General features: G+C 30.1%; 12 protein-coding genes, 1 long non-coding RNA gene and 2 pseudogenes across 29 annotated transcripts; 4 read left to right on the top strand and 11 right to left on the bottom strand.

The window, feature by feature from the left end:
* Nucleotides 1-629: 629 nt before the first annotated feature.
* Nucleotides 630-2,548, bottom strand: LOC113863743 (annotated as a pseudogene).
* A 12,359-nt stretch (nucleotides 2,549-14,907) lies between these two features.
* Nucleotides 14,908-18,694, top strand: LOC113862663 (dual specificity protein phosphatase 12-like). The gene is made up of 6 exons (XM_027495770.1): nucleotides 14,908-15,423; nucleotides 15,514-15,566; nucleotides 16,022-16,086; nucleotides 16,198-16,276; nucleotides 17,374-17,679; nucleotides 17,978-18,694. The coding sequence occupies exons 1-6, from the start codon at nucleotides 15,014-15,016 to the stop codon at nucleotides 18,130-18,132; spliced, it is 1,068 nt and encodes a 355-aa protein (XP_027351571.1). The 5' UTR covers nucleotides 14,908-15,013; the 3' UTR covers nucleotides 18,133-18,694.
* LOC113862664 (rhomboid-like protein 20) lies at nucleotides 18,557-28,403 on the bottom strand. Of its 2 annotated transcripts, none has more exons than XM_027495771.1 (8): nucleotides 28,260-28,403; nucleotides 28,016-28,116; nucleotides 27,412-27,552; nucleotides 27,114-27,180; nucleotides 22,926-23,077; nucleotides 22,736-22,837; nucleotides 21,288-21,410; nucleotides 18,557-19,826 (listed from the first exon to the last, which is right to left on the bottom strand). In XM_027495771.1, exons 1-8 carry the CDS (start codon nucleotides 28,282-28,284, stop codon nucleotides 19,659-19,661), a joined length of 879 nt encoding a protein of 292 aa, XP_027351572.1. In that variant the 5' UTR covers nucleotides 28,285-28,403; the 3' UTR covers nucleotides 18,557-19,658. The 2 variants fall into 2 exon arrangements, with proteins under 2 accessions (XP_027351572.1, XP_027351573.1); XM_027495772.1 differs by having other exon boundaries at nucleotides 19,201-19,826; nucleotides 21,327-21,410; nucleotides 28,260-28,401.
* Nucleotides 28,404-32,873: 4,470 nt separating this feature from the next.
* LOC113862185 (uncharacterized mitochondrial protein AtMg00240-like) lies at nucleotides 32,874-33,275 on the bottom strand. Its single transcript, XM_027495303.1, has one exon. It carries the CDS (start codon nucleotides 33,273-33,275, stop codon nucleotides 32,874-32,876), a length of 402 nt encoding a protein of 133 aa, XP_027351104.1.
* Nucleotides 33,276-40,450: 7,175 nt separating this feature from the next.
* On the bottom strand, nucleotides 40,451-43,399 carry LOC113861836 (F-box protein At2g26850-like). Of its 2 annotated transcripts, XM_027494897.1 has the most exons (5): nucleotides 42,107-43,399; nucleotides 41,891-41,970; nucleotides 41,536-41,708; nucleotides 41,316-41,390; nucleotides 40,451-41,053 (listed from the first exon to the last, which is right to left on the bottom strand). In XM_027494897.1, exons 1-5 carry the CDS (start codon nucleotides 42,770-42,772, stop codon nucleotides 40,866-40,868), a joined length of 1,182 nt encoding a protein of 393 aa, XP_027350698.1. In that variant the 5' UTR covers nucleotides 42,773-43,399; the 3' UTR covers nucleotides 40,451-40,865. The 2 variants fall into 2 exon arrangements, with proteins under 2 accessions (XP_027350698.1, XP_027350699.1); XM_027494898.1 differs by lacking the exon at nucleotides 41,316-41,390 and having other exon boundaries at nucleotides 40,492-41,053.
* A 13,649-nt stretch (nucleotides 43,400-57,048) lies between these two features.
* Nucleotides 57,049-59,084, bottom strand: LOC113862184 (F-box protein At2g26850-like). The gene is made up of 5 exons (XM_027495302.1): nucleotides 58,620-59,084; nucleotides 58,441-58,511; nucleotides 58,115-58,287; nucleotides 57,858-57,932; nucleotides 57,049-57,221 (listed from the first exon to the last, which is right to left on the bottom strand). Exons 1-5 carry the CDS (start codon nucleotides 59,082-59,084, stop codon nucleotides 57,049-57,051), a joined length of 957 nt encoding a protein of 318 aa, XP_027351103.1.
* A 4,724-nt stretch (nucleotides 59,085-63,808) lies between these two features.
* Nucleotides 63,809-66,052, bottom strand: LOC113862183 (annotated as a pseudogene).
* A 3,380-nt stretch (nucleotides 66,053-69,432) lies between these two features.
* On the bottom strand, nucleotides 69,433-71,996 carry LOC113862182 (F-box protein At2g41170-like). Its single transcript, XM_027495301.1, has 5 exons — nucleotides 71,556-71,996; nucleotides 71,393-71,454; nucleotides 70,513-70,670; nucleotides 70,203-70,277; nucleotides 69,433-69,611 (listed from the first exon to the last, which is right to left on the bottom strand). The coding sequence occupies exons 1-5, from the start codon at nucleotides 71,994-71,996 to the stop codon at nucleotides 69,433-69,435; spliced, it is 915 nt and encodes a 304-aa protein (XP_027351102.1).
* A 2,722-nt stretch (nucleotides 71,997-74,718) lies between these two features.
* LOC113863616 (calmodulin-like protein 3) lies at nucleotides 74,719-75,177 on the top strand. Its single transcript, XM_027497260.1, has one exon. It carries the CDS (start codon nucleotides 74,719-74,721, stop codon nucleotides 75,175-75,177), a length of 459 nt encoding a protein of 152 aa, XP_027353061.1.
* A 2,751-nt stretch (nucleotides 75,178-77,928) lies between these two features.
* Nucleotides 77,929-83,843, top strand: LOC113860870 (pentatricopeptide repeat-containing protein At1g15480, mitochondrial-like). 4 transcript variants are annotated; one of them, XM_027493407.1, is made up of 3 exons: nucleotides 77,929-78,004; nucleotides 78,218-78,761; nucleotides 82,182-83,843. In XM_027493407.1, the coding sequence occupies exons 1-3, from the start codon at nucleotides 77,970-77,972 to the stop codon at nucleotides 83,424-83,426; spliced, it is 1,824 nt and encodes a 607-aa protein (XP_027349208.1). In that variant the 5' UTR covers nucleotides 77,929-77,969; the 3' UTR covers nucleotides 83,427-83,843. The 4 variants fall into 4 exon arrangements, with proteins under 4 accessions (XP_027349208.1, XP_027349209.1, XP_027349210.1 ...); XM_027493408.1 differs by having other exon boundaries at nucleotides 78,224-78,761; nucleotides 82,182-83,763; XM_027493409.1 differs by having other exon boundaries at nucleotides 77,935-78,004; nucleotides 78,175-78,761; nucleotides 82,182-83,714.
* A 4,453-nt stretch (nucleotides 83,844-88,296) lies between these two features.
* Nucleotides 88,297-93,161, top strand: LOC113860869 (sulfoquinovosidase-like). The gene is made up of 8 exons (XM_027493406.1): nucleotides 88,297-89,655; nucleotides 89,766-89,898; nucleotides 90,380-90,595; nucleotides 90,934-91,089; nucleotides 91,231-91,483; nucleotides 91,804-92,204; nucleotides 92,576-92,692; nucleotides 92,792-93,161. Exons 1-8 carry the CDS (start codon nucleotides 88,637-88,639, stop codon nucleotides 93,128-93,130), a joined length of 2,634 nt encoding a protein of 877 aa, XP_027349207.1. The 5' UTR covers nucleotides 88,297-88,636; the 3' UTR covers nucleotides 93,131-93,161.
* A 1,998-nt stretch (nucleotides 93,162-95,159) lies between these two features.
* On the bottom strand, nucleotides 95,160-109,638 carry LOC113863585 (DNA gyrase subunit B, chloroplastic/mitochondrial). Of its 7 annotated transcripts, none has more exons than XM_027497220.1 (21): nucleotides 109,331-109,638; nucleotides 108,965-109,109; nucleotides 108,661-108,741; nucleotides 108,450-108,563; nucleotides 108,001-108,057; nucleotides 107,561-107,662; nucleotides 107,149-107,299; nucleotides 106,968-107,044; nucleotides 106,207-106,317; nucleotides 104,976-105,046; nucleotides 104,563-104,704; nucleotides 104,088-104,186; nucleotides 103,809-103,937; nucleotides 103,595-103,709; nucleotides 102,420-102,487; nucleotides 101,293-101,406; nucleotides 100,543-100,659; nucleotides 100,364-100,417; nucleotides 100,177-100,282; nucleotides 96,911-97,041; nucleotides 95,160-95,701 (listed from the first exon to the last, which is right to left on the bottom strand). In XM_027497220.1, exons 1-21 carry the CDS (start codon nucleotides 109,447-109,449, stop codon nucleotides 95,633-95,635), a joined length of 2,172 nt encoding a protein of 723 aa, XP_027353021.1. In that variant the 5' UTR covers nucleotides 109,450-109,638; the 3' UTR covers nucleotides 95,160-95,632. The 7 variants fall into 7 exon arrangements, 3 of the variants coding, with proteins under 3 accessions (XP_027353021.1, XP_027353020.1, XP_027353019.1); XM_027497219.1 differs by having other exon boundaries at nucleotides 95,189-95,701; nucleotides 101,293-101,410; nucleotides 102,388-102,487; nucleotides 109,331-109,607; XM_027497218.1 differs by lacking the exon at nucleotides 95,160-95,701 and having other exon boundaries at nucleotides 96,067-97,041; nucleotides 109,331-109,607.
* A 5,708-nt stretch (nucleotides 109,639-115,346) lies between these two features.
* Nucleotides 115,347-120,692, bottom strand: LOC113860983 (microtubule-associated protein 70-2-like). Of its 2 annotated transcripts, none has more exons than XM_027493572.1 (11): nucleotides 120,310-120,692; nucleotides 119,961-120,046; nucleotides 119,254-119,319; nucleotides 118,982-119,152; nucleotides 118,664-118,834; nucleotides 118,395-118,550; nucleotides 118,139-118,285; nucleotides 117,323-117,394; nucleotides 116,705-117,241; nucleotides 116,434-116,618; nucleotides 115,347-115,745 (listed from the first exon to the last, which is right to left on the bottom strand). In XM_027493572.1, exons 1-11 carry the CDS (start codon nucleotides 120,458-120,460, stop codon nucleotides 115,727-115,729), a joined length of 1,761 nt encoding a protein of 586 aa, XP_027349373.1. In that variant the 5' UTR covers nucleotides 120,461-120,692; the 3' UTR covers nucleotides 115,347-115,726. The 2 variants fall into 2 exon arrangements, with proteins under 2 accessions (XP_027349373.1, XP_027349374.1); XM_027493573.1 differs by having other exon boundaries at nucleotides 115,656-115,852.
* Nucleotides 117,575-118,078, bottom strand: LOC113860984. Its single transcript, XR_003504091.1, has 2 exons — nucleotides 117,938-118,078; nucleotides 117,575-117,843 (listed from the first exon to the last, which is right to left on the bottom strand). It is a non-coding gene; the product is annotated as an uncharacterized LOC113860984 (long non-coding RNA).
* A 7,167-nt stretch (nucleotides 120,693-127,859) lies between the features above and the next one.
* LOC113860888 (transcription factor TGA2.3-like) lies at nucleotides 127,860-136,486 on the bottom strand. 5 transcript variants are annotated; one of them, XM_027493436.1, is made up of 12 exons: nucleotides 136,118-136,485; nucleotides 135,572-135,740; nucleotides 134,952-135,055; nucleotides 134,098-134,171; nucleotides 133,798-133,998; nucleotides 133,545-133,595; nucleotides 133,408-133,467; nucleotides 132,887-132,964; nucleotides 132,708-132,759; nucleotides 130,659-130,930; nucleotides 129,396-129,644; nucleotides 127,860-128,861 (listed from the first exon to the last, which is right to left on the bottom strand). In XM_027493436.1, the coding sequence occupies exons 2-12, from the start codon at nucleotides 135,676-135,678 to the stop codon at nucleotides 128,715-128,717; spliced, it is 1,395 nt and encodes a 464-aa protein (XP_027349237.1). In that variant the 5' UTR covers nucleotides 135,679-135,740; nucleotides 136,118-136,485; the 3' UTR covers nucleotides 127,860-128,714. The 5 variants fall into 5 exon arrangements, with proteins under 5 accessions (XP_027349237.1, XP_027349240.1, XP_027349239.1 ...); XM_027493439.1 differs by having other exon boundaries at nucleotides 133,798-133,941; nucleotides 136,269-136,484; XM_027493438.1 differs by having other exon boundaries at nucleotides 133,798-133,992; nucleotides 136,118-136,481.
* Between the last annotated feature and the right edge of the window lie 7,693 nt (nucleotides 136,487-144,179).

The raw sequence follows: 144,179 nt of genomic DNA, 5'->3' as shown, positions 1-144,179 counted from the left end.
TTCTCACACGCTCGATGGTTAACAATGAGAGATATTCATGGTAGAGACAGAACCCTTTTTTTTTTTTTTTTGTTCAACCTCTATCAAGTTGATAACCGTAAGTAACTTTCCATAATAACCAATAAGCCCTTTTATTTTATTAAATCACATTTAGGCCCATAATAATATTTCATATGAGTCACATTATTTAATTAATTAATTTATTTTCCCAACAGGACTGTCATTCAAAAAACATAAGCCAACACAGTCTGAACTCTACAGGTCATAATATGTTACAATTTACAATGCTCTAAAGATGGTTAACATGAATGTTTATTAGAGATAAGGTATTTTCTTTTTGTCTGCTTAAGTTGCGCAGTACAAGTAGTATTGAATTTTCAAGACTTCAATATATATTATTTATAGATTGAAAGTCAACCCTGTCTCTCAAGAAGATTATCACTAATATGTTTTACTAGGGTTAAATCCTTTTAATATCAAGTCTAATAAATAAAGAAACTAGGTTACACAGAAAGACACCTGAAACAACATTCATTACCAATTCATGAATTTTAATAAAAATTTGTAAGATAAAAATCTCAGTGGATAACTTATGAAAATACAAATCTATTAACTCTCTTCATCATTATTTCACCTTAAAAGAGCATAATGAGTTTATATTTGACATAACATGGTGAACATGATAAAATTATACAATGCCAAAATTGGAATTGTAGGAAGAAACTCAACCTTAACTACCTTTCTACAAAAACTTACCCTGACTAAGAAGACTTTGTTGACAACCAAAACAAGTATTGGAAAAAAATGTGGCCTAGATCATTTTGAGATGTTGGAGAGACCTCATCAAACATCACTTTAGGAAATAGATAATGATATGACTTTGCCAAATGGGGTAAAGAAATAAGAGTCAATCCATATATGCAACATTCAGTAGGAAGCTCACAGACACGAACTTTGCATCTAAGACACGTGTATCCCTCTCCTGTCTTAGCCTTTTAATCTCATATAGGGCAATAGAATAAGTTCCTCTAGTTTCTTGGCAGAGATGTTTGCATACAAATATTTCAGCAGGAAGACCAATGACTAAGCACCTTATTTTACTCTTTTTACATTTCTAGATAGTTTTAATGAGATCACTAGAATCACATATACTAAGAGTTAAATATAAGATCAGAACTTCTCGGTGACTATATGATGGGATATGATATAGATATCCAAGAACAAGTTCTAGCGCATTTTGTAGGGACACATCACCTGAGCATTCCAAATTACTTATCAAAGCTTTGATGTGAGACTCAGGGCTCTCACTAAGTTTCGTTAAGCAATGAGCAACCCATCTTTTATAATCACCATTCTAACATGGCTAAGTGGATTCTAATCAAAGAATTCCCTGATAAAAGCCTCAACCCATTTCTCGATCACAACCATCTTACTAGGTTGAAAGTTTGTCTCTGAAGCTGTCTCCACATGATGAAAGAAACTGAGTTATATCAAGAGAAGATATTAAAAGTACATATATGTAACTGTGACATTCTACCATTTATTTCATCTTTTTTTTAGATTTTATTACATATACTACCTATAGTTTTATATGTTTTCACTATCCAAATTACATGCTTAATAAGATACTCATGGCACTATAAGCAATTTCGTCATGTCTATTCAGCCATACGAACTGCTCAATATGGAAACATGAGTATGATTACGAACAATATAGTTAAATGTCATTCAACTATTGTTTATAATAATTCAAAACATAAAGATACCCTAAGCCTATGTCAAGGGCATTAAGATATCGAAAGAAAAGACATACAAGAAAACTATGAAAATTCAACTTGCACAACTTTATTGACAAATCTCTGTATCATGAGCACCACATCCTCCAAGTAAAATCTAATTTTCAAGTAATCAAAGAACTAGTCCAAACCAAATAGCTTAAAACACCAAAGTTGTAAGAAAATACCCTAGATAGGTTAACAACAATGTATAGATATTGTATAAGACTCTTCTGGATCCGTGCAGTAGCTACGGAAGAAGCGAGAGTTTGGAGACACCTACAATACTGAGCATGGTAAATAGAAGTGTTATCTATGGGGCGAAGAAGCTCAGATTCATCTTCTTGCAAAGCTTCCCACGATCTATCTTCTATATAAGTTCTCTCCCAGGCTTTAAGGTCTCCACCATTAGCATCATCTTCTTCATCATTATCTACTTCTCCATTAAGTGGTCTTTCAGCAACATTATTCATAATTTCTACACCAAAAGACGCAACAGTTAATTAACCAAGAGCAGCAATAGTAGCAATCAATAAAATTTTGTATCTTATTCCATTGAACACATTCACAGAGAATAAGTGAATCATTGTGAATAAGAGAATTGGTAGAATAGTTGAAAGATAAAAGAAGTGAATAACAGAGTAAAAAATGTAAAGTAGGAAAAAAGAAGAAAGCTAATACTTAGCACAAAAGGACGACCATACTTGACGATGAGCACAGGGTTGGGATAGAGAGGCCTTTGGTATTGGGAGAGGATCCGACTGCAGTCTTTGCCAAAGCCAGCAAGGTGACGACGAGCAACAATAGTTCTCCTTTCATAAATCAAACACACAATTTGCTTTGGCCCATTCTTTTGGGCCTCACTTTCTCTTGCTCAGATTACTTTTTACATTTAATCCTATGTCTGGACAAAAAAAAAATCTTTTGAGTTACATTTTTTAATGTTTAAAAATATATTTAATATAATTTAAAATTAATTTATAAATATTTGTATACATTTTAAAAATTAATAGTTTTTTCAATAATTTTTTAAATTTTAATTTGTGAAATATATTAAACATAATTTAAATTTAAATTATCAAAATGATAAAAATGGCATAAATAATTAAAAAATGAAACAAATAATAATTTCATATTTACGTCATCATCTTCATAAATGAAAAAAAGGTACAAGAGATTTGAATATCCAAAAAAAAAAAAAAAAGTATGTGTCCCCTTTTATCCAATTTAACTAAGTATATATATATTCCACACTTACATTAATTATTGAATTGTTAAACAATATTATATTTTTTTTATAATATTGTAGTTATTTTATTATTATTATATATAAAGTAAATCTCCATTCATATTTTGAGGATATTTTTATTAATAAGAGATAAGACATGTAAAAATATCACTAAAAAATTAATTTGATAACTCTTAATGTAACATAACTATTAGAAAATAAAAGAAAAGTTCAATAAAGTAAAATTAACTTTAAAGAATGAAATATAAAATAATTTTTTAAAGTGATAAGGGAATACTATCAATATTTTTAACATAAATTTTAATATAATTTGAAACCATAACAAAAGAATGAGTGACTAATATGTGATGTATTTTAGAATTAGTTAAGAAGAATTGGATATATGAAAGATTACCAGTAATCAAAATAATATCTTGGATAGATAAAAATTAAAAGAGAAAACCACATTAAGATTTTGATTATAGTTGGAAAAAAAATGAATGTAATTTGAAGTACTTATCAAAAGAATGTCTTATAACACTATAATAGGAGCAAGTTGACTTGTCTCTTCTTTGATTCTTTGCTCGAGGAACATCTTGTTTGAGTTTGTTAAACTATTAACAACCAATGCAAGCTAGGGCTTACTGAATGATATTGTTACACTAATCTCTTTCTGGTTTTCCTCTTGAATGACAAAAAAAAAAATCTTTATTATAAGAGAAATATATTCTAACTATAAAAAATTTTCCGTGTACTTGAGAAAATCAACCATTTAACCTCATTTAAAAAGTCATTAAATGTTTGGTCAAGGATAATTAAGAACTCAACACATTCCATTACAGTAACAAGTATATTGTAACCTAACTATAGAGCGTTCATCCTAAAAGATATTGAGCTTAGTAGAATATTGAGTAATAGAAATATTAGATCAAGTTAAATTCATTAATTATTTTCAAAGTTAAAACATTCTCATTTGATTATTCTTTTGGAATGCTCCTTTAGGTATTGTCAAAATTTTGAAGTCAAATTAGCATGACCATGTTGTTCCTACAAACCCAAGCACCAAATTTAAGAAATAATCTCCATTAGTTCAGCAATAGATTAATTAACAAAACCAACTTTATTCTTCATAGATAAGGCAACAAATACTCTACTCCATGTATAATAATTATAGTTTACGAGAGGATAGGAAATGAAAATCAATCCAAAGACTATTAGAGTAACAGAGAAACAAAGAATTCAAACAATTCTTTATGAATAAAAAATTAACAAAATTTATAAATAAAAAAAGATAAAATAGTACTAGAGATTGGCACAAAAGCAATGAATCATAACTTATAGAAATTGATAGAATTGAAAAAAATCATTGACGATTAAGAATGAATGAGTACAATATTTATAATATACAAATTGTCATAATTTAAACAAATAACTAAGTGCTGATTGTTAAGATAATTAAATATTTATGAAAGTTAAGATGAATTTCATATTTATCGATTACACAAAAAATAAAACATAAAATTTAAAGAAAATACATGTTTACAATGTAGATGAACCATGCATTAACTCTAGACCTAATATATACTACAATTTTTGTGTATTCCATGTTAAGCTATGTTAACTATTAAGTAACAAGTCTAATTTAAGTCCTACATGAAGAAAATGATAGATCATCTAGTTGATGAAATTAGACTTGAGGTTACAACTTTATTTAAAATGTTACAGACAAAAGAATTTGTATTATTTGAAGCTTATATTCCTTCTACTTCTCTTATTTTTATTTAACGTGAGACTTTATTTTCTAACACTCTCCCTTAAATCTAATTAGGCTAGTTGCCTAGTTTACTTCATTTGAAACTTGCCTTCAATCTTTAGCCTAAGCTTTTTTTTTTTTTTTTAGTTTAAGAACTTATAAGTTTGAGAACATTTTATATTTTAGACTTTCTTATTGAACTCTTCATTATTTTCCTCTCTATTTTTTATGCTCATTTTTCTTTTTTATTTCTCTTCAAAATTTTAATCAATTTTTTTTTTTATCTTTTCTTCCTTTTTTGTTTAGGCTTCAGGTCTTAGGCTAAAAATCCTTTTTTTTTTCTTGAATAGACAATGAGTTGTGGGCATTGTTAAAAAATTTGGTGTAAACCAACTATTTCAAACTCATTATTTCTAATTTATTTAAATCTTAATTATATTTAATTTTTTAAGTTAAGTCTAATGATGATTGTCTCAAAATAGTCAAGGTGACAAGGATGACACTCAAGACTGATGAAAATATCTAAGTACAAGAACTATGATTTAATAAGTAACTTGGTAGCTTTAGATGGAAAATGCTTTTAATAAGGAACAAATTACATGACAAAAGACACTTAGAACTAAATGTCACTCATATTGTACTGCACTTTGGGGAAAAGTCTCTTAGTTACAAGGCACCTGGGTAGAACAACAATGTATTAGTATGTTACCTTTCTTTACATTAACAAGAAAATTGCATTCTTTTTACTGATACACCCAATAATGTTATTTGTTTCACCTAATATAAAAATTGTCATCGTAATTCTAAAATATTAATTGCACAACTAGTCTTTTTACTATCATGTGAAAGCGATCACACATTTGCCTTTGACAACATCCAATGATGACTTTGATCCGATTTCTGACTCGTCTTTTATATAAACACAATACCAAAACCAAAATAAAGCACCTAACAATTATCATTCCTTCTACTTCTATTTTACTCTCTTTTACCTCCTTTTTTTTTTTGTATCTGTGGATAACCATAGTTTTGCCACCCATCAACATTCAATCTTTTTTTTTCTTTTTCTTTTTTTTACTTCCTTGTTCTTCTTGTCCTTTACACTTGTCTTGAACACATTCATATGAAAGTTGTGTCAGAAAACATACATTGAGAAATAGAGCATGAGCATAAGAAACAACAAAAATGGACTAATTCTTTCCTATTTCATCCTTTTATGGTAACTAAAGATGATCCATCTATTCATCATCAAGTTCAATAGATCATAACTTTTTCACTTTTCATTATTGTGAACCTTGTAACCATACAAACCTATCAAATTAAATTAAGGGCAAAAATGATTGGCGAATTCATTAAAAAAATGTGTGAGAACATCAGAGGTTCATGTTCATATCTTTTCAGTCACTAAATCAAATTGGTCTACACCAAACTTTTTAATATTTCTCACAAAAACAACCTTTACAACTGAAGAAAGAAGACGAAACAAATACAACAAAAATTTAGATATATTTTTTTATTATATTTAAAATCTTATGATATATTTGTTTTTATCATATTGCATTCTAATTTATTTGTTAAATTCTCAAAATTTTGAAAAAAAAAAGACACTTATGTTCATGCTTATCAAGTGTTTGTAAAATATTTTGTAGCAAAATTGACTACTATGACTTATAAGTACCATATTCCTATCATATATATTTTGTGAAAATGTTTATTTACAATTCATTGAAAATAATTCATGCACCTATGTATATGTAATTTGATGGTTATTATTAGTGATTATCAATCCCTTTATTTTGTTATATAATGGCTATATGACTCATTATAGTCATAAATGAATTATAAAATAATTTCTATTCATTCCTTACAATTGCATTACTTGAAAATTTTTTCGTTCTAAATTATAAACTTTGATGTATTTGATAAAATATTTATTAAAAATTCTTATTAATTTTATATATAAAAAAAAAGATATGTGAAATACTTGAAAAATACTAAAGACTCGTAATCACAAAGTAAATGAAAAAGAAATGAAAGATTTAAATAAGAAATACTTCCATTCCTAAAATATTATGAGATGTTTTTACTATTTTTTTCTATTTTTCATAAATTATTCTTTGAATTTGATTCATTATAGAATTAAATTTATTTAAAAAAGAAAAAGAGATATATCAATTGTGTGCCTTTAAATGTTTGTAAAAATAACTTAAACATTTGTTTCTAGCATTTATAAGTTAAATATTATCTTTACAAATATTTTTGTTTAGCCATGTCAAAAATTGACCATAGAAAAGGCTAAGTATTAGTTATTTGACATTTTAGTTAGGGATTAGTAATTCGACCATAATATTGATTAAGGTAATGGTTCAACAAAAAAATAGCTACGTGTTAGTTAAAATCTTAGATCATTGATTTGACTAGAATCTAAGTCCTATTAATTCTAGCCATAAAAGTAGTTAAGTATTGATTACTTAATGTCTTAGCCAAAGATTAGTGATTCACCTAAAATATTGGTCAAGGTAATGGTTTAACCACAAAAATGGTTAAATGTTTGTCATTTAGTGTCTCAATCTGAAATTAGTGATTTGACTATAATATTAGCCAAAGTAGTGATTCGACCTAAAAAATAAGTAAACACATGTGGTAGTAACACTTCTAACATATCCCAACTTCCAAGTATGTAAAAAGTATGATCACATAGCACTAAATTGCTATCATAAGTTTGATCCATGATATAAAGATGACAATTGAATCTATGATAATTTAATCGAAAAAGTAATTGTAGTGAAAGAACAATCAACTCTAAAAATCAATATATTTCTACCTTTATCGCAGTACACGAAGAAATGCCCTTGAACTCTTTATGGTATCTAGATTCAAGAGCAACCAATTATTTCACACTTGATTTTGCAAATTTGTTTAGTAAGATTGTGTATAATAGATATACTCATTTTAAGATGGCTAAAGGAGAAGTATTCAATATATAGCACTTTGATCATTCATTCTTTTTTTCCTCTAGTAGTCTAAAACCTTATTTCATAAATAATTTTTTGCATATTTCTAACATTTCACAAGAGCACTTAGTGTGTCTTAGTTTTTAGAGAAAATAAATTTTATTTTAAATTTCATGATGAACAATGTTATGATAAATCTCAAAGAATATATCAGATTGGTCTAGAAAGGGGTTATGAAATGTTTTTTTTATGATGCTTAGATACCTTTTTAAAAATGCTTAAACGATTAAATTTAAATTTGTCCTATTTCTTATTTTGTTAGCTAATACAAGAATTTATTTTCCAATAAATTAATATACTTGCATTTCCAAAATCTTTAGAAAATTCCAAGCAAGGAAAAGTTGACGGGTGTAAATTAGTGGTTTAAGTTAGAATTAAGATTACTTTTATTCATTATAATTAAAATCGCATCGCGCACTTAATCATTGATATTGACAACTGCATAAAATGGCATAATTTGATTTGTATAACACCTGATAATCAAAGTCCATTATTAGTACCCTCCACAAGACCATGAATGATATGTGATAAGTTAGAAGGTAGCATTTTGCTTTTGGCGAATCGGTAACAGTATAGTGCTGCCTACGTAACTTGTGTGTCTGTTATAACTGGCTTTCCAATCTTCTAAGAATTGATATCAATGCGGCGACACATGCTGGTTGCCACATACCCACACCGGATTTGAGATGCGACAGATGCTGGAAGAGGTTGACCCCACCAATTTTAAAGCTAATAAAATATAATCTTATCAATCAGTATTTTAAAAATCAATATGCAAAGTTTTTTAAAGCACTGTTATCTTTTAGTGCTAAATAAGATCTTAAAACCTAATGTAATAAGATAATAATGACCAAATACAAATATTAACAAATCTTAACTAATATTTTTATATACTTATTAAGGAATTAAAATAAAAAATTATTGTCGACAAATATAATTGATAATTTGTTTCTATAATTATAATGCAATTTGCCATATTTTTAATAAAAAAATAATTTTTAATTATTTAACTAATATTCTAAAGATAATGGTTAACAAGCGCTAATATTATTATTATATTTATTAATTATTAAAAAATATTTCTTACACTAAAAATTATAAAAATATGATAAATATTTTTTTAATAATAATTTACTTATTTTAAATATTTAAATTTAATTTTAAAAGTTAAAATTAATAAAACTGTAATATTGAATGGAGATTCGTTGCAGTTCATGCAAAAATATTTAAATAAAATTTTACATTTTTGTTTAAATAAAAATTTATTGACTTAAGTAAAAATACAAAATAACTTAACGGATGCAGTTATGGGACTGAATCCAAATTCTTACAATATACTACTTATATTTTTATTTATTTATTAATAAAAAAATTTATTTATATTTATTTATCTATATATAATTTAAAATATTATTAATTATTATATTTTATTGATATTTTTATTCATAGAAAATTTCTAAACATAATAAATAAAATTCTTACACTACTTGAGTAATTCAGAAGTCATAAGATATTTACTAATAAAAGATATATTAAGAAGTTCACCGCACATTTATAACAAAATGATTAGATATGCATTTGTCGATTTATATATCTTTTTTTTATAAAAAAAATAAGAAGTAATATTAGATAAAAAATAATTTATTTTAAATAACATTTACATGAAAATCATGAAAATTATATTTATGATTTTTTTATTAATTAATCAATGCTTGAAGTTGTTAATTTATATTGCCTCTAATTTTATTCATTAAAAAAATTTATTTTTAAATACATTAATTGCAAGATTCGTAAAATGATTAGATTGATTAGTGTATATAATTTTTTTTATAAATAAACAAAAATAATATTAATTCAAAAATTAATTTTTAAATATAATCTTTTATGTTTTATAACATTTTTTTATTAATTAATCAATACTTTAAAAAAAAATTTATATTACCTTCAATAGTATTTATAAAAAATAAAAATTTATTTTTAAATATATTAATTGAATTTTTTTTATATTTTTATTTAATTTATGTTAACAAAATATTTTTTTATTTATATAGGGGAATATATTTATATGTTTAACATATAAAATAATAATTAATATTATAAATATTTTTTGACTTAAATCCTAATTTATGATGTATAACTAATTTTATTTGATTTTAATTAATTAGATATTGATTTTTTAAAAATAATATGAAAGACAATATTTTTAAAAAAATTTATTTATTTTCAAGCATTTTACCATTGTTTGACACATGTCTAGAATCGAATTCTCGAGTGTTACTTTAATCAAAACCATGACTGGTTTGACTTGAAACTATTCTTATTCCCTTAAACCTTTTAACGATTGACATATCTAATCTTGCTTATAAAATAGATAAATTTTTTAAATCACAATTATTTCTCGGCATAGTCAATTCTATTTATGTAGGGTAGAATAAGTGAGATTAAGTTGTAATAACTCTTTACCGTTCATCTAAGTATTTGGTGATAAAAATAAAATAAAATTATATTTTAAATTATTTAACATGTTTTGAAATCTAAAGTTTCAAATACTTGTGTTTTAAATGATTTGTTGTTGTATTTGATAATTAAGGAGATTATTTTACCTTTGAGATTATCTCATGATTATGCTCCATGTTATGACTCCTTATATCTAAACACTGTAAATAAGACACTTCCTGCTCTATTGGGCATCTTATTTCACATTCTATTACTTAGCTATCGAAAATCAATTTAATGGAAAATAATACGAATATACACCGAGTCGTGGACACACTCACTCAGAACTCGACATATATACATAAGACTCAAAAGAGAAGGTGGCGTAGGAGGATTCCTAAGCCTCCTCCTGAGGGGCTGAAAGGTCATGTGAATAACAAAATTTGGATCCTTCTCCATGATGACTCTACTAATATGTAGTTTTGGGACCCAAGATTGTTACATCCTATGAGGTTTATCCCTTCGTCATCCTTTGCGGGAAAATGACGGGCACACATCACACATTATATTTTTATTAAAATTAGTTTTGCTTTTAAATATAAACTTCTTTTAGAGAGTTTATTCTAGTCATTCTTGTAAGATTTTTAAATTATGTTTATTAAAACAAGTTCAAACTTGCAAGTTTTTAGACGTGGAGTTAGATGAAAATTGTGAATTTGTGGCTGAAAATATTATATAAATATTTTATAAAATTATAAGTGTTTAATAAATTAGTTTCGCAATTAATTGATTTGTATTAAATAATTTAAAAGAATATATAGTATTATATCAATGTAATATTAAAAATAATTATCACTTATTTTTTATTTATAATCAGTCAATTAAATAATTATATAGAAAAATAAAATTTTTCTTTATATGTATTTGAATATAATATTCTAAATTATATATATATTAATATCAAATACATTTGAATAAAAAACTAAAAAAATAGGAAAAAAATAAAACTATTGTAAAGATAAATAGAACAAAAAATAATAAAATTAGCGTACGCAATGAAACTACTGTAAAAATAAAGAGAACAAGATACAATAAAATTAATGTATTTATATTAGATTTAATTATGTAATGAATAAATTTTTTTTTTCAAACACAATAAATGGTAAAAATGTAATAGAAATATGGGTAGTTAGTCTTTGAAAGTTAAAAATTACTTTTAGATAATTTTTTATAAGATAGTTTCTACAAGTTATGAATTTTTTTCATTTTGTATTTACTAAAAAATTCTATAAATTTATTGACTAAGTTACAAGTTCTTAAACAAGCTTGTTGACTAAACTACAAGCTTCTAAATAAACGATAAGTTACTTTTATCAAACATAGTCTTATTTTTTGTCAGTTATTTCTTACATTTTTTAAAAAAAAATCCCTTTTAGTGAAGATAAAAATAATTAATTAATTAAGTACGATATAATAAAAAAATGATTCTTAATAAATTTAAGGGTAGTTTTAGAAAAGTCATCCAATTGTTAATAACTTTTTATATTATTAATAACGTTAATTATATTTCTTAATTCATATTAAGTAATTAATACAGTCTTATATTTAAGATAAAGATAGTAAGTTAAAATATGACAAATATTTAATAATATTGTATTTTTAATATATATTCTTACTATTCCTCCTACTTATTTTAAATAAAAATATAAACACAAATATTTTTTATTTAACAATTACAGGACAGTATAAAAAAATAAAATAATTATTTTGTAAATATAAAAAATAAAAAATTTAGAATTATTTTTTAATATGTATTTAAAGACACGTAATATAAATATATATAATGTGATTTAATTTTTTTTAATTAAAAAAATGGCATAATTGAATACAGCGATATAATTTGGGGTGCACAGTATTCTGTCAATTAATTACCATTCGAAGCATGTAGACATTTTAACTGCATGGAACATGTATCCTATCATTATCGGGGGAGATAGGTATGCAATTTGGGTGGTTGAAATGGAGACCTGCGTGTGATGCGTGCAATGGGATATACGACAAAATATTTTTGTGTCTCTCCACATATATCATCTGTCATAGAAGCCCACTTGGGATGCTACCATCATCAACGACAACTTCCATTCTCTTCACATCATCTTTAAATTCCTTACATACTGCTACCCTAGTACTCATGTCGTATACCAACCAAAATTTACCATCTTCCATGGAAATTTCTCCACTTATATTGCAAGCATCTTCTCAATAGTTGCTTTAAATTATTTCTCAATACCTATATGACTTTATACAAGAAGAACAAACGATGTGGAATGTAGAATCATCCATCATATTTTTATATTAGTTAATTATTAGTGAATTATAATGTAATAAATTCAATTTTAGATTTTTTTTTTTCACTTTTAAATGTATGAAAACTGTTTCATCTCAAAATTTGTCTTCGAGTTTCAATTGATATGCTGAAGTATTTACATATATTTTTATTTTAAATACATTTGCTTGAAATTTGAAATATTATTTATTTATAAATTATATATTGACTTACATAAATGAAAACAGTTTATTTGTTTAGTTTATTTTAAAATAATTGATTTTTTTGTTAGAAATAATTCTTTTTGAATCAAGTAAAACTGTTATTAGTGACAAAATTATCTCTTTAAATATTTAATACAGTTCAATTAACTTGAACTCAGGTATGAAGTCACAGATTAAATTGAAACAATTTTTTTTTTATTGATTTGTATGTTTGATAATATTTGTTTAGTTTATAATAAAAAATAAATATATTATTTTTATATGTTTAAACAAAAATTAATGGTTAAAATCAATTTTAATATATATCTCTTCATATTTTAATAATTTATAGTAATTTTACTCAAAATTAAATCAAAGTGAACGTGTGTTATTTTCTCTAATATAATTTAGTGTGTGAAGACAGTATCAATTTTGATAACCCATTTATTTGATGGTCCCTGTAATAAATATAAAAACTAAATAAAAGCACTATAAAGCAAAATATAATAGACTTTTATGTCATTTTTTAATTGATGAATGTTAAAATAACTATATATATATATATATATTATTTATTAATTAATTTTTATATGATAAAATTTAAATTTAAAAATATAATAAATTTGTAAAATAAATCTATCACATTTTATTAAATTAAAAAATACATATTATTTATCTAATTTCCTTATGGTATGCGTCCAAATTGTCATAAACGATCAACGAAGCTGCACTTGCGAAGTTGTGTGGAGCTTTCAAGTTATTATTAGCATAGAACGGGGACGAAGGGTCCACACGCCTAGGCAAAAAGAAGATAGTTATTGACAAACTTACCTCCCTAGTCCCTCCTTCACTAAAATCAGATTTTCCATTTTGGTTAGATAGTTAAGGATGAATATAATGCAATAGAAAAAAAAAAGAAAAGAAATAATGTCATATGACAAAATAAAATTATTATTTTATTTTTATACTTTAAATTAAAATTATTTCTGCAAGTTGATTTATATATTTAATAATACAAAATTACATTTTAAGCTTAATTAATTTAAAATATACTATATTAGTAATAATATTTAACTATATTTTTAAAATTTTAATTTTTAATTAAGCTTAACTATGTTGTATGAACATGTAACCAATTTTACTCAATGAAGTAAGAATTAGTTATTATTGTTGTGTTAATAATATAAAAAATTTAGACTGTCGTTTAATTATAAATTATTATATTACAAAAAAATTTATTTTTTATTAGTTAATATAGAAATTATGTTTACAATATATCTTAACTAATCATCTGTATCAAAATTTTTATACTAACAATGCATTAATATGGAAGTGAATATGGATTCCTTTCTATTAAAATTTTATTGACTTTATTATGTAATTTTTTTAACCGATATTAAATAAATAAAATCATATCAAAATTTAAAAATATTTATAAGGATTGAGATATTAAGACAAACTTTTCATTACGAGTACACTGATAATACATATTGTTTTGGTCTCAAATCCCGTTCCGTGGAGATAAAATATCAATTTAAACATAATAGAATTGAATGAGTTTTCAGAAAATATAGGAAAAAGCTATAAATATTATTTCATTTTAATTTTACAGTAAAAAAAAAGAATTATATAAATTTTTTAAAAATTTAAAATAAATCAGTACATTTATTCTGTAAATATACTTTAATTATCAACAAATCCTTAAAAATTTATTTGTAAGATTTTTTAAATTAATTTTGTGTAGAAATGAAATTAATTGAGTAAGATTCATAAATTCTATCTTATTTACTCTCCAAAAACAATTCTTTTAAAAACAAACACACAAAATTAATTCTGCTCAATTCACTTTTAGAGTATCCGCTTAAAATATTATTATTTTTTAACTCAATACTACTAAATTAATTAATTCAAAACACATTTTACTAAATTTAAAATAAGTAGATATTCAAATGCCTATTTATTTTTAAAAATAATTTATTCTCAATTATTTGGTACTTTCAATTGCAAAATATTACGTTATTTTTACTATATTTTAAAAAATAGAAAATATTATAATTTTCAAAGTAAACATCTCCTAACTTGTTTAATCAGACGTGGGGCCCAGCATGCAGAGAGCAATCACTATTTATTTATTCCAAGTTAACCCTCTGGACTTAGTTGGATTCCCTAATTTCTCTTTGTTTTGTTTCTCAGTACCGCACGCAACGCGAACACTCACTGTCCATTAAAATTTCGAAACCGAATCAATCGAATTTGAATTTCAATTAACTTTCCTGTGATGCCTTACGTCGTGAGAGAGAATCTTCTGATCGGAAACATCGGCGACGCGGCGGAGATTCTCCAAAACGCCACCGTTCAGCACGTGACACACATCCTCTCCGTTCTCAGCTCCGCTTCCATATCCTTCTTCTCCGAATGGCGTCCCGGCCTCACCATCCCCGCCAAGGACATCGCCAAAGTTCACGTCGCCGACAACGCCGCCGCCAAGTCTGCCCTACCGCCGGAGAAGCTTCTTTACTCCGTCGAGTACGCCGGCCATGACTTGAAGCTAGTTCGCATGGCCGTACCTCTCAGGGACACCGAGAACGAGGACTTGTTGGATTACTTGGATGTTTGCATCGATTTCATCGATCGCAGTCGGAAGGAAGGTTCCGTTTTGGTCCACTGTTTCGCCGGAGTTTCCAGAAGGTTGTAACCGATTTTAATTTCAAGTGCTTTGTATCGGTGAGATTTTCGTGTGTGTCGTAGTGTTAAGGGTTTTGCGTGTGTTTGTTGCAGTGCGGCGGTTATTACGGCGTATTTGATGAGGACCGAACGTCTGTCTAGAGAAGGTTTGGAACTAATACTCTGTTTGGGTCGTGATTGGTTGAACAACTTAATTAATCACTTTTTGAATAAGATTTCACTGTGAAGCTGGTTGAAATAAGAAGAAAAAGAAGAAAAGCTTATTCTAATGATGAAATAAGAGGAAAAAACCGTAAGGATTAGATATGTTTTAAACTAATTTTTCTTTAGTTCAAATAAATTCTTCCAAATGCTTCCTTGGTACATGATAGTGGCTTTACTCAGCAAACTGAGATGCACTACCGGATAGTTTCATCGCTCTCTAGAATATTAACATCGATGTTAGTTCAGTATCGTTAAATGTTAATATGAGTATCTTTTCAAGTTGGCCTCCGTACCTTTGTCCTATTTTTAAAATTAAAGTAAATTGAAGGGTATCTGTGTCTCGAGCTTATATGGTGTTCTTTTCTTTTCTTTTTAAATGTGTTTTCCTGTACTGCAGATGCCCTTGAGTCGTTAAGGCAGAGTTGTGAATTTGTTTGTCCCAACGATGGTTTTTTAGAGCAGGTGTGTATACGAAAGGTCACTTTGTATGGTGGCTTGGATATCTTTTATAACTTATATTGAACTTACTAATCAGAATTATGACATTTTTAATTTTGGGTTTTACTATCTTAGTTGAAAATGTTCGAGGAGATGGGTTTCAAGGTTGATTACTCTAGCCCTATATACAAGCGTTTTCGTCTAAAAATACTAGGTATGGCTTCATCTCCTTTACTTCCATGTTATTGTGGTACCTCATGTCCTTGTATGTTTCAGACAGTATTATTTGTTTTAACACTACTGATGTGAAGAAATAGGTGATTCTAAGCTATACCTTGTATTATTTTGGGGTGTATGGTATACCTCTTACTTCTTTTGTCATGTATCATCCCCGTAATGATGCAACTAATTTTTTATTCTTTATTTTTTTTCTGTTTTGTTACTTTCTTCTTTTTTTTTTTTGGGGTGGGGGGGGGGTGGATTATGGGGAATATTAAAGACAAGGTCAGATATTATGGTTATTCACATGGCTTACTTGTGCGTAAGTGAGTGCTGCTGGAGACAGTGTTTGACCATTCCATTCGTTTTCGTAGGCCACTTCTGGCTTTTATGTTATTTTGCCAACTTAGACCTTTGTCTGTAAAACTATTGCCCTCCTATATTAGCTTAAATTAGTTGGTTACTATTTGGCTATATTAATCACTTTGAAGACGTGAATATTTTTTGTTGTCATTTGTTATCATAATATGCAATTAATTTAGTACCCACCTTCTAATGTTCAATGTTCTTTCTTTTTATAAATAAATCAAGAGGCACTATACCCGTTATAAATTTTCAGAAAGTAGGAACCATGGACTACATGTTACTGTGTTAAAGTTGCTTCCCCTTCCAAATTCTGTTCTGAAACAACTTTTGATAGAGAAAATTAGAGATTGTTTGGTTTGAGAAAATGTTTTCTGTTTTCACATTTAATTATAAAATATCAACTTTTTTTCATTTTATTTCTTGCTTTCAAAAGGTTGAGGTTATAGGAGAAAACTACGATAACATGTGACTCATCTAGTAAGACCTAATTTATGGCAATATCTTCCCCCCTCTCATATCATTGTATTTTATTTATGAAGCTTCTTACCCAGGTTTCCAATTTTTAAGTTAAATTATTCCTACTGGCTGCTGTTTTGGTGTTATGATATTTTGTGCTCTTGCCAATCGTTTTATCTATTATGAGCATTGAAAATGGGGTAATTTTTGCCATCTGAGGAAAGAAATCTCTCTCTCTCTCTCTCTCTCTCTCTCTCTCTCTCTCTTCAGGTGAGAATCATTTCTCAGGGTTGAGGATAGACAGTTCTAAACTTGGTGCGGATCCTGGCATGCCTGTTGAAATTTCTTCAGAGGTGGATGGAGCCGCTAAAGTAGAAAATAATCGTAGTCCTACCTATCGCTGTAAGAAGTGCCGGCGGCTTGTTGCATTGCAAGAACATGTTATAGATCATATTCCTGGTGAGGGTGAGACATCCTTTGAGTGGCACAAGCGGAGAAGTGGCAACCCTTTCAACAAATCCAATGAATCTGAGTGTTCATCCATATTTATTGAGCCTCTACGATGGATGAAAGCTGGTAAGAAAACACTTAACTACAAACTACAATGTCTATCTTTCCAACGAGCTGTGCTCGTGACTTTATGCTGCACTTTTCTGCAGAATGTTCTCATAATTTGTAGAAGAGATTAATAATGGTCTTTTATAATTATCACTATTTTCTTGCCTCTCTTGGAACATTTACTGGATGGCCTTTCTTGACTACATTTGAGCCGAATGTTCTATATATATACATGTAACTGTAAGGTAGTGTGATGATACACAGTGGTATATGCATAAAAGTGACATTTTTTTCGCTGATTTCTCTTGTGACTCAGTTGAGGAAGGCGCACTAGAGGGAAAGTTGTCCTGTGCTCATTGTGATGCCCGTTTAGGATACTTCAACTGGGCTGGCACACAATGCAGCTGCGGAAGCTGGATAACCCCAGCTTTTCAACTCCACAAAAGCCGGATAGACATAAGCCCTATGTAACCCTTGCACGGCTTTATGCATATCCTCATTCCTCAAAAAGGGATGCCACCTGTAATTTTGTCATTGTTCTTGGACTTGTATTCTGCTCAAGTTTTCCAAGCTGGTTCACTGCCAATGAAGTTACGGAAGGAAGGATCCAAATCTTGTTCTTTGGATCTGCTCAGTTTCTCAGGCTGAACCAATGCATTTATGAAAGGGAGGATTGCAGTCTTACACTTCTGTGCTTCTTCCAGAATGACTTTTAGGAGCTATGTTTTGAGATTATGGATTATGGATTTCTAGTAAATTGGCGAGGCATGAGTTGCCTTTCCAATATTAGGGTAGCTCCCATCAGTAAGAATGATGTTCTTCTCTACGAAAGAAAAATGAGTGTTCTCCATTGTACCTGGTTTTTTCTATTCTTAATCTGCTAATTTTTTCTTCGGTTTGAAGAAGTTGGCTAAAAGTTGAAATCGACCCAAGGGTACATAAAATGCATCCACAATGATGTTATAATGCGAATGTATTTCATTCCCAGGATTACTATGCCCTCTTCTGATCATATATATATATATATTTAATTATCTTTTGCCTGTCGGCAATTGGATAAGAACTTGATTGCTCTAAGGTCACACTTAATTGCAGAACGTATCATCAAACGTTATCAATTTCTCTCTGTAAGTTGCAGTGGAAGTACTTGAAGTCAAAATAATTTGCTTCTAATTGAGTAGTACTTGAACCATACAGCAAGCGGAGCGAGGCATCGTGGAACCCTCACCCGAGAATTTTGTGCGTGGGAATGCACCAATCAAATAAAAACATAATACAATAGTACTCTGCACAGTATAACCATACCTTGTCAATGAATTACGTTAAAACATATTGTATAATTCAAGTCAAGTTTTATTTGTTTAGAGGGTTTTAAACATTAATAAACTAAGTTCATAGTTTGAGGTCAGAAATTTCGGGATAGTTTTCCCACATAAAGCTTGATAATTTCTCATCCCAATATTTTTTACGACACCATATTAACCGCAAGAGATGGAAAGTTTAAAGAGCACCTCCACAATGTGCAACATGAGTGTGTGTGAGAGGGGAGGGGATGATTGTATAATAAAGTTCATTATAGACAGTAAGCAGTCCTCATCAAAGTGACATAGTCTCAACAGCTTTCACAGACCAGTATGGAATTGGGCTCCATGTGCTTCATAAATAAACTGCATAGAAGAACCTGCCACTACAGATATCTGATTCACATTTCATAAATGTGCAAGCTTTCCAAAAGTTGCAAGAAATTTTGTACAGGCTCCTAGTTCTCATTCATCTATCAATGCCAGTACTGAAAATGGATATCTAAAGATTCACGTTACGGTGGAAAAAATGATCCCAGGAAAGGAGGAATCCTTGAGGATGATACTATGAATGCCTGAAGTTCACAAACATCCCCAAATCATAATTAGTGAATTTCCTATGCTTCATGAATGGGCTTTCCATCTATCAAGTCAGAACGGTCTGGTTTTAATCATTTATGGGCCACGTTTATGGAATTAGTGAGACTGTGCCTCCAGTAGGATGTTTGTGGCTATATTGACATCATTTCTGGCCTGCACTAGGGCTTGTCTGGCAGAATTCCTGTCAAAGCCCATAGAAACAAGGGTAGTGATAGAGTCCTCCGATGGCTCTACTGCAGATTGCATTGGAGCAGGATAGTTTCTCTGCAGTTAACAGATGATTCTTAGGGCAGCAAAAAATAATGATAATAATTGTCAAAATGTACAGAATCCTACATATTCCTCTAGGAATATTAACATAGAATATAATGCCATAATTACTACATCAAATTGCATGACAAAATTTTCAAACACCAAAGTAAATCTCACACATGGATCACTGAAAGAATAAATACAACCGTGGCAAAAGATTACAACAAATCAAATAACAATATTCTGTTCTGAACACGTTTGTAAATAAACCAGTGAGTCGTTGACCTCTATAAGGTTTCACCAATAGTTTTTCTTAGTCTCCCTCTACCTTTACAGATAGGGCTATTTTCCATCTGAGCTATTCTACTTGCTAGACCTTCAACAGGTCTTCTCCATGGACGCCAAAACCACTTACAGTGAGATTCTACCATTTTTTCACAATAGATGCTACCACAACAACTCAAATGCATTCATGGAGTTGCAGAGAGATCAAACCAGGATCCCATGCTTGCTGGGTGCATGGCATGTCTCCAAGCCATACATGCTTGGTTAAAATGCACCAGCTCTAGGAATGGAAGTGAGCTGAGCTACGTTGAGCTATGCCTAACTCAAGTTAAGCTTGACCAGAACAAGATTAACTTGAGCCCAGTTTGAGTTAACTTCTAGATAATACAAGGGAAAAAAATCAATATGAAAATTGAATAAAACTTCTTTCATAAGTTAAAAGCAAATTATATTCTTTAAGTTTTAGAAAAGTTAAACAAGAAAACTTTAAAAAAAATAGAAAAGCTGATTTTAACTTATGAGAGGAGTTTGATTTATTTCACTACTAAATTTTTTACTCAAGTACTTACTGATAAGTTTAACCAAACTAAACTTTAGTCTAGCTTGGCTTGTTAAGAAATTGAGCCCAGTTTTCTGGCTTAAGCTCAGCTCACTTTCTAGCTCACAAGCTACTTGAATTGATATCTCAATCCTATAATCAATAAATGTTTATCTAATTTTTATCTATTCTAATTGAAAAAAAGCATTTAATGATATAAAAGTAACATCAAACACACCCACAAAAGCTAATGAGCTGAGCATAGGAATGCTCCAGCTTGACTCATTCAACAAAGGAGCCATTATTTTCAATTAAATTCAAGCATAAATGCATAATTCATTAGCCCATGAGCTTTTCTTGTTGAAATCTTAATGAAAGTATCGTGCAAGCTAGCTTGACTCACTTCCAGCCCTAACCAACTGTAATGAGTTCAGTTTGCATTGAAGATACTGGAGGAACAGAAGCAAATGATTTGACAGAAGCTACAAGCTAATATGCCTATGAATATTAACATTAGTGTTCAAAAGGGAACCAGCTTCATTTCATGGCTGCATAGAAAGCTGATTGGGTCATCAAAATTATAGATGCACAGCTGTTTCAGTTATGCAAATGAAACCATGAAAGAGTTACAGGCATAAAGTAAAACTTGCCTCCACTTGGCGAGCTGGATAGGAAGGTATATTCCCAACAACATTCCTTGTTGATGATGTACGTGGACTCCCCATAGATGGCAATGAGATTCGTGAAAAGAATGATGAGATGAACTCTGGGAACTGTAGGATAGGATCACATAAGCACAAACAAATAACAACTTCCAAGTGATCACTTTAAGTATAATAATCTAAACTACATAGTTTTTGAAAATAACAGTGTGGAGGATAAGAAAAAAATTCATGGTTATTACATTTCATAATAGTAGATAAATGAGAGTAATACAATGGAGAGTAACAAGACATTTAAATATACACCATATAGCAGACTTGCATGTAGACACTAAACGGATGTATATTCCTTGACAATGAACCAAATGCAGGAAGTACATGGTGGAGTCAAATTCATTGTTAGACAAGATCATAATTTATTATCGCTGTCTATTGTAAAATATGAGTGTGATTCCTAGCTAGCATTTGGTTTACAGCTAAAAGGGCAGGCAGCATCTAATCTGTAAGTCCTACATAATGCCCATGGAAGATTCAAGATGGATTTATAGAGTTATATAATGCATTGCAAGAATGTGAAGTTCCACGGTTTTATCCTAAAATTGTGATCTTAATAAGACAGTCAAATGCCCAATCATAAGCCTTGTTTGGTTTACTTTGTAAATGAAGTTTTCTTACTTTTCAAAGCAAAAACAGCCTCCAAGATAAGTTGCCCAAACCCCAAAAATCTTGCTTCAGCCAAACTGTGTTTTGTACTTTTGTTAGCAATGCAAACAGGCATTTAGTGTCCATTAATACTAGAAAGATTTCAAAATTGGTTTTACCTCCAAGAAACAAAGTTCAAAATATGCATATTCCAAATAAAAGCTGATTAACCCATCTGACTATTTAATTGAGAGTAATTGATATGTTGATTTTAGCAAATTTTAAAAATTTAAATTACAATTTTGTGATTTTGGTATGCATGTACTTGTATATATAACTCCATATTGACGATGCAACTTAAATCAAGTTGACTATTGAATTATAAGTAATGGATACGGTTGATCTTTCTCATTATATTTTTGGAATTTAAATAACTGTGTGGGATCAAATAGTTACTATAATTTATGTTGATCATAAGATATATCAATGGATTAATGAATCACAAAGTAATCTTGAATTGATGTGAAATTTGCAAAAATTGTTGTGAATGACGGAACCTTTCAATCCAACAGTTAAATTAATGAAATACTAATATATAAAATGTTATTAATTTGAGTAAGATTGATTTTGATCAACAAAACAATATCAATGAAACCCAACACATTTATATATATATATTCCATAGAGAAAACTTGTGACCATAATAAAAGGATAACAAATTACAAGCCATGTGAATCCACTGACATGTAATTTCTAAAATCTAAAATAACAAAACAAACTTCAGCTTAAATTACCTTTGCTTTGCGGATGCAAAAGACATTCAAACGGTACAAGGAACCAGCAAGGATGCCACACATTCCTGGTAAGATGGACCTTCTCCATGATGACAAAAGGAGCTACAACAAAATATATTAGTTTTCAGACACTGAATGGTTCTAGACATGCAGAAGTTATATAAGCACGCACAATGCAGTTCAACAATACCTGAAGACCAGCTAGATATATGAATGACTTGTCTGAGAAGAGGAAACTGAATACACGAAACCGAGTTGAAACAGGAATGTCAAAGAAAAAGGGAACAAATGAAGCAAATATAAGGCCATAAGGTCCAGGAGTGACAAGGTTTGCTGAAGGATCTGCAAAAGGTGGACATAAAACTTTCAAAGAATAAACACAAGTTACTTTTTTAAAAAGAAAACGAAGGTCAGTATTTTAAGTATCAAATTGCACAAAGCCACACATAAATGACCAAATAATAACATCTTAAGCATTGAATTGCTCTATCTAATTAAATTATTCAAATACACAAATTACACACAGTAAACTGCTCTATCAAATTCTTATATAATATGTGCAGTAGCATCTAGCACTATAAAAAGAAGACAGGTCATCTCAACATGTATAAATTAGACGAGCTATTTGTGAATTATTTAAACTCAATTCATTGAATACTTGAATGCTTAATCAAGCTTGTTTGTTTTACAAAAACAAGCAAGCTCAAGCTTGACTATAGACTCAATCACATAAATGAGTTAAGTTCATGCTTTTTAGACTAGACACTAAAAGCTCCTAAATAGCTTGTGTGAGTGAATGCGTGTGTGTATAATGATAAAAAGTAAAGTTTAGATAAGGGGGATTCAGCAAATTTTAATTTTATGTAAAGAATTTTAATTACCTAATTTTCATGTTTAACGATTCATTTAAATTTAGTTCATTCTCTAGCATGAAAAAGTCTATTATACAAAATTAATAAACTTGAAAATATTTCAAGATTTGAAAAAGGGATTAAGCTATAAATGAACTAAACAAATTGAGTTCAAGCTTGAGCTTCAAGTACTCAACTTAACTTCATCCCTGCATAAAAATACGCTATTACCAGCAAATATAGTGTCTAAACTCTACAATAAACAAGCAATATGTTTTCTTAGTTTTCCAACTTCTTGATGGAAGATTTTGTAACCATGGATTGTTGTGTTGATTTCAATACAAAACCATCTCACAGGTTGAAGATTGAAAGTAGAGTGTGAGGATTTGAGATTTTGTGCTTATGTCTATAATGATTGAGGCATCCCTAAATAAGTAACCTTTCAGGCCTTCAAAAGGATGACTTCTCAAATGAAGATGATTCACTAGTTATGAGGTTGTCAATTGTCATGATACTTATGATATTTGAGCTACAGTTTAGTTAGAAGTATGCCAAAGATTTTTTGTCTCTAAAACACCCCGTTATGTGAAAGCCCTTTGGGCTTGAACAAAACATAAAGCATGAGCCCACTGTACAATGTGTTGGAATTCAAATAGAAGAATCGACGCTGAAAAGAACAAAATCCTGACTGTAAATCAAACAGGCTGCTATTTCATGTCAAGTCAAGGAACTGTTAGAATATCAAGAAAATACCTCAACAATAATATTGTATCCCAAAATACTATAGTGTATTATAGATGATCTCTTAGGAATTGTTTCCATATTTCATTATATTGCATGAATAGTTTCCTTACTTAATTATATTAGGAATTTAATGTTAGTATAAATATGGGTCAATGCATTGTATTTTACAATACATCCTTCATGCCAAATATCAATATAATTTTATTATTCCATGCATTTCTTTCCCCTTTCTTCCTCCTTCCATACTAAAATGATCAACAGGAATGACTATCACAAAACCTTAAGCTATTAGGCATAACTGCTTAAGGCAAAGAGTGTTTAACTAAAAACTATTCATTAAAAATAGGTGGATGTCTGTTGTGTGGATAGCGAATAATTATTACAGATGCTCACTGTTCAGAATAACAGATAAATCAACCATGCTGATTATTAATAGACATAGTCACTAGGAATTTCTATGTTTGAACCACATGAATGCCCTAAAATATTCGTACATGGAAGAATACTTCGTTCTTCACCCTTAGAAGCAAGGCATATATTCCTGATTTCAAATGTTTAATTGATTGGTGTGCTAAGTTGCATCTTACTCATCTTAGCTTTTTAGTCTTTTTACTTCTGTCTTGGTCAAGTTCTTGAGGTTTTCTTATTCTCTTACTTTTGTGCCTCTCTTTTATATTCAGATAAATTCTTTTGTAAAAACAAATTGTTTTTGAAAATGGTTTCTGACAAACTTTACCCTTCAGAGTTTAATGGGCTTACAAACTCAGTGAAAATTAAATGTGAAATATACTTACTCTTTAATTACACAGATGAAGAAAAGATATTGACTACAAGAAATTAGGAATCAAGTTACCTACTCTTTTTGGAAAAGCTCTTGAACCATCTTTAGGAAGTGTATGGATAAGGCAGTTTGCCTCATTAAGCAAATGAGCAAGTGATTAGGTATTAGAGAAATAAATGAGTCATAGGTTTGATCAAAATAAAATATATTATGTTACTATGGTTCAAGAGAATGTAACAGTATCTACATGGATGCCACAGTGGAGGTGGTTGAATCAAGACTAGGCAGTAAGCATCTTTATGGATGCTTTATTCTATCTCTGCTACGAAAAGCCAAGCCAACTTGTTGAGTTTCTTGCAAGTGTTTAGCTCATTGAAACTGCCAGTCACTGGCTTAGCCTTTTCTTCCCAATAGAAACAGAATTCCTTAGGGAAGAACCTTAATCACTACCTTTCACAAATACACCTTAGATGCATTCTATTTTAACTCAATGTGGGATATCCACAAATAACTCTTGTGATGTTAATATCAAACACAAAAAGAACTGGTCAACCTTTGTGTTTCAGGAATAATCAGCCATATGCTCACAGAGCAATCTCATATAAATACCCTTTTTCAGTAACGTGCTACTGACCTTATTTTTTCAGGTGAGCAGTTAAAATAAAGCACAATCTTAACCTTATGAACATAAACATGTCAGTACACCATTATAAAAGCACCAACTGACACTCCTCAAATTTTGAAATTAAAATAATCTTTAGCTTTAACATAGTTTTGACTCTTGCATTTAGCTACTCGCCCATTTGATCATTCCTTGCTACACAATTAAGATCAAGCATAGAAGTATACAAGATGCCTCAAATGTAGTGGTATTCTCAAAACTTATTCATAACGAAACAATTGTTATTCTTCTCTCACATCATCTTGTCATCCGAACTGGCATAAACCATCTTTCTGGCCAGAATTAGATTAAATGGTTTGGCTAGAGAAACTACCTTAATGTAATTCATTCATGTATATGAATTCATGCCATCAAACTTGTTTAGATATATGGACATTTACCAACAAATGAAAAAATATCAACTTGAATTTATAGATCTGAAACAGACAACAAATATAGGATACTATTTACAGGCAGAAAAAATAGTGTCATCAGTAAATTGAATCCTCACACTCCATGTTTACATATCAGCCTGAACCCCAAGAAAAGCATCCAACTTAAGAACCTGTTTACACTTTAGAATGGAAAATGATAACAAGTTGATGGTAGGCATTTTGAAGTAAAATAATCACATGATTAGGGCACATTTTTAGTAGTTCAATAAGTTAGTAATGTATTTTACCTAACTAATACCAAACTCATATCATATATTAATATTAGATATAAGGAAATAATTAATTGAACAGGTCTGATAGTATAATGTCAAATGTCCCGAAATTCATTCACTTAATGATACAAGCTACTGACACAAACAATGACCCTAGGCCCTTTAAATCAAAAGAAAATTGAAACAGTTTTGAAAATTATAATAATTTGAAGACTTAAATTTTTAACACCCAGTGTGAAATGAAGGCCTCAAGTTTTAAAAAGTCATGTTTATCACTTTATGTACCTCCAAATTGTGTATTGTCAAGCAGTTTGCTCAGCCTTGCCTAAATAGCATTAAGACATGAAGGCATCAAACCTCTTTAAATTACCGAAGTTCAAAATTATATCTGCACTAAAATATCTTATGAAGGGAGGTTCCACAGAAATGGAAAATCATATATCCTGTCATATGTATTCCTCACTAAATTGGTATTTGAAAAAGCTCATCAAATGTCAAAAAAGTTTAAAAATAAAAGTACAAGATGAACAAAAACAGTCGAGAAGGAAAATTCAGCACATGAATAGAAGTAATATGCACAAGCAAATGCATAATAGCATATACAGAGATTAATCAAAGTTAAAGTTAAAGTGGTAAAAAAAGGCATATATAAAGGCCAATATTGAAAATAATACCTTTTAAAAGAGCTATTGTAAGGACCTCTAACAGTAGTGAAGTTAATATGGAGAACAGGATAAAGACCTGCATAAAGAGGACACACTGACATATCAAAACCCCACACAAGGTACACAGAGCAAAACATTACCCTCCTCCCCCAGGCATGTAAGGTGTCAATGGAATTAATGTGCAATCAATCTAACAAATCATATACCTAACATTTTTTTATTAACCAGAAATTGGATAAGAAAATATATCTATAGAGATAACATATAAACTCCTGAATATAAACTTACAAATTACAAATTTACTTACCGAGTATTTATTGGAACCTATTTGTCTCTCAAAGACCCTGAAATAATACAGCAAATACAGTCCAAACATCAACTCCGGTGTTGATGAGAAGGAAAGTGTGGACATGATCAACTTCCAAAGGCGAAACTTTCCAAAAATATCCTGCCCGAAGGAGAAGAGAATGGGTTAAGACTATATAGTTAATGCATCATAAGTTCAGGTCTGTGTAAAAGATAACAAAGTTGCAGTGTTTCTAGTGTTTAAATACTCTAGAAGGAATATAATGACTAAGAAGTGTTAACCCTCCCACCAGATTTGTTCATTAATAACATCAAATGAATCTGAATCTCAAACTTACATAGATGGAGATTCCTATATAACCATATCATCACAAATTGACATCAAGCCAGGCAATTTAAACAAATCAAAATCATAACCTAAACCAACACACTCAATTTAAATAAACCCAAAAGATCAAAATCAAAATTCGAAAACCGATGACTGACCTAATTCATTCCTATAACACACATGCAAAATCCAGTTGCATAAGCATTCGAAAAATAACACATTGAGGCTAATTAACAAAAAAATTTGAAAAATTAAAAAGAAAAGGCAAAAGGGGCACCTGATAAGACAACCCCAGAGTGTTGAAACGGCCTTGGATCCCGAAGAAGATTGTGAAGAGCGCCGAAGCGATGATAAAAGCCCTTGTGACAGGAGCATTTGCTGTGAACAAACACACACATAACTAAGCATTTGAATATAAACACGAATCAAAAAGAGAAAAACGTTGTGACCAAAAAGGTAAAGGGGTGTGAAAAATGAACACCCCGGATGATTATACGGTTCGGGAAAGAGAATTGACGCACTGAAACCAGATGGACCTCCGTTCATCTTCGCACTGAAGTAAAAAGCAACGACCTTTTTCTTCAGTTATTTTTCTCTTTTTTTCGCCTTGCAAACTTGCCTTCTCTTCTCTATTCTGTTCGATTCTTTCTTCCTCAGTTTCGTTTATATTGAAGCAATTATTTATTAATTAAATTTGCTTATATTAGTGGAAAGGGAAAATAAAAAAGTGATTTTGAATGACTTCTTTGGAACCTTCTGTTCTCTTAACAACCTCCTTGGTTGAAGGAGCTAGGCGGCTTATTTTCTTGTTTATTTATTTACTTATTTTTATTTACATCACAAAATTAAGGATATGTTACAAGTTATTGCTAGTTTTTAATTTTTATTTTTAAATATAAATTTTAAAATGAAAACATTCAGTTGAAATTAAATTAAAATAATTTTTATTCAATTTAAAAGTATTTGATTTTAGTTATTTCAAAAAAATAATATGTTTCCTTCAAAACTGTTGTTAGTTTTAAATTTTGAAAATTTTTAAAACATAAGACCAGATTTTAGTCTTATTATTTTAAATTTTATAATTTTATATTTAAATTAAGTTTGTTTAGCATTAAAGTGAAGATAAAGTTAAAGATAAAAGAGAGAAAAATAATAGTAACATAATAAACTTGTGATGATAAAAGTAGTAGTTGAAACATAGTAACAAGTGTGTTAGTGATAATGGCAATGACTTGAATATAATATTAGTGGCAATAATAATAGTAGTAGAATTGACAATAATAGTATCACGAGATATGATAGTCATAAAAATGACAATAAAAATGGTAAAAGTTATACCAATAATAAATATAGTTGTGATAATAACAATAATAATTGTAATGATAATGATTATAATTGTTGTGACTAAAGTTATATATTTGAGACAATGATTATTGAGTAGTGATAATGAGTGATAAGTATAATGATGATAAGAATTAACAAGTAATAATTGACAAAGATAAGAAGCATATTAATGGTAGTGATAATAACTTATGATATTAGTGATAATAACAACAATAGTGGCAATGATGATGACAGTGACAAATGGTAATAGTTATGATAGTACAATAATTATAGAAATGTTATAATGGTGATTTAAATGATGATAGTAAGTGATAACAATAACAACAATTATTAGAATCAAATTCATCAAACAAATTAAACATGATTAAATCTATTTAATAAGTTTTGGAGGTAGGCTCAAGCTAGCCTATCAAATCAATCAATCAATCAATTTTGTCTAATTTACCTAAAATACACACAAGTATAGTATTCATCATTATTTTAGATTTTAGTGTTATAGTTATTATCATTGTTGTTGCCACATTTTTAACTATCATTAGTTGTGCTATTCTTATAATTATCGTTGTTATTACCATTATTACTAGCACTAAAATTATTTGCTTGCTACTTCACATGCCTTTATTATACCACACTATCCCTAAAAAGACTTAGATTATAAAACAAAATGTAGTTTATGTGTTATAAATTTATGATTTAATATTAAAATTTTAAAAATATTCAAATCTCTAGCAATTTTTTTTCAATTTTTTACCCATACATTTTATAATTAAAAGATAATATTATTTAAATTACAGTAAGTATTAATTATTAATTTTTTTTAATAAAGATATGAATCTAATTCACCATTTTCTAAGAACATAATCTCCTACTAAATTCAAATCCGTTGATAATCTTTAATAAATTTTGATTTCTCAAATATAAAAGTATAGTTAATAAATAAATTATAATATTATAATTACGAACTAATATATTTGTAATAAAATTATGATAAAGAATATAGATTATGAAATTAGTAACATTTATTTAATAGTTATGATTTTGTATTGTACCTTTTATAATAAGCATTTTATCTTAAAAAAGTGAAATTTTAATGTTAAAAATAATATTATTAATAGTGAGATATCACTTACCATGGTAATATAAGAAAACTATAAGCTGGTAGTGTTTATATTTAAGAAGGAGATAAGAAGGAGGGAAAAATATCAAACTAAAATATAACAGATAAGAGATTAAGTCCTATCTTAGTTAGACAATCAGCATAGTAAACCTCTCTACAAATATGAACAAATCTAACAAAGCTAATAGATTTTAAAGTCTCTCTAATGTTACAAATTAAATGGAACAAGGGGTGAGAGGGTTGTTGGACATTCAAAATAAGGTTAATGGTCTCTTTGGAGTCACTTTCTATTTAGACAGTCTTCACTCTATATTTAATCACCACCTGAATTCCTTGGAAAATGTCCCATAACTCAGCCATAGTAAGAGAACAAGGCTCCAAGCTGCTGTAATTTCAAATGGTCTAGAGGAGGAGGAATCCATCTGACCTTACCATGACCAGAGACTAACTTAGATATAGGTTTGACTTTATCACTGCAACAATAGAAGAAAAAATTAGTATCATGAAGAATTTTTTGAGTTAAATTAGTAGGAGAGACAGAGGAGTTCTGAAAAATAAATTCATTTATATCCTTTCAAAGGTTCCAAACATTGACAACAAACATCATACTCTAATTTTGAAAATTCATGAATGAAAGAAAGACAAATTTGATAACATCCAGTCATATAAACCCTTACTAAAGAATTGATGCCCATTGATCAAGTAAAATAAAATAATGTCAGACTTTTTTAGCATAGAAACAATATCTCAAAATATGCATAATAGTTTCAAAACCTTCCCTACACCTAATACAGGTTGGGAAATCAATCATACCACGTCTAAATATCTCATCATTTGTGAGTAATTTTCTATGGGCTAATTTTCAGAGCAAAAAAAAAATAACTTTAGCAGGGCCTTTCCAGGGCCATATAGTTTAAAATAAAACATAACTATTACTAGACTGATGGACAAAATTATAAATTAATTGATGAGTTGATTTAATTGAAAAAACTTCATTCTTTTTGGCATTCCAATAGACTATGTTAGATCCACTAGATATATTAGGAGGACTAATTTGAGTTATAAGATGATAGATTTGGTCAGAGAGAACAAAAGAGATTCTCTCCTAATCCCACTCCCCTTTTTCAACAAATAGGCCAACAAGAGAATCTATGTTCAAATTAGAAACATAAGCTAAAGCATGATTAGACAATTTACTAATATTAGAAATTCAATTGTTCAAAATCTTAATAGATATACCATTCTTGACAAACCACCCTAAACCCTAAGTAAAGAGGAGCTAAATAGACATGAGATCTCTTAAAAAATGAGAAACTTTATGAAATTTTCTAGATCCTAAATTGATGTCTATATTAAAGTTATACTTATGGCTGAAGACTTGAGTGCACATGTTAGAAAGGTTATTTACTAATCTCTAGCACAATTTCATTAACTAAACTTTACTTTTTAATTTACATTGTACTTATAAGATTTCCTTCTTCATTAGCAAAGAAGGCACATTCTTTATTTTTTTAATCTATACTTTAGTCTTTAATTAGCATTTTTTATTTTTATTTTTGCATTCCTTGAAAAGAACATACCATGATTTGTTGAAGGTGATCCAAATATGGTGCCCACGTGCATCTGTTCACCAACCATTCCCTAAAACCTTCGTTACCAGTCATAACTCCTTTCAAAATTGTTACCCAAATAACACCAATCACAATCCAAACTTCATCACCAAACTAGACGCAAGATATATCTGCCTAACTTCTGAGTCAATCAATATGACACTATGAACATGCATTACACCACTTCTCCCAAGCAAACCACCATAAAAAACACTTCATCCCTAATGAGTAAGGCAAATTTGCTTCCATCCACCACCATCACATCTATCTATATCTTGAACCCCACATCATCATCATCACCTTTACCTCACACTAACCAACCACTACAAGACTCCCTTTTATCACACCAAATCCAAAAATCAATATAGATTTCAATCCCATAATTTATATGAAACGATCTTGGTAACACATATCTAAGAGCATTAATTATTTTTATCATAAATCATTGTATAATGTATTATTAAAAAAAATTCTTTTTTATTTTTAATTTCTTAACTAATACTTTTATGATATTGATTAGCATTCTCTAAAAAGAGTTAATACAAACTAAAAGAAAAATTATTATTGATTATGAATACTCTATATTACAAAGGAGAAAGAAATTTATACAAAAGGTTAACATAACTAGAAATAAAGCCGTATCTAGAAGGATCTAATCAAAACTAAATAATAACAAAACATATCTTTAGAATATCAAAACTGATTACTAATTATTATTAGCGTCAATACTCCATTCAACCTGGAGGGTATATGTTTATTACTCCCAACTTGGAAACCAAATAAGAAAAATGAGAAGAATCAAGAGCCTTAGTCATGATATCAGCAGTTTGCTCACGAGTTGAAATTGGTAGCAAATGAAAAAGTTTAGCATGAAGCTTTTCCCGAACTAGGTGGCAGTCAATCTCTATATGTTTCGTACGTTCATGGAAGACATCATTGTGAGCTATATGACGGGCAAACTGACTATCACAGTATAGTAATGAAGGAGTGATGAAAGGAATTTTCAAGTCTTAAAGTAAATATGTCAACCATTGAAACTCATAGACAGTGGAAGCCAAGACTCTCTATTCAGCCTTGGAGGAAGATTCCAATATAGTGGGCTGCTTCTTGGATTTCCATGATATGAGAGAATCACCCAGAAATATGTAATAACTAGTGATTGATTGTTGAGTCCCTGAATAAGTCCCCCAATCAAAATCGCTAAAAGCTTTAAGTTGTAGAGAGGATGTAGCTGGATAGAAGATTCCTTGGTCAATGACACCTTTTAAGTACCTAAGAATCCGAACAACAGCTTGATGATGTGAGTTAGTGGGACAGGACATAAACTGGCTAAGTTGTTGCATAGAAAAAGCAATGTCAGGTTTGGTTGTTGTTAAGTAAAGAAGCTTCCTAATTAGTCTTCTATAACCAGGGGCATCATGATAGGGTTGAGTATTCAACTCCTGTTTCTTGGAGAATTTAACCATGGGGGTTGAGACTGGTTTAGCTGCAATATACCCAATCAGAAAGAAGATCTAAAGTATATTTTCTTTGAGAAATAGTAATACCAATTTGAGACCGAGCCACCTCCAAGCCAAGGAAATATTTCAGATGGCCCAAATCTTATTTTAAATTTGCTGTGAAGTTGTTGCTTAACAAATTGAATTTCTATGGTATTAGTTCTAGCCAAAATCAAGTCATCAACATAAATCAATATGACAGTAAAATGATTGTTAGAAAGCTTAGTAAACAAAGAATGATCATGTTGAGATTGATGATAGCCAAGAGAAGTAAGGTAAGTATGAAGTTTACATACATAATTAGGACCAAGTGAAGGGATTCCTTGAGGAATAGTCATGTAAACATCCTCTTCTAGATAGCCATGCAAAAAGGCATTATTAATATCTAATTGACAAAGATGCCAATTTTGGCAGGAGGCAATGGCCAAAAGAAGTCTAACGATACTCATTTAGCAACAGGAGCAAAGCTGTCAAACAGTCAAAGTCATCTAACCCTTCTATTTGATTATACCCTTTAGCCATAAGCTTGGCTTTATATATTTCAATAGAACCATTTGATTTGTATTTGATTTTATAAACCCATTTAGAACCAATCGGAGTCTTTTTTATAGGGAAAGAGACTATAGACCAGGTCCCATTTTCAGTTAAAGCTTGTATTTCATCATTCATTACTTCAACCTAATGATCAAATTTGATAGCAATGTCTTGAGGAAAAAAAAATCAAAAAAAATATTGTCAACATGAGAGATATTTTCAGAAATAGTATGTTTGTATGTGAATCTATCTTCATAAAAAATAACATTCTTGCTAACATGTAACTGCCTACAGATAAGATCCATTATTATATACACTTTTGTACCAGCTTTATATCCTAGAAAAACACATTTTCTAGCCCTACTATCAAGTTTGGATCTATTTTGGATTTAGGTAGAAGTATAGCAAAGACTACCAAAAATTTTAAGATCAAGCAAAGTAGGTGCTTCATTGTAAAATAATTGAAAAGGACTCTTACCTTGCAAGATTGGTGATAGAAGTCTATTAATGAGGTATACTGCATGCTTGACAGCAAATCCTCAGAATACCTTTGCCATATGAGAATGAAACAATAGGACTAATTACATTAAGAATGTGCCTGTACTTCCTTTCAACAATAGAGTTCTATTGTGGAGTCTCCACACAAGATGTTTGGTGCATGATGTCATGCTTAGCATATGCAAGATGCTTAACAAATTGAGTTCCATTATCTGATCTAATACATTTGATTCTTTTACCAAATTGTGCATAAACTATAATTATAAAATTCTCAATAAGATCTTTAGTTTCACTCTTAGATTTCATGAGAAAAATCCAAACATGTCTTGAATAATCATCTATCATAGTTAAAAAAATATTTATGACCATGTATTGAAGGGACAGAAACAGGACCTCAAATGTCCATATTTACAAGTTCAAAAGAAGTATTACTTTTACTATGACTAATGGGAAAGGGGAGTTTGATTTGTTTGACAAAATGACAAAAATCACAAACTGTACTGGAATTGAATTGAACATAAGAAAATTGTTTGTTCATATGATGTAAAACTTTATCAGAAGGATGACCAAGGCGATAATGCCACAAATCAAAATTACTAATAATGTTCAATACATGTTTCTCATTAAAAGAATGCAGAGCAGGAACAACAGTTACAGTAGGCTTATTAGGGTGCTATAGTAGGTATAAATTATTTTGTACTTTAGCTTATCCAATCATCCTCGAAGTAGTCATATCCTGTATGACACAAGAGGATTTATTAAATATTAGGATATGATTTAAAGATGCTGTCAACGTTTGAACAGAAATAAGATTGATTTGAAAGCTATGAATAAAAAGAACATGATCAAGATAGAAATTATCAGTAAAAGAAACTGTCCTAGAAAATTCAGCATGTGTAATAGTGCCATTAGGGACTTTAACTTGTATAGGATTTATAGAATAATAGATAATGTAATTATCTAAACAGTTAGTCACATGATCAGTGGCCCCCATGTCTAAAATCCAAGCACTGGGCCAAGAAGATTACCTTTCTTAGCTGAGGATTGATGAATCCTACCCTCATCAGGTTTATTATAAGAAACCTGATTTATCATATGATCTAGACCTTGTGAATTACTTGTTTTGAGGATTTTCATGATCTGTGCATATTAGTCAGATGTGATATTACTCAATGATTCCTTTTGTTCATTGTTCTTATTAGTAGTATCTGAATTTTGTGAAATCTGAGAAAGAACTGATAGATGAACCAGTATTTTTGTTCTTGAATTTAAAGTTTGATGGGAAACCATGCTTGAAGTAGCATGTTTTCTGATAAGTGTATAAAATAAGTGATTTGAGATGGTAATTTGAACACTTTTGTGTTAAAAGTTGGACTATTTTGCTAAATTCCTTTCAAACTTGAAACTTTTACAAATACATATATATTTTTAGAAATGAATGCAATTTTAGTATTTTAATCTCTTTTTGATCTATTTTGTAGCTGGAATCACAAGAGAAACATCACTTAAGGTTGAAGAAGATTATAAAAAGACAGAGAAGGAGTAATTGAAGCATGAAGTTGCAAAAAAATCAGCTTCTAGAGGTCTCTCGCTGTAGCGAGAATGCGTATTGAAAAGATGGTGAATTTGTTCCCATGTCGCTACAGCAAGAAGTGGTCGCTGTAGCGAGAGTTAACGTTACAGCGAGAAGAAAACAGAATGACCTAATTTATATCTCCATTTCTCGGTACAATGAGGTCATGTCGCTGTAGCGAGAGAAGCTCGAGCAGACCAGTATAAAAGGCAATTTTTATGTTCAAGTGAGAAGTACTGTTTCAAAATCAGTTCCAGAGGTCCAGAACGGAGCAAGGCAAAGAAAAGGAGTAGAAATACTTGGTTTTTGATGTTTTATCCCTTTTGTATCTCCATTTTTGTTGATATGGTTGCCATAAGTAGCTAAATCTTGTATGGGATTGAATATAAATCTTCAAACCTAATGTATTCTCAGTAATCTATATAAATATAGTTATTTCTTCTTCATTTCTATTGATTTGGTGATCTCAATTCGTTTTAATGGTTGAATCTAGTCATTTGACAATTTTTGGAGTTCAGATCTGAGTTGTATTTGGGAAGATATTATTTAAATCTAGATCTGATTGAGGTTACACAATAACTAGTTGTTCTAGGAATAGAATCCAAGTTGTTGATTCCTTTTAAATCCTAATTTTAATGTTGGATAGTTTATTAACTGTTTGAGGAATCAACATTTGAGAAATTATCTTAGGAATATATTTTCAAAGAATTGAAATATATGATTTTCGTATTTTGCATCAGATTCATTGGAAATAATTGCTATATTTATCACTAGATTACTGGAATATAAAGGGGGAGATAGATAAAATTCAATCCTAGCTTTTTAACTTGAATCTTACCAGATTTTACTTTAGTGCTTTACATTTTAATTGTTGTTTTAATATTTCATGAAAATCATTCACCAAATTTATTGTATATAAACTCAATTAATTTGTATCTTATTGATTAATACATTTGAATTGCTCTCTGAGGACGATATTTCAGTACTCTACCGGTTATTACTTGCAACAGACTTGGTACACTTGCCGTGTTTGAAGGAAAAGAAACAACATTTTCACAGTATGATTCTCATTACCACTGAAGCTACAAACCTTGGTCATTCCACCAATAGATCATTTGGAATTGTTTCTGCTTCTTCCACGGCCACTTTGGTAGTTATTTCTACCTCCTGTAGTTCCTCCCCAGTTAGAACATTTCCTTGTGGTAGTGGTAAAAATCTTGGACTCTACCATCATAGGGTTCTCAAATTGCCTTTCTTGATGGAGAATCAAGGAGAAGATTTTGTTGATTGGTGGAAGGGGTTCCATGATCAATATTTGGCTTCTCACATGAGCATATTGATCATTTAATCATTTTAGAAAACATATAACATGTTCTAAATCCCTATATTGCTTGAAGGTTTTGGTGATGTTGCAAGTGCATTGGGCTCCACAGGTACAAGAAGAAATTGGTCTCAATGATTCCAATTCTTCCCATAGAATCTTTAAATCAGTATAATAGGAAGATATAGAACGTTCACCTTGCTTGATTGAATGCAATTCTTGAAGTAAATCTAAAACTCTAAAATGGTTCCCTTTCGCAAATTTGTCTTTCAAATCCTCCCACAGCTCCTGTGCATCATCGATGTAGGCAATGCTCTGTGCGATTTGTGGTGACACAGTTTTGGTGATCCATCCTACTACAAGATTGTTTGACCTTTCTCATGCATCATAAAGTGGATCAGTCTTATTTGGTTCTTTGATGCAGCCATCAATGAACTTGTGTTTATTCTTTGAAAGGAGTGCTCACTTGATGTTTTTGCTCCAGAGATGATAATTGGTTCCGTCGAGTTGCGGCGTAGAGATGATTGCTCTTGTGTTTTCACCAGGATGCATATACTATGGGCTATTGAGGTTTTGAGATTCATCTTCTTTGGAGGAACCGTAATTTTATTTTTTTTTAATTCAGCCATGGAGGTGTAAGAGTGCTTAGCGGAAGAAAAGGGACAATTGTGGCAGAGCCCTCACCAAGAGAGCTTTGATACCATAAAAGAGTTTATACAAACTGAATGAAAAACTATTATTGATTGTGAATGCTCTATATTACAAAGGAGAAAGAGAAATTTATACAAAAGGTTAACATAACCAGAAATAAAGTCGTGTCTAGAAGGATCTAATCAAAACTAAATAATAACAAAACATATCTTTAGAATATCAAAACTGATTACTAATTATTATTAGCGCCAATATTCTCCTTTCTTTAAAAAAAATATATAAAAAATTAAATTTATTAAGAACAATGAAAATGCTAACTTTAGATCAAAAATTAATTAATCTTGCAAGGAATAAAATCTTGTGGCCATTTTAATATAAATCACTTCCTTCTATAACAACAAAGGTAATACCATAGAGTTCTGTCACTCCCTCTACTTGCATCATGCAAGCTACGAACATTAGTAGCCAAGCGAACTGCCATTGGTTAAAGTAAACTATTAATTTAAATTTTATTTTAATAAATAAAAATAAATAAAAAATATTATAAATATGAAAATTTATTTTATATTTAGTTACCATAACAATATATAGTCATTTTAGTGTATCATAGACTTGTATTTATATGTTATAAAATAATAAAATCATGTTAAAAGTTTGTAGACACGTAGATAAGAATGTTAAACTTCATTAAAGTTGTGTATCTTTTTTTCTTGTTTTTATTCTTCGATGTAGCACCAGGAGGACCATTAGCTAATGTGTATCATTTTATGAAAATAGAAAATGGTTCTCACGTTCTTTGAATAGTCGGCACATTAAAGAATATCCATAAAGGCTTTTAAAAAATTGTTTTGATTCTATCTCTATTTATTCCGTTTGAAAAAAAGAAGTATCTCAACAAAAAATTAAATTTTCTTTTAGTTGTTGAATCTCTCTTTGATTGATTAATGTATGATATTTTGAATCCTCGTTCCTAATGCAATCGAAATGATTCTTGGATTGATCATAAATTTTGTATTTTCATTTTTTTTCAAGCCTAGAAAAGTGAAACCCTCATGAATCTAGTTCTTCCCTTTGAATAGAGGTTATAGCTTCATTAAAGTTGTGTATCTTTTTTCTTGTTTTTATTTTTCCTATTTTTTACATGTTAGTGTGCTTCTAAAATTAGAGAATGCAGAGGGCTGCTCTGTCCGTCCAACAAATAGAAGTATAGCCTTAACTCTTCAAGATATTTTTGAAACATAATGACTTTAATCCATATTCTCGCGTTTTAATGACATAAAGTCATTTACCAAAGCAACATAACCAAAGAAAAAAAAAAAAAAATCTTTGTGCCCCTGTGACAGTATCTGCAACTTGGTCCTTCTTCTAATTATTGATGATGCATCCATCAGTCAAAGATGATATGGTTCTTGTAGATCAATTAGCCAACCCGTAACACATTTTGAGTAAGGCCCGACAAATGAAAAACGGTAAAAATAAATTTTTTGTCAATAGAATATATTCTTGGTTGTCATTTTTAGTCTTAATGCCAACCTGTTTCCTAAACTCTGAATATTCTCAACAGTATGTATATATGGTTTTATTTAATTGCATGAAACAACTTCTTTTCTTTGTTATATGATTTGAATGATAACTATCATTATATCAAATATCCCTTAATTCTTGAGAAGACAACAAATAGTGTACTGTATGATCAAGGGGTTCATTCTTTTCCAAAAAGTTTGCTTCTTCTTTCTACTAGTACATGTAATATGTTTTATAATGGAAGTGTCTTTTGCACCTTTTGCGTTTGTACCAACAGCATTTTGTAATGAAATTTTTTTTTAGACAATTAGCAATAATATGTTAGTAATTGCTTCTGATTTTTTTTATCATTTTTATCATGGTTATTTTTTTCTCCCTCAGTTTTGGAGATATTTATCATGCTCTGGTGGCTATAAAAATCTTTTCAAGCTAACTCCATGCATATCTGCGGAGCCTGTTAACTCCAACAGAGTACCTTTAGTTAAATGTTCTAATTTTTCTACAATACCACGTAAAAATATTTCTCAAAAACAAATGGCTAGAATCTAATCGTGGGTGAGTTAAAGTATTGTGAATTTTTATTTTGGTAATTTCATGATAATTCTTTGTTTGCATTGTCTTTTAGAGAAATGTTAGCAACATACTTCTTATTATTAGTTAAAAATTATTAAAATAAAAGAAAAAATATTAATTTAAGAGAAAAAAAAAAGGTGAAAGTCGCATTCCTCTGGTACCTTATATTACGAGGAGGGTTAGAGGTTAATGCAACCTTCTTTTAAGGGCAGCATGAGTGCATGGTCATTTTTCAGAGTTTTAAGGTCGAGTATTGCAGCCCCCAACCCATTTTACCTTCCCACCTAGTGTCGGAATTGATCCTTTCACGTAAAATTTTACACAACAGGGCTCTGCAAATTTTGTTAGTGATTACTATCAAAATTTAAGTACATGTATTAAAAGAAAAGGCGGACACAAAAATTCTATATAATCTTACACTTATGAATATCTATTAAGATATAAACAATTTTCACATACTAAGATTAGAGAAGATCAATTTTTTATCTTCTTCTTGTATTGTTCTTTTTACGAGCCAAACAGCAACATTATTATGCCAGATTGAATACTAATCGAATGAATCTTCTCTGTTTCAGCTAAACATTATAGTATGAACTATGTTCTCCCATTAATTATTATAGACATGTTTTGTCTTGAAGAGATGTATTACAAGACCAAAAAAAGGTGCTAAAAGAAAACTGCAACCTATACACTGCTTTTCATGTCGCGGTACACATGTTACAGCCTGAAAAATTATCCGATCAAATGCACGTTTCCAAGTTTATACCGTTAGTGAAGCATGACATGACATCGTTCTTTGACAAACTAATCCTTCACATCTTCACACTTTTGGAAGGGTGAATCTGCTTAATTTACTAAGTTCTAAGGTATCAAATCAATGATGCTATTCCACAATTTTGGTTGGCCACAAGTTCTTCCACCTTGTAATTTCATCTTCACTTTGCAGCTTCCTAATTCCACCATAAAAACCATCTACTTCATTGCCTTGTTCTCTATGATGCTTCCTGTTTATCACAGTTTGTCTCCATCTAGAACCAGCCGTGTACTGTGTGAACTCCAAAAGCACCATATCTGTCAGCAACACTTTTTTGTCAGTTCTAAAACTTTGTTTAGGAATTAGCACAACCAGAGGGGTTATACATGCGTTATGAGTGAGTGTATATCTTTTATTATATAAGACAAGTAATTCTTGACAAAAAAGACTATAGTAGCTTATATTTTCTCCTTATCAATAAAAATGTTTTTGTTTTCCATATGATGAAAACCCAAATTCTACTATACCCATGATTTGAAGTTCAGAAAAGTATAAAATGTACAAGTGAATAGTTCTTACCATTATTGTGACAATGGCAATGGTTCCCTTGCCCTTGACATTTTTCCAAATGACCAATAACACCATACCACCAGCCTACAATAAAACACTTGTACAAATTATTGCATGTCATGACCAAATTCATGTTAACAAAAGTGTGATAAAACCATTTACCAGAGATAATTCACAAATTAGTCCAACAAGACACAAACATTGACAACAGTGCAAAACAAGGACATACCATAAGGAAACTCTTTGTTTCTTCTCCACTGGATCTCAATATGGTCTCCAGGTCTTAAGTCATCCAAACAGTCAGAGATATGAAGAGCGTGTGGAGAAGAGTCAATTGGTGGCACTCTCAGCCGGTCCCATTGTATGTTTTCCTCAGTTGTCCATCTCCCATGTGGTGAGTACCTGTCACAAAGCATGAGCTTATCAACCTTCCAGAATTTGGTAAAAGAAGCCATCCTATAAAAGGTTATGCTGCTAAGATTTTGGTGTGATTTTAAATTCTAACCACAGGGACACTAGGACAGACACAGACAAGTAGTTTGGCATGTAAGCACAACTTTGAAGGAGTCAACCTTTTCACATACCTTGCCAGAAAAGTGTCAGTTCTAGAGTCATAGCAAAGTTGGGCATCATAACATGAAAGCATGAACCCGGCATGACCATTCTGACAATGGAAAGTGTGAAAAAATCAGACAAAATCCCGAAAGGCAGAATTGCTAAGCACAATATTTGTAGTTTTAACCATTCAGATTAGAGAAGCATTCCTACTAGTAACACATAAATCAGATTGTGTAACCAACCTCACGGTTATAGACTTGAGCTGGGAACCAAAATTTGCCAGTCTCAAGAGAAAGATATAGAGCCACTATTGAATCATCTGGTGAGGAGCTCCTTGATTGTGTGCCGTTTTCTGATTTTGATTTAATCCATAGGAAGGGTTGAAATCCATGAAGGAAAGCAAATATTCCTTTCTGACTGTGCTGATTGGAGATCTTTTCAGTGTTTTGGGAAGCTACGTGCAATTTCCATTGTCTATATGCAGCATCACCAAAGACTTTACCCCATTTCCTTTCCATGTGTTTGTTCCATAAGTGATCACTTCTACTTCTTTCCCTGAGAGATGTGCATACTGTTCCCAAACTACATAATTCAGCTGGTGAAAGGTGCTCAAGGATACACTCCAATGGCAAATCAGGCAAATCCAAGAGAGAAACCTTACTTTCCTCTTCTCCATTCTCCACTTTAGATACACAACTCTTCTTTTTCAACGACATGCCAAGAGAAAACTGAAAAAAGCTAGAAGGGTTGCTTCCTTTCCTGAGCCGAGAAACCAGCCAACTTGAAAGACCCCCCAAAAAACCGCTTGACACAAGTTTGGTCCCACTTTCCCCAGATGAAAAAGGCTTACTGGTAAAGGACTTGGAGAGAATGAGAAAGGACACAAAAGATATAAGGAAATAAAGCATTGTAATTGGAGGTCAATTTATCAAAAGGGTCTAATTGAGATTGGCAGAAGCTGCATCAAAAAGCTGAAACTCAACACAAAATGGTTTTCTATTAGAGAGAAACAAGATCCACCAATGGAAGAGGAGAGTGGTGGTTTGGCCAAACCGATGGCTTTTGTCTAACTGTCTTAGAGCAATGCTCTGAGAGAAGGACTTGTGTAAACTACACAACCGACAAGCTTTCACAGCTGGTTAGTTAAAAAGCACTTTCCTAATTGAACACAAAACAAACATCAAGGATGCTACTTAAAATTGTGTTAGCATCTTCACACAGTGAATTCCCACAATGGAGAGAGGCAATATGTACGGGCAGTGGGAGGCAGCTGTTCAGTGATTGATGGAGAGGTGTTGAGAGAAGGGTAGCAAAGCAAAACAAAGCATTATACTACTTGCTTAGATTCCAACGATGATGACACCAAAAGAAACATGGTGGATCAAATTTTTAATCCAACGGAGCTTGAAATCACATGATTATGAGAATAACAAGCTGAAATCTAGGAGATTGAAGGAAATACAAGCCACGTGGGATGAGTTAGGCAACAATAATTGTACCAATTAATGCATACACTAACAATTCAAAACGGAAACAACAAAGTTTAGCATATCATACTATATTTATAACAATTTAAGAAAAAAAGAAAAGGAAACTTATATGGCTATGAAATAGCAAGTGGGTCCCTTTGAATTCACCTAAAGTCACTAACTTTTTAATCAGAGAGTCCCCTTGTGTGTGGCGTGTTTTTGAGTAAAGAAGAGAAGAAAGTGACTATTATCTAAAATTGAATGATGGGTTTTGAGGGGTTTAATGAATTACATAGGTGGGTGTGGGTGTGTTAATGTGGTTTGTTACAACTGTGTCATAAAAGTCTACCTGTTTTCTTTGCCTAACTTCCACCAAACTCTATACTCTCCACTCAAAAGAAAAGAGGCAGACAAGAAATATTGTGAGATTATGAATGAGTCCCTACTGAAGAACCAAAACTGTGTCCTTCAATTGATTAACACCTCATAAAATCAATCTTATTTATTGCTATCCTCGCAGAAAGGACACGGGGCCTCTTCCCTTGCATTGTTGCGTGTGATATTTCCAATGTCCTTCAACTTTGTTTTTCACTGTATTAATCATGCTTTAAGCCAAATACTATTCAGAAAACAAAATTATTAAAATGTCAAAGAAAAAAAAATAAACAAAATGACACATAAGAAGAATGTTAATGAATATCATTAAGACAATCAAAGTAAAAGAATTTTATGAAAAATATTATTCATGTAATTTTATCATTTTTTATAAAAATATTTATTTATTTATTTATTATTTACACTTAATCCTATATCATTTTTGTTATTTTAAACATCCTAATAATCTTTTTTACTCTAATAAAATTACTGAAAAAGCTTCTTAATCAATCTCAACCTATTCACGTTTTCATGCTTCAGCAAAAGCAGGACAAAAAATATATACGTTTTATAAATACATTTTTTTGGCAATGATGGGACCCAAAAAAATTGAAGAGCATTAAGTGCAGTCGAGCAAATAAATGCAAGTTGCTTTCAGTGAATTACAGTTGCATTTGTAAGTGCAACCAACATTAACGGTGTCCTAAGATATTCATTAATCAAATCTAATGAATAATCTTTCCTTTCATTTTTTTTTCCCAGTCAATATCTTGATGCATTCTTTATATTACATAAATTCCATGTGAATCGAAATAGACAGTAAAATTCACATAATGTAGTAGTTTTACTAGTTTACATATAAAATTTATTTAATATTGAAGAATATATTAAACGATATATTATTAACATTCTTTAAATTGTCTGACTAAAAAGCATCTTAAAAATAAATATTAAATTTTTTTATAATTTAATATTATAAATGCCTTCCTCTAAATCGCTTTCCTTAATACAATGATGTTACTTGGACGTTTTAGTTTATATATATTTTTTATCGCTTAAGATGGGGAAATGACATGACATCGCCGTGGATCAGGAATATGCTACATTATAATACACTTGAATCCCGAAGCTACTATTTTTCTCTTTCTTCTTCGTCAAGAGAATGTTCATGATAAATTTTATATTTTCTATTTTTATTACAATAATTAGTAAATCTAATCATGAATCACATCGTATAAATGATTACAGTTAAAAATTAAATTATTTATTATTAGATTTTTCTAATAATTTTTTCTAAACTTTTTCTAGTCTTTCTTTATCTCTTGTTACTAACTAAAAGTTATTTTATTAATTTTTTAGCTAATGTTTTTAGTTGCATTCTTTATACTTGATTAAATTATTTTAAATATTTTTCTATTATATTTAATATAAATGTTATTATAATATTTTTATATATTTAATTATTTTTATTTTATTCTATTTTGTGTAGTTATTTATTTATCTTAACATTTTCATTTACGCTATTATTACTATTTTTTAGTATTATTTTATAAGGTTCAACATCGAATATAATATTTTTATAAAATTAATGATTAACTGTTTTTATAATTTTGTTGATAATAATTAATGTGTATTTGATAGAAAATACTAAATAAATGAGATATTAAATAATATAATAAGGAAAATATATGATAAACAAAAAAAAAGCAAGTAATATTTTTAAAATTTTAAAATATCAATTTTTTTTATATTGAGAAAACTTAAACAAAAACAAATAGAAGGAACATAGAAGAAGGAAAAGAAGAAATACAAGAAAGAAAGAAATATATTAGTCTATTTTTAATTTTTTAATTTAGTCTATGATACTATTAAGTTAATTTTTTAAAATTGTGATTGAAAGCTTATAACTTTAAAATTATTTTATATTTAAATTTTTACTTGAATTATTTTATGCACATAATTTTTTATATATAATACAAAATTTACTCTTTTTATTAAATTTAAGCTATTTATACATTTTTACTTATTTACTAAATAGTTGTGTACACTGATCTTATAATTTTAAAATTATTTTGCAATTTTTAAATTTTACTTGAATTATGCTCATACAGAACACAAATACTTATGAGTTGAGCATTAGGATAGACAAGTGAGACAGAAAAGTTGGATCTGAGAAAAGTAGATTTAAGAAGAGACCAATCAAATTATATTTTTCTGGTTGGCCTAACGCCTAAGTCGTTGGCTTTCTTCTTTGAACGAATAACCGCTTTCATCGCTCCTCTGTCCTTCCTTAGGCCAACTACCCTATCTCTGTATCATATTGCTGCATTCCAAATTCTATACCAAAATTTTTATTGGGACGTACAAGACAAGTAAGCGAAAAATAATTATATGGCGAAGTTTAAATATTTTTATTAATATTTATTTTTAAGAGAATAAAATAATAAAGTAAAATTGTTAAAACTTTTTTATAAATTAAAATTAACTTCTATATTATTAATGCTTTTTTATTTAATAGATAACATTTTTTATAACAATATTATATTTATACTAATATTATTTATTTTAATCAAAATATATATTTTAATCTTATAATTTAATTATAATGTTAAAATAGATATATTAATCAACAAAATAAACTAATATAATCTTATTCAGAGGGAGAATTTTGTTGTATACATGGTCGTTTTATTTGATTCAAACATAATTGTTTTTATGAAAGATTTTTTGATATAGAAAAAAATTAATATAATCTTATTTCATGTATTATTGAATCTTTATTTGGTTAAATTTAAATTCAAATAATAATTATTTTTTAATTTAAGTTAAATGTTGAGATATCAAGATACACGTTGGTGGATTAAAAACAATAAAAATTATATAAATAAAGGAACTTCAATTGTAAATTGTCAAATATATTTTAGAAAAGTGAATTTTCCAAACTTATAGCTCAAGCACTCTTCTTCACTGTTGAATTAAGCCCACATAATAAATGCTAATGTGCTATCAATAATTAACTAAAGATAGAAAATGAAGTCTGAATCCATATCATAATATTCTACGAGAATTATACCAATTATATTATTTTAAGGCATCTTTCCGCAGATGACTATTGTGCCTGATTTTTGGGCTAATTTTGTTTAATAAAATAGAAATATTACATAAATCGCATATTAGGATTTGTAAAATAATCTAGGACTTGGTGGGGGACCCAAGATGTTGGGAATCCAGGTCTACTACGAAAACCATGTTAAAGAAGAAACCAAAATTTGATTTGATGCCCCTTATCTTCGAGTCATTCGTATTATTATATGCAGAGTAGTAGAAAGCCAAGTAGGCCACCATATACACTAGCAAGTAACCCAAGAACACCTTTCAGAATTTGTATGATGTCACCCACCCTATTGAGATGGAATCCACACGAAACAGAAAAATAATATTGAAAAGAAAGCACCCCCAATTAAACGTTTCTTTCTTCTTCTATATTGAAATGCTAAACTTTGATGTCATGCGTTAATTTATCAGGTTCAGCTCAGCATGATGTTTAATTAAGCGACAAGGGATACTTTGCCAATAATTTCTCTTCTTCCTTAATTAACAAAGCCAGGTATCCCTCTCTTCTAGTTGTGTGTATTTGTAAAATTTATTTAACATATAATGAACAAGAAACAAATATGCTGCATGATAAGAATGCATGTTTCTATTTAACAATTTGTTTGATGACACTAATATTTGGTAATGCATGCACGCGAGCCATTATTGCCGAGGCTAAATTAAACAGAGAATTAACACAAAAAATTGGTATAGACAACAAAAAAGAAAAAGAAAGGTGAATATGATGGGCATAAGCAAATTTGAAAGAATATGCATAAAATAATTGTATAAAGTTAGGAAAAGATCGAAGAATTTAAAGAAAGGAGATAGAGGTTAAAGTGAATAAATTCTTTGTTTGAGCCTACCTGATTCCACACATCCTGAAGGGCTGATTGCTAAGGAACAAAAGAAAGACAAATTATAGTGCTGATATACGGTATATGATAATCAGTTTGTGGTGCTGAAAATTTGAAAAGAATAATAATAAAGCTAAAACTTTAATTTGCCAAAGGTTGCTACTAGGCTAATGTTGCATACGCATGCTGCAAATTGTTTTTCAGGTAATCTGCCAAAAAGAAAAAATTGACTGCGATATATCTCGTCTAGCCCAGAAAAGAAAAACATATTCTGTTGGTCCTACTAATATATTCTATGTATCAACTTCTGTATACTATTTTCCTTTATGCATATCTGGAAAAGCTTCGTATCTAATTGCTAAGTAAGCAAAATCGACCCTAATATATATTTTTTAATCTAAATCTCAGTTATCTTCTGTAACAAAAAACCTAGTTCAAGTCAATAAAAATATTGTGAATATAGCAGTAAAATTTCTTCAAATATTTAACAATTAATCCAAAGTAAATCAAGCAACCGCTATAGTAATTAACAGTGCTCGTAACTACAAATAAGCATGTACGTACTAATAATGGATTCATAGGGTCGGATAGAATATGAATTAATTATTTCAATTATTAACTAGTATAGAGCTGCATGTGCTGCTTAGGTAATCAAGCACTTAACATAATCTCAAATTCTCGAGCAAACTTCTACTTTACTAAAAGAAATCCAAGTAGCGTTGTTGGATTTGGGACGCAATGTTCTTGAAGTGTCAACGTCAGCATAAAGGCATACACAATTGTTAAAAGACACCAACATGAGCAACTGCTAGTCCATATATAATCCAGTTTTGGTAAAGGGGTCGTGTGGAGAAATTGCACGCTATTTCTTTTTTTAATTTTAGAAGGGAAAAAAGAAGCAGAAGAGTGGTGTTGTGGGGGGGTAAGAGGGGCTACATCAGGGTATGTTTGAATGGCAGAACTGGAATTATAGTTTTGATTATCTTTCACTGAATTTGATCTACTGTAGAAAATAGGTCAGGTTAGGTGGTGGGTTTATTCGAACTAGTGTCTAACTTCATTTCTAAATTTTAGGTGTAGAATTGACAAATTTTAAGAATTAGAATTCTATAGAATTATCATAGATTATAGTTTTAAAATCTAACTATAAAAATTATATAATTTATTTCATATTGTGACATAAATTGTCGTATCCTTTTGTGAATCAATTATGCGCAAGAAATGAATGCGATTGGCAGATGGAAAGAAGAATAATAATTGGGCGGTGAGGCACACGAGATGAAATTGAAGGGAAACATGGTGGACTTCTTCAACGACAGAAGAGAGGGGCAAAACCAGAGACAGGCTTTAGCACAAGGAAACGACGCTTAATTGGTGAGGAACACGAGATCATGATTCCAAGATTGTCTGAGACTTTTTCAACAACATAAGAGTTTCCAACTCCAACTACCAATTCAGAAGAGTTGGTTCGATGCGCTCAACGCATTTATATCTCCAAGAATGTTATGTTGGGTCACAAGTATTAGTGGTTTGGGGAAGGAGTTTTGCACTTGGATTGTTATTTCCTTTCTTGGACAATATTTTTATTGTTATGGCTCCGGTAATCTTTAACCTGCATTAAATGCATTAAATACTCTTTCTAAATAATATTAAAATATTAAAAAATATTTATATCTTTTTTAAATATATCACTAACTTAATTACTAAAATCAATAGCTATGATGGTTCCATATATATACAAAAGCATAAAATACTCTTTTTATACTATTGATATTTTAATGTGTGTACGAGTAAGCATAATGAAAATTTATATATATAATTTTTTTATTAAAAACTATATAATTTTTGTATTTATTATATCATATATTATTTTTAATAAAAGTACATGATTTAATTAATTTTTTATGGTATGTTTAGCCATGTTAAAAAAAAATATGACATACCTTTCAACATATTTTTTTATGTATTTTTAATTATTAATTAAAATTTATATAAGTCCAGTTATTGAGTTAATAATTTTTGCTTTTATTCAAATAACTCATTTTCATACTTTTCTATTTTTTAAAAAATAATTAATAATTAATAATTAAAAATGTATTAAAAAAGTGTATTAGAGATTTTTTTTTTAGCATTTTACAAAAATTATATAGCTGAATTAGAGTGTGATAACAAAATATTCACTTTTATCATTTTTATATGAAATAAAACTTATTTTTAATTAAGGGTGAGCAAAAATAATACATTCACATATAACCGATAAAATCGAATCGTAAAAAAAGTAGTAAAATCAAAGTTTTATACTCGATGGTTTTGGATGGATAAGTTTTATAGAGTTATTCGGTGAAATTTGGTCGGCTGTAGTTGTAAGAAATTAAAATTGCCGATACTCGAATTTAACCTAGAAAGAAATATTCACATGTGGATTTATATATAATTTAAAGCCACTCTAATTCTCATATATAAAAAAGGACACTTTCGTAATTTAGTCTAGGGTAATTAATATTAATGTTTAGGGATGTTTGAGTCATAAAAAATAATTTCTTCTTTTTTATTTTGATCCAAGCAAATCTCATTAAATCAAACTCACTCATCTTTATGTGTTTCTTCCTTGAATGCGTCATAGTTCCTTCAAAATATTATAATCATTGGTTCATGACTTCAACTTTCTCTAGGAGATGGATTGGTATTGTACACAGTAGCAAAATGGGCATTACTAAAAGAGTTTGCCACCACTGAATATGGTTATGGTTTCAATAATTAAGAGTGGAGCTAACGAAAACAAAGAAGATAAGTTTTCTAGATATTATTGTTATAACCCTTATCAACCCACCTGCCTAACCCAAAATTTGCATAACTCGAAACTCGATCAACTCGATAAGTTATTTGAACGGAATTGATATACAATTTTATATAACTGGGTTGCAACAATTCTTAATTTTTTAACCTGAACCTGTCTGAAACTGCCCGATGTCTAATCTACTTATTTTTAAATATTAATTAATATATACTTTTAACTTTTTTAGGATGTCATATATGACATATAAAAAAATTATTTGTAATAAAATTTTATATATTAAAAATCATAATGCAAAATATGATGTATGTTATGTATGGATAAAGTTAAATACCATAAATTTTAATAAAAAATATTGTTCATTATTTTTTTTATTATTTACTTTTAGGTATATCTTAAGGAAATTATTTTTTATATCTTTATATATATATATATATATATATATATATATATATATATTGTAATGTAAAGGAATTTGAGGTTAAAGGAAAAATTACACACGAATATCTCTAGGATTTAGAACTCCTTAAACACAGATAGAGTTGTTTTAGCCCCCTCTATAGGCGGTGTAGAGTAAAACCAACTTATGTTAATGCTTGCATGCATTATTATTGAAATTATCACTACATTTGTTGGCTTCTCTATAAATATGGAAGATTTGAATCTTCAACTTTTTTTGAGCAATTATTTAATGCTATTAATTAAGGAGCGACCATAACCACTGCCTGAAAAAATCACAAATTTTAGATGATTAAAAAAATATTTAAACATAATATTTTTTCTTCAAAATACTCTTGATGTTCAATTATGATTCCTTCATCGAATGGCAAAGTTATACCTTTGTGGTTGGGGTAGCGCAACAACATTATTGTCTTGTGAATTTTGACTAATGCTCGTTCAATAGTAGATTTTACTCTTGTACGATGGAAGTTTAGATAGATCTTAATTTGCCTATTATTTTTCCATATTTGTTCTCATCTTATCAATCTCACACGTTACATGTTAGATTTTAATTAAGTATATAATTTTTATCTTTAATTTTATTATTATGAAATTACTATTTCCATTAATTTTGAATTTGATGATTCTTGACATACTATCAAGTATTTAAAAAACACTAATATGAATCCATTGTCTTTTGATGTGATCTCATTAATGTTCTTGAGTTCTTAGTATTTTTTTTTTAACTCTTTCTTCTTCCTTTAGCTCTTCTATGATGGTTGAGAGAAAAATGTTCTCTTTTGATTATTGTAAGACAGTAAAATAAAGAATGACTCTAAATCCTTAATAACCTATTTTATTTATTTAAAAAGAGGGGAGAATTTTTTTATAATTATATTTATAATTATACTCTCAATGATTCTATATTTTATATTTAACAACCATTATATTAAATTTTTAATTAGAGTCACACTATAAGTTATATAAGTCATTATATAGATTGTTAAAATATTCTAACATTATATTCTTGGTAGCTTTAGAAACTCTTGACGAGCTTTTATTTCCCCAATATATAATCTTATCCTCACGGTTGTTACTCATTTGATTATTTTTAGCAGTTTCACGAATTTGTATTCTCAAAGAATTCGCTAGAAGTGAGCAAGAAACAAATGTACGCTCAAATCTGACATATTTGAATAGAAAATGTGTCTTTAATTGGGACAAATTGAATGATGAATTATATGAAATTACAAAATTAGTTTAATGCGATGAATTATGGTAAAGTTTGGGTTAAATTTTTTTTGTTGGAAGTCAATCCAACTAACAAATATATATTTTATCTCAGATTTTTTAATAGGTCTCTTCTTACTTTTTGAGTGAGATGACTAACTTCATTCTTGTAATGAGGATGTTTTCTATTGACTCATGCCTTAGAGAAGAATGTTCTTTGTTTGAGTTTGAAGTTGTTACCTTGTAAGAGCCACATGGGCTAGAGCCTTCTCTTCTTTTTTTATTTCCATCCATATATTATGTTGAATCACCTGTGAAGTTGATTCCTCTCCCAACAAGAGCAATTCGTAACAATGTTGGTTTTGTAGGCTTTTATGTTAGTGCACTAAGTCCATTGCTTCATCTTTCTAATAAGGCTTAGTTAATACTTAGTTTGTTCTTACTCCTCACTCGATAAAAAAATGTCTTTCTATGGAGGCTAACTCAATAGTTAAGGTGTTGGTTCTAAATTAAAGAAAAATGAAAGGTTCATTTGTTTCATGGATGAGCACCTACCCCTTCTTTAAAGAGCTAGAAAAAAGTCAACCTCTTAAGAAATTGCGTGTTTGCTTCTTTGAAGACAAATGACATACTCTGAATTTTACAGTTGTGATAAGAATTATTACTACAATATTAAGAAGTATGTTGACAATTATCAGTGGCGAATCCTGACTAAAAAATTTCAGGGGAGCCATAAATATTGATCAAGTGATTTAACTAAAATATATATTTTTCAAGCAAAGTCTCAAAATAATATATTAATGCAAAGTAGCAATAAATATACAAAAAATTAAGTGTACCTGCATTCAAAGTGCTACTCTTTGTTCCTTCAAAGACTTGAAGTCATCAATAATTGAATCAGAGTTAAAAGTTTCAGCTATCTCTTTTTTAATATGAATTAACATAGTATCTGCTGGAAATCCATCCTCCATTTTATTTCACAATCTTGTCTTGATTATCTTCATCGTTGAAAATGATCTCTCTGTTGTTGCTGTAAAGACCAGAAGAGTTAAGATAAGCTGAATTACTCGATCAATCAAATAATAGGTATTTGTCTTCCCAGTTTTTGCTAAAGCTTCACATAATTCAGACATAGTTGACAAGTTATTCAAATCTGAATGACTAACAACATCAAGAATAAAATGTTGAAGTTGAAATCTCAAATTAATCTTCTCCTGCTCATTGAAATCCATGGAATAGAACTTGTTTACTAAAGCACATATATCATCCATATTAAATGCTTTATAAACATCCCTAGGAATTAAGCTAGCACTTAGAGTTAGAAGCTCATTGCTTGCTCGTTGAACCTATGATTCAATTCTTGCAATTGCTTGTCAATTGTGACTAAAAAGACATTCACTCTAAATTGATGTTCCACTGTAATGTGATCTTTTTGATGACGAGAGTGCCCTTGACGCCCTATATAAGTTTCATCAAAATTAGGAAGAACAATACCATGTTGTTCACAAAATAATATCACAACTTTCAATAAATGATGCCAGCCATCACCTCTCATCTTTTGAATCAAATCTTTTGTGGTGTGGACTAACTTCATGGCATTAAGAATATCTTGAGACTTTTATTGCAAAGCATGACAAAGACAATCTTTATTTCCCATCATCTCTTTCATCAAGTGTAAAATCAATATGAACTCAAATGAAGTTATGATATTATAAGCAGTATCAACATCCCCACGTTAGGAATAAGTAGATCCATCCACTATAATTTTTTGAAGAACCACACAAGTTGCATCATACATATCTATCATACTACAAATAGAAGAAAAATATAAGTTCCAACGAGTATCTCCAGCTCGTCTCAAAGTTCCAATTTTCTTATTTTAGACAAATAGAAGTTTTATCCACGTAAATGATAAAAAAAAGTGGCGCACCTTTTTGCTGTAACTTATGACTATTTCAGCTTATGACTTGATACTCATAAATAAGCTTAATAACTGAAAGTAAATAATAAAAAAAGAGGCGCACATTTTTTCTGTAGCTGAGGTTGCAATTTACAAACAGTGCACATCTATATCTGGCGGAAGCAAAACTGTGAAAGGAGAAGTTGAGAAGTTTCTTCTTGAATAAGTTTCCTCTCTCTCACTTATGTGTCATTTGCTTTATGTATAAAAAGTTTTTTAACTTTTAAAATTGAAATGATGGGCATGCATATCTATTTGTTACACATTTTATCTATATATATTAATTATTAAAAGATTTACAAGCTTTGGGGAGCCATAGCCCCCTCTCGCTCCCAAGAAGGTCTGTCCCTGACAATTATACTATTCTTGCTTTATATGTTGATTATAGGGTCCAGTGTGACAGAAATTAATAGGTTAAAGTAGTAGTTGGTTGAAGGCTTTGGAATGAAGTATTTTGGTTCAGCTAAACAAATTCTTGGTATGAGAATCTTCAGAACAAAACAGAAGGTGTTTTGAAGTTGTTTTAAGAGAAATATATAAAACAATTGCTTGACAAGTTTAATGTTGAAAATGCCATATGATCAGAAATACCATTTTAGGAACTAACTTAAAGTTTTCAAAGAACCAATCTTCACAAATAGGTGAAGAAAGTTACATGTCAAGAGTACCATATGGATAAGTAATAGAGAGTTTGATGTATACTCTGGTATGTATTAGACTTGACATAATACATGTAGTGAAAGTTGTCCGTAGTTTCTATGAAATCTCAAAAAAGAGCATTGGAAAGGTGTAAAGTAAATATTTGAAGGATATTTTAGAAATGTGTTTGTGCTTTGACAAAAGAAATCTCACTTATAGGAATTCTCTGTTGCGATTTGGAAGGAGATTTAGATGGTAGAAAAAGCACATGTCACATTTTTATCTTAGGTGGTACTTCTATAAGTTGGAGGTCTAAACTTCAAGGTAAAATTGCTCTCTCAATTAATGAAGCTGAGTATCTGGTTATCTAAAAGGCAACCAAGGAGATGTTATAACTAAAGAATTTTCTCAAATAATTGAAAAAAAAAAACAAGATGGTTCTTCATTATTTAGTAATAGTTAGAGTTCTATATGCCTTGTTAAAAGTCCATTTTTTCATTCTAGTGCAAGCATATTAATATGAAGTACCATTTTATTATAGACCTGAAAAATAGTAGAGACTTGTCTTTGTTTAAGATTTCAATATTAGATAATTTAACTAATATGTTGACCAAGACTATCATAATTAATAAGTTGACCAAAACTATCATAAATAATAAGTTGAGGCTTTGCGTTGCCTCAACTAACCTTTGAAGATAATTAATAATGAAAGTGCTACATTAGGTAAAGAGTAGATGAGCTTATTGTTTATAAGAAATTGCTGCGAATTAGACTCCAAAGAGAAGAATTGTTAAAATTGTGTAGTCTAATCAAATCTCACATCACTTATTCTTATGGAACTTTTACTTCATTATTAATATATAAATAACACCTTGTAATATTTTTAAAATATTTAGTGTATAAAATATTTTTCTAATGTAGTACATATATTGTGTGTTCAATCACTTCAAACTATTATGTAGTTCTATCCTTTTTTATTATTCTTTTTCTTTTATTTGATCCAACAAAATCAAGTTAGATATAAAGTAAAATATATTATTAACTAGTTGTCAAGTCTATTTTTACATCGATTTGATCACTCCTTTCTTAAAATTATTGTGTAAAATTAATGTTATATTGTTAATTTGTGTAACATTTATTACATAAAATTATTAATAATTTATGTTGTTTTTAATATTTTTTGTAAGAGATAATTTATTCTTGAAATACAATTAGACACAAATTATAGATATATTTTGAGCAGAAATTTAAATTGTTATTTGTTACTTTATAGCAATCAATTTCATCTCTTTTTAACTATATTAATTTAATTTGGAAGATTCTAAAAGTAAAAGTTAATATGAAATATTAAGCTTAATTACATCTTTAATTCTTTAATTTTAAGGCTTTAAGATTTTTAACTAAAGACTCAAATTAATTAGAATATAAATAATATAGAGAAGATAGCGATGAATCAAACCTTAAGAACTTTATGTCTTTGCTATAGTAAAATTTACATTTTCCGTAATTGTAAGCTATCCATTTTTTAGAGGTTTAATTAAATAAATATTTATTTATTAGTTGGTAATTAATTTCTAATTTTTTTAAAATTTTGTTTAAAAATTTGAAAAGAAATGATAGTTTAAAGGGTAAAGCAAGAGAGAAGAAAAAAAAATAAAGAGTGAATATAAAATTTTCTATACTAAAAAAGATTAAGAAAATTTTTGAGAATTTCATTCTCTTCTTATTCAAAAACTCTTAAAAAAAATAATTATCACATAAATTTTTTTCTTTTCCTAAAAATTAACTTTAACAAAGTCTGGACAATTCTTTATTAACCATACTTGTACTTGGTATGATTTGGTATACTTACCAAATTATTAACTATCTATACACTTGAATGAAATTTAATTTCTTATCAGCATATACTGATTACCAAAAAAGCTTTACGAACTTTATCATGATCAAATGCTTTATGGGTGATATGAAATTCAAATCTTTAAAAAAAATCTCATTTTTCTCGTTAAACCAGCAAGGGAAATTGCAAAAATAAACAAGTTACTATTGTCACCAACGAAATTGCAATGTCTCATCTCATGCGCAAATTCCTGTGACATTGCTTTTTAATTTCCCCTCCAGCTTTTAAATTAAGGGTTTTACTAAGGATCTAAACTCAAGAAATTTTTATTATTTTTAATTAAATATCACCATTATTAATTGCTCAAATGTGCTGAAGTTAACATTTTTCTAAAATCAATAAATAATTGAAGACCAACCAGACTGTAAGGTGTGAGAAATACAATTCCATTTTAAAGTAAATAGCATATTCTAATTCTGCATGACACATTCAAGATGCAAAGAGGTTGTTCCATCTTTCAATCTCTTCCTCCTTATCAAGTTTTCTGATTCCACCGAACCAGCGAAGCCTAGTACCCTGTTCCTCGTACACGTTTCTGTTAAGCATTGATCTTCTCCATCTATGCTCGGGCCGGTATTGCTTGAATTCCACTACCAACATGTCTGCAATAAAATATAAAGATATCTGACATATTACAACGATAAATTGTTGGTACAAAACACAGATACCCCTCTCAGTTAGAATAAGAGTAAAGAACTCAAAAAACACCCTTCATTAGATGCACTTTTCACATTTGTACACTTTTTGGGTGAGTCCCAAATATTGGACCAACTACTTAACATCGACAAATAAACTAACATAACACAATTCTAAATCTGAATTACAGAACAACTCTAACATAAATATCAGATAAGATTCCTCTACAGTACTACTTTCCTTTTTTTTCTTTATAAAATATAGCTTTATTTTTTAATGGTAAGAAAAAATATATCAATATTCAAATGTATTAATTATTTAATTATTTATTGTAAAATTTGTGTTTCATTTTATATATATTTATTTAATATGTAAATAATCTAAAATATAATATAAATTTATGAGACATATAAGTATTCTTTATTCATCTTAATTTGTTTATTTATTATAAAAAAGGACCAGTAGTAATCAAATTATTAAAGTATGGAGGTGAGGTATATCATCTACCATGAATTAAATAAAACTAAGTTTACGAGACACTTAAATTTAAGAAATGATAAATTCACTCTTCTTTTTACACTTCAGAGATCTTCACATCTTACCGCTATATTGGCAATGGCAATGATTCACGTCCTCGTCACATGATTCCAAATGACCAACTACAGCATACCACCAATCTGTAACTCATTCAAAATAGAGGTAAAGAAATTAATTAGAAAGAAGATTAAGTGCTATTTGATTATTTGTTAGGCAATGTTAAATTCTAGAAATAAAGAAACAAATAAGATATGATGTTTGTTTGAAAAGTAACAACATATGCCCTTAATATTAAAATGTACTAAGAGTCTATCACTTTTACCATAAGGGAATTCCTTTCGTCTTCTCATCTGAATTTCAATTTGGTCTCCTGGTTTCAAATCATTCATGCAGTTAGACATATAAAAATCCCTTGCAGAAGTCTCAACTGGTGATACTCTCAACCTTTCCCACTCAACATTTTCCTCAATCATTCGCCACCCTCCAGTTGGAGACCTGTAAAAAATACAAAGCATATATGTGTTTATATCTTTTATCATTTTATGCGTTTAGACTATCCCTTATACCCACTTAAGCTATGTCGAAAACCAATATGATTATTGACTTTGTACTCCAAATTTAATTAACAGAGAAAATACAGAAAAATACCTTGCTCGGAAGGTGTCTGTTCTAGAGTCATAGCTGACAATGGCATCATAACAGAATAGATTTGCAACCTGCTGTAACCATAGTTTCTATATACATGATGTAATCAATATAGTTTAAGCAAGGGATAAAAATGAGAAATGTATATAGATAGTAACAAATTTAACATTAATTACTGTTACCTTGTACACTTGAACAGGAAACCAGAAGTGGCCACTCTCAAGACAGACATACAAAGCCATTTTTGAACAATTTTTAGACAAACTAACAAAGTCAATAAAATTTTCCAAATAAGAATGAAAGCTTAGAAAAGGCCAAACACCACTGAAAGAGCCACATGATCCACTTTGATTCTTCTGTAGCAAGAAGCTTTCTGTGATCATCTTTGTTGTGTGCCATTGCCACTCTTGATGAGCAACATCACCAAGCACCCTACCCCATTTCTGCTGCACTTTTTTCTCCCACAAAGCATCATTACTGCTTCTATACCTCAAAAAGGTACACACTTGTGCCACTCTGCACAAATCCAGAGGTGAGAGGAGCTCAAGTATGCAATCCAAGATCCATTCGGGCAAATCCAAGAGAGAAGAATCTTTGCAATTATCTTGGTTCTCCAATTTTGATACCATGTTCTTCTCATTTGACATTATTATATATGGTTTGTGAAAACCTTAAAGAAACCAAGATTCTTTGGAATGAGTTTTGCAGCTTCCACCTTACAAACGCAAAACTGGAAGAATGGAAGTAACTAAAAGTTATTTGATTAATATAGGTTGTCAAAGTGGCAAGGCAAAGCCTACCCCTGTCTAGATTAATAATTAACATGCTTGTTTAGGAAGCTTTGTAAAAAAATTCAAAAATAATTCAGTGAGGATGTGATTAAATTGTTATAAAAGTCAAATCAATTAAAAAAAGTTATTTAACTGATCTTTTCGTAAAATTACAAAAAAGTTAGTACAGTATATATGTTAATTAATTTGAACATATCATAATTAGAAAGGATTAATATAAGGTTTAAATAATTTTTTAATTTTTATATTTTAAACCCTTTAAATAATTTTCACATTTTTATTTTTTATTATTCACGTAGTTAATTAAGAGATTAGAACATGTAACTTTTTTTTGTTGGATTATATTAATGAGAGACTAAAACAAAAAAATTTATTAAAATATAAAATTTAAAATTATATAAGTATACTTATCTTGACTTTTATTTTAAAGTAATTTTTTAAAACATTTTTTCTTATATAAGATATTTAAAAACATCATTTAAATAAAAATAACAATAGACAGATGAGGTTATAATTTTTAGAGCACAGGACTTGGTCATCATTAATACAGACGGTACACCTTGAATGCACCGTTACGTGTTTTCGATCATTTCTACGCCATTTTTCCATGATTTTATTCATCTGTCATTTGTTGTTAATCTTTAGCATCAAGACACTTAAGTAAGAGCATGGAAAACTAAATAATTAATCTTTTGGTAAGAGCAAAATAGCTTATCTTAACAATTAGATGCCCAACTTGAGCACGGCAGCACGATGTCATTTGTCTTTTGCGATTTTATGTTCTACAGGTGATGTGTATTTTCTATATTAATTTACTAAATAAAGTTCAACATAAAAATAAATAATAAAAATGCACATATTTACTTTTTAAGTTTGTTTTGTTTAACCTCTGAATACAGAAAATGGAGAAATGGTGAAAACTACTGAAAAATAATTTAAGTGCACTTACTGATTGTAAAATATCTCTGTGCAAGTAATATTATTTATTTGCGAGAACTATTTACGGTAAATTGATTTAAACTTTGTTGACCTTGTGAGAAAATTTGAATATCCTGTATTTATGGCATATTACTCTCAAGAAAGAATAAAGTTGGATCCAAGATCTTAAGAAAAAAAATATATTTATAAGTTATGATAATGGTGTTAAGGGGTATCATTTATGGGACTCCAATATCTACAAGATCATTGTTAGTAAAAAAGTAATTTTTTCATAAAATTAATTGTAAAGTAAAGAATTAACAGCACTTCTGAAGAGATTAAGACATTTTTTTGCACCAGAGTACAATGAACAAGGACTAAATGAGACTAATAATACATAATTTTGTTTATCAACACGTCTTATAAGGAAGTGAGCATGACACTTAAACTATATATGTTGGGGCAAGTATCTATGCGTGTTGTATTCTCATGGAAGAGAGAGAGAGTTATCAACCTTTTCAGGTGACCTTAACTAGTTCAGATGTTTCTGTTTGAATGCAAAAGGAAATATAAGTCATACATAAGAACAAGATGTTGTGAACTTCCAAACAGATTAGTTTGCAAGATCAAATAAGATAACAACAGTCAATAGGAACATATTGTGAAAATTAATGGTCAAGGGATATGCAAAAACAAAATGTCTCAATTTCACAGAAATATATATAGCCAACTTATAACATGCAAGTGAAAACAGATTTCAATTTAATATTTCTCAATGACATGCATCTAACTCGTTTTAGAACGGTTCCATATTTAATTTACATTATCTATTTTACATTGTATTTTGTGTCACGTTATGCGAACGTTAAACCAAATAAACTACAAATAATTGTGGCTGTGAAAATACTTTTCATGCAAATAAAAGGCAATAAATTAAGTAATTGAGCAAAAAGTGCTTTAAGAAATTTTCGCTATGGAATAGATACAACAGAGAAGGTTTACCTCTCTAAATAGTGAGTATGCTAGTCACGTTAACTATACGAGCTGAATGAAAATGTGTTTTTCTTTTCGTAGATAGAAAGAAGATCATGTATGAGGAAGCAGATTACCACCTTTAAATAAGACATCATGAAAGCAATATAGTCTGACACCAATGACGAGTTTCTTCCTTCATTTTTTTTCTATGATAATTCCTATGCCTTTATTCTGTGATTTTCTACCATTGTCGGCTACCATCTTTTACTTTATGTCTTTGTCTGATACAAGATGACCCTAAATAATACTTCCAAAACGTGACATGGCTTTTGTCCTTTTGAAATTCTTTCATCTCAACTTGCATGAACACCGTAATTAACAAGGATTTATTAATGGGATGACTGGGACGTATTTTAATTTGCATTCATTTGTTAATGCAATTTTTAATCACTCTGTATTTACTTGACAATCTTACTGTGAATTGGACTAATTGGCAATATTGACCGGTCATAGATGTATCACAATGTTATTTTAGGACGATTCACTTTAGAACATCATGTGCATCATCTATCCATTACTGCTAAGAACCCAACTATTAATAACTATAACGGATACCTGAACTTTTTCTTAATATGTAATATTTTGTTGACAATTAGGGAGAAGAAATGAAAGATAAGAGAAGTTTTTTAACTACATTTGATGTAACACAATTCTCACGTATGACAAATTTGACATTTTTTCTTGCCTCTTTCTCTCTTAAGGACTATAGACTTGGACTTGACATCACATGTTAAATTAAAATAACTTTGCATAATTTAATTCACATACTCAATGATTATACAACATTGTTTTTGTTAATTAAAATTCTGAATCAGACATCAATTTAATTGGTTTTATCTTTTACTATCACGAAGAGATATATCAACCAATATATTATACAAAACCAACTTAATGCTTCAACCATGAATTTAAACTTGAATCTTAGTTTGCCTTTTGGTTTGCTGAGTTGCTGCTAGCAAGTGATAAAAACGGTTACTAAAACTATGTTTGGCACGCATAAGATTGTCAGATGATGGGTTAAGATAATTGATAAGCTTCTTTCGCTGTCATCGGTGATTTCAGTGCATAAATTGCAACAGTAAATTATTTTGTTAAGTGTTATGGCATGATTAGGATTACTTAAAATAAATAAATAAAAGATCAGTGGAAATTAAATTTTTGTTTTGCAACAATGTGGAAATTAAATTATTAATTGTATCATTTCTTCTTTTTTTTTGGAAGAACTACATTGCACTCAATGTTGATTTTTTTCTTTTTGGTCAAACTGAACGCATCAGCTGGTTTTACGATTAAATGGATCCATATTACATTTGTCTTAATAATGTTGGTCCGTTCCTTTGCTCAGTGATAAAGATTAAAGAACAGAAGAACTTATCAACCAATGATTAAGCCAAAAGATAAACCATATATAGTACTGCCTTTTACCATTAACCACAACTGCTCCCACGAGTCTCTTTAAGCATCTCTCTTTGGCCATAATTAGAGAGGAGTGAATATACATTTTGTGAACCCAAAAACTTAGTACAACAAATTTGGCAGGAGTAGCGATGGAGTCATATCTGAAAAATATGGTTACTGTTAATTAGTTGCCCAGGTAATTATAAAACTTCAATTCACACGTATGAACATATAATACATGTAATTATGTACTAATTGCCCCTATAATCAAGAGATACTAACGTTAAGGTTTGTAGAAAAACACTCAACTAGTCTCTGATTTCTAATATCTCATTTCTCACGTTTAACATATTTATTCTCATTTGTTCACCACATTTTAGTAACAAACAGAAGAAGACAATGTAAATTTAGGTAAATACCAACTTGAAATGTAACTAGGGGAATCGAACTCTCCGTCCTGGTGGAGGTCGTGGTCGCGGCCGTAGTTGTGACGATTGACATATACGCCCCATCTGTAGTAATGTAAGTATGTAAATATTTATGTACAGATAAGTTTTTAAATCTAAATTTTTTTATTGATATTAAAACAGTTTTGTATTTGATATATTTTTACTGTGAAATTGTTAAAATATTATATAAAAGGGGTTTAAATAAGTTCTTTTTCTGTCTTTTTAAATGTTATTGTTTCTGGAATTAATCCCTATAAAAAATATCAATTATTAGATTTCTAATATTTTAAAAAGGTTAAAAATTAGTCCCAATCATTAAATATATATATATATATATATATATATATATATATATATATATATGTTAGGTTAGAGACTCGTTTTAAAAAAATTTAAATGGAAGAGGTTAAATAACAACAAATTTTTTTATAGAAATTAATTATAAAATCAAATTTATACAATCTAAAATCTTATTTAATCCTTTATATAATTTTGGCCTGTTTTGTGTTCTCCGTTGTTTATACACTTGTATTCTTTTCACTAGCAGAAATATATATGTATATATAAGAATAATAAAGAGCATTTTTTTAATCCTAATTTAATAAATATAGACATAATTTTAGATATATTAATTATTAATTTTGTATACATATTATTTTAAAATTTGTACATGAATAAATCAATAATTTAATCATTTAATATTATAAATATTTTTAAAATAAAGTATAACTAGAAAGCAAAATGATGTTAAATCCTGAGTCAGATATGTTGTGATGTGAGTCAAGCAATGTATACAGGAGTTTGATACGGTGGTAAGAGCTTCTTCCATCTTTCAATCTCTTCCTCGCTATGAAGCTTTCTAATTCCTCCATAGTATCCGGTAAGCCCTTCACATTGTTCCCCATTTCTGAGTAGCTTTATTCGTCCCATGCTTGATCCTCGAGAGTATTGCTTGAACTCCACGATCAATGTGTCTGTTATGTAAGCAAATCAAATACGCACAAGGTACTCATCTAACAAATTTAGCCACAAATGTATATTTTCATTGTCATGAACCAATTATTTAAAAGCACAAGAATGTTTTATATCCAGCACTCACTCTAATTCACACAAGTGTTCTTTTAAGTTTGAAGCGCATATAACATGCAGATTCTTTCTATCCTGTATTTAGAGTCCATTTAGTTTAAAGTTGAGTATAATTAATTTTAAACACTTTAATATAATTGAGATGCATACATAAATTAATCTTGACCACCTTAAGCATTCAATTTAACATGATAACAGAAGACAAGCCAAACGATGCAGAAAGATTTCTAACCAGAGTAACGACAGCGGCAGTGGTTCTCGTTTTCATTACATGAGTCCGTGTGACCAATAACAGCGTACCACCAATCTACAATCCATTCATTAGACATTACTACGTGATTATTGATAAATTAAGCTTTTGCGAGAGAATAATAATAGAATTAAAAAGAAAATAATAGGAGAAGGATATAAAAGTTAAAAATTGACAGCGAAGTGGCAATGGCTAGAAACCCTACCATAGGAAATTTCTCTTCTTAACTTCCCCTGAATCTCAATATGATCCCCTGGCTGTATGTCTTCTAAACAATCAGAAACGTAACGAACGCATGGTGGGGTATCAACTTGGGGAGCTCTTAGGTTATCCCATTGGATGTTGCTCCCCATTAAGCGCCAACCATCATTTTGTTGTCTACAAAAAAGAATATATGCATTATATCACAAGATGTGCAAATTGACTCAGCAAACTAATAAAGTCACTCACTCGTGTTAATTTATTTTATTAAATTATCTTAATTATTTCTAAACAATTATAAAAAAATGAATTAAGATGTTAAATATTTTATTTTCATTTCTTCATCTCATTTTGACAAAATTAGTCTTGCTAAATATATATTTGTAAAGAGTGAAAAGCTAAGTCAACATATTGAGAAAACAAACTATAGTTTTTATTTTATTATTTGCGCGCGGGGGGGGGGGGGTGTGTAATTGAAATTAAATTCTCTACTAAAAACTGTGGACAGTCAAATTTAGGAAGCATTTAAAAAAAATTATCAAAAGTTTATGCAAATAATTTATATTTTTAATAAGTTCTTTTTAATTTATTTCACGTAAAATTCTTTTTATTTATTAAAACATTTTTAAAACTATTCCAATTAAATTTATGTCATAAATCTTTATCTGATATAAAATGAGTGTTGAATCAAATTATTTACTCAAGCACACCTTTAAACTCAAGAAACACTCAAGCACTTATCCAACCAGTTGCGCTATATTTATGTTGTGTTGAGAAAATAAAACTGTTTAAGCCATGGAATAGTCTTAGATAAAAATAAAATAAAAATAAAAAGCCAAGAACTAATATGCATAATCCGTAAATTAGGCACTAGCTTTAACCTCCTCCCTTACCTTGCTTGAAAGTTGTCGAATTTGGAATCGTATCTAACTAGGGCATCACGAACGAACACTCGCTGAAAGAAGAGATTAGTATGAAAGGATTTCATTTCATAATAAGAATTCTTTTAATGAAAAATATAATTCATAAGCTAATTAGAGGTTTACCTTGTAGATTTGAGCTGGAAACCAGAACTTGCCATTTTCTAGGGAGAAATACAAAGCCATCATAAAGTTATTTGAAAATGAGCTATTAAGATGCTTACTATCTTCTAAATATGACCTTAGGTATAACATGGGCCAAGTACCACATAAAGACCCCATTGATCCATTGTGATCGATATGTTGATTGAAGAGGTTTCCACCCTCTTTTGCTGTTGTAATATGCCACTGCCACTCCTTGTAAGTAACATCACCAATCACCCTACCCCATTTCTTCTTTATTAGATCTTCTCACAAAGGATCACTTCGACATTTATCCCTTAAACAAGTACACACTTGAGACATTCTAGTGAGTTCTATTGGTGAAAGGCGCTTTAGAATACAACCCAATATGGGTTCTGGCAAATTCAAGAGAGAAACATTACATCCGGGTTCAATATTGTCCATGTCAGGTCAGTTTCTTCAATATAGTTTGGTCAAAAAGGAGTGAGTATTCAATTCAGAACAAGGGTACTCGTGTGCTTCCCTTAGAGGTGTATATATAATCAGAGGAAAATAATTTTATTATTTAAATATCTAAAAGTTAACATCACATATTATATATATATATATATATACACACACATTAAAAATATATTTCAAAAGAAAAAAAGATAGTTCTTCCATTTTATTTTCAAAAGCGTTCTATGTGCTTGCTGTGTTTTCCAGTTGTATTATTATTTGTTGTCAATTGTCACTAAAGAGTGGACCTTTCCCTCTGAGGTACGTGATGATCTAGGAAAATATTATATAGATATCCTCTTGGATGTATATATTTAGAGAAAAGTGGGAAGAAAGGAAAAATTAATAAATATGCATAGATAATGTAATATGATAAAAATATATTAAAAGATTTCAAGTGTTATACCGTGTGTGTTTATAATTGGATGATTTATGTCTTCTGCATTTGTTTCTTTTTTCTTAGGCCGGGCCGGCTATTCCCTTGCCTAGCATGTATTTAATAGTTTTTTTGTTATTAAAAGTGAACAAACTAACTACTAGTGTTTAGTCTTAACTAATATAGGGAGAGAGAATGAGAGAGATTCAAGATTTACAGCTGAACACACAAAAGCTCCAACCATACATCCTCACAAACTTTGCATGCAATTTTAACAATGGGCTTTCAACATTGACAAAGTATAATTTAAAGAATTATATTTTTTGTCTCTTTAAACGATGGTTTCAACTCAAAACTCAAATAAAATATATTAATCAAAATTTGGCCACCAAATTAACTGAACTGCTTGTCCTTGTCTAACATTGGAGAGTACCAACATTATTTATATATATATATATATATATATATATATATATATATATATATATATGAAATAAGATCCATTAACACTAAAAAATTTACATCAAATTTTAACTGTATAAATCATTTAATGGTTAAAAAGTTATATTATTTAATCAAAACAGTAAAATATAAGTGCGTAAGTCTTTTAGACTTATACCTATTGTCAATAGATCTTATTCCTATATATATATATATTTACATCGGTGTAAGTTTAAAAATTATTACCCTTAATCTGAGTTTTTTATTTAATTTAAATCTAACGGCCAATAAAGTAATAAATTATAACTCATTAGATTTAAATTAAATGAAAGACTCAGATTAGGTGTAAGAGTTTTTAGACTTACACTGGTGTAAAAAGATGTTCTTCATATATATATATAATTTACAATCATCAATATAAATAATGATATATGGTAGGGATTATTTCAAAATTGATTTTCTATTTAGTGATTTGTTTATAATTTGTCTGTACATTCATTAACCAAATTGAAAAAATAAATTTTATACAAAAAAAAAAGTATATTTACCTTTCTTTTATATAAAAATAACGTTATAAAATTTAAAGGATAGAGATACTCTCCAATGGGTTTGCACGCCAATCTGAAAAATTAAGCACGAACATTCCTTGATGCTGAATGATCTCCAAGATCTAACTCTATTTTTCTGACTGAAATATTATTACGTTAATCTGATCTCTAGCCAAGTGATTTTTTCTCATTAAAATATTCTAATAACAATTGTTGATAAAAATACCATTTGAAGACCAATTTAATATTACTTATAAGATTTTGTAGACCCGAAAATGATATAATTTCATGGCTACTTTTAATTAGAGAAGAGTTGGGTGAACATAAAGAGTTATGTGAACCCAAAACCTGAACATCAGGACATTATTTTCATAAAAGTTGAAGAAACTATCAGAGTACATAACTTGTCACAAGTATCAAGTGGCTAGCAATAGTGGAGGTATTTAACATCATTTTTCTAGATTGGAAGCATAGTTCTATCCTATAAACATTTGTAATGCTAAAACGGCAGTTCTAATGGACCTATAAGACAATTAAAAGTTATCCATTCATGCATCCTACTCTATCAATTTTAAACTTGTTAATTTTCACCAAAGTGAGAAAGAAATTATTAGTATTAATATTAAGAAAAATCATACATTCAAACCCGCGTTTGGATGTCAGGAGTGTAGAAAGAAGAAAGATAAAAAGGGAAAGAAAATAAAAAATGCACTGGGTGCATGATGTGATAAAAGAACATATATATATATATATATATATATATATATATATATATATATATATATATATATATATAGGATAAAAAAATTAATGGAATTAAAAGAAATTAGATGTAAAAATAGATCGGTTGTAATATCAATATACCCGAGAGGATGATGATATCTGAATGGTGAAAACTTTGTTGTCCATCCATATAAATATATATTTTTATTTAATTCTCTAACTTTTACCTTTTTTATTTTATTTTTATCATTTTTAAAAGTTTCAATTTGAGCTTTTAACTTTTAGAGAGATTTTAAATATAAATATTGTTAAGATTATACTGTCTGATTTAAGTCTCATGTAATAATTTTTAGTGAATAAAATATTTATTTAATGGGGTGATAGACATAGGTAAAATTGCACCGATAAAATTTTGTGTGTTACCTTTTTTATTTTCCTTCTTCCGTTTCCAACAGACTTTTTTTATTAAAAATTACAGCTTATCTTCTTTCTTCCTCTTTTACGTTTTCCTTTTATTCTTCACTTCTCTTTTTCTTCTATCTTTTCTTCTTCCTCCCAAAAAACAATCGTCACCTTCGGGAATCTTTCGTTTTGTCGAACACACTTTAAAGCATGTCCTTCGATTTGACTTGACCATGCACCAAAGAGATAGACCCTGAACTGCATCCCCAAATCTCTCTCATGAAACCCAAAGTTAACGTTTTTTAATGAAAAAAAATGTTTATAACTTTTTTAAAAGTAAGATGACCAAATTAACACTTACGAAAATTAAGAGAGTAGGGGAAAAAAAGTATACAAGTTAGAGGATGAAAGATATAATTTTGTCCTTTCTTTTCTAACGGGGAAATTAGCTTATGCAAGAGTGTTTAAATAATCCTCATCACGGTAACTGAAACTATATTTAAAATTGGAATAAAAATGGCATGCTCCAGTTATTCTTATCCTCTAGAGGGTGGACTTGCTTCGTGAAAAACAGAAATAAAAAGGAGAATATAAGAAGCAGATAGCAAATAGCTTGAGCTCTAGTTTGCATATGGGAAATATAACAATGTAAGGGTAAAAGTTTAAACATGTCTAGCATCACCAGCAAATATTATACTAGCTAGCAATTATAAATCCACGTACCAAATCTAATAATAATAATAATATCTGGTCTACAGTTTAAATATATATGTGAGACTAAGTATACAAAGTAAAAGCATGTTGAAGGCTGAGTACACAAAGTTGTGCTTTGTGAATCAATGATTTGAATAGAGATTCTTCCATCTTTGAATCTCATCCTCATCGTGAAGCTTTCTAATTCTTCCATAGAGTCCGACCAGATTGTTACCTAGTTCCCTGTTATTATTTCTGAGTAGCTTTACTCGTCTCATGTTTGACTCTTCAGGGTATTGTCTGAACTCTACGATCAGCGTCTCTATATATCATCAAAGCAAATTAAAGCATACAATTATAAAAATATCATCTAAAAGTTCAATAAGAAAACTAATTGTTGATATAATTAGGAAAGGGAGCTAGTGTGTGTGTGTGTATACTTTGATTTGAAAAACACTAGGATAGGAAACAAGTATAGGTGTAATCATTTGCAATTTTTACGATCAAAATGTCGATCTGAATGAGAATGACATATTTGAACCATAAAAGGATACATAGAAAGGTTGGTTTAATGTAAAGATCACTCAAAAACGTAGTAGAATATCTTGTGTTAGTTTCCAAGTGACTGGAAATGCAACTCAAGTATTTGTGTACTATATTATAATGTCGAATTTACATTCTACTTTTTATTGTTCCATGGGCTTCTTGTTCTGTTTTGTTTTGTGCAATTATCTGAGTATATTTCTGGGAGATCCAGAAACAGCAACGTAAATTTCATGGCTAAAGTTATAGTTTTAACAATTCAAGTGAATAATAATCTTTTTGGAATGATCAAATTAAGTAATCAGCATAACATAACAATGTGACTAAATACGAGACAAAACAACCTAGTTATGCAAAAAATAATTCTCACCAGAATTATGACAACGGCAGTAATTCTCATTTTCATTGCACAAGTCCAAGTGACCAATAACAGCATACCACCATTCTGCAAACCAAATTAGACAATATGTAATATTTAATTATTCATTGTTCTGTGAAATTTGAGGTAAGGTTATAAAAATTACAGATTAGAAAAGTTGACATGCAGAGTCAAAGAAAACCCATCCATGAAATATGATCCTATGGTTGTTTTCAACTTAAATTTGGTAGAAGAAGCGAAGGCTAGTTTAGTATATAGTTTTGATGAAAATTGAGGTCCTTTTGAAAGCTTAGAAACCTACCATAAGGAAGTTCATCGCTTGCTTTCCATTGGATCTCTATGTGATCCTCAGGCTTTAAGTCTTCTAAGCATTCAAACACGTGACCAACACATGAGGGAGATCTCAGCTCATCCCAGTGGATGTCGTTCCCTATAAGCCGCCAACAACCACTTTGTTGCCTGTAAGATGTTAAACATTTAATCAAACCAGGCACAAGACATGCTACCATACTCAAATTAATTCACCAAACTAATTAACAAAATCTGTAGTGTTATTATTAAATTTAACATGTTAAATCGGAAGAGAAATGATATTTATAAGACAAGTATTTACAACAATTCAAACACAAGTGAAATATGAAGAAAAAACTCTGAAATAAGATTTATGATGAGATAGGGAAAAAAGTTAATGTAAAAAAATTATTAAAAAAACATTTTGTGAATGACTTTATTCAAACTGTATTACTACTTTTATTCTTATTTATTTGTTCAGATAAAATACACAAACCAAATAATTTAATTATAATTAATTGACAATTTATAATATACCCTTTATGAAGAGGTCTTTCTTTAACTTTGAGGATACTCAACGAGTGAAATATTCTATTTATTATATTTAAAATTGCTATATAAGAAAAATAAATATTAATATAAATATAATAATTAATATTGTCTTAAATTTCTACACATACTGATGAATAAAAAACAAAATTTATCTTTTATCTAGACAAATAAATTTATTGGGAAATCAATTGTTCAACCAAACGAAAATCTTAATAATCTAGCTCCAAACTTAAAAAATTTCAAGATCTTCTTTGATATAGCAAGAGCACATAGTTGGGCAGATATATAACTGATAAGGAGTGCAGCAGAAATTTTTTTGGAGTGTCTTTCTCCCTTACCTTGCTTGAAAGGAGTCAGATTTGGGGTCATATCTAACCAAAGCGTCGCTTACTAGTAATCCCTGAAAGAAGAAAGGAAGTAAAACGGAATTCATTTAAAATCTTTCTTAATTAAAATTATAACACTTAATAAAAGATGAAATTAGCTAATTAAAACCTTTACCCGGTACAGTTGAGCTGGAAACCAAAACTTGCCACTCTCCAGAGAGAAATACAAAGACATCATGAAGTTATTTGACATTGAGCCATAGAGATGCTTGCAATCTTCTAAATATGATCCAAGGCATAGCATAGGCCAAGAACCACTGAAAGACCCTAGTGAGCCATTCTGATTAATCTCTTGATTCAATTGGTTTCCTTTCTCCCTTGCTATTGTGATGTGCCATTGCCATTCCTTGTAAGTAGCATCACCAATGACTCTACCCCATTTCCGTTTTATGTGGTTATCCCACAAAGGATCACTTCGACATTTATCCCTTAAACAAGTACACACTTGAGACATCCTAATGAGATCTATTGGTGAAAGGTGATTGAGAATGCAATCCAAAGTTGATTCAGGCAAATTCAAGAGAGAAATATTACCACCCTTTTTAGTATTCTCCATTTTGGGGGACGGTTTCTTTGAATGCTTATTGTCAAAGAAGTGTGAATATTTGATACAATTCTTGAAGTTATTTATATCCAATTCTTGTCCATTTCTCTGTTGGTCCCAATTATAGAATGAATTGTTAGAAAACAACATTCTAAATTTTATATATTAGTAGTAGTAGTAGCAGTATGCTAATATTCTATTATTTAATTAGAAGGACAAGGATGGCAACAGAAAATGGGGAAACCTATGGTTTATCTAGAAAGGATTAGAATTATATAAATGGAAGGAGTGATTATAAAGAAGAGATGGCCAATTTTTTGAATGGATAACCCTATTCCAAAAACATTGTTTAACAATAACTTTAATAATTTAAAAAGAAAGAGAACTTTTCAAATATTCAATTTTTTTATATCTTAGTTGTGACTCGTCTGCGTCCAAACACTGTACAAAGAACATTTATTGCTTCAAAAAAATAATTTGTTTTTTATATTGTTAAAATGTACACTAGCTTAAACGTTGAAGTATCTTTATAAATATTTTTTACTTTCTCTTATTAATAGTTCTAATCTTTCGATCTTCAATATAGTCTAAAGACAAATCCTTCAATTTATAAAGAAAAATAAGATATAAAATATGTTACAAGAACTTATTAGAAGAATATTATTAATTGTTATTTTTGAGAAAATGATAAAGAAACAATCATTTCGGTATATTGCGATGAAATTAACTAGGTACATTATTTCTTTTGTTCCCGCTGAAGACGAATGCCGTCCACAATTGCCTCGATGCTTAAGATTCATTCATTATGTGTCATATGTACGTCTTTGTTTCTCACGATACAGATTTAGCTAGCCAACTTTCTAGAGACAAAACATAAAGATAAAAATATGTTTGAAATTAATATATTAAATTTAGTATAGTCCGAAAAATTCCAAGTATTTTACTTTTTTATAAAATATAAATTAAAAATAACAAACACAAAAATTTACAATATTAGTTTTAAAAATTTTAGTCCAATAACCTTTATTGGAGTCAAATTTATTTTCATTTTTTTACTGTCTAGACCACAAATATTCTCTACTAGAGGCAATTCTCTTTGAATTTGAATGGGATAAGATTACTCTGCTCGACAAAGTTTTTTAGTATTTAACGTAGTTGCATTTAATATATTTATACTTAAGATTCTAAATTAAGTTGAAACACCTCTTTATCAATTGATTTTTTTTAATTTTAATTGTAAACATTTAATATTTTAATTATTCATATTAAGTTAATAATTCTAAAATCTCTCATCCAAATATTAATAAAAATATAATAAATATTATTTGATTTTAGTAAGAATAAAAATATATCAACTTTAATCATATATACGATGTATGTGTTGGGATTAAATGATATAAAATGTTAAGTTTAATAAAATAATATGTATTATACAAAACTTTATTTGCATAATTTTATGATAATATTTAAAAAATCAAAAAATAAACTTTTATTTTAATTAAAAATTATTAAATGTTATTTGATTTTATTTGACACAAAATGCTATTATGTCCTCATTATATAATCCTAATATAACGCTCAGCTTAAAATACAGTATGCCACACAAAGGCATAGCCGGTCCAGCATGACAGAAAAGAAACAAACGCAGAAAACATACATTATCTAATCTCGAATTTGTAAACACACACTCACATACAGTTGTAATCTATCTTTTATTTTATTTTTTTTATCATAACACACCATCTACTCTATTTGTTACTTTTCTTTCTTTTCTCTCTACCTGTAGAGGATATTTGTAGAATATTTTCCTAGATCATCACGTACGCAGGGGGAAAGATGTCTTTCTTTAGTGACAATTGACAACAAAACTAATACGAGGAGAAAACACATAAGCCCATATATATATAATAAAAGTAAAACTACTCATATACAATATCTATGATGATAATTTTTATATACAATAAAAGTAAAATTATCCATATCCCTAACTCCTAGAATTCACCTAAAACTATTCATATCAAAGAAAAAAAAAATGAATTATAGGAGTTTTTTTAAAATCTAAAAAAAATAATAATAAAAGAAGTACTCACATAAAAGAATGAGAGAAAAAATAAATACTAAAAGCGCCATGTGAAAGGAAAAAAAAAGTCTATGGAAAGGGAAGGGGACACCGATTAAGGGAGTTTTGCTGAGAAAAGTTTATGAGCTGAAGGAAAAAATGAAAAGGGGTTAATTGCCCAACCCCTAATTCTATAAACCTTGCCCCACTTTTTTTTTTTTTCTTTTAAACATTAACATCATAGATATTGTATATGGGTAGTTTTACTTTCTTTCTTCTTTTTTTTTTTATTATTATTATTATATACAAAATAAAATTTTAAAATTATATTTTATGCTTACGTGGCTCAAAGCCTATCCCCCAATCTAATAACCCGTTAACAAACAAGCTCTAAAAAGGATAAAGCAAAAATAGCCAATGACTTAACGCAATTAAGGATGTGTCATCAACATCTAACAACATTTTTGTCCCAAGATTTAAGTTTGTTGATATTGAATAGCCTTTGCCACCGTATAGCTAAAATTTTGTGTTTCTTCCCCCCTCATTCTTACATTCTATCATCTAAATGTCAATACGCTAGCTCTTTAAGCGCCTTTTCTAATCCCAATTTTCATTTTTTTCATAATATTTGCTTTTGATATTCTCCTCCTTATCTTTGTTTGTCTATTGCTAGCGATGGATCCAGCAGAACTTGCACGAGTTTTTCAAATGTTTGATCGAAATGGGGATGGTCGTATCACGAGAAAAGAGCTTAGTGACTCTCTAAAAAATCTTGGAATAACCATCTCGGAACAAGATTTGATTCAAATGATTGAGAAAATTGACGTAAATGGAGATGGGTATGTTGACATTGATGAGTTTGGTGAGTTATATCAAACGATAATGGATGAGAAAGATGAAGAGGAGGACATGAAGGAGGCATTTAATGTGTTTGATCAAAATGGAGATGGGTTCATCTCAGGAGAGGAATTGAGCGCAGTGTTATCTTCTTTGGGCCTAAAGCATGGGAAAACCTTAGAAGATTGCATAAGCATGATCAAGAAAGTGGACGTGGATGGTGATGGAATGGTTAATTACAAAGAATTTAAGCAAATGATGAAGGCTGGTGGGTTTGCTGCAGCTTCATTGAGTTGATGCATGGCTAGATGGTGTAAGTCTTTTTTTCTCTTTTATGCATAGACGGAATTTTACACAAAAAAAGAAGAAACAATGTGCCCGTTTGTAGAGTATTATGTATCATATCTTAATGAAAGGGGGAAATGGTTTCTTAGTTTATGAATATATTTGATGAGAATCTCTCAACTCTTTATAGGTTGATTGATTAATTCCTCAGTATATATCCTACTATCGTGATGGAAACTAACTTTTTTTGCTAATACCAAAAGTTTTTTCTTATTCTTTTTAGTGTGGTGATGTTTTTTATTACGACCATAGTATTAGAGAATCTTTCTTTACAAATCATGAATGAACTTTTAAGGGCTTTCAATTTTTCATTATGTACACATGAATTTTGCTGAATAGTTCTTCTACAATTTGGTAATATTGAGTGCTAAATGAAATTCAAAATGTAGAAGTCATTAGGTTTGCTTTATCTATCTCTTGAGGTGCTTTTGCATAGCATTTTGCTCAACGAAATACGAACTGTGACTCAAAATTGAGCTGGTTTGCCATGCTTTCTATTAATTAAACAATATTTTCATTCTTGTTAGATAATCAAGCCAGCAATTGATCAAAATAATGCAATATATCAAGATTTTAAAATTGTAAATGTTTTCTTAAATAACCTTAAGTTATTATTTCTTATTTATTTATATTTTTATATTGTAGAAGTAGTTGGTAATCAATTGCAACTATTAAAAAGTTTTAAAATCAGTTTGACATGTCTGCTAATTAATCAGTTATAATATCTATAAAGTTTTCTTGTTCTATAGATAAAGAAGCAATAATTAATCACTATGCTCCCCATTATATCAAAAACTCATTTAAAGATTGTTATAGGCTGTTTTTTTTATGTAAATTAAGGTTATTCTTTAACTAACAATTGCATGTTAATTTTTCCGAGATGGAAAATTATTAAAGTTGTGTGCTTGTTTCTCTCAACAATTATTTTTCCTATAATAGATAATAATGATGGAATAAATTTGTATTGATTACCAAGTTTCTAAAATATTATAATCCCTAGTTTTTGAAGTAAAATGGACATACATATTCAATGTAGTCATTCAAAAATATGAGTCAGCTTATTTAGTTGGTAAATCATTAGGTGATTTATTCAAATAGCTTGTAAAATTAGAACTTCAAGAACTAATCGAAAAGAAGATTAATCGATGCAAAAAGGTGATAAATTCAATGAAAATTAAATTATTAACAATTTAGAATTATTTATAAAGAAATTAAAAAAAAATAAATCCAAAAAAGCTGATGATGAAGATGTTGACATTTAATTTAGATGCACCGGCACCATACCAAATGCTTAATGCGACCACATTGACTGGAGGAGGCAGACATTATAAAAAGCATTGAAAGCTTATAGAATTCAATACTACATAGGCTTGGGCTAAATGTGTTAGGTTTTATTTGTTTCATAAAACAGATGAAGAAAACAAAAACAATAGAAGGTTAACAATGACCAAGTTATTACTAAACATAATTGAGGTATTACTAAGTTCGATAATACTAAATTTAAACTAGCCCTATCCATTATTTATATAATCATTGTCGGACTTTCATGATTAAGCTAAAGTTTATTAAGTAATATTTTGTTGAAAAATCATATTATTAAAATTTTGAACAAAATTATATAATTAATTAATAACTTCATTCCTTTAATCACCAGTTTAGAATTCTAAAAAGATTGATTTAATATTAATATTAATATATATATTTTTAGAAGGAGATAGTAAATTATACCTTTTAAAAACTCTAGAATTGTAATACTTCACTGTTAAATTGGAGGAACATCAAGTATATTTTAAAACAAGATAATTGCTATAAGAACTTCCTTTACCCGCTTGTTTTTCCAAAAGTATACTTATGCTCTATACAAAATGAAATAAAGAGAGCTAACACAAATACATATCATTTCTCTAAGCAACTGAATTAGAAGATAAAGCAACCATATAAAATAACTCCATGCATTTAATAAAAGATTAAAATGATCTTCTTGCTCTAGAGTTCAAATCTCAATGTTCTTCCATTTGAAGATTTATAAATGAGTGTTATTTATGAATAAGAAAGATAAAATGGTGTACTTACATTTAAGAGTAGTTCTAAAAAAACATTTTCACTGTTTTCAGTAATTTATCTCTTTTTGTAGTGTTGTAGTTTTTGCACTAATTTTATAGTTTAAAAAATGTTCTAGCTAGGTTATGATTGTTCTTCGTTATACATTTTCAAAATAACATTAAAGTTTCTCCTGCATAGTTTTTAACACCTTAGAGTATGAGTTTGAGAAGGCTTCTTGGGGGAAAAAAAATGTTAGATAAGAGCTTAGAGAAATTTATAGGAATAATACTCAAGAGTGAGAATTTTAATTATAATTTCAAACTGTGCACAGTAAAAAATATTGATTTTGTATTAGAAACTGGATATAACTCTCAAATATTTAGAGAGTAAACCAAGCTAAATTACTTGAATACTCTTTAATTCTTTATTTCTTATTTTTCTTCAACCATGGAACTGTCTTGTGAAATTTTAAAATATATATATACTTTAGTAATTAAAAAACTAGATTTGAAGAGAACTGCCTTTAAAAATAAATAAATAGTTATCTAAAAATCTGTTGACATTTGCTATGTAAAAAAGCTTTTGTTTTGCCAAAATATTATATTAGGATTATTAATTATTATATATAGAAGCGCGAAGAAATTGAAGGGTTTTAACTAGGGTTGAAGCGCTACCATCGCTGTGGCTTGACCTTCGTAACCATGTGGGCTCTTCGTCGAGCTTCGATCCCTCTCAGGTAACTCTCCTCCCTCTGAAACGTTCCTTATGCATATTTCTTTTGTTATGCGTTCCATTTGAAACGCAAATCCAGTTTCTCATTTTTTCTGTTATTTCAATCGAATTCGTTTGTTTTCTCTACATTATTTTCTTAATGGGAGAGTTTATTAGTTCATGCTTTAATATCAGTAAGAGTTCGAGGTGATAGTTGATTGTGCATTGTTTGCGTTAGGAACAGAGGGTTTAATGTAAGAGCTTCTTGTGTCAAATTAACGCGAACCAGTTGTGTGGAAGAAGAGACTGCTATCTACGAGTCTCCCAGAATAAAGAATGGTGAATTTTTTACCCCAAAGACATATTTCCATTCAGGAAATGCTTCACTGAAATTTACAGTTAGTAGACGGGAACTTTCTTCGAGTAGCACCAAAGAGGAGGATGATTTGGAGGATGGGTTTTCGGAGCTGGAGATGCCTGCCGCTGATGGAAGTGGAAAAGAAAATGATGATTTATTAACTAATGAAACTGACCTATCTGATGGCAGCGACAGTGACGATGTTGAGGAGCCGCACAATGAGATTGATGAATCTGCCAAGAAAAACCGACGACGCAGATGGGCTGAATCGGAACTATTCAAGGAGATCGTGAATGCTCCGGATTTTTCTGTTCACTCAGCTCTGGAAAAGTGGGTAAAAGAAGGGAAGGAACTAAACAGACAGGAAATCTCACTGGCCATGTTTAATCTTAGAAGGCGTAGATTGTTTGTGAAAGCTCTTCAGGTAATTGGATCAAATTTGTGTTTGCTTGTATATTATACATGTTAGCATATGAAATTTGAAATTAAGTAATTGACTGGTATTTTCATTACTCGTTTGTGGAAAATGGATATTTGAGGGCCTATGTGCATTGAAATTTTATTTTATTTTTGTTTTCATCTCTTGTTGTCACTCTTAATTACAAAAACGTTATCTGGTATTCACTTTGTTTTCTGTTATTAAATATTTGTGTTGAGAACAGTAAAAACAAACTGTTTCCTAGACAAACCTTTGAAAAATAGAAACAAAGTGAAAATAAGGTAGCATAATTGTAATTAAAACTTAAAAGTGAAAACTGAAAATAAAAACAGATAACATTTTCTTAAATTAAACAGGCCCTAAAATTTGCTGATCATTGTTCTTTCCGGTCATATCATTTTGCTGAAACTCTCAACCCAAGCAAAAGAATACTGCTGTTTATTGTCTAGTGCAATGCTTGTTTGATTGGCCATTCACTCCTCCTTTGTGCATAAATTGTTGCAACTTTCATATACCCTGCATACAATAGAAAAGAGGAGTACATAATATATTTAATAGTTGAGTATTTTAATAATTGCAATGCTGTTTTCATATAAAACACTATTCCATTACTCCTGTTTATACTAATAATAAAGGTTAAGTACATGTTTTCATCTAGTACGAGGCACAACCCTGGTCCAATTACTGTATGCTAACAGGATAATCTAACATGCTCAATGATTGTATTATAACGTAATAACAGTAATCAGGCACTCATCCTCAAGTTAAACCTGACTATATTCTTAGTTTGTGGCAATTAAAGTTATACATTGCCAAATTCAATTAAAGAACATAACAATCTACGCATAAAACAAAGGCAAATGGGTTAAATCGGAAGCAGGAGGGCCAATATGACCAAGATGTGGATCGAAAGGGGTTGAGGGGAAGGTCCAGAGTGCTGATTCAGTAAGCTCAGTGCAAACTGGTTGGAAGGTGATTTACACTTGCCTTACATGCCAGATGTGGAACAGGGTAGGTAGAGTTAGGCAGTGTGAAGGACAGAAGTAGAGGCTTCAAATATTAGATGATCAGCTTTTGTTAAAATATATGAAAATATCCAAAATATCTTGATCATATCATATGCTTTAGGATTAGTTTCCTATTTCCTTATCATCTCTTAGAATTGATTACCATGTTTGTTTCCTATTTAGTTTGGATTCTGGGTAGTATAAATAAGGGTTAGTGCTCTGGGTTTTATAAACACATCATCATCACATTGTAACACATCACATCATTTCATGTTAATATCAATTTGCTATTATTGTAATACATCACATCTCTCTACCATTGTCTACTGGTGACACTTGGATCTAAGTTACCCCATCAAGACTGACCAAACCCCAGTGGTTCTGAGTCAAACAAACATCAGACTCGCCCTTATGTGTAATTCTTTGTTCTGTATCTAGCTTTTCTGAGACATCTCCCCATTGTGTGTGATTACACGTGGAGCATCATTTTCAGAAGTTGTCACCTGCTCTGAATTAGCCTTGCTGTCCTCATCCCTGATCTGTTCTGTCATCACTTCATCAGTTTTGCAATTCATGCCTTCTACTTCTGCAGTTTAAGAGCTGTTTGGGGTTGTTTCTCTCTGGTTGACACTTGAGCTCCTCTACTTAAATTTGTCTTCTATCAAGTTGAACCATGCATTGGGCAATCACAGAAGCATCCTGGTCCTGTGACTTTCCCAGAGGCATCAGCTTGGCCACACAACTTCCCCTGACATGTCACCTGGCCACATGACATAACCAGAGGGATCGCACTCAACTGTCCTTTTGAATCATCTTGATCCTATCAATTTTTCCATCTCAAGTTATATTGTTTGGCCTTCTTTTTTCTAAAGCATATATTTGAAACAAGCTTGAAGGGGAAGGATTAGAATATATCAAAATATCTTGATCATATCATAGTCTATCTTAGATTATGCTATAGGATTAGTGTCCCTATTTCCTTATTATCTCTTAGAATTGGTTACTGTACTTATCTCATAATTTGTCTTCCATTTGTTAGGATTATGATTAGTGTAAATAAGAATTAGTACTTTAGGTATTATGAACACATCATCACATTGTAAGGCAGCACACTATTCTAGATAATCTTATTCAAAGTCTCTCTTTTGTCAATTTCCTCTTTCAATACCTAAAACATCATAATTTCAACAGTTTATAGTGGCCAAATTTTTCTCACAATGTGCAATCTGTGCTCCAATTTGATGCATTTGGTTGGAGCAGAACTCATTTTTTTAAGGATGTTCCTTATTTTCCATAAGATCAAGTATTTTCCATTTATCTGTTTTTTTATCTTGTTTAGGAGGACTCCTTGTTCTCCTTTATCTTTGTAATTTAATTATGTGCCAAAATAATTTTCTTGTTTTATCCCAATAAACAAATCCTAATAATAAAGTACAGGTATTGTGCAACTAGTACATGTTCAGCCCCATCTAACAATCCTTATGCAACAAGTCTCCTAATACAATAACTATAATATTCTAACATTCTTGGACATAACCAAATGTAAATTACTAACTGTTTTTAAGTATTTTGGTTTATGGGTGAAGTTTATCTATGTTAATGGTGAAAATGTTTGCTGAAGCAGACTGGGTATTCTTCAAACAAGAATTATGGGTACATGGTTCAAGTTTTAGCAATTAATTGCTTGATAAAAAAAATTCTGGTTCTATTCCTGCCTGATGATTGGTACTAACTGACTAAGATTGATGTTAAATAGGAATTATTTTGTAGCTTAACTTGGATTTTGAGCTTGTTTGGCCACTGGCCAGTCACCTAGTACTCTTTCAACTTTATTTTTGTGCCCATCTCTTTTCAGAACTGATACTGATTTTTAAGAAGAATCTTGTTGGGGCTCCTTTCCCTCTCAGCTGGTGCTGTTCTTTTCTATTTTTCTTCAACATAACATAATTTTCCATGGAATTGGAATGATACTCCCTTAATGTAGATTAAGCATTAACCTTTGCTGATTTTTATTGTTTATAATCTATTTCTTAGTATTTGGGGCTGCAGTGAAGGGAGGAAGATTCATGTCTTGCATATTGATCAGTTTCAAATAAAAGGGGATGGTTCTTATGTTAAAATGCAGACATATCCTTTGGTCATATTTTCATTAGTCATTTGATATAATTCTTGTCTCTTATTGACTATTTCTAGTAATGCATTGTGTTTTTTTTTACTGATCAGTAGTTAGCGCATGGTTTTGAGTTATGGTCCACAAGTGCAATTCCAGTCACAATATTGTGGTTTTGGAGGTCTTGGTAGTTTGTTATATTTACTATTTTGATTTTTTAGTTTTACAAAAGGACGTTTTTTAATGCAAATTTAAATAGTCATATTTCTTTTCTGGTTGGTTATGTAGCTCTCAGAGTGGCTCCAGTCAAAAAAGCAGTTTGAATTTATTGAAAGAGACTATGCATCTCGACTTGATCTAATTGCCAAAGTGCATGGCCTACAGAAGGCAGAGGCTTACATTGAGACTATTCCAGAATCTTGTAGAACAGAGATAATGTACCGAACTTTATTGGCTAACTCTGTTTTTCAGAAGAATACAAAGAAAGCAGAGGAAATTTTCAGTAAAATGAAGGATTTGGGTTTTCCTGTTACAGTATTTCCTTGCAATCAGCTGCTACTTCTGTATAAGAGGGTTGACATGAACAAAATAGCTGATTTGTTATTGTTCATGGAAAATGAGAATATCAAACCTTCTGCACTTACTTTTGAAATCTTAATAGACACGAAAGGCCAGTCAAAAGATATTGCTGGAATGGAGCAAATTGTTGAAAGAATGAAAGCTCAAGGCATTGAACCAAGCGTCAAAACACAGATCGTTGTGTTTAGGCATTACATCTCAGCTGGGCATCAAGATAAAGCTGAAACTTTATTGAAGGAGATGGAGGGTAAAAACTTGATACAGAATAGGTGGCTATGCCGAATTTTGCCTCCCTTCTATGCAAACCTAGGAAAGGAGGATGAAGTGAGAAGAATTTGGGAAGTCTGTGAGGCAAACCCACGGGTTGATGAGTGTGTTGCTGTAATTGAAGCTTGGGGAAAGTTGAATAAAATCAATGAAGCAGAGAAAGTTTTTGAGATAATGTTAAAGAAATCAAAGCTTTCTTCAAGGAACTGCTCTGTGCTACTGTATGTTTATGCAAATAATAAGATGCTAGTGAAGGGTAAGGATCTTATTAAGCGAATGGCAGAGAGTGGGCAGCGAATTGGCCCATTGACGTTGGATGCCATAGTGAAACTTTATGTCCAATCTGGGGAAGTGGAGAAGGCAGATTCTATTCTTCACAAGGCAGCCCAGCTGAACCCGGTAAGGCCATTATATTCTACCTTCCTAACTATGTTGGAACAGTATGCTAAGAGGGGTGACATACACAATTCGGAAAAGATTTTCGTTAGAATGAAACAAGCTAAATATCAACCTGGATCGAAGATATACCAAATCCTAATGCAGGCTTATATTAATGCAAAGCTTCCAGCCTATGGGATTAGGGACAGGATTAAAGCTGATAACATAAATCCCAACAAAGCTTTGGCTAGCCAGTTGGTTCAAGTTGATGGATTTAGGAAGAATCCAGTTTCCGATTTGCTTGATTGAGGAAGCTAACAGATCCTTTTGTATGGGTTGTTTCTTCTCATACGCATGCAACTATTATTTAGTCAAAGAGTAGGTCAAGCATCTTTAAACTTTTTCAGCATGTTTTGATAGCTCGTCTTTAACAAGATGAATCCTTGTTATTGCGTAATTTGTTCTTTCTCTTTACATTAAATCTCTCGTCGTTTGGTTGAAATGCCAACTCATGAAAAGATGCTTGATGATAGCTGTTGTGGTCTGTTACAGAAGGGTTCCGGAACTTGAAATTGATATTAGTGATCTAGAAATTGTGTTGAAGAAGCAGAATTGCCCCAGCATAACTATTATCGCTTTTTTAATGTGAAAATATCGTCCGCATTAATGTATTCAACCAGATATTTTTAATAAAAATTTATGTATAAAATCATATAGTATTCCTTTTCATTCGCTGGGTGGGTTTATTAAGGGTGGTTAACGGTACATCGCTCATTATCTTTGTAGGATCTTGAAGCACTGTTGCAACCAAATTCACAGAAAGTAACGTGCGTTGTGCACGCCGTACCAAGGCAATTAAGACATTGGTTCTTAGAGCATTATTAACCTAACTTTCTAAATCTGCTTATTTAATTAGCTTAGTTATGTTTTTACTCTATACTTTCACTTATAAGATTTTTTTTCCTTTATTTATTTATTTTTCAATTGTTTAGTATAATTTTTTACTTCAAAATATCATCTAATAATTAATAAAAATATTATTTAAGGTATGAAATTAATATTTTGGATCAATTAGTAAGGGAAAAAAGTGCAAATGTGAAAAAAAAAATAGTAAATAAGATATAATAAATAAATAAATAAAAATTTCAATTTGCTTAATTATTATATCTTTTTTATATATAAATTCTGTATACATCAATTATATATTGCATCATTGTTATATTTTTATTAATTGTTGAATAAATTTTGAGCCTTAATTTGAATAATTAAAAAAAATTATAAAGAGTAAATATGAATAACTAAAATTAAAGAAACTAAAGATATATAAATTGAAGTATTAGAATTAAAAATACAATTAAACCTTTTAAAATAAGGATCTGTACTGAGTGATAGCGATTAGAATGGGTTTGGTATTGAGGGCATGAATGGGGAGAAAACAAAGATAGTTGAATCTTAGTGTTGAGGACATGATTGTGGACAAAAGAGACATATGATTGGATATGGTGTTGAGGGCATGGAGAGAAGAAAACCACAGCGGAATTCCAAGATGAAAAAGGTTGCTTAGATTGTATAAAATAAAGAGATTATGGCTAATAATAAAAAGGTTTAATTGAACCTATGAGTTTAGGTGAAATTTTGATTTTTTTTTTCTCTAACTTTGTTTTTATTTAATTTAATTCTTTAAACTTTAAAGTGCTTCTAACGTGTTTTTTTAATTTTAGTCCTTTAAAAAATTTTAAGCTAAAGTTTTTCTTCTAGTTTTACTTTATTTTTCAATTTTTACTAACTCCAAGAATATTTTAATGTTTGATGTAAATACAGATTTATAATGAAAATTATAAATATATAAAATATTATTAATGATGATGAGTTAATTGTGGTAGTAAGATATTTACAATCAATAATAAAGAAAAATAAACAAGTAGTTGGTTAAAAAAAAATTTGAACACTTAAAAAGGTTTTGAATGGTAATTTAGAAGTTTTAGACAATGACTTAATAGCATAACGTGTAAGAAATGTAAATAAAATAAGATATTGCCCAAAATATTGTCATTTTAAAAATTTTAATTAAGTTACAAGATAGAACAAAGTTAAATAATTATTTTACCTTTAAAAGTTAAATTAAATAAAAAAAAAAAGCTGAAGGATTGAAGTAAAACTTTAATTAAACTTAAAAGACTAAATTGAATAAAAAAATTAAAGAACAAAATAAAAACTTCACTTAAAGGAATTTAACCAAATAAAAAAATATAAAATAAATAAATAAATGAATAAGCAACTGTTTAATGTTTAGGATGAAGATTTCTTAGAGGCTCCACCAATTTTGGATTTTGGTATCAGAGTAACTAATACTTCAATAATTTGAAATTATAAAATTAATCATTTGTAAAAATAAGCACCCCTATCTAAATAAATATAAATGATAAAAGCATAAACATATGTGTGAGGGTGCACGCATGTGAATTAGGATTCTAATCATTTGGAGTTAAGAAAAACAATGCAACGATCCAATTGTTATCGTGTTCATACAAGTGTAATTTTAAAAAATTATATTATAATATTTTGAACAGTAGATGATATTTGAAAAAAAAAAAAAGGCATTAAATATACAGGTTAAATCTTTAAAAAAAATAAACCAAATTCAATTTTTATAAAAAGTAACCTAATTTATTTCTACAGATGATATAAGTAAATTAGTAACATTAATACTCGTTAATATCACCTAAAAACTGTCCATATTGAAGTGTCTTTTATTGATATGAGTTAGAAATAGAGTGAGGATAAAGAATTGCCAAATAAATTGCATCCATATATCCATTACCATTATCCCCTTGAATTAGCTATCACTCTCATTCATGCAAAAGTGTGCATGTTTCTGTAAAAACTAGTAACTATCTCGTATAATATATGAATATATTTACAAAACTATAAATACTAAATTAAATATTATAATTCAATTGATAAATAATTATTTTAATAATAAACAATTTTATTATGCTGGTATTTAAATTTTTTAAACTTTAGAATCTTAAAAATTGCTCCAATTAATAAAAAAATTAATTCAATGATGATTTGCAAACTCTATATTATATTCAATGTTGACTGAAGAAGTTTAAGGGTTGATTACATTATGAGAAATGAAAATTTTCTTTTTTATGATAATTAATTAAGAAATAAATTCATATTGATTTGATTTAACAATTTATTTAAAATAAAAATAATAATATAAATTCTTATTTGTATTATCATCCAATTATAAATTATCACATATTTATTTTATAATAATTATTTCAAAGATTATATCTATAATAATTTAAATTAATTAATAATGTAAAATGTTCACATTACAATTAAACGCTTAATTAACGTAAAAGTTGTTGACACATTATAACAGGAAAAACTGTGTGACTTCAACAGCTGCATCTGTTAATAACTTATTATAGAAAAAGTACTCACATTTTATTTCTCTCCCACTTCACTTCATATTATGTTAATATTATTCGTTTCATATGTTAATTAAAATGTTTTTACATAAATTAAAATATATAAATAATATTTTTGTTTAGAGTGAAATTATTTATGTTATTTAAACATGTTTTTATTTCTTTTGTTTATCGTTCTAAAATTTCATATACAAGTGTTTCTCTTTATTTTAGATAAGGTTGAAAATAAAAGTAAAGTTAAACAACAATAATAATTAATGAACTTTTAAAATAATAAATAAACATTTTTTTAAAATGGTAAATATAAAATATGTTAATTGAGATTCAATTCTTATGTGTATGAATATAAAAGACTTTATTAAGATAAACAAAACTCACTTCAGTGATTTATACATTAGTTTTGACTATCAGGTTAAAAAATACTTTTAAGATACTACAAAAATATAATTAGATGATAAAATATATACATAGATGAAGTTACTTATGTCTGATTACTTGTCATAGAAAGTATCTTCACTCTTCACAGCTTCAGCGTTCAAGAGTTGTTTGAGGACAGTGTTGAAAATCTTCAGACGTTGAATCTGCTTGGTAACAAGACCAGATACAGTATGGAACAAGACATCACAACTCAAACCAAAAACAGAAAAAGTTAATAGATCACGTGCCTTTGGGAACACGATGCTATACTAAGAACATTCTCCAACAACGAGGGAAGATTCACAACTAGGACCACAACGTGGGAAGATTCAAATTACAGAAGTTCCACAATGAAGGGAAGATTCATAATTAGGAATGGTTCCACGATCAAGGGAAGATTCAATCGCATGTCTTGAAGCTATTTTGTGTTGCCTTTTTTCCTTCCAATAATTGTGTTGAATAAAAATAGTGAGAATACATAAATTTTTTTATTCTGATTTAGTTTTTAAATTGTTTATTGTATTTTGGTTTTTGATTTTTTTAATTTAATTTATTTTTCCGAGTTACTTGTTTTAGTAATGATAAAAAAAATTGTCACAATTATAAAATAAAAATATATAATTTTTAACTGTTGAAAACTGTCAAAATTAATAAAATAATATTAAATTGAAAAATAAAGAATCAAAATGAAACTAAAATAAATAAATAAAAAAAACTGAAATTAAAAAAAAAAACTATTGATTTTGTTTATGAGAAAGAGAATACACTTAAAAATCGGTGGAACTTTTTTTATGCTTTGTCGGAGGAGCTTAAGATAACTAGTATTTCACATCTGCATTAAATGTCGTGTTATGAAAATTAGCACAAAAATTTACTAAAGATAAACTCCACTATCATATGACGGGCTCGTGTTGAATGATACAGATTTTGTATTTTCTTTTCCGAAACATGGTTATTTGGCTCTAAAATGTTGAGATTAATATTTTTAGAAAAATATACATCGAATGCCACATCGAATCCATTATCCAACCTTTTTATGATTTTGACGGATAAGTACAGAAATTTAAATATCAATATATCTGGAGAAAAGTTTGAGATAAGAACCATCTTAAATAGTTGTGTATAAGAAAAATAGCCGATAAACAAAATTGTTTATACGAACTGTTCTTATATATCACAGTACCATATTCTGAGAAAAGTAAAAGTCACCTACTTTTATGATACACTGACGAATTATTTATAGAGATTAAATTTACAACAGATCAATATACTAAAAAGAAGTGCATTGTTTTTCTCATAAAATTATCACACTCTTTGGAGAGAATACAAATCCGAAGCACCAAAGCTAAATGGAAAAGAAGGAAACTGGTCTTAATTTTGCCTCTGATATGAATCAATTTTGGTTACTTGGTCCATTCTGTCCTGTTATGGAATCCAAGTAAAGTCAAACACAGATTCATGCCCCCCAAGACCGTTTTAACAAAACACGCTAAAATACTCTTCAACCCTCTTTCAAATGCTTCAAGGAAACAAACTCTACAAAGCCTCAAACTTATCAAAGTAACTCATTAACAAAAGAATGCTATTTCCCTGTATATTTTAAGGTTTCACATTCAACCAAACATTTCCTAATAATTTTTTTAGTTTTAAATTTCTGTCATGGCAATCCTTAAGATAACCAAAAAGCACCATAAGCGTTTCAACAACCCTTTCCCCTCTTCTGCTTCAACCACCATCCCGTATGTCCAAGGCTCTCTCTTCATCAACTCCAAAACAGAACTTTCAGATCAAACCTTCTCAATTGGTAATGATTTTCAGCTTTCTTGGACCACCAACAGTGGTGGGCACCTCTCAATTTCTCATCTTTCTCAGGTTACCAGACCCATTTGGTCTACCATTCCAGGACAGGCCTTTATCTCAGCTGCACTGGTTGACACTGAGGTGGAAGAAAGTAGAGGATCATTTCTTGTCAAAGACAAAGATGTTCATTTGATTTGCAACCACCAAACCATTGAGGGTATTAGGATGATCAATAATCAATTTGGTCATCATTTGGAATATGAAGTTGCAGATTTTCCATCTGGGCATCAAGGATTGGACCAGAAAACTGACACACAAGAAACCAAGCTTCCTACTTTGATGATCACAGGAAGGCTTTTCAATATGACTAAGAAGAACAGAAGGTTTCAAAAGCATGGCATTCAAGCAAATATACAGTTTGAAGCAAAAGGGCCCTCTGTGTATGCAAGGTATTGGGTTTTCTTCCATCAGAAAACCAACCATGAGGTCGGGTTTCAAGTGAAGATTGAGAAACCCAACTTCATCTCACGCAACCAGGTGTCTACAGCAGCTTCAGGAGGATACCGTGGCTTTAAGAGGAGGCTGAGTAATCGGAAAAAGAGACTAGGTTGGTGTTGGTACCTTTCAAGGCCAAGAGGATTTGTTCTGGTTTCTTCAGTAGAGGAAGAAATAGGAGACTTGAGAATCTCAAAATCAGAAGAATTCAATAGAATGTGGTTGACATATGCAAGTGATGAAAATGAGAGGTTTTATGGTTTTGGGGAGCAGTTTTCTCACATGAATTTCAAAGGCAAAAGGGTGCCCATCTTTGTTCAAGAGCAAGGTATTGGCAGAGGAGATCAACCTATTACCTTAGCTGCCAACTTGATCAGTTACAGGTAGTGTAATGCAACGGTTTCATACGCCTAATTCAATAGAATATATCATAAGCTATATATATTTTGTTGACAACACAATGATAAGTGATACATTTCATTGTTATTGACAGGGCAGGAGGTGATTGGAGTACAACTTATGCTCCTTCTCCATTCTACATGACATCAAAAATGAGGTCTGTCTACCTTGAAGGATATGATTATACGGTCTTCGATCTTACTAGACTTGACAGAGTACAGATACAGGTATTGGTACAGACATTATGAGATAGAAATGGTACAAGTTTATTATTGTAACTGGACTGATCTATATGAACTACTCAAAATTAGATGGAGTAACTAGTGCAAAGAAATTCTGAAATTTGTGTGCTCAATATTGGAAATTTCGAGGCATTGCATGTAGGAAGAATGAATCTTTCATAAAGTAAAATTAGTACAGTATTAGTATATATTTGTATTGTATCACATGAAAAGTGTGGAAAGTTTACAATACCTTAAAGCAGTCATATGTGATGACTGAGGAATTTAATATAACCAGGAATCTGTGCTACATATAACTGTGCATAATGAAATACTAAATGCTTAAGTCTTCAACAATTTAAAACATACTGAATTGTTATAATGTAATAAAGTAATATGACTTAAATCCCTTTTTTTTTTTTTTTTTGGGTACATATTTATAACTGAAGCACGCACTTTCCAAATTTTTGTACCCTGGCGCTTGCAGATACATGGAAACTCGGTTGAAGGGAGGATATTGCATGGGAACTCACCATGTGAACTGATTGAACGTTTCACGGAAAGCATTGGAAGGCTACCTGAGCTTCCGGAGTGGATAATATCTGGTGCTATAGTTGGAATGCAGGGTGGCACAGATGCTGTACGCCATATTTGGAATGTACTAAGGACTTACGATGTTCCTATCTCAGCATTTTGGTTGCAGGTAATCCTTAACCCCTAAACAAGAAAAAGTATTTGAAGGTAATTTGTAGACTCTGGCCCTCTGCAGCTTCAACAAACTTGGAATTCACATTTCAGTTTGCTTCAATAGATAGTGTTCATTCTTGCTTTGAACCCACCATTTGCAAGAATTAAGATCGTGTATTTTGTTTTTGAGTGTGTTATACACACATACACAGATTTCTGACACTCTTCTGGGAACCACTGGAAATTAACTTTCACACAACTTCCTCTGAACAAACTTGGCTTGTGCACTCACCCTCACAAACTTGCAACTATCACAATTCTTTGTTGTTTTAATTAACATTGTTTACATCACAGGATTGGGTAGGGCAGAGAGAAACATTGATCGGTTCACAACTCTGGTGGAATTGGGAAGTGGATTCACAAAGGTATTGTGGGTGGAAGGAGCTTATCAAAGATCTTAGGACTCAGCATATAAGAGTTATGACATATTGCAATCCCTGTTTAGCTCCGGTAATTTTTCCTTTTAATCACTTGAATGTATAAATATTGTACTCAATAATTTGTTTGTCTCCAATCATACTGCATTTGTATAGGCAGATTGAGATAGAGTCAGTAATATAAATCTTTTTTAATCTTCGTCTGATCCTTTAGGTTAATGAGAAACAAAACAAAAGGAGAAACCTCTTTGCGGAGGCAAAACAGATGGACATACTTGTGAAAGACAGCAATGGAAATCCATACATGGTTCCAAACACAGCTTTTGATGTAGGAATGCTAGATCTAACACACCCAAAAACTGCAACTTGGTTCAAGCTGATTCTACAAGAAATGGTTGATGATGGCGTTAGAGGATGGATGGCTGATTTTGGTGAAGGCCTTCCAGTCGATGCTGTTCTATATTCAGGTTTCCATTCACATATATTTGTTCCAAAACTTATGCTCAGTGTATATATATAAACTTCTGACCTACTTCATGAGGCCTTTCCAATGCCATTGATTGTAAAACACAAAGAAAAGTGGGTTAAAGTAATAAATTAACTATTGGGTGCAATGCATATCATAACTTCCATCTCCTCTCAAAACTTTCTCCGAGGATAATTTTCTGAACATTCGCTCATCATCACACCTCCTAACCCAAAGGAAATAAAGAAAGAGAACAAAACAAGACTACATTTCATGCATAAGTTTGTGATTCTTACTAAGATTTTCTATCCTCCATTTCAGGTGAAAATCCTATTTCAGCTCATAACAGATACCCAGAACTATGGGCCAAAATTAACAGGGAACTTGTGGAAGAATGGAAAAGTAACTCCTTGGACAAGGTGAAGGAAGACCAGGAAGAGGACCTGGTTTTCTTCATGAGGGCTGGTTATAGGGATAGCCCCAAGTGGGGGATGCTATTTTGGGAAGGAGACCAAATGGTTAGTTGGCAAACAAATGATGGAATAAAGAGTTCTGTTGTTGGCCTACTGAGCAGTGGAATTTCTGGCTATGCCTTTAATCACAGTGACATTGGAGGATACTGTACAATAAACTTACCCATAGTTAAGTATAGAAGAACTCAAGAATTGCTTTTGCGATGGATGGAGCTAAATTCTTTCACCACAGCCTTCCGCACCCATGAAGTAAGTAAAATACCTGTAACATGGCATACCCCTTTGTCATGCTTATATTTTCTTCTATCATTATTATCATTGTAGAAGTACTTAGCATGGATACATTCATCATAACAGGAATTTTGCTCATCAACGGAAGTTTTCATTCTTTGACAACATTCTTTGTGTGGCATTGTCCACGTGGAGTGGAGCCACTTAGCCGAGCATACTAATGTAACACACAAATTTTTCTGTCACATGCTTTTGCTTCATAAACAAAAATAAAACTAATCCACACACTGAATCACATGGCCAAAAGAAAGATAACTTTTTATTCGATAAATTTTAGCCATTCAAAGTTTGTGATAGCAATGAGTTACTTATGCATGACCTGTAAGCAGGGCAACAAACCATCATCCAACAGCCAGTTTTACTCAAACCAACAAACCTTGTCACACTTTGCGCGTTTTGCAAAAGTATATGCGGCATGGAAATTTTACCGAATTCAACTGGTGAAGGTGATCCCAAAATTTATCTTCACACACTATTTTAACTATACATTGAGCAAACTCAGCAGGCCTTTAAAATGCTCCTTTCCATGTCATATTTGTAAATAGGAAGCTGCAAAGAAAGGATTGCCTGTTTGCCGCCACCTGTTTCTCCATTATCCTAATGATGAACGTGTGCATCACTTGAGTTATGAGCAGTTCTTGGTTGGTTCTGAGTTCTTAGTGGTGCCTGTTCTTGACAAAGGAAAGAAGAAAGTTAAAGCTTATTTTCCATTGGGAGAGAGTTGCAGTTGGCTACATATCTGGACTGGAAAAGTATTTTCCAAACAAGGAAGTGAAGAATGGATAGAATCTCCAATAGGATATCCTGCTGTATTTGTTAAGGTTGATTCCCACATTGGAGAAACCTTTCTTAATAACCTTAGAAGTTTAGGCATTCTTCAATGAACTATACATCAGATATAGACAGTCTTAGATATGTACATAGCATCTAAGTAACGTCTCATTTCATGCCCCTGAATTAACTCACTAGTATCATTGCAATCGAAGCTGGTCCCTAATGCAATGAAATAGCTGGAAGGACCTGAATCATATATGTATCACACTCATTTCTTAAACTATATAATAGCTCCATAGTTTCTTAAGACAGCCTCTGCATTCATTTCGATCAAATCTACGGATGAAATAAAACATTAGGAAAATGGCCCATATTCCATATATTTTTGTATAACTTATTTTAACTAAATAATAACGTAGTGATGAGATCATACATCGATAATAGATATAACTAAACTAAGGCTGAGACAATTTTGATATTAGGTTACCCTTGGCTGTAAAAGGAATCAGTCCTCCAATTTTTACACTTGAGATGTTAAATCACGAAAAACATTTTCCTAAAACATTTTAACAAGGTGATATAGAGGACAAATTACTTTTAAAAACCAGATATAATGTGAATCATTCGAAGAAAAAGATGCGACGCAACCCCATTTCTGGGATTGGTCTTTAGAACGCTCAGAAAAGAATGCATGGGAATGTGATTCAACTTGCGCTAATACTTACAATACATAAACCTTCAACTTTCACGAATAATGAGTTTTTCTCCGACAATTTTGTTTCGAATGTTATTTTTGTGCGCGTGAAGAATAACGTTGTTTTGTAATCGAATACTGCAGTGGCATATTCCCTCACTACCAATATTTTACATGGTTTCCTTGAAATTTTGTGGCATATTCTTTTAGATACCTACTTATATCAAATTCCGACAAAAAAAACAAAACTACTTCATTTTTTCTTTTTTGGTATACGGCATAGCTTAGGCCTTTGGTTGCACAATCACACAACCTTGTATCGACAAATTCTGCCATGAAAAAATATTGACCATGTATCTAGAGTTTGATTCTTTTATACAAGGTGTCAAATTTAAAAATTTATATTTTTTAATATTTTTTTATAAAATATAAAATTGATAATTTCAAATGTTGAATCATATTATATTATCTTTATAATTATGTATATTAAATTTCATATAATTTAGATATTTGTAATTATATTATTTAAAATTTATTTATTTATATTTTAAAACATAATACCTATTAAAATAAGGTAGTATATAATAAAGTACTGTTAAATTTATTTTTGTATAAAATTTTATGAAGTTAATATATTTAATAATAACTTTCAAATAAACTGTTGGATTGGTTTCACATTGTAAATGGATCTTGCTCATCCTAACTCATATATGTATTGCATTTGACTTACAATAAATTTAATTGAATATATACTTTTTTTTTGTAAACTCTTTTTTAAAATATTAATTTAATTATTGAAAACATGTATAACCATTGGAGTTCTTTAATAGTTTTTATCGTCAACTTATTATTTTTTTACTATTATAAAATAATATCTTGCGAAGACTTTCAAATAATATTGTTAGCATAAGATGGATCATATGCTAATGTTTACTCTTATAAACACTTAAAAAAAAAATGGGAGCAATTACAGTTGTATTAAACTATCTCATTTGTTATTTAACTGTTTTTTTAAAAAATGATTCTTAAGTTTTTTATAATTATTCTTATTTATCTGTTCATGTAAAAATTCAAGATAATATTACTTTTAACCCTAAATATAAAACCTTTGACAGAGTTTATTCTCATCTTTTTCCGAAGGCTTCTAACAAGTTGTTGATTGTGCATTAATGATTTTTTCACAAAAATACTTAGATAAAACAAAATAATGAGGCATAAAGAGCTTATCATGGGTTCCAATAATTTTAAGGACAGATTTAAAAAGAAAAAAACATTCAAATTATTGATAAATTTCATGTCATCAATGAATTTAATTACTTTTATAATTCTTGTAAGATAATTAAAAAAATCTCATTTAATACTAAGATAACTTTTATTATTATTCTTTTACTAATAACCCTTTTCATATAAAACATTTATACTCTTTAAATAATTCAAGAACCAAAAGAAAACACGTAAGATGGATTAATAAGAATAACTGAAAATTAAATCTTCGACCGAGTTTAATCACAAAATATACTTCAAATTTGCGTTTTACAATGGCAGGATCAAACACGAACTCAGGAGACGGTAACTTGTGAAGGGTAGCATGTGAAGTGCATGAACGATTACCCATGCAATTACAAAAAAATTAGGATCATAAATAGGTGGGGGCTAAAAAAATGCACGTTGTACATTTATAAAAATCAAATTAACCGCCAACCAGCCCCTCAAAATATTCCCAGCAGCTTAAAATGAGCACTCCATTGTGCCTAGTAAAGAGTTCTTTTAAATCACTAAATGGCACCAATGGAAAAATAGGAGCCATGCTTCAATTAAGACCTCTCCACATTCCACAGCATGAACAAAAATTTTGTGCTTCACTATATTGTATAGTTAATATGGAAGGCATGTCATTTCTCCACACATAGCTGCACGATCAAATATCTAGCTGATCAAGATCAATCATGTTTGCAGAATTTCGTATCAGCTCCTTCCGAACATCCACCTGATACAGATAATATTAAACATTCAGAATATGGCACAACAATAATAACTTTATGACATTGTACCTAAGAATATAGATAATCAACCAGGGGTAGCATTCAACTCTTTTTCAGCTCAAGCATGTGTCAATAAGCAATATATGATAATTGAGCATAAGCAAAAGAAACATACTACACTGGTCAACACAAATCATAAACCACCTGTTTCCATCAGGGAAAGAATGACAAAAAAATGCATATAGCTAACCATTGAACAAAGAAGCTTACATGAATGAAAAGCTCGTTCATAAAATTTTAAAAAGCAAACTAGTCAAAAGCAAGAATGCAATGCGGACTTGCAAGAAAAGTAAAAGGTGAAAATGTGGATTGTGGAATGATAGATATTTTCACAGATACAAGTTAATAATTTGAAGAGCCAAACACTCAAATAAAAAGTCTGGAGTTTTATATTAATCTGTTTTGCCTTATCTTCTGAACAGAAGCGATACACAAATGAATTCTGATCTCATCAAATAATTTTGTTAAATATGTTGATTGGGTATTGTAACACAATATCAGAAATATGCCATTTCTGAAAAATTTAGGATAGGCATACCGTTGTATTTTCAACAATGTGCTAAAAAATTACTTATATAATAACACTGCACAATAGTTATTATACCCAAGGCCAACTGATCCATGAACATGGCCAATTTCACGGTAAATGACAAATAAAACGGTTAAATAACAACGGAGAAATTATGCATGTCACTTAATGGAAGAGGCTCTTAGCTACAATAGCCAAGGTAAAAAGAGGTTAATGCACAGATCTCAAATAGGCTAATGATAAACCCCAACTTGTGTTTACCATAATCCAAGTTAACCTTACCAATCATACCAAGTTTATTATATCACGCTTAATAGAATAAACTTTTACGATACTTGTCACAAATTCCACATTGACCATTTAATTGAATGGGGTGAAGGAAATGGGAACTTTCAATCCAAACTCGATAATTTTACAAGTTTAAATATATTAAAATAAGAATGCATGCATGATTTCTGCCTTCTTTTAATAAAAACAAGAATTAAAATTTGAAATCAGAAGTCATTTGTCATATTTGACTGCCCAAAAATTTCTTAAAGTTCAATGTACCTGTAGTAAAATACATAGAAACAAATAGATTAAGGTGAAAAAAATCATAAAATATGAAAGCAATAGCACACATTACCCGAGCACCCATAAGAGAGGAAAAAACAATATTTGCTTCTGCTGCATCCTCAACTTTTAATTGCTTCAATAACCTGCGTTCTGGATCCATGGTTGTTTCCCATAGTTGTAAGGGCATCATCTCTCCCAACCCTGCATTTATAGAACATAGCAGATCACACTATTAAGTTATAATTACATAATTATGTTAAAAATCCCATGCAATTGGAGATTGGAAGATTTTTAAGTATTGAAACTGTGAGGTTCTCGCTGCAGCGAGATAAGTCTTGCTGTAGTGAAATAAGGCGGTGGACTGAAGTACTAGGATGGAACATTCTGGAGTATTTTCGCTGTGGTGAGAATGCGAGAATGTCTCGCTGTGCTGTAACGAGGATTTCTTGCTGTAGCGAAAAGTGCAGAAAACATATGCACATTTTTTTTTGATATTTTTGCTGTAGCGAGAGATAGCGAGCATGTTTCGAGTAATCTCTCGCTGTAGCAAGACTATCGCAATTCTAAAGGTTTTTAAAAGTTTTTTTTGCATGAAAACCATAAACTTCAACCTATATCAAGTTTCTCTAAACTCTCTCTTCGTTCTCTCAAATTAAATCCCTTAAAACACCAATTATCCTTCAAATCTAGGATCGTACAAACATCCGTTCTAAGTGATTCTAAGTAAATTTCTTTAAGTTTGATCTCGGTTCTACCGATGGTTTTTCTCTGTTTCATATTTCTCAAAGGTACCTTATAATTTTCAGGAAAATTTTCATTCTTGAATTATAACCTTTATCAATCTTCCCTTAAATCTTCATTTCGAGGTAAGGGGAGCTCTACTTTATCATTATATTACAAGTTGTGTGTTGAATTCACGAGAGCCTTATCTCATAGTACTGTATAATGATATGTATGTGTTTGATTGATTATTATGTGTTCGTGAGATGAAAAAAGCATGATATCTTAGTTGAATAATTTCATTAATAATTTTCAATATGTTGGGTGTAATATTGTGATTATTAAAGTGAAATGTTGATGATGTACTGTTGAGATATGTTAAAAAGAATGATGATGATGTTAGAATGTATATTTTGATTGGTGGAGTCATATTGATATGATGAGTAATGTAGAAATTGTCTAGAAGTGCTTATCAGCATGATTTTGTGACTGGACTTGAGATAAATATGACTAGATATGAGTACTGGATGAATCTAGCGTAAATAGTTACAGAGATAAACTAGGAGTATAGAATCTGGAGATGATGTGAATATTTGAAAAAATTGTAGGTGGTGAGTAACATTCGCGTATGTGTACAGATTTTGTCTACGAGCGAATGCGCCACATGGCCTCATTTGTTTTTCGATTAGACTCCTGAATATACCTTTATTAAAGGGTTCGTTATTGCATATGTTGTATCCATGTGCATGGATTAACCTGCGATTATTTACCTAGTTGAGTAATATCTTAAGAATATTGTTGGAGACATCGAATGACTGCGATCACAATGCACTGAAAGTGCTATCTAGAAAGGAAAAGATTTCATGTTGGAGATAGAATGAGAATTAATGATGTATGGTAACATATGTGATGATGTGTTATTTTATGATGTTACGTGCTGAGTGATATGAGACTTTTATGTTATGTATGAGTAGTAGAATAGTTGTTCACGCTTATATAATATTGTAGGAAATAAAGATGACGACGCCTTAAGGGCAGATTAGGATAGTAAATTGTTTTGAAAGAAGTAATGTTGAATTATGTATCTAGAGAATATAAGCGTATTATACATTTGAACTTCAGAGTGTACCTTGAGGATAATCAAGAATATACTTTAGAAGTAATTTATAATTATGTTGTACCTTTTGATTTTCCTGTAAATGCTAACATCGATCAGACACTTAGTTTTTATTTATGTCAGGGAACTGAGAGGAAATCCATGATCATAAATAATGTATTTACTTATCATGATCATTATTTGCTAGGAAGACTTACTCGATTCACTTTTGAGAGATTTTTTAGTATTGATGTTGTGGCGGATTCTAGTAATACTTATCTCGGACAATGATGAGTTAACTGCTAAGGAAGTAGCGGAAATAGAGGGCTCGCACGACAGTGATAACTAGTTTTCAGGTTCTCAGTGTATTGGGGTGAACATGATCTACTGTAAAAATTCAGTATATTTTGAATGATGATCTGTAAATGTAATTTTTTTTTTATATTTTACGATTGCTGTCAAGATTTTGAGAATGTAAATATGGAATTACAGTTTATTTTATATAATTTGTCTTAAACTTAGTTGGAGAATTTATTTGTTGACTAAAATTTTATTTAATTATAATTGACATTAGAATTCTGATTATAGAAATATTTATAGCTTGGCCTGTATATTTTTATTTTTTATCAAGATATTATATGAATTTGTAAGCGAAAGAGGTTCTATTTCAAAATCTTATTATTTATTTCACTGAACATTTTATTATTTGTTTACAACTGTACCTAAATTTTGATATAATTGAGCAAAGAAAAGTAAGGTGTTACAAACAGAATAATGAAAACATTGGAAAACAAGTAACTCCCATAGAAAACAAAAATTCAGCATTGGGGAAGCATGTGAATCTTCTAGAATAAATGGGTAAAAGTCATATTATACATAAGAAACATTTTAAAATACAACAGACTCAAACATAAAATTTTCTTTTCTTCAACTAACATATTGTTCACTACAAGGGTCTACAAGACACCCCAATGACAGCAGAGATTATCATTCCATATTCACTATACCCCTAAGCTCTCAGACGTGAGTTCATATTGATTCACTAGCATAGCTTTATAGGAAAGGGGATGGCATGAAATCATCACTCCTCTAATCATGTTTGGTATGATCAGGAATATTGCACAACATTCCTAGTCCTACTATTTAAACTGTGAAACTAAGGCCCAAATGAAAAAGAAAAAAAATAGAATAACATAAAGAAAATCTTAATTACTACAAATATTTTTGTTCAAGTTTCACAAATCTGTGGTGAGAGACTGGTAGTTTAACACTGATGCATCCAATTATTTTTTAATTCATTTCTTAATTTGACCACCCATGTTTCTAGTATACATTTCCTCTTTTGTAGTCAGATTCAATTGATCCACTTCATGATAAATAGCAGTTTTCCTGACATTAACAACCCTATCAATTAAATAATCTATTGTATTATTTAAATTGTAGTTTGCCAAAACTGTATTACAAGCCTACAAATAATTCTAATACAAGTAACATGCAACTAAAATAACTTTTCATCATACCTTTGAACCTTTGCATGTTGTATGATGCATTAGGAGGGAATGAGCTTCGAAGCTTTTTAAGGTCAGCATCATCATAGCAATAGTGCACTTGTTTTCCCCTCACAACCTGGTTATTTCAGTAAAGATAACTGGAGTTAGCATGATTTCATCTGATAGACATTTCATGTAGCACAAACCTAAGGCAAACCTTGTACAGTGGTGGAACACCAACATATATGCAACCTTCATCAAACAAAGCTCTCTGCAAGAAAGAATCAATGCATCAAATTTGATCATTTTATTTTTGTTCTTATTTTTATAGGAGCTATTTTGGTTTTCATCCTCCATGTAGGAGTAGATTTTGCTGGCATTTCCTGTATAGTTTACCTGATATCTAAAGAAAAAGGTCAGTAGCAGAGTTCGGATGTGCGCACCATCCACATCAGCATCAGTCAAAATAATAATCTTATGATATCGGAGGGCATCCTTTTTAAAATCCTCTCCCTGAACCAACAAAAGACATTTTTTAATTAAATTATTAAATAATAGCTGACATAAGTTAAAGAGCACAGAATTCTGGCACAGGTAAACAAGGTTTTTAACTTTGACAAACTTGTCTTTATCAATATTTATGCTGGTTGGAGAATATCACAAATAACTTAGTTATCATGCTATTCAGAGATGGATTTTCCAATTCGATTTTGGAATTCACTAAAGATTTTTAACTTCTGATCGTATTCAGCAATCGGGATTACTTTCGCATTTTCAGGATTTCCTAATTCCCATATTCTCTTACTGACCACACATTGCTATTTCTGTCTGTAGATTCACTTCACAATTAACATTGATCGTTATTTACTTGGTTATTTTGGGCCTTCATTTTGGAATCTCAACAATTTGAAGACCTGTAAGCAGGTTGCTTGCAAGTTACTCTTCCACTAAGACTCTGAATCATATTTCATTAGCAATTTGTTCTTTATTTTGATAAAAGAAGAAAGTCACTGAACCAAAGAGAAAATTTTCAATTTAGTTATAATTTATTTAGATTTTACTGTGATTTGTTTTCAGATCCATCATTTATCTATTTATTTTGAGCTTTAACTCCTCCATAATAAATGAAACAGGGACAATGTTAACCTTCACTCCAAGACCAAGACCAAGAATTAAATTTTGGATCTCTTCATTTTTGTACATTGCTGCTTCATCCCTCCTTTCAATATTCAGAATCTTACCCCTCAAAGGGAGAATGGCCTGCATCAAATATGATATGATAAATACATGCTCTTACGCAACCCCAAATGTTTCTTTTATTCATGTAATGAACATCAATCTACCAAAGTGCTCCACATGTCAGTAAAGAAAGAATTTAAGTGATCAGATACCACAGTTAGAAAACAAGCATTAGAATATACAATCACAAAATTATCTATAAATATTTAAGCCAAATCAAAATGTGAAACTCCTCTCACAAAATTTTAAATTTCAGTCATCCACAACATTACCTTTGTTATAATGTTTTTTTACTTTCAAAGGCAACAAAAAACTTTAATGAAAATTAAGAAAATCATGTTTCATTTAAATATTATTTCATAGAAAATTTGTCATTGGTACAATTCAAAATATTAACATAGCTAATATTTCATCTAACATTCTGCCAAGGTAGCTATTAATATTCAGGGATGGTAGTAATGGCAACACCATACAAGGATTTGGGAAACAAAAAATAATTGAAAAAGATGACTGCCCTAATTGCCTTGTGTTATTTCTTTTCAAGATGAAAGTGGCAATATTTTGCATATCTTTGCTTCCAAATGAAACACTATCTAAGGCATAAAATAGTCAATAAATTTACCAAAGCAATAGAATAAATAGTTTATATTATAGATAGGAGATATAACAAAACCAGTTTGTGCCTTCACCTAAGAATGTAAGATTTTAGGACACTTGATCCTTCATATTATATCGGGTTACCTTGACAAGTTGTCAAGAGTTCAATCCTCACTGCCTCCTTTCTTGTAATAAAAAGGTTGAATTTCAATACAAGGTATAGTGATCAAGACTGCATTGTTTACAATCACACTTCAAACCCAGAGGGCTATTGCATGAAGGAGCATGTTAAAGATATAATAAAACATGTTTTGTGTCTAAGCTTAAGCTTTTAGGAGAGTCAGTCCTCAATAGTTTCAAATTTTCAGTAGAATGTACAGTAAGGTTAAACAAGGTCACAATTTTTGTAGGCTTTGATGCAAAAGTATACACTTTACCTGAAAGCGCCTGTCACGCCCTTGCTTAGCACTTCCTCCAGCTGAATCACCTTCAACAATAAAGATTTCTGCAATATAGGGATAAAGAATAAAAAAAATTTAACTCAAAACACACTGCCACCTCATCAAGAGATTAAACCAAAAAGATCTCAGCTAATTTCACATGAACTAACTATGCTATGACACAGCTCCACATATACAGTGTTAATCTAAATATACTGAGCATATTGTCCTGCCAGTTAAGAAACAACTCCATTTAAATAATAGATTATATCAGTTGGACATAGTCCCAAATATCACCAAAGGATTCTAAATATTATCTCTAAAACTGTAATCACCCCAAAACATCAAATAATTGTTTTCACCCCAATCCTTAAAAGCCAGCCTGCATATAATTGCCTAAGGACATCAAACCACAGCCTTGAAAATTGACATATATTTAAATTATATGAGAATGCATACTTTTGAAAGCTCTTAACATAATTAGGAGACGAGACTGGAAATCAAGAGTCAAAACTCAGAACGATTATACTAAAATAGAGATTCAAGATTTCAGGTTCTCTGTCTCCTAGCATTGATCCAATCTCAGTTGTCAAAATTCAAGTTGTTTTCTTAAAACCAGAAAAAATAAAGCATGTGATGAGATTCAACCTCCACAACACTTGGTATTATGGACCACCAAATACTGTACAAGTCACATAAGAATGACAGCAAATGATTTCAGCAATCAAAAAGGCAGTCAATCAAAATAGATGGGATTCTCTAGTTACTGTCATCAAATTACTATGTAGATTCATCAAAAATATCTTGGAAGTTCCATTTGCACAATTCATGAGTCGAGTCTATCCTTTTTTATCATTTCTAATTCAGTGTCTGTTTTGTCCTGTTGTATTAATCTAGAATTTTTTATGCAGTTAAGCTGATTATAAAATGAGTAAGCATCACTACAGAGAAACAGGAGCAGGAAAACATATATCAAAGGAATAGATTTGGATAGCAACTTCAAATAAGAATGTAACAAATTATAGCACTTTTGCTTAAAATATTAATGTCATATTCTTAAAGTTATTATACGCAGAATTAATAGGAATAACTCTTATCATTGAACTAGGTCTGTCACAGAATGGTTGTATCTACTAAGCAAAATAAGCTCCACAAAATAGAAACAAGTATACCACAATCTTCAGGATTTGTGGACGAACAATCAGCTAGTTTTCCTGGAAGAGATGAAGATCTCAATACACTCTTTTGTCTCACCAATTCCCTTGCTCTTTTTGCTGCCAAAGCTGCCTAATTAGACCATAAATATCACAAGAGGAAAGCTTTCTGGTTAACCTAAGCAATAGGGTTTAAAATACAGAATTGTAAACTTGAAAAAGAGATGACTACCTTGAAAGCATTAAGAGCTTTAGAAAGTACAGAATCAAGAACATCTGGATGCAATTCCAAATACTCAGTAAGGTAGTCTTGAATAGATTGATCAACCACTTTTCGCACCTCTGGATTTCCTAACCTTGTCTTTTCACAACAGAGAGAATGGTAAGAAAGAACTTAAAGCAGAGCCATGAAGTGCAGGGAAACAAAATCAAGGCTGAACCTCAATATTCCAAAAACCACAATAAGCATTTCATCAAATAACATAATCATAAAGTATGCACTATGCAATACCTTTGTTTGTCCTTCAAACTCTGGATTTGGGACCTTGACTGAGACAACACATGTTAGACCCTCTCTTACATGCTCACCACTTAGAGTAATATCCTTATCCTGCAAATAACAGAAATGCTACTCAATAACGAAAATAATCCACTTTAAACCATTCATAAAATAATCCATTTAGACAAGGGAGGCATTTGCTATTTTTCAATTACCACATTTAACATACATGTACAGAAGTTCCAGTTCTGCTAAGCATGCAATACATAACTAGAAAAGTGGTTTAGTATTTTGAGAAATTACTTACCTGTAGACCTGTAGTGCACTCAAAGTTAAGGGTAAAATAATGTAGTAGCAGGGTTAGTAAATTTAGTCTCAGAATATCAAAGCAACAAATTTTTAACTACAAGTTATATATTTCAGGAAAGTAGATGCGCAGAAGTTAACAGGGAAAATAAAGGAGATAATAAACACAGTTGAGTAATACCTTGATAACTTTGGACTTCTTTCCAAGACTATTCAATGTTCTTGTTATAGAAGCCTTCATACCATCAATATGAGTGCCACCATCAATAGTGCGTATGCTATTAGCATATCCCAGTATTGTATCTGAATATGCATCTTCACACCTAGTAAAGAAGAAATTAAATGAATTTCATACTAATAAAAGGAATTATGAATAGTTATCAACCATATTATACAGAAAATTATACAATATATTGCTCATTTTGAGCTTCTATATTTACAAGATATAAAAGGCTACCACCCCATAACTTCACAAGTTAATTCTTACTCATACTCGTTAGGATTCAACTGCCAAATACACACAAATGAATCCTGACACAGAAATGTATCTAGCAAACAGAACAGAGCTATATCAATTGGCATTGGAGGGCTCACCACTGAAAAGCTATATCAATTGTGATGCCATCTGTTTCTTTTCTAAAACTCAGTACATCATGCAGAGCTTTCTGGAACAGAAGGTCACTAATCAATAACCACTTTAAAGTTACTTTCAAATCCAAATCCAAATAAACTACATAATAAGCAGTTTTCCATTAAAAGGATAAAAATTGAAGCAATGAACCATTTTTTATAAAGAAAATCAACAATGATAAAATCATGTCACAATATTCAACCATTCTTATAAGGCTAACAGGGACCATCACTTACAAGCAATGGGAATACATCCAACTGTAGAAAAAGAAAGTCACAATTTTAAAAGAGATTGTTATGAACCCAGAATAGAATATAGAGAAAAGAAAAAGAATATTGTATTGCTTGATTGAAAATGCACAAAACCAGGGAACAGATCTCTCCTTCAAGGGTTTCCCCTTCACAAAGGAATGTCACTTTTACAATTGAGCTAATGCCTAATGCTACTGTTCTCCAAAACTAACAAATATCCTCCAATCCTCTGCCCTCCTACCACTTAAGTTAACTAGCCAACTAATTCTGTAACTAACTACTACTCTAACTGTTTTGCTTTTCAGCTCTACTTGACCATATTTCCTACAAGTCTTCAGTCGTCAGCCCCATCAGACATCATCCAAGAGTTATTAATGCCCATGCAGTACAAGTAGTAGACTTAATGCTATCCACATAACTGAACTGACTAAAAAATGCAAAGACAACCCTGTCCAGGCCATTGGGTTGTCCTGCATAGGTTTCAATTGACTGCCAAACTAAAGAGATCTAATGGCCCCAGTGCAGGGGTGAGTTCAATTGTGATTCAACCAGTTGTGTAAATAGCATCGCAGCCATTACTCCAAAACAGTAGTAATACAACTTATACAACTTATTTTGTTGCAAACCTGAATCCAAATGGTACCACTTAAACCTTTTGTTATCTTAAACAAATGCTATGTGACTATGTGAGGAAGTGTTTACAGCTGTGAACTTAAATGAGTTGTGCAGTAAAAACTAAAACAACAGAATTGATATTTCATAGAAAAATATAAGCATAGAATGTGATGAAAACAATCATAACAAACTTATTTTATAATTGAAGAAAGAAGAATGGAGAAGGATAAGATATCTTACAAAAGCAAACCAACACAAGTAAAAATATATAAATAAAATGAATGTCATTACGCATGCATTACAAGCATAAAGGTTAAAAGCACACGACCTTATCAGTGTTAAGCCATTTCACATATTCAACCAATCCCCCAGCATAGAAATATTCATTATATTGAACTTTTTCTGGATCATTGTCCTCTTTCCGAAGTGTGATAGTAAGCTGCAAAGGTCAAGAAAATTCATGGTAAGATGCAAAGTAGATAGAAAATTGCTCTTCGAGAAGTCTTTGATTTATAGGTGGTTAAATGAGGGACAATACTTTGGGCAGCTCAGTCTTGCTTTTTAGGTGTGCCAAAAGATCAACAAAAACTAATCGTCTAATACTAAACCTAATTTACATTACACATAAAGCTCAAGCTTGAACTCCGATCAATTACAAAGCATCTTTACTTTCATATTATAAAACTCATCAAAGAAAAGATGTTTCTTAATTCTATATCATAACTTCTTTCATCTTTCAACTATATTAAATTGTACAGCATAAAATCTTATAGTTTTTTTCATCTATTAGAGTAGCCCGACAAATTTACAGACATAAACAACAGTCAGCCAAGGTATTGACAATAAAAGGGCAGATGGCATTGGCAGGTTTCTAACAAGCAAAAGATGGTGTTTCTTGGATTTGAGTAAGGTAATACGAAATTAAAACCCTAGAAGGTTCAAAGACACAATGCTCATGAAGGTTCAAAGACACAATGTTCATGAATAAATGTCATGATAAATTATCCACATTTAAGACCACTTCTAATAAGAAAAATAAATGTTGAATGAAACATCACAAATGGACATTACTTGAATCAATAACCTCACCTTTGGGTTGAGGAAAGCTAACTCCCTAATGCGTCCAGCTATTGTATTGTAATCAAACTGAATAGCAGTGGTGAATACTGCATGTTAAGTTGGGATAAGAGTAAAGCATGCATTAGACTGAAGTTTGCAGTAAACAAGAAAAAACATAACCAGAAATGCATGATCAAATAAATATATGAACCTTCTTTGTCTGGCCAAAATCTGATACGTGTCCCTTGAAGATCTTTCTTTTCATCTGGAAGCACAAGGCATTTCAGAATTGTCACTGGCTTTCCGCAAGAATATGTTTGCATGTATTCCATTCCATCACGCCAAACTGTTACCTCTAATGACTGTGAAGTAAGATAGCAAATAGGATCCTCAGATAACATTGATAACTAACCAGAACTAACAACCTCAGACTAAAAAGGAAATATAGAGGTGCTTGTATATTTAGTTAATATTTAAACCTATGACAAAGAAGGTGCAATGATGAGTTGAAATTAGATCCAGAACATCAATACCCATTTCAAATTCTTCATCCAATGCTTTTCAAATATGCACTGTAAAAGCTCAACTTAAAAAATAGGAAAAATTTGTCAAAGAAAACATACCTCAGACAATGCATTAACAACAGACAAACCAACGCCGTGTAAACCACCTGAAACAGAGTAACCACTATTGGCACCACCAAATTTTCCACCGGCATGCAAGACCTGCAAAGTTCATAACAGCAACAATCATTACAGCATTATCCAACTGAAAAAAATTATGCAGAAAAGATTCAGTCTAAATAGAAAATGAACTCCAAATGCTGGGTAAAATTGTGTTACAGCATAAAGCCCAAATTCCAACCTTTTCAAAAGTGAAAATTCGTATTTGTGGAACTAAAACAATGTATTTCCTTACACTAAAACCATAATTTAGTTTAACAGACTCAAGTGGATTTGAATTTCATGGTATCTAAAGATACATGCAACATAGACTTCTGAAAATGCTTAAAGCGTATATATAGCAATTATCTAGACTATTAATCAAGTATGTGTAACAATACCGTCAACACTGTCTCCAAGGCAGATTTATTTGTAACTGGATGCAAGTCAGTAGGAATCTGAATTCCACAAGATAAATTAGTATATGTAATCAAATTAAAGCAAGGGATTGTAAATAAACAGAGATCAATAGTAGTTTAGTACAAGCATTAACAGCTAAAAATCATGATAAATGGCAAATTATACTCATATCCATAAAAGAACAATAGCTAGCATTGTCAAGCAGCTGGTCATATATAATATTTAACTCCACAAAACTAGGGAAGTTAGAAAATAGTTACTGGTTACACTAAAAAATATAGCAGTACCATTATACAGTGCACAACTCAGTCTTTTTTTGTTGTAAATTTTAAATCTAAAAGGAAAAAGTTCAAATTTCAAATTAACATTACATTATAGATACAGACAAAGCACAATCTACCCATGAAGAAATTTAGACAGCAAAGCATACCCCACGACCATTGTCCGTGATGCTCACAGAATCATCTGCAAGTAAAATAACATCTATCTTGGAAGCAAATCCAGCTTGAGCTTCGTCAACAGCATTATCCAAAATTTCATACACCTAAGATACCAAATAATCTCTGCATCAATTAGAAAATTCCCAGAACAAAAATTAAAATATCAAAAAAATCTGCAAAAATGAAATTAGAAGACGATACCAAATGGTGCAACCCACGTGGGCCAGTGCTTCCAATATACATCCCAGGCCTTTTTCTTACGGGGTCCAATCCTTCAAGCACCTACATGTTTTAAACAACCATTGAAGAAAAAAGGCTGCAACCTTCCAAAGTATATTTGACAAGCAATACATTAAAGGCACTGACAAGAAATATACCAAAGATAAGTTTAAACACACAGCACTCATAAAATTCTGTAGCACAAAAACAGTTACAACATCCAATCTACATTCAACAATTGGTTTCATGATATTGTGTAGACAATAAAAAAACAATCCGAAATTACCTGAATTTGATCAGAACCATAAGCTTTGGAACTTTCATTTTTCTGAAAAGCTTCAGTTGTCGAGACAGAAGACATAAACGCCCTCGGAGTGACTGCATTATGTACCGAACGTGGAATCCACAATTTTCCGAGAGGAAAACTTATCCTGAGAAAACCCAAAAAAAATTACAAATGAAGACAAACAAACAACCTTCTAGCTATGGTTCAATAGAAAAAAAAAAAAAAACAGTCAAAAAAAAAACCATCCATTTTATTAAAAGTTGCGAACTTTGTTATAATTGAAGTATTGGCAAGTATGAAATATTAAAGGGGAAGCAATTTATAGAGAAGAAAAGGGGAAAAAGGAAGCGGAAAGCGAAGTTAAACCTGGGTTTGGAGAGGGTGGAAAGAAGAGAAGAGGAATGAGGGTGAAAGGAAGAGACGGTGAAGAAGCGAGAGGCCATGAAGCGAAGCAGAGGAGGACGAGTTAGAAGGATAGGTGCCATCGCATTCACATGGAAATCAAATACAACCAAACCAAAACAACATCTCTTTCTTTTCTTTTCCCTGCTTTCTAAGTTCTTACCTTAACTCACTCACTCTATCTTCTCTTTTTCTTTCCTCTAAACCCTACACTTTCAGCGTAACTCCCTCCCTTAGTGCTTTTGTTTTCCCTCCACACACTCCTTTTTTGTAAAGAAAAACACCCCACACATTTTTGCCCAACCAAATATAGGACTTGGATCATGAATAATTTAATATAATTACATGTATTTTTATTAGTTTTAATTAATAAAACTTTTAATCATTAATCAGGTAGCGTTTTATAAATAAATTTATTTTATTTTTAAAAATATAAAATTTTATATTTGATATGAATAATTTAAAATTTCTTAAATAAATAACATTTTAAAATTATTTTAATTAAAGTTTTGAATAAAATATTTATATGAAATGAAAAAATTTAAAATATTATCAAATTAACAAATTTATAATTAAAATATTAATTATATTTTTTAATATTTTTACATTTAAATTTGGTTTTATATTATCTCCTTATTTTATTATTGTTTGTTTAAAATATTTATTATTAACTTGCTATTCTAATTAAAAATTATTTAAATAATTATAATTATATAAATTTCGTACTCATCAACTTAGATAATAGTATCACCTAATAATGATAATAATTGACTAAATTGAATTCTTTATAATAATTTTATATTTTTCAACACACTTCTTAAATAATAAATATCTTATATTTACTAAAATTTAATTTTAATTTTTAAATAAAATTTATCAATTATCACATAAAGTAATATTAAAAAATATATATTGATATTTCAAATATATATATATATATAAACCAAATATGATATAAAAAAAATTAAAAATATGGTACAACATTCCTAAAAGCACACAGTTTTGAAACATTATCAAGAAATAAAATTTCTAAAAAAATTATCTTTCAAATAATATAAAAAAAATATGCACACCAAATGTTTCATAAGATAAATTTTTATGGTATTACTTGTGTCTGTTAAAGATATACTTGTCCACTTTCCTGTTGTTAAAGTCTTTAACCTTATTTCTTCTTATCTTTATGTCTCGTTATGGTACTCCGATGAAATTCAAAGTTCTCTTTTATCAGAGATAAGGGATATATGCAATGGCACTCCGACAATCAAGTATGTATTCGATATAAAGTAATAAATGTTATTTAATATTCTGAAGTCATCACTTTACCTCTCATTTTTACTTTCTTTTTATAAGCATCATATTGGCCCTGTTGGGCTTGGTGAGTTAACCCTGGATTAACTTTCTGATAGTTTGGATAATTAATCCTTTCTTTATTGAATACCTAAACATAATCATAATGTTAATTTATTTTAAGATGACTGAAAAGGTTATTAGCACTTCTCGTCCAAGGGTGAGGCCAAAGGGGTAGTTAATACCCTCTGTCCTAGGATAAGACTGAAAGGGTACTTAGTTCTTTTTAGTTTTGGGAGTGACCAAATAAGGCCTTATTTGGTACACAATAATATCCTTCATTCTAAGGTAAGGTCGAAAGGATATTCGGTTCCCTTTGATTTTGGAAGTGACCAAATAAGGCCTTATCTGGTACACTAATATCCTTCATTTTAGGGTAAGGCCGAAAAGATATTCGGTTCCCTTTGGTTTTGGAGGTGACTGAATAGGGCCTTATCTAGTACACTAATATCCTTCGTCCTATGGTAAGGCCGAAAGGGTATTCGGTTCTTTTTAGTTTTGAGAGTGACCGAATAGGGCCTTATCTGATACACTAATATCCTTCGTCTTAGGATAAAACTAAATTAGAGGTGACCGAATAAGGTCTTATCTGGTACACTAATATCCTTCGTCCTAAGGTAAGGCCGAAAGAATATTTGATTCCTTTTGATTTTGGAGGTGATCGAATAAGGCCTTATATGGTACATTACTTATTAAGATAAGAACATTCACATTCGCAAATATATTATATAAATGTTTTTTCGTTTTAAATTTAATTGTAATTTTAAGATGTAATATTGTACATAAAGTATAATAAAAGGTCAAAAGTGTAATTTATCCCTCTATTCATAATATTTTATTATTTTTTAATTTAATTACAGTAAATTGTACCTTATTTTGCCACATATATGCATTTTTATAATGTTATTTGGCAAAGACAAGAGTGAGGTACTCCACACATGCTTTTTATTCCCATGCGTGTTTTGATTTGCAGTAGAAAGTGCCCAAAGTATGTTTACAAAATAGAAGCTGCTATGCAGTTTTTTTTTTTATAGGCAAAACATATATTATTAAAAAAAGTTCAAAGAGAACTCCAAACCTATATATACAGAGAAAAAACTTAATACTTACTCAAAAAAATAAAAAGCAAAAAGTTACTTATACAGAGCTAAGACGAATGCAATTTCGTGGGTTCAAATACCAATTAGTTAACAAAATAGTTTCTCCCTTACTAACAAGTGATAGTCATTTTCAAGACCTCAGAATAATAGAATTTAGGACTTACCTCTAATCCAAAACACCATTGGAAAACACAATTTTATTTTTATGTAACCACAAAGATCACGCTATACTCACTCAAACAATAATAAATATATCTCTTCTCTTTTACTACAATCAACACCAACTTAAGAAAACAAGTCGATAAATCTGAAGGCAAAACCAGTGAGAATTCAAGCCAATGCACAGTAAAATACCAGATTTGAAATGAAACTGAGCACGTTAAAAACAATTGAGTTGCAAGTTCCTCCAAACCATGACAAAAGCAACAAGTTATATCATCAATTTGAACATCACGATTAATCAGCAAACCTTTACAAAGAAGTGCATTCAACAACAATTGCCAAGTAACTAGTAGACACTTAAGAGGGACTTTCCCTCTCCATAGCCTTTGCAAGACGTCTGTCGTACACTGATCTATATTATTAGGACCACCAAAAAGTTCAAATAGCCATTATTACACAGATTGTACTGAATAATAACCTGAAGAATCTGCCTTCTATACCCATTTATATTCTTGTAGTTCCTTAGTAGAAACTCCATCCACAATTTCTAACAACAGATTAAAACTTGAGATCTCATGTTGAAAGAGTTCTCTTTGCCAACTAACATCCTAAACTAACCTAGTGCCATAAGGAAAACCATTTTTCAATACACAAGATTCAACATTCCTCGCCACAGCAAACAATCGTGGAAATACTTCATACAATCGCACTTCGTTTACCCACTTATCTGTCCAAAAAAGGGTATGCAAACTTGCACCCACACTCTTATCCAACTTCTCATCTAGCAATGAATTCTCTTGATGAATAACCTCCAGCAAATCATACCACTATAAAGAACACTTGTTGTGGACTAATGGACGCTGAATAAAAGAAGCTAATCTGCCATACCTAGCTTCCAACACTCGTACCCACAAAAAACTAGAACAATTAACACCTCGCCATAACCATTTACCAAGAAACGCTCAATTAAACCACTACACATTCCTAATGTCCAAGCCACCATTCTTTCGCAATTTACAAACTATTTTTCATTTCACCTAAGGGATTTTAGATCCATTCTCAACACCCTTTTCATAAAAAATTTCGTTGGATAGTGACAATCTCCTTTATCACTGACTTCAGCGCCTTAAAAAAGGATAACAAGTGCAATAGCGTAGAATTAAGAACGACATTAATCAAAGTCATCTTGCCTCCAATCGATAATGTTAACCTCTTTTTAAAAGCCTTTAACACACTTTTCTATGCACTATGCACTAGGCTTCCTCGGCTTAACGCCTAACTGTAACATGAAATACTTTAATGTGAAACAACCAATCTTATAATGTAAGAACTTCGCAATCAAGTTTAGAAGTTATTATGCAGTATGTCAGAGTTAACATGATTCTTTCTAATATAAACATAAATTTAAACATGCTATGTATTATATAACAAATTTTACTAATAGTATTTTATTGTTATTTTTTTATTTTTATTCAAATGAATGTGCGATTTTAACATTGTTTCAAAACTATTTAAATAGTCATCATCAATTAAGGTAAATTGTCTTATTTTACAATTTCAGACTAATAATATAATACGTTCACATTACATGATATATATACAATATTTTATTATTTTCATTATAATTTTGTCAGACTTTTCTTTATTATAAAGTAAAATCTATAATATTATTCATGATTAAAAGGGTTTAGTTTTCTTGTTATATTTGTAATAGTCAATACCGTTAATTTTATGCTAATAAACAGTAAAATTAGTAATGTAATTAAAAAAGATCTTAATATTTTCTAATCTTTGAAACATAATGAATAAAAACTATTAATCTAAAAAAAATATATAATTCCTTTTTAAATTTGAAGTAACACAACAAACACTATTATTTAAATATTATTTAATTTTATTTTTTACTGTAATTATCTTACCTCAATATGTAATAAATGCAATAAAAAAAACTAATAATTTTGCTCGTTAAAAAAAATCAAGCAGCTAAAATAAGAATATGGGTGAGTAAAACCTTTCTTATTAACGAATAAGATTAGTATATTTTCCATGGAATTATAATAAATTTCATTCTAAATTTTGACATATCCAATATATCATGTCCAGTCTTAAAAAGACAATCTGACATGTTTAATTTAGGAAATCGTGATTGAATTATTAATTTGGAGAATAGAGGAAAATTGTCTTCCATGGTTGAATTCGTACTTAAAGAAATGCAAAACTCACAGGATCGATTTCTTAAAATTTATTATTACTGTTTATTAGGCATTCAGACATAAAGTAGGTAGGAATCTGCACAATAAATAGGTATTTTATCTTAAAATATATTTATATACAATATATAATAAAATTATTTGAAATATTTTATTTTTAAATAATTCATTTTAATTTAATTCTATAACCACAAATAATATGAATCAAAATGATAAAAATTTAATAAAATTACAATAATTTTAAATTGATAAAATTAATATATTAAGTATTATGAATTTTATATAATAAATATATGTATAGAAATTTTAAAATTTTATACAAAATAATAAAAAGAATTTGTATAAATTTAAACATAAAAATTCACAGGAAATTTTAAAGTTTATAATATATATTTTTTATCTAAATCACAGGTATCATTAAACAGCGACAACCTTTTTTACTCAAAAAAGACTATATTTGGCAAAACTCAACCTCCGAATATTTTAAAAGTTTATATAATGTAATAAAATTATTATAATAAGAGAATATAGTTTTACATTTTATTCTTAAATAATTTTAATCTTAAAAAATATACATAGCAAAATAATAAGAAAATAACTCTACTAAATATTTAGATAAAATAGTTTCATTTATTATACATATAGAGGTCGCTTTGTGTTTCAAATGAGAATGACTTATTAAATTTTTAAAGCCTTTCTAAAGCTAAAAATATTTCTTTGTTATTATAGTATTACTTGTTAATATTTATCCATATATCATTACATTACTTGTTTTTGTATTTATTCTAAAAAGAAAACCCTTTTTTGGATACTTTCCTTCATAACAAGATATTATCATTTTTTTAAAGTAAGATTAAATGAAAATTTTGGATTTTAACATCGCAATCCAACTTTTAGGTGAGATCAATCGAAGTTTGAAGGTCGGAGTAATATACTCACATGATATTGCTAACGAGTTCTAAACCCCTTTATCACTGCAACCGATTCATTTATATTTTGTAATGATTTTAGATAGCAGATAGTATATTTGTTAGAAATCGTCACCACAAATAAGAATGTCCAATTGCTTTCGCATTCAAAACTGCAACGCGACCACGACAGTGTTTTCATGTCAGCATCAATATTTCTTTTAAGAATTTTGGTAAAAAAACAAATGAAAACTTCAATCCATTTTAGAGCAGAATCAAAATCCAGATTAGGTGCAGCACAAGCTTGACACTTTGTATTTTGAACTAACTTTGAGGAAGCCATATTCAGATACTTGCACAAATCACATGGAACCACTAATTCTAAGTTTCCTTTTTGAAGATGGTATACAAAAAAATATACAAGACATGGATTCCCTGCAAAACACAAGGTCCCGTCTTTACACACTACCCCTGGCCGAGACAGCTAAACAGCTTTACATACAGGAGATAGAAAGAAGAGAATAAAAATAATAAGTCAACAACTCTATTCAGCACAGGGGGAAGAATTCAAAGAGATACCTGTTTGTCTGGTCATCCTTTCACAGGATCACAAACACGGCCAAATGAATTTCCCTAGAAGTTACGCGCACTCCTGAAAAATCCAATGAAAAATGTTGTGCATGAGTCAACTAGTAAAAATGGAGCTACATTAGCAGAACGGACATGTACATACAACAAGATCATCCCTTGATAAAGGCTCTGTACCGCACAAAAACCAAAAAGAAAAACTGTTTTAAAGATACCATCCTTTCAAATTAGGCTTTAAATCCCCTTCATTTTTAGAATCAAACTATTTCAGTTATCCTAAGGTACAGTATCTGGAACCAGATTAGGCAGGCTAGTTTTGCACAATGTTTATCTACTGCTTATAAAAGCATTGCAAAAAGGTAAGGGCACAGCTTCAGTGATGATAAACATAAGCATGAAAGACTTTTATTTTTTAAAGTTGGTCAAATTGAGATATATATATTTTGACAGTATCCTTTAAAGTGCAAGGTGCACTTAAGTTTGGGCTACCATTGATAAGAAACTCAACAAGTGTTCACAAATTCAGATTTGACAATCAAGTCGCTCGTATTCTTATAAAAATTTAAATAGTTGAATTTTTCATCAATGATGAATGGTGATCCACTCTGTACCTTCAATAACAACCCCATGACCCAAATCCTAGGATGTTGACAGATAAATGTTCAGACATAAATTTTTTCTTTGTCTACTTGAATGTGAAGAATAAAGTAAACAATATCATAATAAAGAAAATAAACAGAAAGAAAATTGACCTGGTAAAAATTGGCTGGGAATTTACAGCTCCCCTAGGAGCACTTGCTCGCCGAGCCCTGCGATCAGGTTCCTTGCTAACCCGCATAGCAGCAACCTCCTTTTCCATGGAAGCTACTTCTCTACGCATTTTTTTGGCCTCAACTTCCATAGCTTTGTTCAACGTATCAACCTTCTTTGCCAACATCTTCAAACATTAAAACAACAAATTGAATTAGAAGAGGAAAAGAAAAATGAAATCTGCTGTCTCATTTAAGAAACCAGATATAAGACCTCTATCGCATCATCCTTGTCTTTAAGAGTCTGATCTTTTTCATGACAAGCTTTCCTCAGGGATATAACCTCTTTTTGCAACATGTCATACAGCATTCCTGAAACACAGTCCTCATTTTCTGCTTTTGGTTTTTCAATTGGAGCACCATTTGCACTCTCATGTGCAGTAATTGTCTCACTAGTGATGGCCTGATCATTGGTGTTGGTTGACATGTTATCTAGTCCATTTGCATTTGAAGTCTGTCTCTCTTTCTCCAGGTTTCTACTACCACCATCAAATGATCTAGATGAAAGTTTGGCATGCTTTAGTAACACATTAGCACTATTTGATCTTAGAGACCCTGATTTTGAAATTGAGTTTTTCCTTGCGAGATATCCATTGGAAGAGGATGCGGAGAAACTCTCAGCTCCACCAAAAGACTGACGCCGTGAAGGCCCACTGACAATGTTTCTTCCATCTGATGCTGTGAATTTGGAATTACCATTAGATGCCTTAATCCTCTCTTCCAAAACTTTGAAGCGTAACTGATATTTTTCCTGTGAAATCAATTAAAATTTTGAGAAGAGGCTTTTCAATAGGAATCAAGAGTTTGGAGTCAGATAAGACATATTATATACCTTCATTTGTGCTTCTGCTTTTGCCGTGCGCTCAACTATAGCCAATTTATCACGTAATTGTTGCATTTCACCCTACAAAATAATGGAATTGAATCAAGTTTTCAATAAAACCTCAACAACTTCTAATTTATGTGCCATCAAATAACTTCATTCTAGCACTCAGAATTCTTGCAAATAATATCAAAAATACCTCTCAGCTTCTCTTATACCTTTTCACTTATGACTTACTACTGGCTTCAAATCATCATTTTGTTTAAAAGCAGGGTAGCATTTTATCATCTTAATTGATGACTTTTTGGGGCAATATATGGTGTATAGCAGAACAATAGAGATAAAATAGTAAAAAGAAGCATGTAAGGGATGTCAGAGGGTAGAGAGCTAAATAAAATCTTTGTTGCTACCCACATCTGAGTTAAACACCTGCCTCACAACATGAGAAATCCAAACTGCCATAGCTACTTTGTTGATCAGCAATTTTATTTCTTTCTTACCATCTCTCCACCAGTCAGTGGTTCTCTTACCTTGGCATCAGATTAAAAACTGCCACAGCTACTTTATTGATCAGCAATTTTATTTCTTTCTTACCATCTCTCTACCAGTCAGTGGTTCTCTTACCTTGGCATCAGATTAACAAACATCCAATCATAATGTAACCAAGAAGACTAGATAGATTAGAACAGTAAAAATGACATATCTTACATATAACACTTTTGCAAACATCGATCAACTGGGGTATTTTGCAAACATCATGTACCAGAAACATCCAAATAACTAGCAAAAGACAAAGCAAAAATAATATCTGAGCCGTTTACATGCCTGAAAAAATTTTCTTTCTTCTAGCCACTGCTTTACGGGCATCACTTTATCATTAGCATCTTTCCACTCATTTGCAACTACAGTCGCAACCCTGTTTGCAGTAACTTTGGCACGAGCTACTTCCCGCTCCAAAACTTTCCTTTCCTCCTGTGTCAACTTTGAAGGTTAGAACTTGTAAGCAGCTAAGAGCATCTACAACAGACTCAAAACAACAAACAGTATATACAAGGAGTATCTATAGAACAGCAATAATTACATTCATCTCTTGCACTTTACGCTGGTAATCACGGACAGCATTAGCAGCAGCCCCACCAGCCAAGACAGCCTCTTCAAGCTCACGAACAGTTTGGGTTAGCTTTTCAACCTCAGCAACCTTTTGCCGAAGCATTTTGTCCAGGATTTTGTTCTCCTCCTGACATAAGAATATAAAATGCTTCGTTAAACTTTGCATTCCACTCATTGAGTATTATAAAATATATGCATTGCTGGAAAGCATAAACACAGATAAAAAGAACTATAGCAAACCTGGCATATTTCAATCTGTTTCATTAACTCTTGATTTTTGTTTTGCAGATCATCAACCAAGGATGCTTTGACCAAAGCAATATGAACAGTTCTCTCAGCCTCAAGAAGTGCAGCCTCCTTAGATTTGGTTAGCCGATCTAGGGCTCTGTTGTCATCTTGCAACTTCGCCACCTAGAAAAGTATAGCAGTAAGGACAAGCACTATAGACCCCTTTGGTCTTGATTCTGAACATGGAATAAGACATGGAACATTGCATAAACTCTCATCCAGTCCCACTGAAAAGCCAATTCAATCCATAACATAACCATCAAAATGTACCTCCATCCTAGCAAGCTTGAGCTCTGCCTCCAGGGGTGCTATAATAGCTTCAATAGGAGGCATTTCATCGTCTTTCTGAGCAGCATGAACTCTTCTAAGTGTGGCTTCAGCAGCAAATTGAGCAGCCAATGCTGCCTTTTTCTCGTCATTGATTTTTTTTATTTCAAGGTTCTGTCAAACACAATACTAGCATTAGGTGACCTTGAAATAAGAGCTATTCAGAAGTAAAATAACTCCAATGAGACAATAGCTACCGTAACTACTAATAATACCTTACTTTCCAGAAGAGCTTCAGCTGCTTTTAGCTTTTCATCCACCTTGTTCAGCTCATCTGTTAGCTGCATGGTTTAAACAAATAAAAAACACAGCTGTGATAACATTCAATTTTGAAATTTATAAATACCAAAATCTTCACCACGTACAGAGTTCATTGTGAAGTCAATGTTTACAATAGTGCATTATCTTGCTTTGTCAAAGATAATAAGGAAAACAGAATGCAGGAGCTCACTGCTTCAATGGAATACTTGGGTATACCACGTGATAACTAGGTTCCTTGTAATGAAAAATACAACTAGAAAAAAATATACCAGTACCCTGGAGCTTGTAACAAAACAGTCAAGCGCAAACAAAAAATGCAGAATAGTCACTCAATTAATAATACAGTTTCCTTATCTATCATTATCATCTCAGTTTATGAAAATTATTATCTATAACATATGTCAAGCTTGAGTAATTTAAATTCATTGCCGCTTCTATGACTTAAAAGTTTGTAGTATATTTACTAGCCAATCATAAGCACTTTTCTCAGCTTATTTCAATAAGGTATTCAGTATTCCTTGTTAGAATATGATTTTATAACTGATTCCAATAAATTTTATGGTCAAATATATAGTTTGAGCCTTCATGTAAGAAGAGCTTATTGAAAAAGCATTTCAAACACACCCTTAGAAATTTTGAGGAGCAGGTAAAAGAAGGGTACCTCTTCAACCCCCTTTTCCTTAAGACGCTCAGAGTTCCTCAAGGACTTAATCTCCGCAAGAGCCTCCCCAAGCTCTCTGTCTTTCTCTGCAAACGAGATACTGGCCAATTCAGTATAAGAAAAAATGAAAAACGTACCGGAAAAAAATCAAAATAAACTACATGCCGTTGTCTATTTAATAAAATTTTACTTAATACTAAAAATAAACACGTTTCCATATATAAACAAAGGTAGTCCGAGTTTAAAATTAACACATTTTTTTAAAAAATTAATAATGAATTATTCTTCTACACGTTTCAAGTCGTATTTGATTTAAAAAGAAAAAGAAAATGGTGAGCGACGAAGTTACCTCGGAGTTCATTTTGGAGGCGCGTGAGCTCGACGCGGACCGGATCGGAGCCATGGAAGAGAGTGATGAAGTCGTCGGAGGGTTTCTTGGGGCGAGTTTTGGTGTGTTTGGCGTCGGAGTCACCGACGCTCCCAATGTGGGTGCTCGCCATCGGAGATCTGTTAATGCTCTCACCTCATACAATACAATAACCCTAAAAACAATTTCAAAATCCAGACCATAGAGAGAGAGAGAGAGAGAGAGAGAGAATGTGTGTGCGCGTGCGTGTGTAACTGTTGTTGTTGTGTTAGTTTGTTGTAGCTGTGGTGTTGAGTGTGAACATTAATATTAAGGAGAAGGCAGTGTTTGGTTTATAAATTAGAGATGATGAGGCAGTGAGTGTGATTATGTTAAAAAGAAAAACAGTTTATTTGATGTGTGTCAGTGTGTTATTTGCCATTCTCAAGTCACTGTGCTGCGAGTGTAAGCACCATGCTAACCAATCTAACTCTCCTCTCTCGTTTTTCTTTTTTAACGATCTTGTTTAAAAGTAAAAAATAATTATTGTATCAAATTTATAAAAATATAATTTTAATAAAAATTTATTATTAATTGTTGCAATTCAATCTTAAAAATTAAATTTAATATCTATTTATTTATTAATGTAATTCAATACAATCAATTAAACTTTAAAAGAGACGATCCCAAAGTAGCTCCGCTTTCTTTCTAAGTTCTAGTTCTAGTGTTATTCTTTCTCTGTTTGACCCACACGAATATGGATTGGTGGGAATCTTTACAAAAAAGTTAATTAATTTTAGAAACTTGTCTCATGATGAGAATATTGTGAATCCGATACCTCTCCCTCCCTCTCTATGTATATATATAATAATTAGAAGAACTTTTCCTCTATTTTGAAAACTAAATAGCATTTTTCTCCTTTTCAAGCACATAACTTCTAAATAAAAAACCGAGTTCCCAACAGACAACTCATTCACACATCATAACACGGCAATGGTTTGCGTCTAGCAGATCTATGAATAAAGCAATTAGCCACAATTTTGATGAACTGTGACAGCAACAAACGAGTGAAGTGTGGCGAGGCAAGAATCTGAGGTTATGGATGGTTTAGGGACACGGGTGATTCTAGTGCTTTATTTAATATCTTTTATCTAAAAAAATATACACACTTGATTTTTGTATTTTTGCATTGAGTAATAAGTAATTTTTCAAATGCTAGCATCCATTTAAAATAAATGAAGCAATTGGCACATGTTAGCTTATTTGGTTTTCTTCTTTGTTAAAAAGACAAATGTGATATTGGACAACTTTTTTATGCATAAATGTAATTTTGTATAAAATTTGTAGAAAGTTACAATTTATATACACACATGAAAGCTAGTTTTTTTTTAAACGTGAATCTATATGAGATTGTGATTTGAGCTTATCTGCTTTTATATATTAAATATAAGTTTATATTTTAAAATTACGATTTTTTATTATGTCATGTAATTTTTTCATATTAAATATTTATTTTTCCAATTTAATTTTAATTTTGAATTTTTATAATTTATTTTAAAATTTAAAAGTACCATCTCTCTAATTTATTCTTGTTGATATAATAAAAATATTTAATTTTCTAAAATTTATTAAATTAAGAATAATCACACAGTATAATATATTTTTAATAAAAATGTATTGATTTAAGAATAATCATAAAAAATATTAATTTATTTAATTATCAAAATAAACAATAACTTAATTAAGCATTTAACAATTAATAAATGGCTCAACTCATTTAGACGTTAGTTGAAAGCTTCTATCAAATTGGTTTAGATGACAAGTACGTTTTTTCTCTTAAATTATTGGAAACTTTTTTTATTTGTTTTTATAATCATAATGCAACATAAATGCTAACAAAAGCAATGTTAGAATTACTTCTATTAAGATATTTTATTAATAAAAATTAAATTATTATTATAAATATAATAATATTTTATATTAAAAACATATTATATCAAGAAATTTGAAAAAAATAAATTCAACGGGTTTGACAGTTGATTGTATCATAATTATAAAACAATGCTAATGATTACTGAAAAGTCAATTTCCTTAGTGGGACGATCATTACAACTGTATTAGTAATGAATCGGTTACACATGGAATTCTATCCTTCCGCATTTATTATGAATAGCAATATTTTCGTGGACTCACCATCATGTTAACAAATTAAATATGCCCAAAAGGGAAAATAAATCATAATTAGGAGTTGAATTCTCACTACACATTCAAAAAGCACGTTCATATTTTCCCTAAATCTTTTGACGGGGAAAAGCATTGAAGTTTTTATTAGATGATGATCAACTTTATAATATTGTTTTTTTAATGTAAAATACTCCCAATAAGTTTAATGATAAACTTTGTTCATACGTAATAATATATTTTATAAATATATGGTTTCTTTGAAAGAAATTATTTTTAATGACATTTTAAATTTGTTAAATAATAATATAAAATTCTTATAACGCGGATGGCATTCAATCATAGAGAAATTAGACGTATGAGTTTGTTAATTAATAGTTAACAATAGTACGTGTTGTTGTCTGTGATTTAGTGCAATCAGTGAGTAGTTAAGAAAAGTTCGCAATCACATTGTACGTAGTTGATGTCGCTCTAGAAATCCTTTCTAATTGGAAATGGGTTTAGATATTAAACATGAAACGACAGGTACGAGTCATAAAATATCCTAAAGATCAAGGATGAAGAGGTGGGACATGTCGCATGTGTCGTTTGAAACCAAGGCCAAGAAAACTCACACGTGTTTGAATGGAAAAAGGATAATCTTACACACGTGCAGGTTTAATCGTTGCTCCATATGATAATTAAAACTGAAAAGGAGGGTGTGGAAGAAAGATGGAAGGGGCAAACGCACATGCGAGAAGAGAAGCCATAACGTGCACACGTGTCGCGTCAGGACAAATTAACAAAACTCGAATCGCATTCCAACCTTACAGCGTGTATTCTTTATGAATAACATTTCAGGTCATAATTATTTTTAGTATTATTTTTAATTCAAATTATAATTTTTTTATTAATATTAGAAGCATTTGAAATAAAATTTTAATTCAAGATGATATTAAAATATCTGTATTACTTTATTTTTTTTCTATTCCAAAAATTATCGTTTGCCAAAAGCCGGACAACTTTTTTTTTTGTCTTAAACTGAAAGTAACATGTTATTAGTTCCAGTTTAAGTTGTTGAATAACTTTATTATATTAAATCTACAATTTTGTCAATATTAAATCTACAATTTTGTTAATATTAAATTTTATAATTAATTTTAAGTATAAAAAGTTAATGGAATTTTATTAAATAATAAAATTTTGTATGTTAACCATATGAAAGAGAAATAAACATTTTTATTTTTAATAAAAAATATTATTTGTAGATATTTAAAATAATTTTTAAGATTAAAAGGATACAATGCAATATAAAATATTTAATAAAATTAGTTATTAAGTAACATGTAAATATAATGCAATATAAACAATATATTTATGTAGTTTTTTATATTTTTTGTAAATTACATATAGAAGTATTTAAATAATTATATTTTTTAAAAGAAATTGTTATTTATTTATGAAAAATTTCAAAATGTTATAAACATAGTTAATTATTAAAAAATAAATCAGACACACGTTTAGGCTAAAATAAAATTTATGTATTAATTAAGAATAAATTTAAAGTTGTAACTAGTAGTATAGTGTTTTAATTAGATAAAAGGAATGAAATAAAGATGAAAAAAAAAGAAAGAGAGAGAGAGAGACAGTAACATATAGAGAAAATTTTCGTTGTCCAGATGAGTCTCGGTCCAAGCAAAAAAGGAAGATAACGAAAAAAAAATCCTACACATTTTAGATAAGTGTAAAAGAAGGTTAAAAAAAATACTTTATAAGAATTAATCTTGAAAAATAATTTAATTCAAAATTTATTTTTATTATAATATTTTTAATCAAAATTTATTTATTTATTTCATATAATTTTTAATTTTTAAAATATCATTTATAATTTGATTAAAAAAAAGAAGAAAAAAACCCAACATCTAGCTCATCAGTTCCTTCCATTTTGAGGAAATTTTTTAGCCTCACTTTAAAAAAAAATTATCTTCCCTCTTTCTTTCTTTCATTCATCCAAAAATCTAAATTTAATTTTTTTCTTTATTCATTTTTTTCACCCTTAGCCAAACACACTATAAGAGTATTGATTAATAAAATAATAAATAAATATTTTATTAAAGTTATACTAAACTTATAATATGATATCATTAAATATATAGATCAACTTACTTGAGTTAAAAATATATAATTAATCACTTTCTTTGATTAAAGGAATTTTTAAAATTGTATATTCTAAAACTTAATTAGCAAATAGCAATTACTTTAAAAGCAATTTTAGCTTATTACATGCTAAAAAATAATTAAGAGACTTTAAATATATTTTCAAAATGTCAGAAATTTTTCCATGTAAACATATTTTTAAAAAAAATACAATTGTGTTAAATATTTAATTTTTTTACTATTTAAAATAATTTTATTTGGACTTAAACAAAAAAATATCTTTTAACAAAAAATACATTTTTTTAAATCACATTAAAATAATTATCTAAAATTACGATAGATACTAGTAAGTCCTTTTAGACATTAAATTAGTATTTGATTAAATTTTAATTAAGTATTTTCTCTAAAAAAAAGGAAAATAAAACTTGCCGAAAATTTCAGTGAAATGTTTTGCACCAAACTAATTTTGATACAATATTAGTACAAAAATTATATTAATAAAAAATAAAAGATTATGAAAATTGAATGAAAGGTTTCCTTAGCGTGAAAGAAATGTGAGGAGCACGCGGGCGTAGACGAGAGTGGAGTGGGGTTGATAGGAAGAAAAGAAAAGAAATGAATAAAAAGTTTGTCTCACCCACCCCTCACACGTGTGTCTGTATCCGTACGGCGTTGATATCACGTCCTAACAAATACGACGACGAAGCCATGTTTCTGCGAAACGATATATACTCGTTAACCACTCTGTCTATCATTCTGTTTTCAAATCGTTATCTGAGCCCTCTCTCAAATCATTTTTTATTTATTGTTAATTTCATTGTCTTAAATCATTTATGACTCATTTTATAAATTACTAATATTTTATTAAACTTTTTTTATTTTTAGTTGTGCAAATATTTTTAATAAAAATGTATTATTTCTCGTTAACTAAAATTAATTTTAAAGATTAGAATTAACGTTTTCTTGTATCTGGTAAAAGAAGATTCTAATTATGTCATATTTTTATTTAAAATAATAGAATATTATCGTCCAAATTTTAGCTCCTTATGTTGTTATTGCTTTAACTTTCGTTAGTTGAAAGTAAAAACAAGGGGAAAAAAAAATAGAGGGTAAGAAAAAAAAAATTATTGGGGAGATAATATAAAAACAAGTGAGACTCGTGACAATTTATTTCTTTTTGGATAAAGAAAATAAGGGAGATGAAAAATTTATTTAAGTGAAAATTTTACTTATTTATTCACCAACTTATCATTAAATTAAAATAATATAAAATCCATTTAATATAATTAAAATTTGTTTTTCATTCTCTTCATCTAAATAATAAAAAATTATATTAATTTTTCTTTATTTACAATTTTTTTCTTTTTTTATTTCATCTAAACAGAATATAAATTTTTATTTATTTTTTCGAAGTATTGAAAACACATTTTTAACACACTCTTCATTAGTAATCAAAATTTATAAAAGTACATGACAAAATTATTAAATTAAAAGTAAGACTCCCATAGTTTTTATAACATTAATAAAATTTAGTCAATAACTATGAGTGTTAAAAAAGTGTATTTTCGTACATCAAGCAGAGTAAATTTAAAATTACACGATTATTCGGGAGGAAAAAGTCAAATAAATGCATATAAAGTTTATATGATCCTTTCTCTCGCTCAATGGTGCATTTATAATTTTTCTGAAAACCATATATATTATGTTTTATTGTCTTATTGCTTTTTATCTGCAAAACAATAGGTAGCTATTTTCAAACTAATCTAGGCCAATCAAACTCTATCAAATTCTTTAACAATGCTCCACTTATTCAAGGTATTTGTGGTTTTTTTTGTACAAGATTACGTTTGAATGTACATATTCATTTTTAAATCTAGCAACATATTCTTGGCCATTCCACTGGTAAAAAGGGACTCAATTTAATGAAACTAAGACACGATATTTCCGGAGAAAATAGTATTAAAAAGAGAATCTTGAGAATATATTTCTAATATTTTTACTATTTTCGTATGAGAATCCAAAGATAGTCTACCATTCAAGCCTCAACTTTAAGACATAATTAGGATTTTACATGGTGAAAACTTTTGTTTAAGAACTAGCAGCTATATAGATAGGTTCAGCAAATTCCTACCAATAACCTCATAAAAGTCACAATAGTCATTGAACAAAGAACAATCCTAGTCTTTTCCAACTCACCTTCATTGACTTCGTTTGAGCATAAACATATGATTAGATAACGTGAATTCAAGCACACTGTGAATTTTGATAAAACTAATTTTAAATCGTTGTGTTTAATTAGGATATGTCAAAATTAATCTTAAATCTTTAATATAAAGCCAAGGGACACTGAACTATTTCTACCTGATCAGCAAATACAAAATGCTTAATCTGAAAATCCATAATACCCTTGCACGTTTTACTTGTGATTATGCCAGTGATTTCTGTTTTTCGTTTAATCAACTACTGATGAAGCTTTAATATCTTCTTTGTGGACTTTATTAGTCTACTTAACTTGAAATTATTTAGCTCAAAAGTAACTTAGAGAAATCCAATTTAAAATCAACTTTTTGATTTGTATGTCATTGTTGAAATATGCTACATCCCTTTCTTATTTTCTAATCTCCTTTTTCTGTTTCCCTTGTAAGACTTGTTATTAACCTCCTTTTAGACCACAAAGTTTAATATAATTTTTCTTATTAACGCTAAGTGTCGTTTCATAGAATGGATGCTTAAAATACACCACAATGCATATATTGATTATCAGAATCTAAAGAATTCGCGATTGGAATTGCATGATTTAATCGGATGCTTATGTGATGTTGAAGCATCAGATCAGGAACAGCTTATACCTTGGCTAAAGTTGTATTGTTTGGTGATCAACAGATATATGCTAAGATGCTATGCTATAAAGCTAGTCAAAGGGGAATTTGAAGGGTCAAAATCGTAAAAACCAGCACTAGAGTCCTGAATATGATGATTTACATTATATTATACTTCACACATGATAACCTATAATTTTACTAGCAAAATCTAAATGAGCAATAATTCACTTAAATATAGTTTAAAATTGTTTTAAAAAATATATAAGAACGTGAATAAAAATAAGACAATTATATTGAAATGAAATTACTTTATGATGATAAAACTTATATTTATTTCTAATTATTTAGTAAAGTAAGAAGCCCATAATAATTTTATCTAGATATATATAGTAGAAAGACTAATGAGAATAATGTCCAGCAGTTTTCATCCATCACTATAGTTAAAACCCCAATGTGAGACAACTTGTACTAATTATATATCTGTACATGCAAGCAAATTCTGATTACATCATTGTCTTATAGATGTTCTAGGCTCCAAATTGCCTCTCCAAAAGAGCCTATCACTTTTGTTCTTATTAAAATATTGCATCGACTGTAAATATAGCCAAAGTAAAACTTATAAAGGCTGTAACTATCCAAAATGCCTCACCTTATGAGTAAAGGTTTGAAATTGAGTTAAAGCCCAAGTCCAAACACCTCGATAAACCACACATGCGCATAAGAAACAAATTGAGTTACTAGTTAGTGATGTCTTTCTAAAATAGTAAGAGAAATCATATATGTACATACATACACCAGAAACACAGGTCCATGGAAGCATATGTGCAACCACAATCCATTAAGCAGGAAGCGAAACTAAAGAGAGGAAAATCTCCCTCAAATAAAAGCTGATTTGTGAAATACAATGAAAAGCTGTAACCTAAAATACAGACACTATTCTACATTTTACCCTTCAACTTCTATCTATCATACACCTATATAATCAAATTATTGAGACTATTTTGAAAGCACAGAAAAGCTTAAAGAAAAATGTACCACACCAGCAGCAGGAAGAGAAATTACATGTGGAGAGTAGAAAAATCACAGCATCTAATGTTTATAGCACCACCACAACTAGGCTTCAAGAGAAATCCATTGTTAAAAGACACCAGCTTCCATTGAACTAATTTAGAGCACAAGATTCAATGCTCATGTTCAGAATATGTGATCAGTTTTTAAGGGGGTTTGGTCAGGCTTGAAAGAACTTCATAAATGGAGCTTTGAAATACTTCACTCCCTTGGCCGGGCAAGCCATAGAGCACTCAGGGCTTGCAGCCGGGAAAAATAATCGCTTATTGCAAGAAGAGCTCGAGCTGATTGTCTGGTGGTTAATATCCTAAGCATTTGTTGTAATGTTTGCTGCCGCAGATTATCAGCCTAGTAACATGGAAAAAAAGAACCGATGACTATTGCACTTATCTTTTATGAGTGAATCTATCATTTCTTCATTACATCTGGAATAGTTTAAGTCCAGTTTTTTGTGCATGCATATCATTAATTACTAAAACGCTCTCATTTAAAGCCACCCAAGGCATGCAAATATGCAATGAACCATATATTTTCCATCATTCTATTTATTCAAGTAGTATTATTCCTTAAGAGTTTGTCAATTAGAGGTGTTTGACATAGCTTGTATGTGGCATGACAACCACCTCCACAATCCACTCGAGTCATAAGCAAATCAATCATTATATTCCATTTATTTCATAGCCTTAGTCAGTCCAAAATAAATAGATGGTTTTTTGTTCGAAGCTTAAAATATTCTTTCTTCGCTGGAAAGATAGTGATATAGAAAAACAAAAAATATTGTCCACGTAATATTTAATACTAAATACCTGACTTCTCTTTATTTAAAGATGTAAGTCGAGAAAATGGATATAGACTGGAAAACAAAAGCAAACAGTTAATTACCTGGTGAAGAAACCCCTCAAGAGTACCAAGCTTTCCCATGGCCATAGCCATTTGCCCCATGTAATTAGCCACATTTCCTGAGGAGCCTGAAGAGCTAGGCGAACCATTAGCCAATGTCTCAGATAGTGATTGCTGCAATGCATCCATTCCTTGGGAAAGAGCGTCTTCAGCCTGCTGGGATGACTGCTGCAAGTTGTAGATGCCCATCAATTGTTGCTCAGTTAAAGGCTCCAACTGACTGACAAGAAGCTGCAACAATGTCAAGCCAGTTTTAGACAGGCATAACATGACATAAGGAAATAGACTTCAAAATTCAACTCCAGAAAAAATCATTCTTGTCATGATAAACATGTTAAAATTGATATTTCTTCAACAATTGGAAAGTCCCTCCACATTATCTTGAATCTAAGTTTCAATCACTTCAAGAACACAGGTCCTATCTATTTTGATTATTTTGGTGCTTTAACTTTATATTTTATACTGGTTGGGAGCAGGGAATGTGATGGATGTTCAACCCCATATTGGAAAAGCAATTTCAATACAAAATAGTAAGATTGGGAAAAACAAAGTTAAAATAATTTCCACTTATCTAATTGAATGATTATGAGCTTACAAATTTAAAGAATACACAAAATTCCCTGATGGTTAATCTTTCATTAGACTAGTTGCTTGGATTAATTTATTTACCCATGAAAAAGAGCAATAAGCACAACAGAGCAAAGATAGATTTATTATACTTGTTTTCCTACCCAGATCTAAATAAGCTCTTCAGCAAGGAAAATTTATCATCATAAACTACCTGCCACCTTCAGCCCAACATCTTCAAGCACTTAAACACAGCTCATAAAACAAATGCACATAGAATGTTTCCTGTCAACCCCACAAATTTGGAAAATTCTTATATGCACTCGTAGAATTACAAGAACCACACCAGAAAAATTCAATTAGAGCCACATTTACACGGATTAAATACAGCGGAAATGAATCACAAATTAAACTGTAAGAAAACTGATTCCTATGATTGACCATTCCAGAAACCTTTATAAGGATAATTAGTAATTTCACAATAACAAAAGATAAAGGAGACTATTCTAAAAAATATTGAAATGAAACAGCCATGCGCATATATAAAGGGCTGAACACGTGCATTGAAATATTTTCAAGAAATCGTAATAAATGTATTACCTCACTGGTACTTCAGCGTATCATTTACCAGAATAAAGTATGACAATACAGAGCATAGATAATTGAGGAATTTCTCACCTTGAGAAGTTCGGATGACCGAAAGCCTCCAATCCACATGAAACACCTCTCAGCTGGAGTCTTCCACATTCCTGAAAGAATGTGGAAAACATCAGCTTTTGCTGCAATACCTTTCAGCCTGAAGATATCTTCAAATTGTGTCATGAAATTGTCAACAATGGTACGGAGTTCAATATCTCCAGCATGAGAATTTATTGCAGCCCTTAGCTCATTGGTTTGTTTATTATGCTCTTCCAACCATCGAGCGTATTCTACATCAAAAGCCATAGCACCTGTATAACAAGATGATTAAATTGATTAAGTATTTAAAACACAGCACAAACTTCTGTAAAACCCAGCCAATGACCATCCAATATCCATGCTACTGAATAAACTGTGGTCAGTGCAAAACACATCATAGGCTTGTACTTTCCATACACATGATGCAGTCCCATCACATCATAGTATTTCAGTGCAAATGCATCTAAACAACTAAATGTTTGCCAATGGAAAATAGAAACCAATGTAAATGTAATCCAACTAAAAGAGGATTCTATATATTAACACAAAATATTGGTTTGTGCCATGATAAAAATATACATCACAGAAAACTATATGGAGCATTTATTAGAGACAGACTAATAGTAGGGGTATGCACATTAGACCTAAAAAAAAAAGGCTCATTGCACTGAAAAAAATGCCACCGGTAGCAGTTAGAGTACTGGACATGATATTTAGAAAAAAAGCAATACATGGGTTTATTGAACTGGATATAAATAAAATCATCAATCAAGGAACATATGGCCAAATTTAACCCATAAATCATTGAGTCCACTATAAAGCCCATGTATTTAGTACAACACGAGTACGATATGATACAGATACAGGGAATTTCTTATAATTCAAGATATGATATAGCCTAGATATGTTATCATGAATTCAAGTTTTCATTAGGTTGCAGTAAAATGTAGAGGTAAAACAAGCTTCAATAAAATACCACAATTGCTGTAAAATACCCAAATAAAAGAGGAATATGATTCCTCAATGGTGGGAAGATTGAGAAGTCCAAAACAGAAGCACTTGAAAGTCAGAACAAAACTAAGATACAAGGCTTATGTAGTTATGCATGTCTTGCTGTGTAAACTACAAGCAAAACAGGACTGATGCTGCAACTTGTCAACCACCACCACTAGAGTAGAAACGTGACTTTACAATATACAAAAAGCAGCAAGTGATTTTGCAAGAAAGATCAAACAATGATCTGCCACCATTACACTAGAAACACACAAATTTTGCAAGACCCAGAAGCACTGTTGTGGGCAAGCAGAGGAGTTTGATTTTACGGGACCCAGAAGAATCATAATCCCTCCCTAATTGTGGAAGATGATATCCATGTTGTCTACAAACCCTAGCTATAGGTGATGAGACCCATGATGTTCAAAACAACACTTAAATCTTGAAACTGGCAAATGTTGGAAGTTTGAGACACTTTCAATATCAAATAAGCTGAGTGTATCGTATCTCCTAGTTCAAGACGTATCTAAATGTTTTAAGCCATATCTCAGATGTATTAGGGCACCAAAATATTTTTAAAAATAAAAAAATGGAATACTTTTTGGATACATATAGTGTGTTATTTTTGGGAGTCAAATACGTGTCTGACACCAATACTTTGGCAAGTTTGGAGTATTTCCGAGTCTACAATCCAAAGCTTATTTCCAGTGTATAGAATGTCAGAGGAAATTTCAGACAGATTTAGAAACCCAGTTTAAGATAAAATCAGCCATAAATATCTTGGCTTGTGTAGAAATTCCATGTTGGGTAGAGGCAAGCAACTTGATAGCATTGCCTCATCTGCTGTTGACCAATGCAAAAATTTTACCAATACACTAAATTCAAGATGATCTTTATTAAATGTCAAGCCAAGTGTTAATGGTTTTTGCATTGACTATGACTTTATAATCAGACTCGGAACATCACCAAAAACTTCTCAAAGTAGGAGGGATTTATATGCAATAAAAACTTGTCAAGCTTGCAGCATACAATTGAAGGTTCAAGATGTTTAAATACCATTTCCACTCATTGAATGGGCCTGATCTCCTGAGCTTGAAATAAATATTCCCTAGAAATGATAAAAAAAATCAAATTGTAACACATTATGTAGTAACATAACCAGTGTAATGAGAGTTGACTAAAGAAAAAGTTGACAATTTTAAACGGAAACAATAAATGAAATAGTACAATCAAACCTGCTGGCGAGCTCGCTGGAGCTCTTGCTCAAGTTGGGTGAGTTTCAGCCTACTACTCTCTAATTGTTGCACATATGCCTGAATGAATAGAAAGGAGTTAAAAAGAAGAAATTAATAGGTTAGGATCCAATTGCAAGGTCCCATATTGGAAGTATGGGATGCTAATGTGGAGTTTATAAGGCCTTGGGCTCTCAAACTACAATAGTTAGCTTTTGTGGTGTGGAGGTTCTTATCATATGCAATATAATAAATAAAACATTCAACAACAAACCAAGTAGCAAAAGAAGAAGTAATTTTACAAGTTCATTTATCATTATTATAAGAAAAATATTCACACGTGTCCTTAGAACTGAGTTTAAGGAACTAATAATAGTAAGTTTTTATTGAGAAAAAAAATATTTATCACACTTTCATAACTTCAATGCAATAAATGTATTCTTTTCCAATAAAAATATACTACTGTTAGATGCTTAAACTCAAACCTAAAGGTTGAAGTTACCAATGATTAGAATAAGCCCTACCTTTTTCCTCAATCGACTTTTTCTGGCAGCCTCACGATTTTGAGCTAGTCGTCTTAATGTCTGAACAAAAAAATTAATAAAGTTAACACATTATAGCAAAAAGCTAATGCTATGTTAACACAATTACTGCATACAACCTTTTGATCTGACTTATCTTTTGATCTTTCACTAGATTCACCCCTTTCAACCTGCCAAACAACAATGAATCATCATATTTTAGAGTATGAATATGCATGCTTTTGTATATTTGATAATATTTAACATTTAGAAGGAAAAAGTATCCTTAATGTAACATTGTAACTCTAGGGGACATAACCAAAAGCTATTCAATGGATAAATAAGTTGAATTCCAGATGCAGAAAAACTGTATTACGGAAGTAAAATAATTACTATTTGATTTTTATCATCTGTGTCATCAGTTGAAGTATCAGTTCTGGGGCTAGCATCAGCCATGTTGGACTCTCCCCAGTTTTCACGGTGACCAGCAGATGTCAAAGCCAGAGTTGGTTGTGAGTCTTTTTGCAATGGCAATGCCTGAGATCCAGTAATTGAAGCAGAGAGATTTATATCTGAGGTTGCGATTGACTGTATCTTGCATGTAAGAGGAAAGTGTGAACATGGGACTTCATTATATTTGTGATTTGTTGATTCTGGGAAGCACATAATCTTATAAAGAAGATAAGAAATTACCTTATTTAAAGCACCAAATTGAATATCAGCTCCTAGAGCTTGGCTATTTGATTTCATCTGATTAAACACTGGATCTGAAAGATAATGTAAAAATAAAAGGGTGAAAAGAGGTTTGATAAGGTGCCAACAAGAGGGGGATGACAAATAACACTATATCTTTCAATTACTTTTGAAGGATCATACTTGAGGAAACACAATTCTTTTGTAAAATGTGGAAAACAAATATTTTAAGGCAGAAATAAGATGAAGGCTCATGTTAATAACAGCTTAGGAACAAGTGAAAAACCATTGGAGAAAATATGATTCATTTGATTGCCAATATAAATTATACACCATCATTGGGCACAGAATTGTAGTAAAAAAATACGATGAATTCATAAGTTGTGCTTACACAAACAAGTTCTACCAGAAAAATCAACATAATGAATATTTTCTCCATTAGGTACAAACAAAATGATAGGCTTATTTTAAAGCATTATACCAGCAGCTTATGGAAACAACACGAAAGAATATCATTGCAATACTCAGTTGGCATACAACAATCTAATTTGGAAGTGACAGAAGCCTAACAAAAGTATACTAAGTACTGACTGATCGAGTGCACACACATCTTTCATAGAAATAAAGACTAGTACCCATGAGGTGGAAATAGAATTGACGGCCTATGTTAGGAGCAAATTACAAACAAGCCTATGACTCTTTTTAAGTACACAAAATTGGCCACCACAACAATACAAGCAATGGAAGTATAAGTCAAGATATTATTATATTCATAAAACAGCAGTTCACACCAAAATTAAACACCACAAAAAAACAGAGTTCAACTGTTAGAGATCAAATCATGAGCAACATACTTCTGCTAAGATTGATGGTATCCTCAACACGAAATCCAAGAGATTGTTCAAGGGTTCCAAATTCGGAAATTCGTGAAGGATGAACATTAGTTGCTTCTATTCCCCTGAAAACAAAAATCATGAGTTCATGACAACTTGTAAACAATCCTTGTTGAATGTATATCCAATTAATTATACAGGCAAGGTTAAGAAAGTCATTCAGTTACTGATGAACTCGAAACATCAAGCCAAAGAAAAGTCCAACTTGGATGCTCAAGATGTAACAACAAATCCACGAGAAAATTTAAACATGAAAAGTCATAGTAAACCTTTGACTTTGAGCAAAGCTCACATATGAAGATTAAAAAGGAAAAAAAAAGCCTTAAAGGTTATTTGTATCCCTTCCTCTGCAATCTAGCAATCAATATGGCCTCATTTTAACAGCATATTTGTCTAACAACATGAATAACTTCAATTAGTTATATAGAAGTTATATTAGACTAGCATATTGACTATACAAACTATGTACTCAAATGAGAATTTTAAAAATAAAAATAAGCATCATCGCAGAAACCTATTATCAGTCAAATCATGAGTAAAATAAACACCAAATATAAGGGTAGGTCCTCAGAAAAATTTACATGGAACTAGAAGGAGAAGGCAATGGAGGAGCGTAGCTTGGCATCCCGTTCGCAACGTTGTTAGTGTCCTTAGTGTTAACGTTTACCGCTCTACTTCTGCTACCCATCAATAACCATGCTCAGCACAAAGACCATCTTATCTCTCCACAATCCTTAACACAGAAAGGCCCTGAACCCATTTCACAAAGCACCCCACAATTTTAGTCAAACAAATCTTAAAAAAACACTCCAGCAAACAAAATCTTCAACGAGAAACCACAATTTAACAAGCTACTAAGAAGGTAAAATTCTAGACAAACTAACTGAAAAACAAGAATCTAGAAAAAGCAGTCACATACTCCTTGCCAAAACATTGACACCAAAATAAGTTTGGGAGAAATGGTAAATAAAAACATATATTAAAAAAAACTGTAAGATAGCATCACTCTCCGTACACCCGCTTGAAACAAGGACAAAATTTTGAAACTGAAAAAAAAAACTTTGCGGCATCAAAACATCCCATAGAAAAAATCTAATTTTGTTTGAAAACAAAAATAAAAGACCCACCTTCTAAAAACAAAGCTCAACAACATGAACTTCAAAAAGAGAAGAACTCCAAATTTGATATGAAAAGGGTCAAAATAAAAAAAGTGATATTGAACAAACTAGGCTCATAAAAATCGAAAAAAACCGAACTTTCCAGAGATTTAAGCAATACCCAGAAGAAGAAACCGATGGAATAATAGCCCTGCAAACCCTAACCAGTGACAAGTTGACGATAAATACCGAGACTTTTTGACTTTTTTGATTGAAGGGAATGCCACTTTAATATATTTTATTATTATAATATAATGATGTTACACAGTACAATTTCATCTCTAACCCTGGAAAAAAATTATATGCTTTTTTAATTATTTATTCGGTGATTGTTGCTTATGATTGAAAACAATTTTAATGTTTTTATTACCACACCACATATTCAAAGAGGAGCATCATGTGTCATCAAGTTGATCTTTTTGGTGTAATTATATACATATATTTTATGAAGGGTGGAAAGAAAGAGAGAGAGTGGCAGAAGCGTGACGTTCAGACCATTCCAATTTTTTGCATACGTCCCTTTCGTCTGAAACTCTTCCATTTTCAAAAAATTATAAAAACTTGCCTTTTTAAATTCTTCAAATTTCAGTTAACTTTACCGCTTTTTGTTTTTTGTTTCCATCTTTCTTTACCCTTCGTTTGGGTTTAGATCACAACGCACTACTCACTTCTATCTATCATCTCGTTCGTTCTTTTTTCTTTAAATTATTATTTAATTAATTCCACACCTACCCTATCATATTGTGATTTGGTTCAAGTGATGCATAATTAATTATGTTTAATAAGGTTTTAAATTTAAATTCTGTGTATATAAAATTAAATTGAGGAAGTTAATTTTATTATGGTATAGATAGATATTTTTAATTTCAGTAAAATTATCTTTTATAGAAAATATTTATTCTCTAGAAAAAAATGATTAAAAAACTCTTAGGTACAATTAAAGAGAAAAGGACAAGATATTTCTTGCTATCACGTAAAAAACCTGTTCATATGAATATCAAGCAATTTAAGACTTAAGTGACGCATAAAAACTATCAAAATTTCTCATTAGGAAATATTTTTAGTACTCTTTCTAAAATATACCTTGTTTTAAAAATACTTAATTGTATTTTTTTTATCCTTTAATTTGAATTTATATAATTCTAGTCTCTGAATTTTTTTACAACAATAAATTTTTTCAATTTTTTAAGTAAGAAAATTTTCTTTTCTATCAATTTTCATGCCTCAAATTTTTATTTTTTTTATTCAAGATTTTTGCATGTTAAATTGATTAAACCATTTTTTGTCAAAACTCACCAATCAATCCTCAATTTTCTTTCAAAATAAAAAATATTTTTTTAATCCTAATCTCACATCTCATAAAATCCTTCGCACTTTATCAAGATTTTACTAAATTTCTTACAACTAAACTTTTATATTTATTTTATATCCTAAATGTATTACAAACCTTACAAATGTTCGGATAAAAAATAACAATTTGGGAACTTTAAATAAAAAAATTAACAAAGCAAATGTATTTAATTTTAAAATAGAGAAACCTAGTTAGTTTTAAAAATTTAAAAAGCCAAAATTATATGTAGTCAAAACAAGATGAGTCAAGAGTGTAATTAAAACTTCATAATGCTCGTTTTTATATAGTTATTTTTAAAATTTATTTTTTTAATTAATTAACTCTTTATTTTAGTTTTTTATATTATTCTAACAAAAAAATATACAAGATTTAAAAATAATTGCTATATTAAAAAATTAAGAGAATAAATCGATCTAGTGTCACTCTAATGTGCCTAAAGTAATGAGTCCATTATAGTTAATAGGTAAGATTGTTATTGTGTTAATGAGTATAAGGTTATAGATGACAACTACTATATAAGAGGAAACCTGTCTAAAACTCCACTTAATAGATATTCGTAAGGGTACGGGGCAACTACTATATCCATGATTTGCCTATTTTATTGAAATCTTAGATTCTCAACTCACTTTTTAATACATTTTTTTCTATTACACTTTTTTACTAATTGAAATTTATTAAAAATTATAAAATCATGAGTGAGACTAGTTAAATTAAAAATGCAGTTTACATAATTTTATGATGCTCAATAAATTTCAACCAATAATAAAAGAAAAGTAATAAAGAGTATGTTACTAACATTTACTTTTAGTATATACTAATTAAAAGTATCTTTTAGCTAATTTTCATAAATAATTGTTTTTAAAAATATAAAAATACCAAATTAAACATTGTTTCTCTCATTAAATTAAGTATATACATAATTCCTTTTAAAGCAAAAAGATAACAGAAATTGTAATGTATAAGAAATGGTAAATAGTGTAACATATATAAAATTAGAGAGAAACCAATGAAAATCAGAAGGCAAAAGACCAAAACATTTAAAGGTACGAGTAGGATATCACACAGGTAAAAGTTGACGTTTAACATATAATGTTGACAAATTTAGAATACATTTAGATAAACAATTTAATTGATTATTTACTTAATCAACTGTTATCACGTGACTTTTTATTAGACATTTAACCTTAAAGTTTATTAAAATAAATAAAAATTTTAATAAAATTGTGCAGACAAATTATTAAATTAAGTTAAAAACAACTAATAAAAACCAGAAATTATTTTTATAAAATAAAATGCATATCAAACTAATTTAAATAACTTCAAATCATGGGCTAAAGAATACGTATTCTGCACCCCATCTTAGAATGAACAATACTATATTTTAAAAGAGAAACAAAATGCAAGACATGAAATTTACAAGTCAACAACATTTTGTAGGTCCTGTTGATTTTGGTTTCAATATTTAAACGATAAACGAGATTTCCTTCGAGAAATTATTTGTAAAATAAAAAACAAGTGATTACTTTTTGTTAATTTAATTTAAATTATATGAAGGTGTTAACCAATTAAATTTTAAGAAACTGGTTTTAAAGGAAGGTTTTTCCTAATCGATACTCACCTGAAATATATAAATCGCAAAACTTTTCAGCTATGGTAATAAGTAGATAATTTTAAGCTTAAGATGAAGAATATTACCCAACTAAATCAGAATAAAACTCTAAAGTGGCAATAACACGTGAGTTATTATTTGATTAAAAAAAAACATTACGACTAATTTAGTATATGTTTCATGCACTAACAAATTTTGTTGGATGCATGATGGATTCATTTGGCTTATTCATTTGGCGTATTAATCATTCGTCACTACCCTTTGTCACGACAGCTAAGAGCAATGATTTGCTTTAGCAAATGAAAAAAGGGTCCGCTAAGGTTTCATTATGTTTTTAAATCTATGAATTAGTAGCATGATCTATAATATTATATCTTAAATATTAATTGATGTGATTTACTTATGAAAGTTTCTATGAGTAATAACAACGTCAAACTTTGAGATGAAGTGGGAACACGAGGAAGGAATCCTTGTATATATGCAAACTTGACTCAATAGTGGGAATTGAAGCAATAGAATTCAATCAAAACTCAAAAGTAGTTTTCCTTTCTCGTATTTGAATTTTGTTTTGGTGAAATGGATGAGACCTAACACAAAAGGAGAATGGTGCGCAATGATTCGGCTGCCTCGTGTGAACGGTGAAGGTGCTCAATAATAATATGGTATATGGTCCCTCACATACTATACACCCTTCCATGCACGTTAAATCACAACATGCCCAATGCCCACTAATTGCAATCAATTTAGCTTTTCTTAAGTAAAAAAATAGATAGTCTTATAAATGCAATCAACACTTTATTCATTCAGTCGAGTCATACGGTAACCTCAAAAGACATTTATTACAAGTTTTTACTTTTACATCAACGCTGAGAATTTAGTTTAAATTCACGTTTTATGTAAAATATAAATATAATCTTTATTAAAATTTGAATTTTATCTAAATTAAGTCTATTATTTTATTTTCTGATTGTGCATATAGTAAGAAATGAGGGCATAGAGTGGCACTTTGGTAGTTTAGATGAAAAAGAGGGGCCTTATGGATTGTCATTGGAAACGGGGAAGTGGAAATGAATATGATGCAGTCTTCATTTCACAGCTGCGCCGCCTGCTTGGAAGAAAGTGAACACAAGTTTCGTTGGGCGTGTGAAATGACAAGAGTACCCTTTAGTGAAAAAGTCAAAGAGGTAACTTGGACTCAAAGAAATGGAATTAATTCACTTCCACTCCACTGGTGACTGAAATTGTGATTGGCTCTATCAATTATTGATTGCGTTATTACTTTGTCTCCAATGAGTCAATAAAGTGTGCTCTCTTTTTTAGGGTCACAACCCTAATATTGGAGGACAATCACAGCAAGTCACATGCTTAAGATCATTAATAATTATTTGGGTCGTTCAGAAGATAACCACTCATTAGCAAATCCTTCAAATACAAAAGTAAAATCAGTTTCATTTTAATGCATGTTACGTTAATAATTCTCCAATATACAAAGGTTATATTGATAATTCTCATTGATAATCTACAAGTAGTTCAAAATTTAACATCTTCTTTTTAATGTTTTCTTATTTTTATTATGTATCGTTAGATGCATATTTCAAATTTATCTTTTTAGTCAATTCATAATTTTAAAGAATAATTCTACTTTTTTATACTCAGTTTCTTTAATAAATTAGTGAATGTTTTGGGATTTTAATATTAAATTTATTTTTAATTATTTATTCTAATGAAATTTATTAAGTAAGGGCACACCCTCAAATTTTGAAATTGCACGGAAATAAAAACTAGTAATCATTGCAAAAAAAATTATCCACAATACTAATCATTAGTATTTGATCACATTGGTCTTGTTATCATAACAGTGGTTTATGCCTCTACTTTGATAAACATAGCAAATTAATTTTTTTCAAAATTCTAATTTTGTTTTACACGGAGCTTCCATGTTATTCTGAGGCCAAATATGGAGATGGTAGTTTGAAAAAATGGCAAAATATATAACGTATAAGAAAAAAATAAATAAATTTAATCATAATTTTTATTTCTATATTTTAATTTATATGTGATTTTAATTATTTTATTTTTAATTGTTTATATTCAATTTTTTAGTTATTTAAATTAAAGTTTCATTCTAAAATTTTACAAATAAATAAAAATATATAAATTATTTAAATAAAAATACCAAATAAAATACTATAAAATCCTTTTCTTTTTTTTATTTGGTTATTTTATATATTTTTCATAAATTTATATGAATAAATAATATTTACATATTTATTATATTTTATTAAACCTTAAATAAAATTTGAAGTAAAAGACGTTGGTGGGGTTTGAATTAAATTTTGAATAAGTATTTATAGAAGTAAAAGATAAATCAAATTTTATCTACAAATTAAAATTAGATTAGATTGTTTATTTTTTTAATTCAATTTTCCATTTAATTTATAAAAAAATCGAGAATTATAATTTTTAAATAATTTTTCCAAAAATTTATTTAAACAGAGTCTTAATTTTAACAGTTTAACAAATAAATAATTAAAAAATAAAATGCGATCAATTAAAGGCAGAAGAATTAAAATACTCAGAAATCAAAGCATGATAATTAAGTCTAGAAGAGTGAGAAAATTGCTAATAAAATGAAAAATATTGACAAAAGGGTACGTTTGATTTGAATTTTGTTGGTGAAATTTTATAAGTAAAATATATTTTCAATATTGAAGTGTTATTATAAATTTTCATACAAAAATGAAAAAGGTAAAAAAATGGAACATTTCAAGGTAACAAATGAAACGAAATTTGTGTTTATTATGTTTTATGGGTTGATGCTTATTCGGTAGACCAATAGAATTATTGTGCTCACTTTGAAATCCCTTTATTTAAGTGGTCGGAAACTATATCCCAATTAGAATTACCCTCCTTATCTCTATTTGTACCCAACGTGAATGCATGTTTAGGCTGTTTTTCTTTTTCTTTTTCTTTTTAAAGAATATGAGAGTGGTGGGTGGCCCTATCAATTCCAACCCACACAGCACTTTCCAACTCAGTCCCTCAGATCAAATAAGAATCTCATCACCCACTTTGGATTCATAAAATATATGATATTTATTATTCATTACTAATATTATCAAACACCTTATTCACAATTTTTTAATATAAATTCTAAATATTCATATAACCCTTTTCCATTTTAAACCCCTTTTGTTGGGCTCTAAACAGGGAAACAGCTCTCCAAATTGGTTTGGCTTTAGGCTGTGTTGGTTGGATTAGGCATCATACAACCCGTTAAAAAGAGCTCAAGGCCCACATCTCCATCAAGTTAAAAATATGTAGACACATAGTGGATCTCTTACCACAAATATTGGCCCATAAACCTTGAGTTGCTGGCCCAGAGTAAATTTGCCACTGGGCCTCCAGGATTTCAACGTTAGAGGCCCATTTACTAATGATAAATGTTTTGTTACCATTTTCATCCTTAAATAATTGAAGGTGAAGAAATTGTTTTGATGGGAAGAACTAGGGCTGCCCATGGATCGGGCTAGGTTGGGTTTGAGACAAACTAAATCAAAATAGATCGGGTTTAGTTTCGATCTATTTAGGTTAATTTTGAATTTGTAACTTAAACTAAACCATTCTAACTAAGAACGAGTTGTTATGTAGTTTGGTTTGTAAAAGAAATCACAAACGAACTCTACACTGTTTGGGTTGACTCAAAAGATGACAAAACTAGCTGATAAGATTAATCATTATTCAAATCGATTTTATTTAAGAATCTGAATTAATCCATTTATTTAGCCTCGTGGTCACTGGGTCTACTTATCCCGTGAGCATCCCTAATGTAGTTTTTGTAAGCTATAATCACTACTCTATCAAAGATATTTTGTTAATGAAACCTTTACAATACAAACCTATTTAGATCAAATTTTATTTCCAAAATATAAGTAATGGGGGTGTAGCCTTTTCGTGTTAATTTTCTTGAAGGCCTCATAATAAATTCGGCAATATTTCATAAATAAATTGATAATTTATACAATACTAATACATTTTTATTCCTTCAATTTATATTTTGTGCAATTTAGTTTTCCTAATTTTTTTTGTTGATTAAGTTCCTTTATTTTTATAATTTAGAAAATACGATCCCCCAATTAATTTAAAAAGTCTCAAATCATTATTCTTATCGAAATATTCGAAGAGTTTACGTTAAATTTAATATTTGAACTATTTTTAAATATTTATAATTAAAAAATTCAGTAAAATTTTGATAAAATGTGAAGGATTGTATAATGTGATATTAAGGTTTGAAGACGAAGAAAAAAATGAATTTTGTGATAATTTGATTAGTGGGTTTTGAGTTAAAAAGTTTAAAACCACTTAATGAATGCAATTTGTGAAAAAATTAAGTAAAAGAAAAAAGAAAAATCTAAGAGTTTTAAGTAAAAAAAATCAATAAAATAGAAAATTTACTTTGTTTAAAAATTTAAAAGATCTAATAAAATTCAAAAAACTCAAAAATTAAATTTACACAATATTCAAATTAAAGTGACAAAAAACTATAATTAAAATTACCAAGTGTCCATCCATTCAATAATTTCATTTCTATAGAGAAAGACAAAGTATTATAAAAAACAAATCTCCTACAAACTAGGGCTATGAATGTCAATCGGCTAAGAAGCTCGTTGTTTACACCTTTCCATATATGACACCATATCTAGCTTTGAAATAGCACTGTCAAATAACTAGTGTATTCATCACATTGAGCAATGGGCAATATTAATTGATGGGAAATGTTGGTTTTTTATGGCCTCAATTTTCACCTGTTGCGTGGGGGATAATAACCTTGATTCTAACAAAGGGTATTTTAATGGAAGGCCACATTAAATAAACCATATAAAATTGATATTTAATTGCGGAATGAAAGATGAAGTAGCATGATTATGCTGACTGTTGAGGTTCCATACACGTCCCTTTGCAAAATCATGGGACCAACCTCAATTGGACTTGAGATTCACGATTCATCTGACAGGTGATCGAGTCCTCCACGTTTGTTACTTTTGTAAGTTGTGAAGCTATGCCTAATACCC

This window comes from Abrus precatorius, unplaced genomic scaffold (assembly GCF_003935025.1).
Source record: "Abrus precatorius isolate BTA unplaced genomic scaffold, Abrus_2018 Scaffold3, whole genome shotgun sequence".
NCBI classification, from domain to species: Eukaryota; Viridiplantae; Streptophyta; class Magnoliopsida; order Fabales; family Fabaceae; genus Abrus; species Abrus precatorius.
Note: the sequence above shows the minus strand (reverse complement) of the source record. Positions and strands in the feature narration are given on the sequence as shown.

Bases quoted from the DNA above. Each gene is read 5' to 3' on its own strand.
- LOC113861836 (XM_027494897.1), bottom strand. From the start codon at position 42,772: ATGCTTTATTTCCTTATATCTTTTGTGTCCTTTCTCATTCTCTCCAAG. The intron at 41,971-42,106 runs GTTGGTTACACA...TTCCATTGTCAG, and splicing joins CTCAAGTCTATAACCGTGAG to AATGGTCATGCCGGGTTCAT. The intron at 41,054-41,315 runs GTAAGAACTATT...TGTTGCTGACAG, and splicing joins TTGCCATTGTCACAATAATG to ATATGGTGCTTTTGGAGTTC.
- LOC113862664 (XM_027495771.1), bottom strand. From the start codon at position 28,284: ATGAACGGAGGTCCATCTGGTTTCA. The intron at 27,181-27,411 runs GTAAGTAAATTT...CTCTTTATGCAG, and splicing joins TAGGTTCCAATAAATACTCG to GTCTTTATCCTGTTCTCCAT. The intron at 22,838-22,925 runs GTATTGTTGAAC...ATTTTGTTGTAG, and splicing joins TATATCTAGCTGGTCTTCAG to CTCCTTTTGTCATCATGGAG.
- LOC113860870 (XM_027493407.1), top strand. From the start codon at position 77,970: ATGTGGGCTCTTCGTCGAGCTTCGATCCCTCTCAG. The intron at 78,005-78,217 runs GTAACTCTCCTC...TGTTTGCGTTAG, and splicing joins CGAGCTTCGATCCCTCTCAG to GAACAGAGGGTTTAATGTAA. The intron at 78,762-82,181 runs GTAATTGGATCA...TTGGTTATGTAG, and splicing joins TGTTTGTGAAAGCTCTTCAG to CTCTCAGAGTGGCTCCAGTC.
- LOC113862663 (XM_027495770.1), top strand. From the start codon at position 15,014: ATGCCTTACGTCGTGAGAGAGAATCTTCTGATCGGAAACATCGGCGAC. The intron at 15,567-16,021 runs GTTTGGAACTAA...CCTGTACTGCAG, and splicing joins CGAACGTCTGTCTAGAGAAG to ATGCCCTTGAGTCGTTAAGG. The intron at 16,277-17,373 runs GTATGGCTTCAT...CTCTCTCTTCAG, and splicing joins TTTTCGTCTAAAAATACTAG to GTGAGAATCATTTCTCAGGG.
- LOC113862185 (XM_027495303.1), bottom strand. From the start codon at position 33,275: ATGGTTAAATTCTCCAAGAAACAGGAGTTGAATACTCAACCCTATCAT.
- LOC113860888 (XM_027493435.1), bottom strand. From the start codon at position 135,678: ATGGGTAGCAGAAGTAGAGCGGTAAACGTTAACACTAAGGACACTAAC. The intron at 132,965-133,407 runs GTAGGGCTTATT...CTATTCATTCAG, and splicing joins AAAGTCGATTGAGGAAAAAG to GCATATGTGCAACAATTAGA. The intron at 130,931-132,707 runs GTATTTAAACAT...CTTGTTATACAG, and splicing joins CCATTCAATGAGTGGAAATG to GTGCTATGGCTTTTGATGTA.
- LOC113862184 (XM_027495302.1), bottom strand. From the start codon at position 59,084: ATGTCAAATGAGAAGAACATGGTATCAAAATTGGAGAACCAAGATAAT. The intron at 57,933-58,114 runs GTAAAAGTGATA...AATGAGTTACAG, and splicing joins ACGAAAGGAATTCCCTTATG to ATTGGTGGTATGCTGTAGTT. The intron at 57,222-57,857 runs GTAAGATGTGAA...ATTTTATTGCAG, and splicing joins TTGCCATTGCCAATATAGCG to ACATGTTGGTAGTGGAATTC.
- LOC113860983 (XM_027493572.1), bottom strand. From the start codon at position 120,460: ATGGCGAGCACCCACATTGGGAGCGTCGGTGACTCCGACGCCAAACAC. The intron at 120,047-120,309 runs GTAACTTCGTCG...TCTCGTTTGCAG, and splicing joins CCTCCAAAATGAACTCCGAG to AGAAAGACAGAGAGCTTGGG. The intron at 116,619-116,704 runs GTCTTATATCTG...TAATGTTTGAAG, and splicing joins ACAAGGATGATGCGATAGAG to ATGTTGGCAAAGAAGGTTGA.
- LOC113860869 (XM_027493406.1), top strand. From the start codon at position 88,637: ATGGCAATCCTTAAGATAACCAAAAAGCACCATAAGCGTTTCAACAAC. The intron at 90,596-90,933 runs GTAATCCTTAAC...TTTACATCACAG, and splicing joins TCTCAGCATTTTGGTTGCAG to GATTGGGTAGGGCAGAGAGA. The intron at 91,484-91,803 runs GTTTCCATTCAC...CCTCCATTTCAG, and splicing joins CGATGCTGTTCTATATTCAG to GTGAAAATCCTATTTCAGCT.
- LOC113862182 (XM_027495301.1), bottom strand. From the start codon at position 71,996: ATGGAGAATACTAAAAAGGGTGGTAATATTTCTCTCTTGAATTTGCCT. The intron at 71,455-71,555 runs GTAAAGGTTTTA...TTCTTCTTTCAG, and splicing joins TTCCAGCTCAACTGTACCGG to GGATTACTAGTAAGCGACGC. The intron at 69,612-70,202 runs GTGAGAATTATT...GATGATATATAG, and splicing joins CTGCCGTTGTCATAATTCTG to AGACGCTGATCGTAGAGTTC.
- LOC113863616 (XM_027497260.1), top strand. From the start codon at position 74,719: ATGGATCCAGCAGAACTTGCACGAGTTTTTCAAATGTTTGATCGAAAT.
- LOC113863585 (XM_027497218.1), bottom strand. From the start codon at position 109,449: ATGGCACCTATCCTTCTAACTCGTCCTCCTCTGCTTCGCTTCATGGCC. The intron at 107,663-108,000 runs GTATTGTTACAC...TGAACTTTGCAG, and splicing joins CCTTGGAGACAGTGTTGACG to GTCTTGCATGCCGGTGGAAA. The intron at 105,047-106,206 runs GTCGTGTGCTTT...CTTCTGTTCCAG, and splicing joins AATGGCTTAACACTGATAAG to AAAGCTCTGCATGATGTACT.